General features: G+C 28.6%; 2 protein-coding genes across 2 annotated transcripts; both read right to left on the bottom strand.

The window, feature by feature from the left end:
• Window positions 1-39898: 39898 nt before the first annotated feature.
• LOC129975530 (fatty acyl-CoA reductase 1-like) lies at window positions 39899-58372 on the bottom strand. The gene is made up of 7 exons (XM_056088591.1): window positions 58274-58372; window positions 54130-54246; window positions 53086-53261; window positions 52238-52310; window positions 48158-48267; window positions 46265-46442; window positions 39899-40021 (listed from the first exon to the last, which is right to left on the bottom strand). Exons 1-7 carry the CDS (start codon window positions 58370-58372, stop codon window positions 39899-39901), a joined length of 876 nt encoding a protein of 291 aa, XP_055944566.1.
• A 12194-nt stretch (window positions 58373-70566) lies between these two features.
• On the bottom strand, window positions 70567-108431 carry LOC129975942 (acyl-CoA Delta12-desaturase-like). Its single transcript, XM_056089241.1, has 6 exons — window positions 108351-108431; window positions 106531-106578; window positions 78193-78374; window positions 74320-74450; window positions 74030-74235; window positions 70567-71137 (listed from the first exon to the last, which is right to left on the bottom strand). Exons 2-6 carry the CDS (start codon window positions 106548-106550, stop codon window positions 70696-70698), a joined length of 981 nt encoding a protein of 326 aa, XP_055945216.1. The 5' UTR covers window positions 106551-106578; window positions 108351-108431; the 3' UTR covers window positions 70567-70695.
• Between the last annotated feature and the right edge of the window lie 35748 nt (window positions 108432-144179).

Here is a 144179-nt window from a genome sequence, read left to right as displayed (position 1 = left end):
GCCTCATAGCTATTGTAATCGAGAAAGGGAAAAATTTGAAACTGGCGTTTTTGTGTCGATTATCATCAATTAAATAAATGACAAAGAAGGATGTCTATGTACTTCTCAGAATTTGCGACATATTGGTCTGTTGAAAAGGTGTCTTTTCATCCAGTAAAATTTTTTCTGGCTTTTGCAAGTAAAAACGATGAGGCTGAAAGAGCAATAATAGCATTTAGTATCCCCAGATGGCTTATGCGAGTTTAAAGTCATTATCTTTGGACTTTTTAATGACCCTACAATATTCGAGAGAATGATAGCAGTATACTTCGCCAATTAAATTTGTTTGTGTTGTGTTTGTGTGTGATATATAATCGTATTTTCTGTTGTGATTGATGAGCATTTGCTTCGCCTAAGGTCTGTCCTAGAAAGTGACCCTATAGCAGGAATGCAGTTAAATGCAAAAAATGGCAATATGAAGAATGGCGAAACATGGCCAGAAGGATACAATAGATACAATATCAGTCATTCACAACTTTAAAAATCGTTTTATGAAATTAACCTTTTTCTCTTTGATAAAAAGAAAGGACTTTTTATCAAAGAGACAGCTTGTAAATTCCAGTAGTTACATGATGGAGAGTGGTGGTGCAAATTCAAAACAACATGGAAATAGCCTATGCGCCTAGGGTGTTCAACAAAGCGAACAAGATTCATTCAGCTACAGTGCTTGAATGTCGCACTGTGATTTTGTTGATCAATAAATTTCACTTTTACGTCCCGTTTACACATGTTACCGCCTTATGTTCAGTGTACCTACTGTTTTTTTTAAGAACGGGAAGTTTCATCAGGAAAGCCAGTTCCTTGAGTGATGAGACTACAGGAGCATGATATCAGCATAGCATATAAATGCGGATGCAAGCACAAAGATTCCGACTGTTAATAAGGACATTCATTGCCATCTACAATTGACGACAAAATAAAAAAAAGTGTATTTCAATCCCAACAATTATACATAAAATAATGATAAGTTTTCTGAAATAATACAAATAAAAATGAGCCTCCCTTGATTATAGCGAACTAGATGGTATTATTGGCAAATTTACCTTAAGAAAGTCTCCGACATTTCCATGGTGTTTGTCTTGCGGATTATTTATGTTTTCTTAAGACAGAATAAGTCAATAATTTTATTGGACTCGCATGGATAGAATTATTAGATGATATGTTTAGTCGTAGTAAAAAAAAATGTTGCGGCTAATTTGCATAAGGCGAAAGATTTAGTTCATGTGGAAAGAATGCAGCCATACGAGCCTCTGAGCCAGCAATCATTCAGAAGAAAAGAATTTCGGATACAAGGACATCATATGATCTCAAGTTGAAAATTTATCAATATATTTCTAAACATGCCTGCATATATAGGGAGCGAATAATGTTGCATTAAAAGAAATAATAACATTTCCAAGCTTTCTACAAGATGTTGAGAGTTATTTATTGCACGAGAACCCAATCTACGAGCTTGAAGAAAAACTGAAAAATAAATAATAGAAAAGGAAAAGCAATTATTAAGAACAATTATGCAGAAATCATCTTCTACAAATTCCAGAAGCTGCAACTACTTAAGCTCTTTTTTGTATTATTTTTTTATTCTGATATCTGAAGCGAGATTGTGAGGATTTCTTTTTGCTTTTTCTTTATTTTATCTTCAAAAATAATTTTACTTTCCGAAATGTATTTTCTTCCTAGTAATATTTATAAATATTCATTTTTTTCATTTAGAAATTATTCTCCTTTTAGTTTGACACTCTTTTACCAAAGCCATCTTAAAATGTTGCACATAATAATGCTTGTGCTAATATCAAAGTATATACTAAGTATATAAAGAAGTTATGGGTAGCCACGGTTAGTCATTTTTATCTATAACCATAATATTCAGAGTAGAAATAAGTATTTTTCAAATTTTCATTAAATGAAGTTCTAGGAATTATGCATTTTAAGTGAAACTAAATAATGTTGACCTGACTGGCTATGAGCGTGGTAAAGACGTTTGTAATCAAGGTCCGTTTTTGCATTCGTTTTTTTAATAATGCAATGGTAAATAAATGAAAGTTTTGGAAGAAGAAAAAATCTTCCTGTTGATAGATTTAATCTAAATTTTTAAAGCCTTATTGTAATTCTATCCATTCAGTCCATGTTAGCAAAAATAGGATGCTTGTTTCATATTGGGTTTTTCTTTCCATCCGAATGCGTGTACACAAACTGTTGATGATTCGAACCCCGTTCGCAACGATTTATCACATGAAGTGAAATGATGCTTTAAATTATTTATGCAAGAGGTTATTTGACGGTTTTATGCAAATGTTTTTTTCACTCTATATAAGAGCGGAAGCACTCGTGCGCGCTTTCTTAGACGTATATTCAGATTCTTTCCCCCCCCCCTTGTGTTCGTAGTCTGTGTCGGTGTAATATGTGATATTTTTATAATGTATTAAATGTTTGTTTGTCGCAAGAAATAAAAGTCTGTGTTTTTAAGAAATCTTCTCGACCTGCAACATTTTACAAGCACCAGTCACATGCATTTTTCACTGCTAATATTTGAACATTTTACTCTGCGGGCCTTACAGACGATTGATCTTGACAATTACAGGGTTTTAACCCAAATATCGTCTGACAGTCCATTTAGTTCTTGATTTGCCGTCTCCTCATACATATGGGAAAATTAATGCATTTCTAGGTTTTATATTTTTCGCATAAAGCATGGTGTGAGATTTCTCATGATTGCCAGGTTAAATATGGGGAAGAAAATATTTATGAATCGGTAATTTTGTTAAATTTGATTTCGCCATTTGGTTAAATAAATATTTGATTTAAATCGAACTGTACAATGAAAATGTTAAATAAATTTAGTAGAATGCTAACTTTTACTTTTGTTGTGAGAAGAAATTCAAATCAACTTTAATAAATGTGATTTTTATTCATTCACTTAAATTTTTGTGCGAGTTTATTTCGAAATATTTAAATGCATTGACGAAAAATATTATTTAAAAAATATAATCTATATGAATTTCGTTTAAAACGTGAAAAAAATGAAGAGAAAAGAAGCGTGGGATGCCATTAAAAATATCATCTCTATGAACATTTTGATCAGAAATATTTCAAAGTGAAAGATTTTTAAAGGATGAAATCATTTTGGATATTATTGTTGATTAATAAGTGTTTTTCTAAATTATTCATTACTATATGGGTATTTTTAAGTTTGACATTCATATGCGATACGCGAGGCATAACACAAACTTCAAAGTTCAAATAAAGTTTTCTATACATGAAAGATACAAGAAAAATTGGAAAATACGAAGATGGACTTTACCTTGCAAGTCGTTTGAAATAGAAAAAACCCCAGGAGATGTTTCCATTGCGCTTACTATATTTGTGAAAAAAAAGATACCCATTCAGGAATCCATTAAAATTTGAGATAGAAAATAATAAGTTATTAAAATATCATTATTTTCAGAATTTTTAATTTATCCAGATGTTAAACTGAAGATTAGGAGTGAAACATAAATATTTTCTAATAGGTATGCTATCTTAGAAGCTGTATACCCTGTATGGCAAATTTTGGAAGAACGGGCTCTGTCATTAATTACAATGGTGCTTTCAATGTAATCGCGCATGCATGGTAAATTTCATTTCGATGGTATGCTTAAAAAATATTCTTTTTATTTTTTAAAAATTAATTGAAAATTTACAGTTGTTTATTGGAATACTAAATTCTTTCAAGCTGTAATATTAGGATAGAACAATGTAAATTAATTGAATTCAAAAGAAATTTTATAAAAGTGATTTGAAAATGTACCAATGCATGAATAAATCCTTGTAAGTTTAATTTAATTAATGAAATGCTAGGAATAAATTTTTTGTAACAGATGAATTCAATTCAAGTACGATAAGCACATCTCCAAATTGTATAAAATACCTGAGATTACAGCAGAAATATTCGATCCCATCATAAAATTCACCATTATCATCACTTATAATGGTGAAAAAAATCTTTAAACACCAATGTGAGATATTTAAGGTCCAGACAAACAAAATGTTTGCGTTAATTTTGCTCCACATAATTTAAACCAATAAATCATCACAAAATGCACATTGCTTTCAGACAAGCTGCTGGAAATGTATCTGTCTTCAAATCAATGTTACATGTGATAAACCGAAAAGATAAGAGTCTGAAATAGAATAAAGGTAAAAATTACACTAGAAACTAAAAAACGAAAACAAAAGACTTAAAATTTTTAAAAAAACCCATTTTTTAATGATAAGAGCATTACAGAATTTGTTAAAAATGGACAAATAATCACTAATGATCATTTATATATAAAACGCTATGATGTTTGGTAGCAAAACTGTATGGAAGTTTTTTTTTTGCTTATTTGCCATTGAGTTTGTTATCTCAAGCTAAGCATATCTTTAAATACTTCGCATCTCTTTACTCTTTATGTAGAAAGGGACTTTCTAATATAAAATATTTTTCACAAAAAAATATATAAACTTATTGCATAAAGTTAATAATATTGCCTACAATAAGTGTAGAAGAAAAGAGCGTATGATTGAAATTATGGATGCAATGATTGAAAAGAAATGAATTAAAAATGAAGCATGGAGGACTAGGCGAGTTAGAGAATGCTATGATGAAAGTCAAATTAAGCTTTGCACAGCTAAAGACAGATCATGCTGATTCAGAAATTTAATATGAAAGAGCATAGATGAAGCAGCATGACTAAGGGGGTGAAAATTTTGTCACGTAGTTTATCGGAAAAAAAGGAAACAATCTTGTGCAGAAAATATGCAAAATTCTATTACAGTGTAAAGTTTTGTCCTTCAAATTTCATAGAACATGATATATATATATATATATATATATATATATATATATATATATATATATATATATATATATATATATATATATATATATATATATATATATATATATATATATATATATATATATATATATATATATATATATATATATATATAAACGGGGATCAAGCTATTTCCTTGATTGAAATTCTATATATCTATGTAGATTCTGAATTGTTCACTCAGTTTTCAAACTAGTTCTTACTTGGTATCCGATTTCAATCTGAAGTTTGAAAAAATTATTCAAAATGCATCGTGTGCATATCATTTACACATGCGCATGCATTGTTAGCTATCTGCAAACTTTTATAGAGCATTAGTAAATTTTGTTAGCTGATTCGGTGGAAAAATAATCCGAATGAATAGAATTTTCCTTCATTCCTTAATTATCTGTCTTCTTGAGATGTTCACATTTATAGTTTTAAGTTGTCTAAAGAAATAGAGACGCTATTTTGAATTTTAAAAAATGTAAGCACTCATGATTTTGAGAAAGAATTTGTAAGAATTTGTTGTAGTTTTAAGTTGTCTAAAGAAATAGAGACGCTATTTTGAATTTTAAAAAATGTAAGCACTCATGATTTTGAGAAAGAATTTGTTGTAGTTTTAAGTTGTCTAAACAAATAGAGACGCTATTTTGAATTTTAAAAAATGTAAGCACTCATGATTTTGAGAAAGAATTTGTAAGTTAACTTTTGCAAGTTGAATAGTGTCAAAGTTGGAAAACAATAGAATTGCCCTAATTTTCCTTTGTCGAAAATCCGAGATGCAATTCAACAAATTTGCAGCGATACAGATTTTAAAATAGTGGTCGTCCACCAGCTCCAAGGACTAACCAGTCTTATAATCATAAAAGATTTGTCAGTCGGAATTAAAGATTATGAATTACATTGCATGATGGAAACTGTAATAGAATCGTGAATGCTTTAGTTTTATAATAACTGAAGTTTCAAAAGATCATTTTGAAAAGATCTTTTAGAAGAATTTTTAAACGATTTAACACCTACTGGAATGCTGCCTAAGTTAACATTAGGAGTATTCATTACATTATTTATTAATTTAGTAGCTTCTTAAAATGTGTGTAAATGGTACAAGTCTTATAAATAGTTGTTTAAAGAAAATTACTACTGAACCGAAAAAAACATTATTCTAGAATTGATTAATTTTCCTTATGCCTTGACATTTTTCGAAATCAATCATCTCATATGGCTTATATATGCATTTTAAATAAAAGCAAGAACAATTCCTAATTGAATTAGCTTTTTCAATGTCTGCAATTAAAATCCAGACTGAGATTGTTTGATTCTCTAGCTATTCCAACTCCAACCTCTGAGATAAAACAGTTATGTATATTGGAAGATTTCAGATTAATTTCTGTTTTTAATCAATTATATGTATTTCTACATATTTTTTTTCCAATTTCTAACGGTGCATTTTGAGAAATTGCAGAAATTTTAAATATCCATGGTAAAATATTTATTTCTGTTTATATGATTATAAAAACTGTGTATTTTCATAAAATATATATAATTTTCAATTTAGATGAATAGTTATTATTTTGATGTTGTTCCATGTGGAATCAATTAGTTATTTAGATAACCTGAAAATTTTTCAAGAATTTGATCAATATTTCAGAATATATTTTGTAATTTTTACGTCTTTCATAACCAACAAACCAGTTTATCCTGAACAAGCAGTTACAATAACTTAAAAGAAATTGGGTTCATTCAATTGAGTTTAGATGCAATTACACATATCGGTCACTTTATGGATTTTGGGTTCATTATCAGGAACATTACATATATTTGTGTAGTCTGATATACAGAATTAGACTAAAACACAGAAATTGCATGAAATCTTGCTGCGATACAATTGACATAAAAACTTGTGTTAGTCTTCCTCAATAAAATTTAACAAAGAAAACTCAATTGTGTGTTGGATAGTACCATGTAAGTATTTTGTTAATTCATCATCGCAGCAATGCATCATCCATAAATGGTCTTGTGGAAGTAATAAGAATTTCTAAACAATTCTGATTTCACGAATTTCATACATCTTGTATTTATTGTACGCAAAATTCATGATTTTCTTATAAAATAATAAAAGTTTCATATTGAAGAAAAAATATGTTAAAAATTTACCTGATTACGAAAAATATATCAACAGAAAAAATTCCACCCAGCATTAATTGTGACACTCTCAGTTCAAAAAGCTGCTTCACTTCATTCATATCCTCTAAAAATAAATTTTAAATTATGTTAAGTTCTTAAAAAAGTGGGAATTTGTAAGAAAATATAATTGAGGTTTTATTTTTTTCTTTTATGTTTATGCCAGAAGTATGTATGTATTTTTGTAAGAAAAATTTGGTTAATTTTATGCTGTATGAAAAAGCAATATTTTTGGAACTTCTTTATCTAGTACTTTTATTGAATATCCGAAAGTTTCTTAGCACTGAAATATTAGCTAGAAATTTTTTTCATTAATTTGTATCAATGAACAATCATTCGAATATTTATATCGGTTTTATTTATTATATATGGAACTGAAATTATAAGAAAAACTTATTGGTAAATCAGTGCACTCAGTAAATTGTGCTTAATTTTTTCGAATCTTTATTTTTGAAATTAATGTGTGAGTGTGTTTGTTTTGTCTTTATTTTACAGTTTAAAATAAACTAAATTATTTTCTAAAAAGCCCTTTTTCTTCAAGACAATCATAATCATTCACTAATCATGAGACCTCCTTAAGGATTAAATCAAGACACTTGATATTCGAAAAGTGTTTCCTTCTTGAGTAAGAGTTCCTTCCTTAAATATGATTAAACATTTTGGAAAGATAATTATTTATTTGCCGTCTAAACAAAATGCTTATCAAGAGATTGATTTTTATTGCCATGTTTTCAATTAAGTATACGGATGTCTGTTATCTCACTAAAGTGAAAAATCAGTTGTTATTCACATTTTGAGTTATACTTTGTAATATTTATTACATATTTGATGCTTTCTATATAATCCTTTATACTCTGTGAAATAAAAAAAAGTTTTTCTTATTTAAATGTTTCTTTTTTTTAATGAACCTCTTCGATCCAAAGAATATTTTAATATTTCAATATTTTAATTTCATGAATGTGACGCAACTTAACCGAAGATGGCTTTTGTGCCATAAAAAACAAAGAAACTCAAACTCGATCCGGAGCCTTTGCTTCTATCGGTTCCCTAGTCTGACGTCCACCCCTTCATTAAGCGTATAATACGTTAAAAGCGACAACATTTACACATTTAATGTATTTATATTAAATGTGTATATGTGATGTGTATATATGATGTATTCGTTCTTATTCAAGCTAATAGTTACTAATGAAATATTTAAAAGTGTTACACACAATAATAATTAAGAAAAGCAGGTAATATTTTCTTTCCTAACAAAAAAAATCAAGCGACAAATTCATAATTTTTATAGAGCATTTTTATACTCTGCATTTAATTATCAGATAATTACAAGCGATTACATTATTGAATAATTACAAACGATGCATTTTATAATTATTTGGTATTTATGTGTTGTGAAATTGCGGTTATTACATCTCTGTCACATGTTATTATTGCGTTTAATTTGAAGTATGTCTTAGATATTATGATTAAAGGACCCCGATTCCCGTTTTAAGCCTTCACCATGAATAATATCAGCCAAATATTCTCCAAATCAATTATCTTTACTGAACATCTTTCATGATCGTGTACCATAAATGCTGATGATTCTAAACATATCAATAATCCAGCGGTTTTTACTGGCAATAAATAGCCACTTGCATTTATTGCTACGCTTAAGAGTTCAATTCCATTGCGGACCCATTGTGAATTTACTTGGATATACAGTTCATCTATCAGGTTAATGTGTCTCTTACAGAGATATGGAATTTTGGAATTGTAATTTAAGCTTTTGGTGTTTTCTTTAATGCAATGAATCAAAATATCGAGTGTCCTCCATTTATTCCAAAAATGATTATCCTATATCTTCAAAATGGAAAATAAACCTAATTAAATTAAACTTCCTTTCAACCAAATCAAATTTAAGGCACATGAAACCTGAATCAGGTTTTCAATATAATCACAACTAGATTTTATTCAGCAGATTGTTAATAACCTAATATTTTAACGATTCTTACAATTATTTTATGCATGATAACTAAATTCCTTAACATACTTAAGGTTAATAACGTAGTAAATATTTCTACAAACTAAAATACCTACTTATGGTGCTGATGTAAGCCATAGAAGTATGTAAAAGAATGAGCCAGGCATTAGCGATAAATCTCAGACCATGTATACAACCAATCTGGTTTTCTGAGGAAGTAGTCCTTAGAATTTTACTTCCATTCTTTACTATGCAAAATATCTTCAGGAAATATGTGCAGTCTTCTAACCAATCTATAAATTGAGAATAAATGAAGCGTATAAATAATTTTAAGATGGATGATGAACTTTTTGAATTACTTCAAATGAGAGACTCAGAGACTTACAAATTATTGTCAAATTGCAGACGAATAAAGCTAAAATTTTGTACTAATGCTGCTTTAAAATATGAATTTAATACATTTTAAAGCTTTCTTTTGGATTCTAGTACAACGCAGAAATTGATGTTTCCTTACATTCAGAAACGATTTAAAGATAATGAAAAACAGGTAGTTTTAAAGCGTAGAGTGGTTCGCATTACACATCATTTATTAACTCATATCTGAAATCACTTAAAACAAAGAATATCAAAATACTTTAACTACATGATTTTTACGTCAGTTCTGCGATTTTGAAATCTAATGATTATATCAAGAGTGTATATCATCTAATAATCAATTTTCAATCACCAACTTCTTTTGAACTATGCTATGAAGTTTCCTAATCGTACTGCGATCGCATTTGGCGTTTGAATTTTCTTACGCCAATTTCACAGAAGGAATAGCCTTCCTTCTTAGAAATAATTAGTATTGAATTGAGCTAAGGGCTAAGTTTTTTTTTATATTTTATTTTCTTTAACCGAATTCTTTAGAGCAACATTTTCTAAAATGAAGAACAGAGAAAATGATCATTCAGGGTAGCATGGGTAGTCAGTGCTCAAAAATGAAAAATTTCTTCCATACACCATGTTTTTGTAATTTTAGCTGAGGATAATATTATTACCATTTCATCAAAAACATCAACTGCCCTTTGAACATATGTATAAGGTCATTATTTCAGGATTTCTAAAGTCTAATTGTATCTTCTGCAATATTGTTATCTTTTTAAAAAGGAAGTGGCAAAAATCTTTGGCTTTCTTTAGTAAACAGAAGATGATTGTATTCTGATTATTTACTATATCATTTGGCTTATTTTTCTTTATGAAATATTTTTTTCTTTAGTTTTAATAAATGTAAAAGAAAATTCATTCTTATTTTTTTGGAATAATTCCTACAATAATAAACTTTTTACTTTAATGGTTTTTGTGAGGGTTCATAAGATGCAATCCAACTGACCGCATACATTATGTTTCGAATATTTTATGCTCGATAATGTACATTATATAATCTTACTTTGAAACTTGCATAAATCTAATTTTTTTATAGTATCGAATATTCCTTAATCCGCTTTTTGTTTCACAAAAACTTAAATAGCGAGGCCTTATTATCTCCTGCTACTATGTAAGTGTTTCTTAGTATCCTTATATTGAACTAAAATAAAAGATAAAGGAACATTCTTTCAAATAGGTTCAATCTATTGAATGTGGCAATAAGATTGAAGTGGCTTGGATTTGACTTATTTCAATTTAAGGGTAGTCAGTAGCTTTTGCATTTTCAGAGGTTTAGAGTGTAAATTACTTTCTTGAAGTTTCTTTCACAGATTAGATAGGTGCAACTTATGAGCATCGGTTGACTCCAAAAGTAGACTAAGCTTCCTAATTACATAAAAATTTGTTTTTAGCCATATTGTTAAAGTTACTGATTGATGAAGAAATCTTTTTAAATGTTTACGGAATTATTTATACCTTAATGATTAATTCAGCAATTATCGAACATAATGAGTTTAGTGTAAAAAGCAATGCTAAGTCATGGGAAATTAAAATTTAATTTAAAAAAGGAATAGTAGTTAAAATTCTGGGAAAGGACTTTATTTGAACCAGGTAATCATCCAAAATCCCAACAATTTGGAAACAAAGGTGGCTGCGAGACCTAATGGTCAGCAACCATATTTTCTGGTGATCTGAAGAGTTTTGTAATTATTTAAATTAAAATTGTAATTTTTAAAGTTTTTATTCCAATTATTCAAATTAACTTAATTTTAATTTCAAATTCATAATTATTTTCATAACGATTCATTTTTTAAACATTTAAAAACAACTTTATATAATGTCATTATTTCAATAGTAATTGAAAAAATTCAACGATGAAATTCTTGGAACTGAGGAACATTTTGAATAACAATTTCACAAACTCTTAGGATGTTGAGTTTCTTTATATATTATCAAATTAAAATTAACTTTTAATTGATATGAAAGGAAAAATGGTATATTATTTTCTTTCTCAATATAAAAACCTTGCATTTTCAAAAATAATTGTACATGTGAAAATATTATGCATTTAATTCTTCTCTATAAATCATTGCTGTTTTTACAGATGATTTACCAATTTTAATTAGTGTTATTAAAAGCTTTTCTTTAGCCAAATTACCAATTATAATATTTAATAAATTATCCTATGGATGAATCATAAAAAGAATTTGTAATAGTTTTTATGAGTAATATTTTATTTGACAAATATCTAATCGTATTCTAAATTCATACCAGGCTATTTGGCATGATGGATTCCTTTGCTCTCGTTTCTTTTCAATTATTGAGTGTCATTTCTAGTAATTTCATGTCATATAAGGGAAATCATATCCTTAGATAATATTTTTTAGTTAAAGTTATGAAAAATGATGTTAGTAACACATAAGATGTCTTCTATATGAAGGTACCACTTATGAAGTGCTTCAAGTAATATATATAGTGTAGACATCTTCATTTTTTTTCGTTGCAGCTATCCCTAAAGTTTGTTAAACGTAATATTTTAAATTGGAGTTGAAATGAAAATGAAAATTTCTGTTTTTATAAAATATATAAGAAATGTTCTACTATTTTACTTCTAAGCACTATTTCAGAAATTAAAAAAAGATATTACCATTGCGTTTGATGTATTTATTTGCATTCCCGTTTTTCTTTACTTCTTTTATGTTCTTATCGCCATCTTCATATCTTCGAGATATTGACATTTTTTTATTGCTTTTGCAAAAAAACTCATAAACAGTGATTGAACTTCTGAAGACAGCAAGCAGTACGAAGAAAATTATTACGCAACTAAAACAGAAAAGAAAATATTCCTCTTTAAAATCAAAGCACATCAATTTTTCTTCAAACCAAAACTAAAATTACAAAAAATTATATAATTTTAATTTAAAAAATTGGTATTATTTTCTTTCTTTCTCAGCTGAATGCAATTATTCCTTCTAAAAACAAAGGATTATTTGCAAAATGATAAAGTAATAGAAATTATAAACAGCATTAGAAGGTTACATAAATTATTTTTGATAATTAATTAAAGAATTTTATAGTTTTCATATTCTTAAAATTGTTTTCAAAAAGAATGTGGCGTTAAAAATAACTTTTAAAAATGCCGGATTATATTTTTTTTCATTACCTCTAAATATGTAATTTTTTAAATTGATTTTAGTCATTATAATGCATGCAGATGATATTTATAAGACAGAAGAAAGTGTGATATTTATAATTCTTTAAAATGTATATGATCACATTAATAAAATTTTTCTTTTATTCTAAACATTCTAGATGCTCAGCATTATTCGAATCACATATTTTAGGGGTTTAGTATGAAGGTATTTCATGTTCTTATGCATTCTCGTGTTCGTTTAGAACGTAAGGAACTTCAAGGAAGCCATAAAAACATTCTTTTGAAGAATTAACACTGAACGCTGAATCATTTATGCAAAAGGTGGTAAATTAGTAAAATAGAAAGAACAAAGAAATGCTATTCTTTTGTCCCTTCTAATTCATATATCTCAATTGATTTACTCCTCTCAAACATCTCGATATGCATGTGAAAATTATTGTTGGAAATGTAAAATATTTCACAACACATTTTCAAATGTTTCAATATTTATTAGCGAAATCTGATATAAAGTCATAACCACAGTTCATTTACCTTCCATATTTATTTATAAGAATCGCTAGTGAACAGATTATACACAGGTTAAGTTTTAAATAGCACATAACTTAGAGTTGAAATAAATTCTGAATCGTTGCAGTTAATACTACAATTTTATCTTTTTTTAATAATTTTTGAACAAAAGTAAAAATTTAGCATTTTTTATTGAAGAAAATGCATGGAAAAAGAATTTAATATATAATACTTTCAAAGTGAATTCCTCGAACACAATAATTTAATCAAATTATTGTGTTGACTCCGAATTGCAATTTAATCAAAAAGTTATTAGATAAAAGTACAAATATCTCCCTTTATTTATAGTCCGTTTGAAAATGGGAGACTTATGGAGGAGTTTTAAGGTTAATAAGGTCATTTGATTTTTTTTCCTGGTTAATCAAATATTTCCTGTGATACAAATATCAAAATGTCAAAAGGATAAATATCTGGCCAATAATGTAATAAACTCAATGAATCAGAATAACAAAGGATTGATAGGTCATAACTCATGTTCCGGCTTTACTATGGCAGCTTGAAATGCAAATTTGGAAAGTACAATGAAAAAAGATATACATTGTTAACAATATTTTTTTTGCTTCCTCTCTCGTTGTGCGCATTCCTAGCGCTGTATAATGAGGTTGTTTGTAGTTATTTCTGTTCAAGGGTATAAGCAAATTCAAATGCAGTGTTTGCATTTACAGCAGGCTATAAACAAATCCAATCTTACTATTTAAGTTTATAGTAAACGAGGTTGCTATATTTAAGAACCACAATATTATAGTACAGCCCATAACGACAATGTCATGTAAATACTTTTATATAAAATAATAAAAGGGACGGAACTTCACATTGTTAGACCAATGAAAATTAGCATATGATGTGAAATTCTTTTTAGTTGGATTTCTTTATAATTAACATCAATTATTTCCTCCCTTTCTATAGTCTAATTACTCCGAGGTTGCAAAGGTTTTCGGAACACAAGGGTGTCTTACATATTTTCCCAGTTAAAATCGAATCTACGTTGGTAAACGTACAAAAATTTTGCTTTAATGGAAAGAAAGCTGATTAATGGAAATTAAGTTTGTTTTATGTATGCGTTCAGAACTATATTGTCCATCAACAGATGTATATTAATTGAAAAAGAAAGTAATAAAATAAAAACATAAAAAGGAATAAATGTAAAAAACTAAGCAAAATATTAAAAAATAATTACATCATGCAAGCAGCCTCTTTTGTTAATTCCTTTGGTGATCGCTGATAATTGATTACAGGTGATTGAATAGCAGCAAGTAGCTCATCTATATATAATAAAAAATATTACACATGTTGTAGGAAAATGAAAGTAAAGCGTTGAAAATAAGCATGTAATGTTTAAATATTAGTTGCATTTTATTTCAATTTACTAAAACACGTTTTTGTTTACAGATATTGATCTTTTGTTCTTTTTGATAAAAAAAAAGTTTGTTATATTTGAATGTAGTATTGTTTTCTTTTCATACGCCTTTATTTAACTTGTTACATTTTTGTAAAGATTAACTTTTGTAATCGATTTTACCTTCTATTTCTCATGTTTTAGACCTTAAAATTAGTGATCAACATCAATTTCTGAAGTATGTCTGCGGATCCGGATTCTTATACTTGGTTTCGGAAGAACAATCGTCTCCATGGAATGATTATGAATCCATACATTCCTCGGATACAAAGTGTGGACATCACTTCTTATACGTTTGTTATTAAAAATGGTGTAACTTTAGCGGAATGATATCTATCTCACAGAAATACTTAATAACTATAATAAATGAAAATGTTATTTTAATAATGATAAAAGAAATTTTTATTAGTGCAAGAGAAAAATCTTTAAAATAACATATTTTTTAAAAGAATATTTTATAATTGTAAATAATATACACAATCAAATATTTGTATATTGTATAGTTATATGCATCATATTTTAATATTTTTCCAACATTTCATTCCAATTAAAAGTTAGTTAAAAAAATCTGTAACGTCTTCATTCTGCGAATAAAAAAATAAGAATCTTAACTATCATGAAATCTATCACTTTTGTATATTATTTTTTTAGTTCCTTATCAGACTTAAAATTTTTTACAATTTTAATTTATTTATTCTATCTTTTTCACTCTCTTACTATTGCACAAATTTATTAGTAAGATCATATTAATTTGTGAACAAATACTTTAGAATTTTTAATTCAATTTAGCGACTGTCCTCTTCCATTAATTAAAAATCGTCTTTAAATTTGCTTCTTAACAATTTCCTCCTGCAAATCTTTGATGTTTAAGAACATTTTCAAAACTATCTCAAAATTTCCCAATTATGTTTATATTGATTATTTTTTATTAACATCTTAATCATTCCAAAAAAAAAAATCAAAAAATTATTAAAATCACCGTAATTTTGAGAATATTGGAATTGGGAGAAACTGGAATGATGAAAAATAATTTGAGGTTATGAGCATTATTTTAATCGATACCAATCTGGTTGCATCATGAAAAGTTAAAAAGATTTACTTTTAATTTTCAATACCATTAAGTCCAATTCGAAATTATGAAAGTTTTCCAATCATTCTTTTGTTCCATTATTAGCTGCTGGGTACTGTTAGTTTTGCAGTGCAAGATTTTATAGAAAAGTGAAAAGTGTATGAAACAATCAGTGCAAATCAAGCGCAAGAAATAGCCTTTACAAGTTACACCCCCCCCTCATCAAAATAAAGTTTATTCATAGATTTGTTGCACTATTACTAGTGAATAAAATTTCATATTGAAATAGTTTCATTTATTTTTATCAAGCTTTTTAGGAAATTTGCTATTGGAAATTATGCGTCGATTTTGATTGAAAGAAGAATTTATAACGTTTATGTAATTGAATACTTCACAAAAAATTAAATGATAAAAATAAAACGATTAATTTAAAAATCAAAGGAAAGCCCTTTTTTTACTGTTATAGTGAATGCTGTCTTGAAAAATAACAATTGATTTTATTACTTTTTTCTTCTCTTTATTTCTAAGCGTTTCACATTTTTTTCATCACATAGTGACATGAAAAATAATTTTGCTTATTTTCTATCTCCTCTAATATACAAATCCTTCTAGAAGCACAATCGAGATTATTGTCAATTGTCAAGTTTAATTTGGTATGTGGTATCCATAGTTTCTAACATTCTATTCATTAAAACATATTTAAAAATTGTGTTTTAGTTATCAAAAAGGAATCTACATATTTACAATTACTGTACCTAATGGAAAAAATGCATAATGCCATTTTTTACCTCCTGTAAACAAACATAAAATTCACATTTTGTTTTGAAATTCTTTACCTTTAATATTCAGCATTATTCCAGGAGCAGTTGCTTGCCATGGAATTGCATCGTGGATAACATCCAAAGAAGGTTCCATTTTGGAAGTAAGATCTACGAAGAATAGGGTATAATTTATCAGTGTTATCTTCCAGCGATGATAAATGTGAATAAAGTGCATCAGTGTAATATATCTGAAGAATATAATCTTGCAAAATATATTATTTTATACATACAATTAAGTAGTTGAAGTTGAGGAGTTTATTCTGAGAAATGGGCTTTCTTTTCTGGCATTTTATCTGAAATTTTCTTGCTTCATTGTTGAGCTGTTGGATTTTGCTCTTCAATTAAAGATATTAGTTCTAATTGATTAGCTTTCTTGTTCCATTACTCTTTCATTACTTAATGTTTCATTTCTTCGACAATTACATTAGATACAATTGTCTTTGGTTGTATTAATTATATTCATATCATGACAATGTTTTGACCACTCAAAAAACGTTACAATTAACAATTACCCCTAACTTATTTCCTGGTTTTATAATATTTAAATTCTGCAAATAAAAGGCCCCTTCTAGATCAGCTTCTCTTATATTCTACGGTCACTTGCTTAAGAAAAAACAAAATAGATTTTACATTTTTTTTCTCCAAGATAACAGAGAAGCTGGATGGCTCATATTTATGTATAATTTTTTTCTACCTCATAAAGTAAATATTTCGCTATTTTTTTTTAAAAAAAGTGTACTGTAATATAAATAATAAATAAAAGAACTGTTATTAACCTAAAGAATGTGGTTAAATGATTATGCTATGGTTTGAAAAGTAAAGTTTTCATAGAGTTTCCGGAAACCTCACATAATTTTTTTTATTTTCTTGAACTTGAAAATTCATAATGTATCATTCCATTATATTATGTAATCTTTTTAATCCAAGTAATCTATGTATTATAAATTTTTTTTACATTTAAATTTTATTTAGATTTTAGGGAACATCTTTGGGCCATTTCATGATATTGTAGCAATCGTAAATATTCGATTTTAGTGATTTATGATTTCTATAATTAGATTTTCTCGTTTTATAAGCACAGTGCAAATATTTTAGAATTTTGACACTTTTATAGGCTGCTGTGTGCCTGAACAACTACCAAAATATTTGGATAATTATGGCCAAACATGGGCCCTACTCAAATAAACTGATATTCCTTATTTTATCCATAGTCCAAAAGCAAAACTAAAAAATAGTAATGAAATAATTCTTAATTTTAAATTGTCCAAGGGAATAATTCGATGATCCCAAGGGAATAATTTTTAATTGTAATTCTCTTGATTCATTCAATTGATATTCGATGTATTAAATAAAAAAAGCAACTAGATTTTATCACATTTACAAAACGTTAAGCAAACTTGATGCGCCCTATAATGCATATTTTTAAGTTATTTAATTTATTGTTTTCAAAGTTCTGAATACTGTTTTTTATTTACCTTAGAAATATTAGGTAGAAATTTGAAGCTTAATATAATATGTGGCGTCATATAGTGTCCCCATAATCTCAACTTGTTTACCATAACAAATAAAAGCCAAATTATAGTTTTAAAAATATTTTAATGATACGTATAAGACCTGCAACCTTGAAAATAATATAAAATGCAATATATTTGTAAAAACCGTTTCACAGCTAAAATGATAAATAATTCACCTTGGGATTAAGAATTCGAATACAAATTATTAAACTGAACTTAAGTAATCATTTTGTTTATTACATTCATGACATGATGTTGTTGCTACGATATTGAAATGCAAACAAATCCATTGCCCATTTCTTGATAGACACGCTATCACGTTCTAAGACACGCAAAACATTGAATTCGTTTGGCGAAAATCTCATGTTTCTACTTTGCTTTCTGTTTTCTACTTTATTCATCAAGTTATTGTACATTGTCTTCTGAATTTTCCCAAAACAATGATTTGCTATTTGTGGTATCATTTGATAGTCGACTAGTTTGTAGGATAGCTGTGAGTGGTTTTACTAAGGTCATTTCTAAATTCTGAAGAAATATTCTTCTAGAAAGGTTTCAATTTTCTCTTAATTTTCAAATAATCCTACAAACACAATAATTATGTCTATTAATACTATATATACTATTTAAAAATAAAACTAGCTGACATCGTTTGGTACAAGCGAACACGGACATTTAGCCATCATTTGGTCCCAACGGGACGCATTCCTTTTAAAATAATTATAGACAAATATCAGTTATTCGATTTTTTGAATTTAATAATATCAAGTCAAAGTGCTTTATTTAAGACTGCTGCTCTGTTACACTTAGGTACATATAAAATACATCATAGGTTCTTTAGAAAATGTTAGTTTTCTAAAAAGGCTATGCTAGTTAGAAAATCTTAGCTTAGACTATACAATATCTGTTTAGATGAAGTTCTACAGGAGCCTCTTTTCGGTTGAAGTGCCAGTGATTGTTTCTGGCGTATGTAGTAATTCTGTTGATCTTCTATGAGTATAATTGGTAATTTTTTAAGCTTTTCTGAAAATAAATTGCTCCATTGAAATATTGTGGTTTAAGAATGTTTTCAACTCAGTTTTATAACATTAATGCCTAGATGTAGTTATTTAGTGGAACCCAGATCAAAATGTAATTTTTTATGTAATTATTTTTCTTTATAGGGGGAGGTATAAATTTCCGAATTAGTAATAAAATAGAGTGAAACAGTTTTAAAAATACTGGAGGGACTACAATTTTTTTAAAAATTAATTATCCAGCAGAAATTGGCATTGAATTCATTTTATGACCCCACTTGATTATCTGAAAATTAATTTTTTTTATTTATTAAGATAAAAATAAATCTGTTTTTGTCATTTTTAATATAAAAAATGTTGTTTTCTCTCTCTGAGCTCATTTCTATCTTTATTCTATTTCTGTCCTCGAATTTTTCAGCTACATTAAATTTTTCTTCTTATGAATTTCGAATTTCAAAAAGTTAAAGACAATATTTTCAAATTAATTTTATTAAAATAAGGATTAGATGATGATAAGTGCATTAAGTATGTGCATGAAATCGATAGTGCCTTAATTCTTTAATGAAGTAAAGATTTAATGGCATATGGAATTCTGTCTTTATTGCCAATCAGCCTCCTCCAGAGACCTATCGGCATGTAGTTTATAAAATATATGTCAATGTCGTATTATTAATGCCTCATATTTTTCAATATTCATCTCTAGAATCGTTAGTTTTATATTTCACAGTTCCTCTTTTTCTAACGTGAGATTTTTCTTGATTATAATAGTTTAGAATAAAATGCTAAAATATATAATCTTACCAGTCACTTTTTACGAAAAATAAGATGGAAAAAATGATGTACTTACATTTTTTCAGACAGCGAAACGTTTTGATAAGTATTGCATAAGTAAAAGTATTTATGCATTAATAAAATAAACAAAACTAATTGTATTTGCAACGCAGCTCAATATAAATGAAAAGGTTACTCAACAGTCTAAAGCACCTACAATGCTCAATCACATACTGATAGAGAACTGAAATTTTGTTGATCATGTCTCAATAAAAAACACGCATCCTGCTAAAATTATATTGGTTTTTATTTATGTATTTATGTGCGCAACAGAAAATCCAATTATTTTAAAGCATACCTCAGAAAAAAAAATAAGGACGAAAAATAAAGCTGTCTAATCGTAAAATAGGCACAAAAATTGTTTGCGTATCATATAACGTTTGCACCATCAAAAAAAACCCCAGATCACATAAAGATATTATGAGTTTAAAAGTAGAAAATCGTTAATCATAAAAGAGGTACAAAAATATTTGCGCATCATAGTGTCATACAATACGGGGTATTGCTGAATTCGACCGACAAATTCAGTGGGATGATAGTAGGCATCAAGAGGATAAAGAATCACCATACAACATAGGGTCCCAAACGTAGTTCAGTAGGTGAAAATCGCAAAAATATAGGGAGTCCGAGAACTGTTGCAAAATGTAAAAATTTAATAAAAAATTAAAAAATGATGTTTCAACTATGAATTTTTTAAAAATAAAAGCACATTCTTAAAAGTTTATTTTCATGTAGGTAACATACGGATTTGATCTAGGGTGTCTTTAATTACTGAAAACGAAAAAGTAGTTTAGAACCCATATCTACAAAAATATTAAAACTTGAAGAAAAATAAAAGCTTGAAAATGTAAGGAATTTTATATTCTATAGTTTGATATAAGCGTGTAGTGCGAAAATTGTGGAGTTTCAAAGATATTCAAGAAAAATTAAAATGGAAATCAGAAAATATCGTTGCAACATAAGTATCGATATTTGCAGAGAACGTTAAAAAAATCGAAATATAAGTTCAGAGAAAGGATAATAGGCATTAAGTAGATGAAAAATTACCAGAAAACACAGATATCGAAAAGACTATGAGCTTGGAGAAGAGAATATAGGAACAATGTAATCGAGAAGAAAACTTCTCGTATGTAAATTTTTCATGTGTTCGAGGAAAATAAAAGCAGCAAGCAAGTACTCATTAATGAGCATTGCAGAATCGATGGTCGTTAAACTTCATTCGCAAACAACATGCCAGATTTTTCGAATGCAACTAAAATGTGCAGGTGCACCATCAAGCATTAAACAAATGTTTTGGCTTATAGTTGTCGGTATTACCTGGAGTAAATCTGGAAGGATATGCTGCAAGAGAATAAGGTAATTTGTGCAACTGAGGTGTTCGGGCAGAAGATACGGTCTCAATAGATATTCTTGCCCAGATGTTAACATTAAACTTGTATTGCATCTTCGATGAGATAGTGATGAGAGAATTTTTGAATGACCAACTATGTGCATTGCGCGTGTTGAAAACACCTTTTCACGTAAAGCAGGCTTCTTCTGAGATTAAAACTCTAGCAAAAAAATGTGCATCTTCCTGGTTGGTATCAAGCTTCCACCATGCGAACTCCAACCAATTTGCGATTTTCACTGAAAAACGTTGATTGCGACCCATTGTTTTCTGGTAATTAAATCTGTAATCTACTAAATATCTCTTATCCTTGCTCTGAATTTATCTTTCGAATTTGTTAACGTTCTCTGCGAACATCGGTACTTAGGTTGCAGAGATATTTTCTGATTTCCATTTTAGTTTTTCTTGGAATATCTTTAAAACTCCACAATTTTCGCACTACACGCTTATATCAAACTATAGAATATAAATTTCCTTACATTTTTAAGCTTTTATTTTTCTTCAAGTTTTAATATTTTTGCAAATATGGGTTCTAAACTACATTTTCGTTTTCAGTAATTTACAACCCCCTATATCATCAAATCCGCATGTTACCTACATGAAAATAAACTTTTGAAAATGTGCTTTCACTTAAAAATATCCATAGTTGAAACATCATTTTTTATTTTTTTGTTAAATTTTTACATTTTGCAACAGTTCTCCGACTTCGTACATTTTTGCGATTTTCACCTACTAAATGTCATTTGGGACAGTATTTTTTATGGTGATTCTTTATCCCTTGGCGCCTACTATCATTCCTTTGAATTTGTCGGTCGTCGAATTCGTCAAAACCCTGTATAATTATCAAATGACAGATATCACATTAAGGCTGTATTAGTTTAAAAGTAATTGACATTTAACCTTAAGAACGTTGAAAGACAAGTATTTAAAAAATAATCTCTAGAATGTTTATCAAAAATACCATAAAATTTACATAAGAAATAATAATTATTATAAAATACGTTTAAAACATTCAGAAATAACTTTCTGTCTCTGAAGGTTTTAGTTCCTTAAAGTAAACTCACTATATTAATGTTTTGAAGCCGCTGCTATGTGCTTTAGTTTCCAAGTGAATGAGTGTTTCTTTTGTGAGATTAAAACCTACATATTTTAATTTTCAAATACATGAGAAGGAAGAAATATAACCGCTAAAAATTCTACTGTTAGCTTTTGATAAATTTACTGGTTCTGACCACTTGAACCAATATTTAAATTACATGATAGCAATTTCAGAAAGAAATTCGTTATTTTAGTGTCAGTTTGGGATCGAATATCAGAATGATCAGTTGGCGATCCATGGCCAGATAGTAAATCTGACACCTCACTTTGTATGATATATTATAAAAATTACCTGTTCAAATTTCCACGTCACACTACCAGCTGGACTTTTATTTTAAGGCGAACGATTTAACAAATGCACCAGAATCAATCAAACAATGGATCTTTGCTGAAATTCAGTTCTGAAATTATGATCCTCCTATCTTGAAGCCGTGACCTTACCATCAAGCCACCATGACACCATTTGTCTATGCGATTTTTGATGATATACTGATTTACTTAACTTTATACATAAGGAAAAAAATTTCTATTAAAAAAAGAGGATATCTATAATTTTTTTATTCCGGAATCTTGATGATAGCTGTTGGAGTAAAATATCAATAGAAGTATTAACGCATAAAGTCATTTTGCATTTCGATTTAACGAAATGCAAAGCTAAATTTTGCAAGTAATAGACTTATAAAGGCTAGATAGTGAGTCATATTATACATCATTAAATACAGGAGATCTTGAATGCAGACGGTGCCTATTTCTTCTTGCAGCTTGTGTTACCTGTTAAGAGAAAAATGCTACATTGCACATTAAGGTAAACTCAGTTTAGTAATATTAAATCTAATTTGGGGATACATGGCAGCAATTTTAGACAAAAAATTCGCCATTTTCATACTACGTCTTGGTCTGATGACTGACAATCCATGGTAAGATAATACTGTATTAACTTCCTCTCGAAAATTCAGCGCCATACTCCTGGAGGGCAATTATTTTGCGACAAACAATTAAAGTACACCAGGCCCTCATGAACAAAAAATCTTTGCTGAAATTCAGTTCTAAAATTATAAACCTCCAATCTTAATGCCCAGATCTCATTTTGAAATCACCTAGACATCATTAATATCTGACAGGAGTTTCCTGACGGCAAACGTTTAGTTTAATTATATAAACATTCTGTTTCGAAACAAACACGATAGTTGTTTTGAACAAATCTACTTACTACTAGTGTCAAACTACTTACTACTAATGATTTACTAGTGTCAAACTATGAATGCAGTAATTAAACAAGCATACCATTTCCTTCGCCATTCCGACAGAAGGACGTTTGATTATTGGCATTACATTGAACATGTGTAAGGTCCACACATGCGGGTGAGTTACAGAGTAAAATATCGAGGCTTTACAACAAGACAAATATCATTGTTTTTGTTTCTAATGGGGTTTTAGATAAAAGAATGATTATCATGACATTTATGAACTTCATTCATGATATTTTGATTCAACTCCTAAAGAAGTGGTCTTGAAAGCAGACAAAAAAAAGTAGGTGACAACAGTTTTGAGAGTTATTTAAAAATTGCACAAATTATTCTAATTGCACTGTTACTGCGAAATTTTTCATTTCTGGTAGTTCTCCAATTCCAATGAATTAAGAAAGACTTTATCTAACGTCATTAAATGATCATGAGGATTCAATCCTTTCAGCAAACTTTAAAGAGTCTGATATACAAATGGTCTGCAAATGAAGACAGTAGAATAAATAAGACAAATCTGCCAACATGCCGCTCGAGATTCTCTAGTATTTCAGAGAAACTTCATCTCAATTGATTTAAGCTGTATTTTATTCTTCATAACCATCGTCTATTCATAGCATTGATCCTCAAATATATAAGGGAAGCGAGGAATTTTTAAACATGAAAGCAAACTGTGCATAATGCTAGTGACAAAAATAAAGGGCTATAAACATGTCAAAAAGTATACATGTTGCCAATGATGTCATTATGTAACTGTTACTATTAATTTTTCAACCCAAAACAATTTTCAACGGTTATATTCTGTCGAGAATAAAAAACACATTTTCAGAACAAGGTGCTTTTGTCAGCAAGAATGAAAAGTAATACATATAGAATGTTTTAATATATCTTGAAGCCTTGCATACTCAATATTAATGCAACTTTCAATGAAACTTTGTTTGATTTAAAAGCTTAAATTCAATGGTTGCATTAAGTGGATAGCATTGCAGAAACTCGCAGAAATTACTTTTTAAATTTAAATTTTGCTTTTTATTCAAATGTAATTATTTTTCACTTTGAGAATTGCGTTTTGCTTGAGAGTTCAATGTTCTAAAAAAATGACCAAAACAGAAATGAAATTTTAAAAAAAAAATTAGAGAAATAATGAAAAAATAAATAATGAAAATATGGGAAATGAAAGTGGAGCCGCCGTTAATAATCTAAAGAATGTCCACTGCATATACAATTGATTGATTTATATAAAGACAAAAAGTAACATCTCCTTATTTTGAACAAAAGATATTCCAAGTAATTTCATATTGCTATAAAGAGTATTTGTTAAAGAATCAGTAACATTTTTTATGATTAATAAATCAAACAACCTTATGTTACTTATCCAATTACAATTATTTTCCTATCATTGCGCATTCAAAATGTTTAAATTTCTGATACGAGATATCTTTTCCCAATTATATTTTCTTAGTTTATTTAAATGTCAATGATAAAATTTTATTCGACAATGTTTTTTTGAGAAGCTTTCTGTTTTACTCAGATCTTTGATCAAAAGAATTCTTTGAGACATTATTCAGAAGAAAAATTATTTTTGTGGCACATTGGTGAGCAGTTTTATTGAGGATACATTAATATGTTTACATAAAATTTCATCACATTTCAAAAAATCATGTATTAAAAAAAAAGAATTTGTAAATTCACATTAAAATCAATATTTTGAAATTATCTCTTTTAAAAGTGTAGAAAGTAGCAAACATTTTGCATTTTTAATTATTACTAGGCTATTTTGATGCTTCTATTTATAATTACTATTATTCATTATTTCAAAACTGCAAAAAAATGAGAGAAATTTTTTACACTATACTGTGAACTTAACATTGGAACATTAAACAAAGAGAAGAGAGAAAAATTACAGGATATTTGTAACTTTGCTTACATCCTTTTTATGCTGTTTATTTATTTTAGAAAATTGTTGTATACTAATCTAGAATTTGTGTTAAGGTTATTGTAGGAAATCGATCTTCAAATTTCTGTATATAAGCAGCCTAAAGAAACTGCCCTTCAATTTAAAAATGAGAATGACCAAGTTTCAGTTCAAACGGCAGATTTTAAGACCTGCCTTATCAACAACCTTAAATCATTCAAGAACTAAAAGAAATCACACTTTGCCTCTATAATACTAAAACCTAAATGATTTCATTTTAGTTTTGTACAGAATATTGATGAATCCCTTTTTATTTCCATAACTGTTTTTAGAAAAGCAGTCAGGATCAATGTAACAGATATTGAAATTTTACTTTTTAAAAAAAGGACAAATATTTATATTTTTTAAAATTTTCAGCAATTTAGTATCAGGTAACTCAAGTAATATGCTTTTCATTCAATAGATTTTTCATAAGATAGTTAAGTGAAACGAAGGATTGCATAGATGGGGGGGGAGAAAATAATGACATATGAATTAATTATTCACTATAATAAACTGTAAAGAATATATATCTTGGAAATAATTTTTACAAAAATAAATTTATGAAATAGAAATAATTCACCTCAGTGCAAAATCATATATCGAAATTTGAACAATATTGAAATAGATATCTAAGTATCATAAACTAAGTGTCCGAAATTAGGAAAGTGGTAGACAATTTAAAAAGTTCGACTTCATAGGTTAGACTTTGCGATTAAACTGCTCTATAATAAACAATTCAGCAATTGTTTGCAAAATATATTGTTACGGATTTTTCTCTGACCATCGGGTTTTTTTGATAGTGGGTGTGAAAACACAATCAGCAGGCGACAGTGGAAAACGCGAAGACGCGAGTACACAAAGACGACGAATATTTACAGCCGAGAAGAACACAGGAAAGCACACAGCAGCACATTACAGCATACAGTAACCCATATGTAGTAATCGGCCACAGCACACGAAGCGGCCAGACAGAATCCAGCAGGAGAGGGGATCCTCGGAGCTTCGCTCTACGGTCTCTCCAACAGTAGGCTTCTTACTGTCTCTTCTTGCTTTAGCTGTCGACTCACTACTTCTCACAACTGACTACTACACAAGGGATACTACGCTGCCTCTACAGTAGACAATAGGATTTGGTACACAGCGGTTCAGCACTCGCTGCACATAACGCTGGCACTCCCCTGTTGCTTCACTATTCTCTCGAAGATAAGTTACTTATCGGCAACTCCGACAACAATTTCCGACGACGGCCCAATTCAACAACACCGCCATAGCTTGAGAGTGCCAGCCTTTAATAGTTCCCGAGAGGCGGGCTTTGAATCTTCTATACCAATCGGGCGTATCTCGGTTCCTAATGGACGGATCGACAAAATTCTCGAAGTTTCGAAACATTTTATCGCCAAAGTCGCCAAATTTGCGCCAAACTCTGGGATCACTAGATCGGCATCCGGCAACATCCAATACGGATGACTCTAAATCAATCTTTCTTCGGGACACTTTTCGAACTGGGAAGCAAAATTATACATTTGTAACAATATTGTTTCTGTTTTCCATCTCTCACAGTGGTTATGTTGCAATATTATTCAAAATGACGTATGATTTTCTTAGCTCTTTTTAGTATATGTTATTGTTGTATTGTGACTTATGGCACTTTATAAGCCCGCTGACAGTTATTTGTCAGCGATTTAAACCAAGTGAGAGTATCTTTTTTTTTTTTTTTCAGTAGAGCCAACTAGGGCCAAGTTTACGACTTGGCTACTTCATGCGTTGCATTCGCTTACACAACCCCTTTTTACAGTGGGAGACGTTCCCATACCACACAGATAGAACACAGAAGAACATGCCCGAACCCGGGACGCCCAGATCTTTTAGTATATATATTTTATTTGTAACTAAACTTGTAATTAATTAACCTCACCTTCAAAGAAGCCAAATGTTTTTACGTCATCTGAATCGTAATGGAAGAAATGCATTAAAGTGCTGAAACTATTGGAGAAGTTTGAATGTTAGTGATATAATAATAGTAAACTTCTTTCTCCAAAAGATAATGATCTTCCTTCAGATTTGTTTGAATATAGCAATTCATTAGTCTTGCATGCTTCTTTTATCTTCAATTAGAACGCTTACTACACCACCATTATTAACATTGCATCATTGGATTTTTTAAAACTTAATTATTTTGATTTGTTTGTATTTAGCTCAATAAAAAAGGTTTTGAATTCAAAAGAACTGTCAATTTAAGTGCTGGGCCATATGAAAAGTTCCATCAATTTTTTCCTAATTAATAAAATTTCAGACATTTGTGAATCCTGATTGATACATAACGTGGTTTCAAAAAAAACAGAATCAAACTTTAACATATTTTTTTAATATAAATAAGTAACTAATTTTGATGACATTTATTTTAAAGTTTCTAAAGAAAAATTTCTACTCTAAATTTCTACTCTTTCTTTCTAATATCTCAAATTTGAACTTAAAAAATCACAAACACAGCAATAAAAATTCTTTATAACTCTTTCTGGATTGATTAACTGTATGATTTTAAACTCTGTGAATTAAAACTAGTTGCCTGTCCTGGACCAATTACATTCATTCTTCACTTTTACATTTTCATTTATATTTTTCTGCAATTTTAGTCTCAACACGGTCTGCCTTTTTTCGTTTTTTCGTTATTTTGTACAAAACATTGTGAAATTTTTTTTAAAAAAAATATGCTTCTCTTCTATCTTCAAAGTAACATGTGGGAAGGTGTCATTCCGCTAAGAAAAGTAAAACTCCTCCGTTATGAGCCTTGTATTGTTATCTATTTTCTAACTTAACTTTAATATAAAAGAAATTGCATGAAACGTAGATATTGATTGGTATTTGGTAATCTTTAATTGGATAAAGGGCATGAATAAGGGTATAAAAGTATTCGGATAGATTTGGATCTGAACATTTTTTTCTATATTTCTTCAAAAAGAAATAATAAATCATGATGGCGAAGAGTTAATTCGGATTTAATTGGAAGAGTTAATGGACTAGTTAATTTGATATTTATTTATGGAATAATGAATTCTGTTCTTTATTTAAATAATTTAAAATTATCAGCTCAAATTTCGGGTTTGGAAGCAAATTTATTTTTTATAAGGGTATTTTTATTTATTTTTATTGTCTTTGGATGCTATTTCTAAAAGCCGAATTTTTTCTTTTTACTTTTTTTCTTTTGACATAATAAAATGTTTATATTAGGAATTTTTCAATAAACTGTCTGAAAAAAAATAGTTTTATACAGAAATTAAAGATTGATGCCATTGAACTAAAGGAAGAAAAAAAAATCAAGCTTGAAATATTACTATGCTATAATTTTTCGGTTAGAAAGTTCAATATTATTTTTTTACTTAAATATTTTGAAAAAAACAACTATACTTCCAAATGATTTGTTTCTTTATGATAAAATTAAGTTCTATTATTACTTGTCCCGTTATTTTCAAATTTTGTAATGCTTGAATCATATCAGCTCTATTATATTTAAATCAGTGAAAAAAAAGTACAAATCCTAATTATGTTATTTTTTTGTGTGAATCTGTCCGATAAATATAGATCTAAGTATTGAGCACACTATGCAAGCCCCCTGGCTCAAGGCAGATTTATAATGTTAAGGAATTTAAAAAATTAGATTATTGTCGTAACATAAAACTTAACCATCTTGAAGTGAGATATTAAGGCACTTATTGTTCTTTTTTCTGATTAATTCAGTTACATATGTGTTAAAAAAATTGAAACTAGATAAATCAAAAATAGAAAATGCAAGGTATCAAAAGTTTTTATTGTATGATGTAAATTATAATAAGAATTTTTTTTACTTTTCATTTGCAAACGACTTTTAAGAAATTGTTATACTTTAAAAATTATAATACTTTCTATTAAAACATCAGTTTTCAAGTTGCTACATAATTCTTATTTTTGGATCAAATTAAATTAGATGAAATTGTCGAAACACGACAGTTGTCAGCCAGTAAATCAAGCAACCAGAAATTATAAGAACAATGTACCGAATGATTGAAATCAGCCAGTTGTACCTGCGAAAAGGAAAAGGACTTTATTATGAGATGTATTGTACATTTTGTAAAACAAAACTATTTTACAAACTAAACCAACCAAACTAAAAAATAAAATACTTTCACGTCACAATACATTTTTCTTATGATTGATTATGGATTCTTGGATAATATTTATGAGAAGCTGAATTAAGGAATGATTTATCAAGTGACAAATGAAAAAAAATCATGATTAGAAATACATTTTTAGATATCATTTGTTAATGAATATCTATCAAATTAATTCGAATTAATAAACTAAAAATTGCATTCAAATAAAAATTGATTCTTGAATTACTATAAACTAGAATACTACCTAGCTACATGTGTTTGAGGAGAATTGTTTTAATTTTTTAATTCTAATCAAATGATTAGATTTACATTTCCAAATTTCAACAACATATCAAACATGCGGGGAAATTTTAGGGTTCGAAAGATTTATTGCGTATGATACTTGTATGCATATATAAATGCTTAAAGGCATTATTAGAACTTTGATGGTAAAAAGCAATAATTTTTTGATCTATTCCACTATCTACGATATCGTGGAGTATATATTTTTCTTTGAACTGAGAATCTTTTTGGTGGAATCACTGCAGCACCTGTTGCCATTTTCGCTCCCGAAAGTGAGGCTGAACCACCATGGTGAACCTTTTAAAACCCTGGAGAAAAGAAATCTTTGTTTGTAAACAAAGAATTATAGTACAACAGCCTCTATTTTCTGCACGTATTTTTAAATGTTATAAATACAGCCGACCCATTATCAAATGCTTATAAACTGTAATGCCTGCAATAAAACATAACAGAGAAAATCGGATCTCACTTTTATATAACAATGCACACTCTCAATGGAATGAAAAAAAAGGGCAAAGTGAATTTTTTTAATTTAAGAAATAGTGATTGTGATTTAAAAGTTTTTCTAAAGCGCATTATATGAGCATCCCAAAATAAATTTTTGTATACACATTTATGATAGATTGCTAAATTTCAAGGCCTTTTATTAAAAAAAATATATATAATGTTTTTACTCAATATTCTTATTTTCTGAACTGTTTTCTACAAAACCGTTTGAATTTTATTTTTTATTTCATTCTTTAGAAAGCTACATTAATTTTAAATATGCATAAAACACGTCTTAATATTATTTTGTATCCTTTAATGCTATTTTCTCAAATTCTAGATTCTTGTACAATTTTCTTGCTAAAAACACCGTAATTAAAATGTGATGCATATTTTCTATTTGAATATGATACAGTAATTCTGAAAATTTTTCTATAGTTCTGAACTAGAAACTAACCAAATTGTTCATTTAGAAATAGTCTATAGTTGTTTTAATACTTTAAAAACCCGTGAATGCTATATTAATTATTAGTTATATCGCAATATTAAAGGCTAATTACAAATATAGCCAATTTTTTAGTTCCCGAACTAAGTAATAGGTTTCTTACGCTATCTGCAAGTTTTTAAACAAATCAGTTGATAAACCTCTAAATTGGAAAGTGTTTGCTTTATGTTTCTTTTTAGCCAAATCTCTCTCTCATTACTAATTCCCCCCATTTTTTAAAGATATCTTCTGACATTGAATTAATATATTTTTTTATAAATATATGCCAGCCTATTGCATGCAAAAAATTAAAAAAATATAATTATTTTTTATCCTTTTTCTTAAAAAAAGCATTCCAAAATTACCACGCATTTAAAAAAGAATATATAGTAAGAAAGTTAATTAAATTATTCCTTTGATAAAACTTGATGTAGTATTAATTTAATTTCTCCTAATATAGAAAAATGGATGGAAGGGATTGATAAACAACAAAGGGTAAACTATATCTGTTTCTTACACAAGGCACTATAGCGTTCTAATGTAAATGGTATCAAATAATCGCATAACAAGCCTCTTATAATCTACACTTATTTAATTTCGGAATGCATTGCGCATTTTGAGTATATATACGTTTTATTGTAAGGAACTTGAATATTTATGTTCGTCATGTGATGTTAATTGACTTCATTATAATAATATTTCTGAATTCCAAAGACAGAATGTAAAATGAAAGTGAAAAAAGAATATTCATTTTTTTTATGTTCAGCTTATGCTATTAATTATTTTTTGGTTGCCGATTTCTCCATATATAATCAATTAGTTTCACTTCATATTTAATAAACCAATGCTAATAAAAACTAATAAAGATATCATGTAAAAACTTATTAAATACTACAGGGAAATATAAAATTTTTAAACATTTCTTTCATTCTTTAATATTAAGAAATTTAGACTTCCAAAGAAATGGGAAAAAAAGCCGCAATTACTGTATTATGATTTCGTGTTGCCTTTTCCAACTGGGAGATGGAAGTTCTTGCACAGTAGGCTCCATATATTCATCTAATTTTATTGATTGGATACCATTATCTAAAATCTGTAGCAAGAAGAGAAAATCTGTGAAATTACTTAATAAAATATTCGAATGTATTTGAAATAAACTAAAAAAATAGTCCTACCTTATTTAAAATTAGGTTGATAAATTGTGGACTTATATTATAAGCAATATTCAGAAAATATAATTTTTCATTTCGAAAAATATAATCACAAAACAATTTTAAAAGTTTTTAAAGCAATTTAATAAAAATAGTTTTTGTAAATACACTTTTATTATTGCATTTATAGGCATTTTTTAAAATTTATATCCTGATCCTGTAATCTCACATTTACAATTTCCTAATATATATAATAAGTAAATTTGAAATCAGTTACTAGGTGATGATATATCTGTTGAATTAAATATAGTTAAATTTATAATTTAATGATAATTAGCATCTGAAAATACTAAAATAATGTATTATAATCGAAAACACATAAGTATGCATAGTTTCAAAACTCATTGCAGCGAATAAAAAATTCCGTATTTATTAAAAAAAAAAGCAAAAATAGCGATAAAATTGGTGTTTTTCTAATTTCAAGATTTCTCTACTAGAGTTATGCTTCGTAATTGCAGTTATTTTAATTCATTTAGCATATGGCTAACATGATGTATAAAAATATGAAAATAGGAAGTCAATGTGCATTATATCTTATTTCATGAAAATTTCCATTTTTACAGACTGTGAAAATGTATTTTATATAGCACAATTTGCAGCCCTAATTTTCAGACTTTTAATTACATTATGTACTTTTATTTAGGTACCATTCTACGTATGATCATGTACCGGTACTTCATTTGCGTTCATTTTCTCGATGCAAGATTTAGTTCCACATCGCTGCATTCGTAAACTGCTACACATACCCCCATATATTCCATATATTCGGAAATTTATATAATGACATCTACTAGCGGACTTTTAAATACCTCCAACACCATTTAGCTTTAACTTCATCTAGTTGGCTTTAAACTTCATTTTTTTCTGACAGGATTTTTTTTTCTCTTTTAAAACTTTCTGTTCCTATCTCGCTTAAAGTTCTGTGAACTAATATAAACTGTAAAGTTTTGTGTTTCTGAGTTATTGTATTTATAAGCATCTGAAACTAGAAACCGAAAGACGTGTAACCCATTGGCAGATTTAGTTCAAATTTTTATAAAAATTTGCATTGTTCGTATTAATTTTGTGTGCCAAATTTTACCTATATATCTCTTTACGTTCTGAAGTTATCGAATTCATTTGTAATAGAATTGCCATAGGGATATGTGTTCTCTAAATGGATTTCATTCAAAATTTAACAGAAATGTGCTAATTTGGATTTTAAATTCATATACTAAAACTGTTCTTATCAGTTTAAAGAATTTTATAAAAATCATATTCTCAGACAGACATAATACAACAATGAGTGTTTTCGAAATTATGGATCTGAAACTTCGAAATACGCCAATATTTCAAATAAAATTTAGCTAAATTTGCCTTTAACCTTGAATTTGCGCGTTTTTTTTTCAGAACCACTATATTTATTTTTTTCACTCGTTTCTGGATTACTCCCACATTCCGATCCATATCAATTGATCGGAATGCAGGAAGATTCAAGTTTTGATCATTACCTTTATTCTCTGAAGGAGAGTAGGTATTCATAAAAAGTAATATTTCATACCTTCCTTTCATTATCGTGGAGCAAATCATTCAAGAAATCCATGTTAATTGTCTCACATTGGGGCGTCATCATCTGCGCATTTCCAATAGCGAACAAAAATTTATGAATAGCGTAATATGTAGCAAATACACTGAAAAGAAAGAGAAAATAATCCAAGAATTGAAAACATGAAGTATTTTAATAAAAAGTAATTTTTTATATAAACGTACTATCCAACAAACAGGAGGCATCCAAGTAAATGTTTAAAACAATAAAATGAACAATTTTTACATTAGGATAAATGGTGTGATACCATACAAAAAGGTACAAGAAAAGCGAATAATGGTAAGCCGAAAAAACCCAAGTGAAAAAAACTTGTAGATTATAAAATCAATGAGAAAAAGTACAACAATACTTTAAAGAAGCATTCAAAAACACACGCAGTACATAGATGAGGTTGATCAGTGAGAGCAGTTCCGTACAGAATACTGACATACCGTACAGAAATTACTGTGAATAAAAGCGAAAGAAAAACTTTTTTTGCTATTGAGTAGTTGTGATTAACATGCAGGTTTTAGCGGTTTTTTTCTACAGAGATAGATAAATAATTATATCTCAAGAGCTAGATAAATTAATTATATCTCAAGAATTATTGCTAATTTAGGAACGAAATCGCATATATACATTTTTACATAAGTAGAAAAATAAACATATATAAAATGTATAAATATGACGTATATTCTAGGGAACACATTAAAAAAAGTCACGCTTGATCGAGTTATTAAAAATCTCGAATACCTTAATGGAAAAACTTTCGTCTTTATAAATAGGATTGTTGAAATAAACATATCACCTCGAGTTATTTCCATCATAAGTTTAAATACCTTTGATTGTTTTGCTTAATTAATGAGATAAATGGATCTTTTAAAGAAAGAAAATTACATTGATGCAATATGAAATTGTCCAATGTTATCCAATAGGTTCTCCAATGCTTACTCATTGTTTGGCAGAGTTAATTCTGTTTGAGAAGATGTTAACTAGAAGAAAAAAGATTATATTGATTATCCATGAAAATCTCCCCCAAGAATAAAAAATGAAAATAAAGTATTTCATAGTAGAAAGGGATTCATTGGATGATATATTTCTAATGTGAAATCTTTTGCGCTTTTTTCCATCACTTACTAGGAAGGTCGAAAAATTATTTCCAGAACTTTTCGAAACTGTGTTTATATAAATAATTCATAGGAAGTCAATTCAAGTTCTAGTAATGAATTTGATTGAGATAAAGCGTTACAAAATTTGAAAGAAGACTTTCTGACTATCGTTTTGATAACATGGCAAGTTGTTTGTAATTGTTTTTCATTTTACGTAATTCCTTATTTATGTATCATTTTATCAATTGATTTTTTTTTGTTCTGAACATTACTGATGATATTTCTAAAAACAAATTATGCTAAACGCGAAACAAAGAAAAATGTCTAATGATATCTTCTGTTAAAGTTTTATTTTGTGCATGATTATTTTAAATCTACCCAGAATAAGAACTGTTTAATGTATATGAAGTAAATAAAAGTCTATTTAAAAGGACAAGATTCGAGTAGAGTGAACAGGTAACACCAAAGAATCTCCTTTGAAATATTCTGATTTCTTTTCTTTTGATGAATCTGAACCCGAATTCAGATTGTATTCATTTCGATTTTCTGAACATCTCATAGAGAGATCTGGACAAGGTGCATAAAATGTCTTTAGTAATTCCACAATCGATATAGTGAAAATTATAGATTGAAAATTATTGTGTGGTTTTGTATTTGAACAAAAATTTTTTATTCAGTATCTTTATTTCCTCAGTTGTACTATACATATAAGGAAAACGATTATTTCTTTATTTGTATTTAAAAAAAATTACTAACTTTTCTTTTAGATTCTTTTTTTTATAGCTTTAATTATCCCAAATCGTAGTTTTAGTTTCAGTAAATCATCCAAAATCAATAAATTCCAGACACATCCAATACTTCTTCAAAGTTTTATCAAGTTCAAAATTTCTCGCTTAAATAATTTTTTAAATGTGTTTCCTTCACAACTTTAATGCACAATACAATATATAGAATATCCTGTATGGACATTGTAGGAGTATTTAGTATTTGATGGGGGTTTTTTTTCTGTAACAGCTGATTTCAAAACTTTTATATGATAATTTTTTTAATATATTTGTTAAAAAAATTACAAATTCTTTCTGATGTTGGTTGATAATGACAAAATGTTAGCTCATTTATTCATCAAATATTACATCCCAACTTTTTAAAATATATCCGATATTAGGAATGATTACCTTATATTGACTTATTGATCAAACCAGCCAAGTTTATTGGCCTGTTTGGAATGATCTTAATTTTAAAAGACTTAATAAAAATATTATGATGTCGGTCTTCAAAAAAGACCATAATAAATGGTGACCATTAATTAGTTATTAACAGTTTCGTTACTTGCTGGGATGACTTTATAAATAGGAAATAGAATATCCTTCTAAGAACATTATAGAAATCCTCTTAAAATTCATGTTCCATGCTAACAGCACCTTTGTCAAGCAGCGTTCACATGATGCCAACAATTGCGTGCAATGGAAGGCCATGCCTACTGCAGAAACATTGCGGCACCCCAATGGGACAATAGCAAATATTTCACTCATCGGGACAACTACTTCTCATTGTCTCATTCCTGTCATCTGACCTTCCTGAAGTAGGCGTGTCCTTCTATTGCACGCAATAGTTGGCCTTGTATAAACCCTGCTTCACGCTATGTACTGAGTCGGATTGTTCCATCTAAATGAAGGTTTTTAGAAATCAAAGGTTAGTAAAATATCTTATTTTTCATTCACAAGAAATTAATTAGTGTTTAGGAAATGACAATGCATTCAGAAAGATGAGTAGATATTATAATAAGCATCTGGAAATGCTTGAAATAGTTTTAATTTTGCTTGCAAAATAACATGTACCCAGCATAAGAACAAGTTCTTAAATCTTAAAAAAAAAATGTGTTTTAAACGTTACAAAAATCCACAATTCACAATTAAGTTTCCGATTTCAAAATTCGCTTAAATCATTAAAAAATCGATTTAAAATATTTAACAATTTTTGATTCATTTTTCCAAAATATTTGCAAGGAAATTATTTTTTCTTATTTGATATAACATGCTTCTTAAACATTACCAATTTAAACAAATCTATATACAGAATATGAACATAATCAATGAAAGAAAAGGACAAAAAATTGTTCGAGTTTTAATGCAGTCTCTTTCATATGAAAGAAAGAAATTGCATTGAAACCTTTCAAAAACGCTTACCTGGGTTCCTCGCCTTTAATTTTTAAAATAATATCTGCAATAATTCCTGGAAGTAAGTGTTCGTTGATAATGGCAGTCCAATACAAAAATTTATTTTTCACGAATGTAAAATTTTCATATTTTTTAAAGCTTTTTGTAGGATGGAAATTCTGACAACTTTTATTGAATTCGTTCCATTTATTGTTTAGGGAACCTGTAGAGGAGCAATTGACAACTAATGGAGATGATACTCTGAAAGCAAAAGAAAAAAAACTTATTTGGTCATGCATTGAATTACGTAATAGAAAATAGTCATAGAATGTATAATTTGAAATATTTTCATACATCGTCATCTTAAATTTTCTCCAAGCGGGATTCCCTTTCCATCGCAAAGATGTTCGTTAATACCATCAGTCAATCAAAGAAAATTTCGCAACACAGCATTCTGCATTCATGCAAAAGCAAAATGAATCAATGATGGTATTTCCCTGAGGATTTCCTTCGTTACAGGGTATGCCATAAATTCATGCAAAATTCAAAAATTAATAATAAAAAATGTGATTCTCGGGAAAAAATTCGTTTCGTGCGAATATAATTAGAGAGACGTTAGATTTTTTTTTTAATTCAAAAAAATATATATATTCCAAACGTAACTGAAAAGGAGCAAGCATACGTCATACTACATTCATTTTATGTAAATCAAAATAGCGTTGAAACAACTGAGTAGAAAGGAATTCTTCATTCGATCCCTAGAGCAAGCTGTATTTACCAGATCGAGCCTTGATGGTTAAATTATTCTATCAGAATAGGAAATCGACAATTCTTGCACTGCGATAGTGTAGCTTAGAAAAAGTTACGACCCAAAAATGTCATATTTCATGGAAACTGTATTTAATTCGAAGACTTCAAGAAACGGTGAGTTGAGAGATTCGTAAATAAAGTGACATATCATCCTTGAGTAGGGTGAGACTTCACGCTGTAAAAATTGCCATTAAAGAATTGGCAACCAAGACATCAAAGAATCATCCGTGTTTCACAAGACCAGTGCTAGTGAAACACAGATAATAAAGGGGATTCCGGAATAGTTCAACACATTTTATGCAGAAACTTGAATGCGTATTCTTATGAGATATAGGCACTTCAACTATTACCAGCAGACGCAAGTGAAAGAAAAAAATTTGATGAACAATCACTGGCTCAAACGTAACGTGACCCAAACGGTTGCTGAATGTCTGTAAATAATCCACCTTTTTGATAATGAGGACTACATGGAAAATAATTGTATATTGGCGATGTTAATCCCTCACATATATCTGCATCAGCATTCTCCTCGTGCGATTGTTTGGTATCGTTTTTCATTTTGGATTCTTTCTGTTTTGAAAAGAGAATCTAAATTTAAAGATGATCCTTGTATCTGGCTTGAAAACTTGTACTTATTTTGGAATAATATATTACGCTTTTGCGTGACCACTTTGTGCCTGCATTCCAGAAAAGACATGCGATACCTTTCGCAACTTTCACACTGGATAGCAATCTGTTTTAGTCTGAACATGAAGTCAAGGCGTTTCTGTTGGAGAATTTTATTGAAGGTAGATGTTATAAATTTAAGTGATTTTCTCGAACGTCAGACTTGACTTCGGCTGATTTTTGGTTAACGGAATATTTAAAATCTCGTATGCACCGAAGCTTCCCAGCCTATTTGAAAAAACTTAAAGTTTCCATGCGACGAACTTACGATTGCTTCGATCCACTATGCTACACTCAGATGTAATAGATATAAATAGGGGAACATATTAATACTAATACTAATGCCTAATACACTGTGATAGTGTAACATCCTTTTCTTTAAAGTAAATATACAGTGCTATGCTATTGCTTACTTCAGTGTTTGTTTATGCTTACTGATTGTCTTCACTTTTACCACTATATGACAAATAACCGTCCTCTCGATTACTTTTGGAAATATTTTTATATATGGTAAAAAATTCAACTCTTTTCTGATAATATTCTTACAAATAGAAATTATTTCCGAGTATTGCTTCGCCTATCAGGTTTTTCTTTTTGGAAATATGCAATAATGTACGATATATATGTTACGGTGAAACACTGAAATCTGGATACACAATATATAACATTTTGAGCGAGATAGAATAGAGTAAGCACTTTGGCCTTAATTCAAATTGAATATAAAATTTATTAATAATTTATAATTTTCTTTAAAGACCAAATACTAGATCTCGTCTAGTCAACAAGTTACATTTTTGAATTCTACGGAAAATATCGGCAGATAAACAAAATGTGGGCTGGCAGATATCATGTCGAAACATTTCTTTCAAAATTATATCTAAAAAAATCTGATTTATTAGAGTAAAAGCAATTTACTCGATTTCATTTGGAATTTTTTTATAATTTCACACAGAAATACAAAGATAAATTGTCTTTTTCAAACTTAAGGATGCATTAAAATATATAAATTTCTCAAAATGTCGAGGTCGAATATTTTTTATAACTTCATACACGTGAAGACAATTCCTTTTATTCTTAAGTACTATTCTCTTATTCCTTAATGAGGTTTTAAGGCTAATTTTTAACCTTAGTATTTATTACCAATTATTTTGGTATTGCATTCACCAATGCTTTTTACAGCATTTAGCACATTATCAGTAGACTAAATGAAATTTTTTTTTTGAAATTTTTATTTCTAACTATTTTGAAATTTATTTTTCGATTTTTGTTCTCTAATAATTTCTGTATATATGAATATTTACTCATGAATTATAATTCCTTATTTTTGACAAATTTTTACCTTATTGTGTTGTCTGAGTTTTATATTCTCAGTCGATATAAATAAATTTTAAAGGCGATAAAAAGTTTTTCTAAAAATTCGCATCTTTTTTAACATTTTCACAAATTAAAATACAATGTTTCATTTTTGACAAAATATATTTTTAAAAGAAAGGAGGATTGTCTCACTTTTTGGTACCAATGCTCCATGCAGCTATAAGGTGCATATTCGCCACAACGTCGGCGGGTATAACATTTATTATCCTATTTTCATCGCCAATCAAAAATTTGATTAAACCTTCACCCGTCTAAAAAAAAAATACGATTAAGATCTTCATCTACTAATTTAAATTGTATTTCCTAAATATAAGAGGGTGTAATGGGAGTTAAAAAGTTCAAAAAGAAAGAAGAATGATGTTCTGGACATACAATTTCAAGATTCAGTTGATTAAGCGCCATTTCAATTAATCATTATATAAATTAATCAATAGTTTTAATAATTAAACCATAAAAAATTATGTAAATTATCGAATGATTATGTAATATCTTGAAAGAATTGGCCATACAACAAATACTGTTCATATTAATTAGGTCAAAGTTCCTTTTTCTTAAAATTTGTCATTTTCTGCATGAAAACAGTTTTAGACGCCTTTTGTTACATTGGGGATGCTCTGCAGATATTTAAACTAGTTTGATGATGTAGACATCAGATGTCAAGCAGTTTTATAACCAATCCGTATCAAGTTCTGTTCGAAGTGACCGATTTTGTGAGGTTTTTGATTATCTAGTGTATGAAAAAAATGAAAGAGTTTGGAATTGTAAACCTAAGTCAGAATACGTTTATGACTATGAAAAACGTTGCTGCAGCAGTTGAAGAAGTGACGTTGCTGCAGCAATCCTGAAAATCCATTTTCCAGGATTGTTAATCAGCAAAATGAGTTCGGGACATTTTCCCCAAAACGATAAAGTAAGTGTGAACGCAACTTACCATTTTGGACGGATACGTATTTCATGCTAAATAATAAAATACAATTTTGCAAAACAAGTAGAGAGTTCAAGAAGAAGAGAGTACAAGTTTATGAGAGAAAATTATCAGTTACTGCTGTAGGCAGCATTCCATCGCTAATATGACAAAGGTAATTTTTTTTACAGCAGGATCATCAATCAGAAAACAGTTATTGGCACCAGTAATAAAGAAGAAAATTTATGTATTGAGTAAGGAAATATCAATCCCAGAATGCACATTGTTTATAAGAAGGTTGCATTCATGGGCGGAACGCAATATTGTGCGAGGATCTCTACCGGTATTTTTCAGACAAAACGCTGCAGAGTAAATCAGGGAAGAACAATTTGATCAAATAATTAAGCACCCTCAAAAGCAGATATTTGGCGTTATTTTAGATTTCGAAGACATGGTAGCTTAGTATTAGTTGAGGGAATTATGAATTCTAAATAATACATTTCATTACTGGAAGACAAAATCGGGCCTTTCATGCAAATGTTCTCTGTTGGTGTCGATATGTTTTTACATAAATCTATACCCGCATTCTATCATTGGAATCTATACCATAATTCTTAGCTTATAAAAATCAACAAGAATAAAAACCAAAACTTTTGGATTGGCTTGATGTTGATCCTTACGAAAATGTTCGAAGTGTGGGAATCTACGGATTCGAACTTCATCAGTGAAGTCTCGGATTCGAATCTCAGTGGCCAGCATTCCAACTAACTTTTCTATATGTAAATACCCATATATTAACTGTAATCGCGAATTTGTGTCGGTGCCTATATTAGAGCCAATATTTATAACAATCCGCACAATATCAATTACTCCTACAATTGTTTAAAGAGAATCTGATCTGAGTCTTTAGATGTGATATGAAAACTAAACCACATAGCAAGATAGACATTTTTCTAGCATTGGCAATTCACTGACTTGGTGACTAGGGATTGCAATACCGGACCAAAATTTCAATACCGGTATTCGGTATTTTTTAAATCTTAATACCGGTATTAGAAATTTTGAAAAAAGAAAGAAAGCGCAGGTGTTTCTTTTTTTTATTTGCCAGTTTTGTTAGAGAGGGTAAATATCACAAAAAATAATTTGTAACTTATAAATTATAACAGTATATTATCACAAAAAAGTAAAGGAACATCTTATTTATTTAAATCACAAAAAAGTGTAAATATCACTATTCAGTCTGTGGTACTATTACAAATTTTTGAAATGTGATCTGAAAAAACGTAATGCATCAATTGTACTGTCATTAAGCCTGAAAAGTAATTTTGTGTAAAAATGACCAGCTGTTGAAAACGCTCTTTCGGCATCTACGCTAGTTGGTGGTACTGTTAGCGATGTGCGATATGCTTTTTCCGAGTATTTACCTCTAAATCCCTCATCTTCAAATAAATCGATTTCTCGTCGGAGGGTTTTGGATATAGCTGATTTCTGTACTGTATTTTGGTTCGTTGAAATTTTTTTATTCATTGCTAATTCTAATTTTTGTTCAAGAGACAATTCCTTTTCACTATCGACATTATTGACATCATAATCTTCGATAATTGAACCGAATTCGGAATGTGGATAGGTTTGTGGGAACAAATTTTTTAGAAACTTTACTCTAACGTAATCAGATTTGAAATGGTTATTTTCTTTTCTTTTCTTTTCATTTTCATTTTTAAAATCATTAGAATTATGTAAATACCATAAGACATTTTCTATTTCGGTATGCCTTTCTTCTGTGCGATTTTTCAATGTAATATAGTTGGAATCCGAATTTTCTATATCCGCAGTATTTGGATTCTTCTGTTCTTTATATTTTTGGTATAATACATCTGTTACTCCTAATTGAATTCCATGTGCATAGGACAACTGCTGATTTGCACCAATCAACTTTCCAACTTTTTTCATAATTGTTGCTCCATCAGTCGTTATGGATACAATATTTTCTTTAAGGGATAATCCATGTTTCGCTCATTTAGATTTAAGCAGTTAATTAAGCCATTATTAAGCTAATTAATTTCGCACGTTAGGGAGACATAAAATCAAAAACGTATACTATATTGCTATGTTCGCGATACCTGAACATATAGTGGAGACAATTTAAAAAATTTCTAGTAAATACCGAAAAACCGGTATTTAAACTTGTGAATACCGGTATTACAAAATTGTACAAATGGCTCAAAATACCGGTATTCGGTATCCCGGTATACCGGTATTGCAATCCCTATTGGTGACCTTGGCGACCAAATTGAAATTACTGGAAAAATTTAATTAATTAATATTTGAAGAAAAACTGTATTATCATCAAGTGTCATCCACTACAAGTTTAAAAAAATTAATTTTATCTTGAGTAGAGGAATAAAAATTATTTTATTAACGATTGAAAATTGGAACAAGATATATATAGAGAAAGGGTGAACTAATAATAGGAATTAAAAAAAAAACTGAAATTTCGACGTTTCTGGCATTTCAGAATATTTACTCATAACTGTGAGAACCTAAAAGATTGAAGCTTCGATAGGTTGGGAGAAAATCCTTTTATAATGAGTAATTTCCGATCAAAGTAAAGAAATGTTGCAGATTTTATTGTTTGCAAAGCATCCCTACTGATTTATTCGATAAATTTTCAATAATAAACAGTGTTTATTATTATTATTTTTTCTAATTTCATATTTTAAGATTAAACAAATCCCCTCTTATTCAATCTTCTGAGATGGTGTGATATTTCAAACATTGAAATAAAACTATCTACTGGGTGATCGCAGTACTTAAAGTTAAGTTCATCTTGACCGATTAATAGACATTTCCCAATAGTTTCGGTCTTATATAATCATATTTTCGCAAATATTCAGGAGATATAAATAGTGAAGAACATAATGTATTCAGATAGAAATTTCAGGAATAACATTTTAAAAATTTGAAAAATAAAATAATAAATAAAATTTAAAAGAGAATAAAACGCTAATGTTTAAGAACTTACCAATATATTTGTTATTGCAAACATGGAATTTTCATCCAAATATCCCTAAGAAAAATATAAATAATTTTAAAAAATATATTTTTTACACAAATTTTAGGATAAAATCATAAAAACTATGTTAGGTATCAATGCTTATATTCTCCTTTTCAGCCACTCTCATTCATCCTAAAGTACAATCCACAGTTATGTAAGCTGCCAAAACTTGCGCATGCAGCAACTACTAATCATTTAAGTCACGTATATTCTATATGATTGTGCATCCTTCCGATGTTGTTCTTAATTTTCCTTCATGTTCTTAGTTATTCATTTACTGTAATGACTTCGTGTGTGTCTGTTCCTGCATAAATAAATACTTTTGACTTTTTATAATATTCGCTGTGTAAATCTCCAACAACGTTTTGGGTCCAAGAGTAACCGAAATTGCAAAACGATAGCAGCGATCGTAACACAGTACACATAGTAAAAACGAAATTGCGAAAGATACACTTTCGATTTCTGAACTGTCAGTAGCAATAAAATATCTAAACTAACTGATATCCAAGAATAGACTAAGGACAATTTCGATACTTGGAAGATTCAAATTAAAGGATTTCCAATTAAGAACGACTATTGAGATTACGTCATCGGAAAACAAGTTAAGTCTGATGAAGCGGCGACGGCTGAGGCCAAAGCAGTATTAGAAAATTGGATTTTTAACTGATTGAAGAGCTCTCGCGGACATTATGCTGTCTATCAGCACAAGTGAAATATGTCATGTCAATTACTGTACCACGTCAAATAATATCTAGAACAAACTCGAAGCTGTTTTCGAATCTAAAGTTTCTGCTAAAATGGTTTCTCTCTTTAAGCAATTATTGTTACGAAAAATGACCGACTTGGAAACAATGTCAAATCACTTAAAATGTCTTTTTGAAACTGTCGATAACCAGAAAGAAATGCAACTCGAAATCGCCAATAATCTTCTAACCATTCTACTCCTGCATTCGGATTTTTTTCGAAGACTTCAGATGTGCTATCAAATCCAAAGATGTACTGCCTACTCTTGAAGCTCTGAAATAAAATTACTGGAATAATTCATAGCTATTACCGGAATAATTTCTTTGGAATAATCATACTGGAATAACCCTTTGCGTCTATCAATCTAGTTAAATTGTGTGTGTTTCATTTCTGATAACGTCGACGAAGTATTCAGCTGCCAATCTTTCCTGTGCATTGTAAATAAACTTCGTTTAGTTCAGGCTCCTTAGTTGCTACACATTATTTTCTAATATTTGAAAACAATCGTCTAGTTTCTGTCATCTTATTTTCGACTCAATTCGATAAATATAGGTATGGTGACTCTTTGTGAATCTAGTCTCTAGAGCGTTCTCGGTATTTGGTATTTCTAAAAATTTATTATTTAATATTGCTTGTAAAACATTCGCCGCTTATCCTCGGAAAGACACTCAGCTTTCTGAAAATCCGCCTATCGGTTTGTAGCACTCTTAACGTCCAGTTAAATCTTTAAAACAGTTAATAATAGTATTTGCTGTTCGAATATCAAAATTTGGAATATAAGAAATTATTTGATTTTACTTCATAATCACTAATTCCGATACTTTGAATTTCGCCATTTATTTCTTCAGTTTCACTTTTTACACCTTGAACGTTTTCTATTTTGTATCAAACGAGTGCCATAATTCCATCGATTTAGTGCCTTCTTTTCAAACTCAGGATAATTTATTAATTTTTCTTGCTCTTATTAGATACTATTCTCCGTGTCGTTCTTTTCTTTTTTTGAAAAATCTTGAACAAGAATTCTCTTTTTCAACATTTTTCATTTCTTCCTAACCAGGACGTATTTTTTTGCACTCTCTCTTGTCAAGATTTCACCTCTTGTATTTTCTCTTGTCTAGCATCCATGACAACAAAAAAATAAAATCGACCTTTTAAGTAATATTCATCTTACTGTTGAGATCTGTGTCATCAATATTACCGAAACCGAATGATGATCATAAGATGAAATGAGTCCAAGCCGGTGTACAAAAGAAAATAGCGCATTATTCCACAAAAAAGCCCGAAGCACATGTAACAAAGCACTTAAAGTGTATAAAAAACAATTTTTTTTTAGAAATTAATATTGAATGAGAAAATAATAAATAGCTCATTAAATAACGACATTGCCAGCTCGCAATTAAGCTAAAATTTGAAAGAGAAAATTAATTATCATTAGAAGTACTCCGGCTGTTTTATTTCTCAGTAATATTCGGAGTTGCTTAGACTTATCTAAAAGAATTTTATATATCAGTTTTAATCGACATGGAACTATAACTTTTACATTTCTCAGAACCTATATTATTGTAACCGATATCGGTAATCATTGACCTGAAATCTAATCAGCATTTGTTAATAATCCATATAAATCTCTTTTCAACCATGATATTAACGTGGAAGGGGAACTGTATTACAGTTTCGAAAAAAAATTTATCGATATCGACACAAATGTTTTATATTTTAAAGTTAGAGAAATTGAATCAGACTACGTTAAAAATTAATTTCAATTTTGAGGATTTCTAAAAACATAGTTACTGGTATCGGGTTTTTCCATGTACTTCCAATAATAGACGGACGAATGATGGCGACTGACAGATCTGCCGCCATATATTGAAGGATATTTTCGGATATACATTTGCTTAAACAATACCAATCGGGCCAATCAGATTTATATTGTGAAACCAATTCCAGAAGTTTATTGTCGTCTTGCTCCCTGAAAAAATAAAAGAATTATAAAATTTGCTAATTTGTATATTAAACTCAAAAGTCCCGGATGCACGGAAAACTTTAACAAAAGTTGAAAATAAAATTTAAGTTAAGAGAAAAACAACTATTTACATATGTAAAAATCTGAAATAATATTTATTAACTGCTACGAGTAACATTTGATTTCCAGAAAAAAAGAAAGTCATTAATATTTGCAATTTAGTTATTTTAACTAATTGCTAAACTTTTATTTTCTATAGATGAGATTATTCTTGTGGGAATAAAGATCATTTGAAAAAAAAAAAAGCTAAAAAAAAATGTAGAGCAAAATTTGACAGATTATTTTACTTTGATTTCCGATTCATTTTTACAATAATATTTTATAAAGATATTTTTTATTTTTTATAACATGTGAATTGTATTTCATTGCATTTATGTTAACAAAATGTAATGTCAAGTGGGATGAGTTAAATTTGGAACTCAATATACATTTTCAATCGTATACATTTTGTTATTTTCTAATATTTATACTATTGCCTATTAAGGAAATCGTACTGTGAAACTGTGGTGTTACATTTTTGATGTAAATGTGTAATTTCCACCCTTATTAAACAAACAAAAATTACAAATTTTTGACGAACAATAAATTTTCTTCAAGTTAATTCATGAAGAATTTATGTTATATATGATCACAGATCAGAACTACTCTTTAAGAGTTACATCGTAAATTATATGTTACTTAAATTTTTATGTATTTTCATATATGTAATGATTTCTTACTGCTCTATGTTCTAAAAATAATTTTTAATTACTCTAATACCGAGTTTATTGCAACTTCTGAGTTACTAGGGCCATTATCTCTATCTTGAAATCAAAACGCTGAGTCGAAAAAATTATTTCCTAATACTATATAAGTTCAGATACTTTTTCAAGACATCTCTTTCCTTCTCTTTGCCTTCCTATTCGATATTCTGCCCTTTACTCCCCAAGGTTTGGATCTTACTCACCATATATACAATATGCTTATCCTTATAAAAAAAACTGATGTTTTCACAGTTATTTTTAAGTAAAATACTTTTGATCACCCCTAAGATGATGAAAACCTAACTTATTTGGTAATGCTTCAACTAATTGTGTCATTAAATGCATTGTTTAGTAAATGATTTCATTGATAGCTCCATCTTCAATTGTAAGATAGCCAAGAGCAAGAAATATCACCACTTTTAAAGCAAAACAGCATATCATAATTTTCTAAATTTTACAAAAAGAATATAAAAACCAGATAAATATGCAAAGTTTCATTTTTAAGAAGCATTGACCCATCTGATTTTTTTCACATTCGATGTACCCATGACATTGAATGTTCATACTAGATGTGCACTAATGATAACATTATTAGAATTGTACTTTATTACTCAAAAAATTCAAATTTCTTCCTCTTGTAAAATTTGGGAATTTGTGAGAGATGTCATTATTTGTTGTAGAAGAATGCGCTTAAATCATTGATTTTTTTGTTCCAATCATGTTTTAAATTTCTATTCATGATAACCTGCTAAAAAATTAGTATTGTAACTTGGATTAAAATTTATAGCTGCATTGAGAAAATTATCATTGAGTACGCATAGTACGGATTAGAGAGGAACAAAATTTAGAGTAACTTTATTTTGCAAAGAAAAAAATGTTGAGTAGGTATCTGAAATAATAAAATAATAATTTTCTTACTTTAAGGCACTGAGGAATGTCTGTACAGGAAAAGGAAGCCTATAAATCTCTTCTTTTATTGGTAAATCAACGTGGCTGTTAGAGTAAGATGATGATGTATACACTAGAACCTAAAACATAATTCAAAGTCCCTTAGCATTTTAATTTCTGTTGTAAAATACAATATTCAAGACCAAATATACAGTAATAAATGCTGTTAATCTGGATCTGGATCTGCTTCACTTCATGAACATGCTGTCTGCAACGGGCATATCCAGTAAAGAAAAAGAAATAATTAAAGTTTATGCAATTAATATTAATTTAGTGAATTCGAATAACATTAATTCAACATTTTGGAGTTTTATGATATCAGTATTCTAACTGTTATCATCCTGAATCGTTACGAGATATCGAGAATGACGTCTCATCCGACGTGATATACTAAAACTCTGATATCTCGACTCGCAAAATGTTTGAATATACAAGTCAAAAGTGGATTTGGCAACTTGAAGCATGGTTTGCTAATAGTTTTATCAGTCAAAATGCAGCAAATTATGATAATATCTTTGCTGCTTTAGATGAAAATGTAATGTTTTAGATTTTATTCTCGATTTATTATCCTTATATATACTATAGTCCTTATCAAGATGATAAATATGCTACTTCAAAGAACTAATTTTTAGTCTTTTCTAATGATGTACTTAGATGTTTTTCAACTTGAAATCCTGACATTGCCACATTAGTCATAGACCACGGGGAGCAGTGTGCAATCTCTTATGACACACAACCTTCATACGCTTGTTGCTCTTTATTTTTAACAATATTTTATAAAAATTATTCAAACCCCCACAGTTTATCACTGCTTCTGACGTTTTTATAAGCTTCTAGAAGGTTTTAAAATAAAGAGATCAGAATTGAAATGTGTCGGATGTTTCTTGGCAAAAAGCTAGACATGTTTTCCATTTTACTGTATATAAAATCTCTATTACGGATTTTCATAATACACAAGAAAAAGTATAGGTTCACTATCTATCATAGCGGGCAGAAATTTCCAAATATTTTTGCAATGGATTGAGAATTTTTCCTCCCCAAAAGAAGGCTCATCTTAGTTTCCCTTGTTTGTGAAGAATCAGATATTACTTGTCTAGGCAACCGTTTCGAGTATCTGAGAACTGACCTCCATTTAGAATGAGAATAAATCAGCGAATCAAATTCGATTTTTAAAAATTTCAATACACGACTTGATTGACAGTTTTTTTTTGGTGAATTTGATAAGTTTTGAAAATAGTTTTTCTTTTTCGGTAGCAGCCTATCCAGGAAAACTACAGTGAAATCAGACTGGCCAACTATTCTTCATTCCTTCCTTCACGGATTGTAGCCTCCTGATGTTATTTCTACATCGATGTGTGTTAATTCTGATAAACATTCCGAAAACATTCCATATGCCGAAAAATTTTCTTTTTCTATTTCTTCGATTAGGTTGAGGTATCTGAAAATTTATCAATTCGATTTATCGGAGGAACTTCCTCTAGTGCAATTCAGTTTATTATATATATATATATATATATATATATATATATATATATATATATATATATATATATATATATATATATATATATATATTAAACTCTTAATTTAGCCATAGTAAAATTTTCTCTTATTTCCTGATATCATTCCACGTATGAAGCTGTGTGAAAATTACTGCGCAATCAATCTACGTATCAAATAAAAATGATCCCTTCGGTGCCCTTGCCAAGGTGCCATATGTCAAAACGTGTATTGAATTATCGCGTGGCCGGAAATCCAAATGTTATATAAGACTAGTGATCATTTGTTTCGTTCCTTCTTTGCTTCTGCTTTTGTGGCGCACTGCGTCTTCTTGTAAATAAATAATGCCTGCCATCCGGAAGATAATAAAACGAAATAAAAAAATACAAAGTATCTTCACTTTTTGTTCAACCTGAATTCATTAAGAAATTTTGAATTTATCTTCAACTCTACGCTTAATTTTGTGTAATATTTTTTTATCCTTGAACTTAATGATTAATTTACTGTAAAAGTTCTAACATACTTTGTGAAGACTTCTTGCTATCCTCCTAGAATTGTGCTCTGCGTTGTAATTTCTCTTCAGCCTTTCTTGTATACTTTTGACTGTAGCCGGAAAGTTCAATTAGTCCAGTTTTAAACTCTGAAAATTAAAACTTTTACGATGCATATCTATCTCTGCTTTGCGAAAAAGATATATGTATTGGTTACGTATGTGATTTGTTGTATTACAACATTCAAACATTTTCCTATGTTCATTTGTGAGGGCCATTTCAACTCCTCTCCTCTTAAGATTGAGATATTTCTTAACACTTTGAGAGTGAATGATATTTTTTCGAGTATGCCTGCAGCAATTTTCTCTCGTATACATGCAATGTTCTGGTTTCAAGCATTAATAATCAGTAGGCGATAATACAATTGACTAGACTTCATTCAGAATTTTTGCTATCTTTTTTTTTCAGGGATACACGGTACAAATTTAGGAGATATTTGTTTTGAATGGCAGCTTTTTTGGAGGCATGGTATGCCCATGCTTGGCGAATCGTTTTACTTCCTGTCGATTTTACTAATATTCTCGCGAAGACTTGAGGAATTAGCAATAAAGCATTTAGTAATAAAATATAACAAAGAATTTGTCAACAACTTGTGAATTTTAGCATTTATGCAACTAAAGAATATTCTAGAATAATTATCCGAATTAAAAAAAATACCAAGTATTTTCTAGAATAAAACTAAACGACCAAAAATAATTCTTATTGATGACCAAAATTAATAATTCTTATTGATAATTGAAATTAATAATTCTTATGGATAATTGAAATTAATAATTCTTATTGATAATTGAAATTCATAGTTCTTCTATTAATTTACTGTTATCGGTATTCGAACCACAAGCAAGCAGTTTGACGATTAGCAATTATTACCTTAGGCTTAATTGATTCTTTCCTCATGCTGCAATATAGTATAATAATAAACTGGTACTAAAAATACAAAACGGAATTGTCATATTTGTACACTTGCATAATATTTTAGTCACAAGAAAGTAAGCGTTTAAACGATATAATTGCAATTCAAGAATTCATATATCATGGAAAATGCAAAATTTGGGCAAAGTATTTTTATTTAATTATCATCAATTAAATATTCACAATAAACGAATAGCAGAAAACTTACAATAAGTATCAAAATATGCATGCTTGGCTATTATTTTCCATTATAATTTTATTGAAGAATTTATGACAAGGTAAAATGAGTTTGTCGTTGTTGATCTAACGTTTTTCAGACAAGACACAGACAGATGCCTGAGGTAAGTTGGTCAGAACAAAAGTGTTATTATGTTTCTCTGGCCATCAAGATAATAAAATTCTTGGTTTCTTAATTGCTATTTTGGAGGAATGTCCTAGACAGCAATTATAAAAACAGTACTCCTCGCAAATTATAAGAGAAAAAAGTAAGGCGAAAAATCAAAATAAAGTGAAATTTAAGGCACAGAACAAAAACTATATGGTTTTGTATCATATGAGAAAACGCAGAAGAAAGTAACTATACAGTGCAAAATTGGCATTTTTAGCCTCATACGTCGTTAGCTGATATGAAGTTTAGTCTAATCATAATTTAATCTAATTGTGCTTACAGAAATGTGTGATGAAATTGTAGAATTTAGTTCATCTAATTGGACTAATTACATAACTCTAATAATTTTTTTAACTTTAAATTATATTTTATAAAGATAAGTAAATTACAAGACATCTTTTGCTTTTCATATTAAAACTATTTCTGGATATTATTTTCATTAATGATGTTAAAATACGTCTACTTACTCTATAAAATACTTTGTTTGAACACAATAGTAATTTTGGTATTAAAATTAGTAAAATTACTATTGATTTCATACAAAGCAATTATTCTATATTACTTGGAAACTTATTAAATTTAGTTAAAACTTAGTAGTAAATAACATTAAAGATTCGCTTTAAAAAATATTTAGATTTCTGACAGAAATGAATTGTTCAAATATTATTCAGAATGAAATGACCAAATTTTTTTACTTACACAAAATCTCTTCATCTTTCGACACAGATCGATTATGGTTTCGGTACTACTAACATTTTGCTGCATTGTGTACCTATCAATCAAATAACGCTATAAGTTAATGATTCTGATTAAATCTTTTATTAAAATTAAAATTACAACACACATTAAATCTTTTAAAATCTAGAAGAAATGTGCTTCATAAGAGACATATTGTATTTATAAACATCCATGGTAAACGATTTTTTTTAAACTTATTTTATAATTCCTACCAGTTATGATATCAAATCGCAATAATATTAATAAAAAAAATGGGAAAGTGATATCAGTATATTTGGACATCATTTTAAAAGTTTCATAGTTTTGATTTATTTTGAAAACTTTTTTATATTATCAACATAAAATTTACATATATGGCACATTAAATAAAATCACAAATTAAATAAAATCGTAAATTTCATTTTAGATTCATTCCAACAATTGAGGCTTAAGAGGAGAAATGGAACAATAATCAGAAATAAATTTATCAAATTACGATTTTCTTTTTCTTTCAAGAAAAAACATTTTTAGCATTAAGATGAACACTCAATTGGAAAATGGCTGTTAGGAAGTCTCCACAAGATTAAAACTTTCGCATTATTGCTCAATATCTTTCTAGGTTTTTGTTTGAAAAGTTTGAAAAATGAATTTGTTTATCACTGTCTGGAAAACAAATGATTCATTCATTACTTGATTCTTGAAACGCACAGGACGGGATTACGGTAAAGAGAAGTGACAGTATTGCAACAAAAATTATAAAATAAGTACATTTGTTGTACTTTGTCGTGCAATTTCTTTTTAATTTTCTTGATGGATTATAAAAACATCACCTTAATGGCTTCGCTAAATTTATGCTCGCTGCACAATGATAAACAACGGAGACTTGTTCTGTAATATACTGCAAGTCTTCATCACTCAATCCCAGTTCAGGCTTTGACATATCTCCAGATACAACCTGAACTTTATCGAATATTTCAGGACTTCTTTTTTTCAAAACGGCAAAAACCTTGTAAAAGATGTGAAATTTATGGTTGTAGATTAATAAAATACTAAGAATTGCAATAAAATTTTAAACACACACACACACACTTATGTTACATCCAAAGTGTGAATTAAATTTAAAGGCTGAACATGGGAACTTCCAAAATACATTCAAAATGCAAATATAAATCTGTCATTTGGCAATCACTTTAGGTTTAAAAATAAAATTCAATAAGTTTATATATTATTAATTTATATATTTTAATATATTAATAATATATTAAAATATTATTATCATATATTTTATATTTATAAATAAAAAATATATTAGGAATTAATATATTTTTCTATATATTAACGAAAAAATTAATGTTTCATCAAATACCTTCAAAGAATGATGCCTTTTATTTCAAACCACAATACGATCATAATATCTGATCATACGATTACTACAATAATTTCTTATATAATTTATATCGTCGATGGTATCTTGTTACATCGATATGACCATTGTTACGTGATTTTAAATTTATATATTATAATTTGTTACATTGTTAAACTTTCTTTTCTGATTTCATTTCATATTGAAATCTTATTTAATTTCTAAAGAGGACTATAAAATTTTAAATAGTGTTGAATACATTATTTTTATTGAGCACAACATTATTATGGAGAAACATAAATTGTTTTAGGTAAGAATTATATTTAAAATGCATTTTTTATTATTTTTTATTTTGTCAGAATTTTTTTCTATTTTTAATAACAGAGGGCAAATAATAGAGACCTGCACCACCCAAACATGTTATGCAAAATATTAATCAAAAACAAAAAATATGTCTTTAAAAATGTAATGAATTTTTTGGCAGTAAAGTTAGTAGTCCGTGCTTTCTTACTTTTTTCTCAAAAATCATTTCCTTTCTTTGCGCTGGCATCAGACCTCGTTTGGATCGTAGAAGAATGTAAACTGATGCAATTCCTGGACAGCATCTAAGAAGCGTTTCCAGTATAACCTAAGATAAGGAAAAATAGAAAAGAAAACATTACTTCGTACTCTATTAAATTCCAAAAACATACAGATTGCTGAAAAAAATACAAAAAATTTTAATCCAGGAAGAAGTTTAAAAGTTCCGGCATGTTAACTTCTGACCTATTAAAGATTCGAGATTTCTGATAGTTTAGTGTTTTTTAAAGATAATGCACAAATTAGTTCTCAATAGAATTATTATTTTTTCTATATGTAAGCGGAAGTAAGTTTCTATGACCATTAGCAAATTCAAGCTTTTCCATTGTGGGGTATTAAATTACAGAGACACATTTTATAACAGATTATTTTTATAGACGTAATTATATCCATTTAATTAATTCTTAATAATTTAATAAATTAAAAAAATCATTATAAATTTTATTTTAAGTAGTTTATTTTCAAGAAGAAGATTAAACAGCTTAATTATTCTTTGATTTTATTATCCTAGTTAAATTCTTCTTCTTTTTAAAAAATAGTCTGTTCTTCTTTTATTTCGAAGTGAAATTCAATGAAATGAAATTGTTATGTAATTTTCGTGATCTCATTTTGAACGCTAGATCTTACGAAAATGCAAACGAACGGAGAAGCAAATATTCTTTTTGATTGATTTTGTCAAAAATTTTATAAATACTATTTTTGTCTTGAAACTTCATATCAAATTTCATATCAGTATTTTGTTTGTTTTTAAATTATCATGCTCTTTTACACATGGACACACATAATTTCATAATTTTTGAGGGGAAAAAAGAGATACTTTTTGAGCTTTAAATCTCGGAAAGTCATTTCGAATTCATGAAATAGAGAAAACAATGAACTTATTTTTATACTTAACTACATGTGTGCCTTTTCGCTTTTCAGTTTAAATACATCTATTGAAACTCCTTTAGAAATTATATTTATTAATTATTTGTATTTATTCAAATATCCTGTATATTAGTAAGAGATTTATCACAACATATGGCATGGGATCCGACCTATTTCATATTCTATGAGAATATGAGTTCTTTGAAGCTACCGGTATTTTAGAGTAATTTTTGCATGACAGGAATTTTCTATAGATCTTATAATAAAAAGGTTTTTAAAAATAATATTAGATTTTCAACCATATTGAAACCATTTCTTTTGAGAGTTTTTTCATTTGTAAACAAAAATAATATGTAAGTGGAAAAAAATAAAAATTAAATTAATGGAATTTTGAAATTAAAAAAATAATTATGAAAAATTCAATAAAAATGTTAAATATTCTTTTTTTCGTATGTAATTAATACATTTATGTATTTTCATTCATTATTTATATTAATATTTGTTTATTTCTAAAATTCTTTCCCCACAATATTTCCCCGTTTTAATAAATTGTCTCAAATACCGTTTAGTATTATTAGTATTTTCATTCGCAACAACTCTTTTCGATGTTGAAATCTCAACTGGAAATAAATAGCTCTTTTCAGATGTAAAGAACCACCATTTCCGAATTTGCACAAAAGAACATTTAGCTAAATAGAAATACAGCAAAATGAAACACTTCGAATATGGAGAATTTCAGAATAATCAATTTCTATCTGCTTTTCGCCAGACCATTTAAAAAGGAAAAGTGCTAAATTGTGTATGGATTTTGATATTTTGTGTAAAATCAAATGCATGAATTGTAGCATCTGTACACTGAAAAAAAATTGTTGATCTGCAGTTTTGCATTCCCGAAACGCGAGCTACTATTGCATAAGATTAAGGCATTTAAATTTCACTCGGTTTAAGCAGTTAATAAAAGAGATCTTACACTTTTTCCTAAGAGTAGTACACATACACACACAGAGAAATGCTGCACATACACATTTTTTCTTCTATATGGTGCTTATATTGCATACTTCATTGATCCTGTCTTTGGAACTTAATGTCTTTTTCTTACTAATCTGGTAAATATTTTTTTTGCCTATTTTATTTATTTATGTGTGTGTAATATATAAATTCATAGCTGATAAAAAATTAAATATAGAACATTAATTTGATTTTAAAGGGAGGTTTAGCACTTCCATTTCCTCAAGCTTATCATCAGATATTTTTTTCCTTCAATAAGGTCATCATTTGAGTGATAATTTGATTTGATTTTTAATGAAGAAAGTATCAAATTATTGTCAATCTAGTGGCATAATAAGACAATTTAGTGCCTCTACAAAGGTTTAAAGATATATCCTTTTTCTTTCTGTTGAAAAGGAACAAATGAAGGGATTTGTTTTCAAATTAATTTCATAGTGACTAATAATGTTATGGAAAAAATAGAAAAAAACCGCATAGATAAAACAGATAAATATTAGTTTTCAAATACATAAAAAATTCCTTTTATCTGATACGAATTTTAATGGTTATTGTAACACCGATACCGTATTGCAGGTTCGGAGGTAAACACCAAAATTGCAAAATTACTTAACAGCAACAATGCATTTGCATAAAAAAAAAATCGTGAATGAGATCTGAGTACTTATACATGTCTCTAACCATGACAACCCAATTTCTTTTAAGAAATTATATCTGAAATTAGAGGGGGAGGGCATTGTGGGTATCACTGTATCATTACCAACTTTGCAATCAGGCCAGCAAGAACTTAATATTTCTTTCTCAACTCGAGAGAGAGCTACTTCAACTTCTTGTGTTAATCTTTTTATTTTTTGTTCTTGTTGTATAAAAAAAATATACTCTTGTTCCGGTTAAAAATGTCGGAGCGTCGTTTCTTGAAGCTCTAAACATTTTAAGTGGAGGAAACATCCCATACCCCCACAGCATTAAATATTTTTTGTTTCTTAATTTTTTTTATAAGGAATATATTATTTTATCATTTCATATGTTTAGCAGAATATCGCTGAGTTAAAATTTCTTTACGATTAGTCATTTTTAAAAAACCCAGCAAAGTCAACCTTCCTTTGTTCTCGCTCTCTCACAAAGAGATTTAATCTCTTACTGAGATGATATATTTGCTGATTAAATATTCAGTATAGAGCTCACACAAGATAGTAAAGACAGTTTAACGAAGATAATTAATTTAAAATATCGATTTGTATGCAATATTTTTGAATAGTTATTTATTTACGGACACAAATAAAAAAAATATTAGATTTAGTAATTCATGAAAAGATTGTATATAGTTATTAATGAGAAACTGCAGCATTTGGCAAAGCAAAATTTATCTTTTCGAAACTTTTGTCCCAGCTATTTATCTATCGAACTATGAAACTAAAATTTAAATGAAAATTCATCTTCCTTTAAAAACTGCTATTAGGTAGCTTGATATGACATAGAGGAAGCCGAAGAAGTGGTGTTACTTTATGGCAGGGCAAAAGTTTCCCACTAATGGATTATTCCATCAGTGACAATGCATTTTTATGTGCTCGTCGACCATTTATCTCACTTTGATTAAGTCGTCTCTGTAAATTTCTGATCAAAATGACGATAGTTTTTTTCTTTTCAATTAATTTGTTTGATAACAAGTTTGAGGGACTAAGAATTCTAGAAAATACAATTGTTAGCCAGGCAATCCCTTTATTATGAATAATAGGGAGGCGAAACATATTGAATTTTGCGAACTCCTAATATAATATTTTGCATACACATTCGTTGATTTTTGGGCTATCTTATTCACTCAAGAATAATATGGCTGTATTTATAAAGTTGTTAACAGTGTGGTAAAATTCAATTTCAAAAATGGAATTTATTTAATTTTTTTGAAATTTAACTGTTTAAATTAAATTTTAAATAATACGATATAACGTACATTCAGCACATTATAACAGAAGTTAATAAGAATTCATATCTAATGATACCATATTCATCTCATTGCCACATTGTATTAATAGAGAAAAAAAATGATATTGCCAGGGAAACGTCATATTGAAATTCAAGATAAATATTAATTGACAACCTTTAAAATGACTTACAATCACATTGTATTCTGTTATGCGGCATTCAGCAAAAATGTTTTATACAAGAAATTAAGATTCAAATAAGGGTAAGAATGTTGGTCTTACCGTTCCCAGAAAACCTGATGCCCCTGTCAGAAAGACAGATCTACCTTCGAAGAAATCGGACACTGACTGGATGTCTCTTTTCTCATTTGTTTGATCCATATCTGCTCAAAAAATGCATTTTATTTTATTAATTTATTTTAATACTTCAGAAGAAAATAATTAAAGTAAGGTTACTCAAACTTATATAAAGACCCTGATAATTGGTTGTTTTGGTGAAATCTGTTATAAACATTATTTGGACAATACGGAAGTAACACTGCAACGGAAATTAATAGTTTAAATTTCGAAATCACAGGTGACACTTTAAGAACAAAAAAAAATTTAATGCACAAAACTGTATTTAATAATATTGTTTGCTCAATGTGCATTCTATTTGCGTTACTTATTATAATGTGTTCACCAGCAATACGAAATGTTTTTCTAAGGAATTTTAGCAACATGGTGTGTTATTCTGTTTCCAACCCAAGCTTTTGTAATAGACATGACCTTCCATCAATTCTCCAAAAAAAAATCTTTGGGATTCATGTGTGCAGAACTAGAAGGATAGACAGTCAGATGTATCGACATTTTCCGATTGTTTCCAACTGACCACCTCCAATCGTTCTAGAAATATGAAGTGCTGTGCTATCTTGCAGTAAAGAAGACAGTAAAGAAAAAAACACGTTCTCATTATTCAGATATGATTTGTTGCCGTAAAAGCTCACAGTAATGGGCAACTTTTGGACCTGTAATGAGTGTTCTCCCCAAACTAATTGGAGCGAAGAATGGAATCCGCAGTAAACTTCATCACACAGTAATATAATCAGAATGTAGAGATTGTTCAGACCCAACGTTAAGACATGCATAAATAAGTATAATTTTGAGTATTTACTACTTCATCTGGAACAGAAAAGCAATAGAGACATTTTTATTTCTTCTATACTTTCATTTCAAATGTTTCCCTCCTCTTCCTGGCAATATACCAGACATCCATCTTCAAATTTGGTAATTATTATCTCCAATTCATTCTTAGATATAGGCAATAGTTTCTTAAGTCTTTCAAGCTTCGATATTTTTGCAGTATAATTACACTATTATTGCAATTGTCATGAAACAACTCGATCTATGAAACTCAGTTTTTCTTCTCTTAATGTATGGTGAATAATTGTTGACACTGACAATTGGCATTTTAAGCTTTCCTAATTTGTATAAAGAATTTTCTAAGTTAGAAAGAAAGCCCCATCTGGTGGTCAATATTAAAACAGCAGCAGTAGCTTAGCTACACTGCGTGAATATTGCCATTTAAAAAAACTGCTGAAAGGGCCCATGTCGAAGAATAGTTTAAAGAAGATGATTATGAAATTCGAAGATATTGAGACTTGGGTGTGCTGCCAGGAAGAGGGCGGAAATCGGTTGCGAATGAAACTATTGAAGAAGTCGCAACTGCTATGGTTGAAAGAGCCTGAAGTTTCATCTATTCTTCAACAAGTGTTCGATCGGTGTCACGAGAGTTGGTGATTCCATGGTCGTTAATACGACAAATTCTTTTATCCATCTTGAAATGGTATCCCTATAAGATCCTCGTGTTGCAAAAGTTGGAACTCAAGACCTTTAAATACGCTATGAATTTGCTTGCCGATTTTTGGCTTGAATGGAAGTTGATGACGCTCGGCCTTGGAAAATTCTATGGTCAGATGAGGCACACTTTTCTTTAGATGGAGCTGTGAATAATCAAAATTGTCGCAAATGGGGTACTTCACATCCTAATGTCCTGCACCAATAAACACTACATTCTGATTATGGAATGCTTGGTTTAGATTTATGCTCGGACAGTTTTGCTTTGAAACTCACACTCCTCAAGGTCTTAAGACGTGATCTGTCATGAATGAACTGTACAACGAACTTCTTCAATAGCAGAGCATTCCTGCTTTACAGGAATGGAAATGTTTGCAGATAACTGTATTCATGCAAGATGGAGCAACACCTCCTATTGGATGCAAAGTGAAAGAACTGCTTCGTGATAATTTTGGCAAGAATCGTGTAACTAGAGCTTTTTCGGATACTTGGCCTCCTGGTTCACTCGACTTAAATTCCTATGATTTCTGGTTATGGGGATTCATAAAAGACCTGTTTACAGAGGAGGAATTATTACTTTACCGGAGTTGAAAACCAGCATTACATGTCATGCTGCTGAAATCCGTCGAGAATTTCTTCGCTTTACCATTGAACACAGTATGATGCTCTTTCAACACATGATTGTTGTCAGTGGGGCACACGTTCAGCACATTTGTAACTGAATAAATTTTAATGATTCTGACAGATATTTTGTCTTTCTTTCGGCGTCACAATTTCCCCTGGTGGCCACCAATTGAATTATTTTTATTGCATATATCTTTTTCCCGAGGTCCATACAACCTATATACCACATTTCATTAAAGTCCGAACGGTGAAAGGGACAACGGACACTATAGGACTCTTCTCAATAGGGTCACTTTAATTGTGCCCCACTGACTATGGTTGAAAGAGCCATAGTCAGTGGGGCACATCTGTATAATGGTAAAATTTTAAATTATAATGGTATTGCATGGAATGCTGTTATAACTATAAATAGCCATGGGAAAAAATGAGTGGGGAAAAATTAGAATTTTGAACTACTTCCTTGAAACTTTTATTTCTATTTTAATGTAAATGCAATGTATAATTTTCAGCCTCTTTGCAAGATGAAAACTCAAGAAGAAGCGTAAACAACTTAACTAATCAAACTGTATGGAATAACTGAGAAAATGTTTAAAAATAATTAATTTAAATAAAAAAGAAACCAATTTTTACCATTTTGTCACAGTTTTATTACGTCAATCTTTGACTATAAGAAAATTATTAATGAAGAATTTGCTTTAAATGAAAAAAATATTCTAGACATAAAATATATGGCTGAAAATACAAAGTGCTGAATGCAAATTAAAACAGAAAGTATGCTTTCCTTTTTTATTCAATTTCAATATAAACTATCGTATTTTGCAAGACTGATAGCACTGAATTGCTAAAATTTTCTCAAACATTATAAAATAAATTTAATATGCAAATTTGATAAACAGTTAGATTTTTTAATCTATTATTTGCAAATTCGTTTTCTATAGTAAATGACATTCAAGCGACTAAAGTGTCAGTAAAGAAAATAAATTCTTTTGTTAGATAGTAATCTAAAATGTAAATACAATTTGTGTTCTCTTTTATCATTAAGTACAATTAGTTTCCTCTAATTTTATACAATTTTTACAAAACGTAAAAGAATTTTCTTGCAAAAATCTATCATTTATTAAAATAATTTATAGTTAAATGAAGTTCAATAAAATTTAAAAGTATCTTTACAACTAATTTTGCAATATTTTAATATAAAATTATAAATTATAGTGAATTCAAATTTTTAGCTGTCATTGAGTCATTTCACTAACATTTGACGATAGACAAATCGATTCGGAATCCATTTCGAAAACAGGCAATGCTATAGAGTGGCCATCTTATTATGACTTTTTTATGTGGAGGTCTGAAAGACATACTCTTTCTTACACAGCTCTTAACATTGGACGACTTGAGAGCAGCAATTGAAACCAAGGAAATTGGAACAGATATTGTGTAGAAAAAATTGCAAACTTTGATTCCAGACTTCGCCATGTCATTTGTTCGAACGGCCGACTTTTCAAAAATCTTTGTATTCAGAGTTCTCATTGATTTTTTTTTCTCATTTCTTGAAATTTTCATAACACAATCTGCACACTTTAATTAGACTATGACGCTATATTCGGGGATCCTACACGATGTACATCAAAATATTCGTCTTGATGAGTTTTATCCCAATCTGTAAATATTAGATTCTGCACACCTTATCTCACAGCGTGAAATTTGGGGGAGGGAAAATATGTAACTGACATTTATAAGCAGTTTTTTCCTCCTTAAACAGATTTTTTCTTGCTTTTAAGAAAAAGAAAAAAGTTCACTATTTTTGAGGTTTGACCCTAGAATTATGTTAAGATTAATGTTAAGTTACATTTTAAGGACATTTTTATTTTTACATTTAAGAAAAAGAGTTAAATCAAAAGTTTAAAAATTCACATATAATTACACGCTAAACATGGTTTTTTCCTAATTGTTGCATTATCTGATTTTGTTTCATATTTTAATACTTTAAAAAATTTTAATGCTTCTAGATTGCTTATAATTTGTCTTATTTTCACTGTTATTTTGTCTTGAATTCACTGAATCCGACTTTATTTTATTTACTAAATTTGTCAATTCTTATTGAATTATTATGTATCAAAAGACGGAATTAAAATTGTCATATATTTTATACTTTTAGAGTGTATTATTATTAAAGCCAAATATCTTAAAAACTTTTAACGGATTGAATATAAAATTAGAAAATATTCTTTTAGGAGAACCGGAATAAGCTTAAGTAGAGGAGCAGGTACTGCGGCTAATTTTATATGTATAAAATCGCATATCCATTTGCTCTTTTGTTTGAACCTTACACAATTTCATTTTTCTTAACGGAATCAATTTGGCTCTTACATTCCTTATTCCTTCAGAGGATTACTGGCTCTAATAAAAAAATTTATTTAGTTTATTTGAAAAGGAAGGAGAGGGGTGTTTCAAATGCCATTACTTCAAAACATATCATCCCATATAAATTATTTATAAACTATCTTAAAATTAAAAATAAATAGCATTTCAGTAAAATCAATTTAAATCATATAAAATAATTCTTTGATTTTTAATCAATTGTTTAATGATAATTTGAGCATAAAATTTATCAAATGCTTTTTTGGCGAAATTTTTATTTAACTCTTTAATTAATTCATCTGTTTTATCAATGTTAAAATTAATTTGTGTATCCATATATTATCATTTTAGCAATTATTGTCCAGAATAAAAGCTAACATTTTAATATTCATGTACAGTAATTTACATTAAAAAACCTCTTAGAATTGTTGCATTTCTTTAGAGCTACTTGAACCAATTTCAGTTCAAATTTCAGCACGTTTAAAATTTTAACATATCAAATTCAGTCATTGTATATCTATTCTTTGCTATTTTTTTCTGCTTTGGTTTTTCATTGATCGAAATTTTACTTTACTTGATAAGGTTAACAATATTTTATACTTTATTGGAATTGGCTTCAAATTTTTGAACTAAAAACTTTTGATATTTCTTCTTTCTAAAAATCTTTGATATATCAAAATATTCGAGATTCAGAGATTACAAATACTTGTATAAATAAGATAATTTATAAGTACATCTAAAATTCTTTTCTAAATTAAATGGCATACATAAATATAACAAAAGCAATCGAGAGCCCATCTTATTTCATAGTTATTCATTTTCTCAAAATTAATTTTTATAACATTTGTACAAAATCATCAAATAGAAATACCTTTTTCAATAGAAAAGTGTACTGTTTAATTTATGTTAAGGAATGTATCATTATTTGAAAAATCTGTGATAACTTACTTAATTTCCAAAGGAGCAGCTCTGTGTCCTGTATTTGCTATAAGTTATGAAGCAATTGTTTTTTTATCGTAGAAGTGAAAATAAATTCCTTTATAGTTATGACTTTAATTTTGAGCCAGACAACTGTTTAAATATATAACCGCAATTCAAGAAAAATCTGATAGCTTTATCATTAGAGTTTGCAATATCTATATTAAATGTGGCTAAAGTTTTCATGTAACATAATAAAATCTCAATCTTTACTAAAAATAAAAAAACATAAACTATGGAAAATAACAGCTGTTTCAATGGCTTATGGATGTTTTTTCTTTGGAAAATCTCTTAAACATGTTGCAATTTTTATTTTTCAATTGGTTATATAGGTACATTAAGTAATCACTTAAAGAAAATTGCATTTTCCTTGTTTTAAGAGTAGAAACAGCTGATAGCTTTATCATTAGAGTTTGCAATATCTATATTAAATGTGGCTAAAGTTTTCATGTAACATAATAAAATCTCAATCTTTACTAAAAATAAAAAAACATAAACTATGGAAAATAACAGCTGTTTCAATGGCTTATGGATGTTTTTTCTTTGGAAAATCTCTTAAACATGTTGCAATTTTTATTTTTCAATTGGTTATACAGGTGTATTAAATAATCACTTAAAGAAAATGGCATTTTCCTTGTTTTAAGAGTAGAAACATCAGCATCCATTCTTTTCCAGATCATTGTTCATCTACTAACAGCAGAAAAATGAATATATTTTCAATCAACATGTTGCTTTAATAATTGTAAAATTGTTCTTATGTTTCCCTACATGACATTCATGATGCTTCAGCTCTTTTGCCTTTGTTTGCTACTTTGAGAATATGAAAATTTACTATCTAGAAATATATTTAACACGAAGCGCATTTTGAATATGGGGGACGGAAGAGTTACTATGAATTTTTTATATTTTACTGTAGAGTTCCAAATTTTCGGATTTTTCTTCTCGATTATTTCTTGAATTGTCAAGGAGAACATTCTTAACATTCAACATTCACCACTCATTTTGCATCTTATTTCTCATGAACAGCTACCCCCCCCCCCCTGCATTTACCGTGGGACCGTGCGTGGTGACCAATTAAATGAACAGAGCACTCTATCAATTCTGTTAGTATCTAGCTATCTAAATGGCCTGTCTGCTAGAGATCAGTTGAAAGGTGTTAATTCTTCTATTTGGCGTTAGGTTTGGTAATTGTCCCTGGGAATGACTTCGAGCGTATAGGTTCAGGGTACCACTAAAATAAGTACCGAGACATGTAGTGCGCACAGCTTGTGGTTACCTTTTCTTGTTTGTCTCCTGACTGCGGGACTGCAGGACATGAATCTTGGACAATGTCTTAAGGGGCAGAAAAAAGTCTAGCTCCCTTCTGTAGGCATTTCACATATCCAACATCAACTGAAAAGTCGTTTGGTGCTTTTTACAGTAAAGAGTATTTCAAATATTCAAGAACTGTTTCATTCCCTTTCATCTTTTAAGGCAGAGAAATTGTATCTGTTCATATATTTCTATGAGATGACTTATTCACTGAAATGTTATCTCGGCAACATTCTCAAAAAATCTTAAAGGTAAAATTTTTGAACAATGCTTGTTTATATTGCTTCTCATGGTTCAATGAATTCCACAAAGAATGTCATTATCCGCGGGAAGTTGTTTAATGTTCGTTTGAAGGAAATTACTGAGAAGTAGAATGGTTAGGGAGTGACTATATTCGCCGTACTACTAGTAGGCGAAATAGGTAGCACTTTAACACAAAGGATATAATTTTAATATTTCCCAAAACTGCCGAAATGTATAAAGACCAGTTACATTAAATTATTCCAAGACCTTACAGTCCAAATCTTTTAAGAGTTTTGAAGTATCAGCATTTTGGCCACTCAAAGGCTTTTTGCAGCGAGACTCGTTGTATAGTACTATACAACTAGTCTATAGAACTGAATGTACATACATCTAAGGAATAATAGGTCAATTATAAAAGAGAACATATTCCTCTCTCTCACACGCGTCCTGCTTGAAAAATTCCAAAAGACAGTTTTGTTGTAAGAATTAAAGAAAAGTGACATTTCCCGAAGTTTGACAAATTATCAGAACTTCTATACTTGCATCTGGGACATCCACACTTTTGACGTATAGTATTTAATTTCACTTAATTTCATCAAAGTATTTTGTCAGAATTAAATGGAAAATGGATGCTTCATTTAGGCAAAAATTAGACAAAAATCCTTTTCATTTAGAGTTATCAATTCAAATTAGTTCATCTAAACGACAACTAATTATCCCCTTTCGTCTCATAATTTTTGACATCATGTCAAAGATTTTGCACTAAAGTTGCCTGATATAATTATTTAATTATAATTATATTTTATAGTTCATTTTATTCTACTAAATAGGTCAGGCAACATAAATTTGAAATTTTCTTTTTTATTTAAAAAGTTAAATTTTTCACGCAAATACTATTTTAAAAACTGGATTAAATGTAAATGGGTGATTTTATGGGTTTCCTAAGTAACTATAGAAATTAGGAAGAATCACTACATTTTACAAATTGCATTATCAACAATCTAATAACGATTAGAAAAAATAACAATCATTTCGCTTCGGTTCCTTTTTTATTATAAAAGAATTCAAACTTGCAAATTAAAGTCATATACATAAAAAAGAATATTATGAATCTATACTTATATAAAGCTCAATGTGTGTGTGTGTGTGTGTGTGTTGAAGCTTTACAGAAAAGACCATTTGATCTACAGCTACCAAATTTGGTACGTTTATACCTTGAAGGTCGAGAATGTGCACCCAGAGTCCCTTTTTTGAAATTTTAATTAGAATTTTAATTATTAATTAAAAACTAACTTTCCCGCCAAAAAAATCTTCATTTCCCCACCGTCAAATGATTAAGGCTTCAGTTATTTTTTCCCAACAGTAATGAGGCTAGGGTTACCATTTTTCGGCCGTTTATTTCAAACGATTCTGTTTAGTTTTTTAATGTTTTATGCATTTAAAATTAAACATTGTTAATGAATCGATCTTTCAGATTTATTCTGAAGTACTTTTGAATTAAAATAAAACAGAACAAAGGAAAAAAAAATTTCTAATCTGCATAGCGTTACTCTAACTGGCGTAGAAAAATTCACGCATTTGCGTTACCATAGCTGGCGTTGAAAATCCAAGCATGCACATTGTGTTCTGATTGTTTACATCTATTTTCAATGGAAGCGGACTTGATTTAAATTATTTTTAGGTTAGTTGTATGGTTTTGTAATTTAATTCTATTTATGTTAGTTTTAAGTTCATCGATTTTAAGTAATTTTTGTTACCTGTTTTCGACCAATGATTTTAAACGATTCTGTTTATTTTCTTAGTTTTTGATGCATTTAAAATTACACATTGTTAATTAATCGATCTGTTCATAATGAATCTGAGAAAATTTTGTTGATAAATTCTTGACATTTTACATAAATTAAGAAAGATATTCTTTAGTGCCCATAAGGCTTAAATACTCAGTGACTCTAGATTTCTGTAATCATATTACAAAAAAATGCTTTGTTTCAGTAAAAAATATTATTATATTAATTGCAGATTAATTATTTCCACTTTAAAGCATAAATTCTACGGGAGCTAACAGAAAATTAGAGAGATACAGATTACGTTATGACTGAAGCCCTTTATAATATTATTATGAGTGAATTGAAATTTGAAGTTTCAAAATATTTTAATGAAGAAGCTATTAAAGTAGGAATTACATAAAATATTTAATTATTTAAATTTTAACGAGCATTAAGATTAGCGAACCGGCTGGTCTTCAAAGACGGCTAGTAATGAATAATATAAAAGAATATTAAAATGAATTTTGAAGATGCACAGGGAATTAATATTAATTACATGTGCATGCGACTCGCATTCCTTAATATTCTAGTTGTAATATGATGATACTTCGATCTTAGGATAAAATTCTATCAATGTTTTGTCATAAAAGTATAAAGCAAAATTTTGGCCTTTTGTCATTTGGTTTAGTTTTCGCAAATTGATATCCCGTTTCCAGCAATATTAGAATTATTTTAGAACACGCATCGTAATTATGAGCTGTGATGAAAGGAGAAGAACGACACTTGAACTGACACCTCTTTTCCAAATTTTTGTAACAAATTAGCGTGAGGACATTCGGCCCTGTTGGATTTAAAGCCCACTATACATTCTTGTACGGCAATGTTTCGGTGGATTCAGGGTTTCAAACCTGGAATTCACTGGCCGCGAAACCCAGATCTTTCCACCAGTTCGTTGCAATTCCTGAAATTGTTCAAGATATCCAAGCAGTCAAAAGAAATGAAGAAATGTTATACTTCCAGTATTTTTAAACCTTTTCGAAATTAAATTAAAAACAATAATTTTTAATGCTAAACCAATTATCAGTTAGATCAATAGATGCAATAATTGAATTTTAATTAATTCTTTGTCACGCAAAGCTTTAAAACACTGACGAGTTTAAAACTAAAAGTTTTGACACGGAAAAACTGTAAAATTAGAATTAACCCTTTTAACAGCTGGATCTCTTTTATCCTTTTTCTTGTTTAACTTAAAAGCAGATATATGCACACTTATATTAATTATATTTAATTTATGTAGAATAAAATATTTTAAAGATTTCAGTAATTTAATTAAGGATAGAAAAATCATGTTTATCCGATTTCAATTTTTTTTTTTTTTTTTTTTTTTTTGACATGTGAAAAGATTTCTCGCAATCTAAATTTTTTTTAAAAATTCATATTCAATGATTAATAAGGAATTAATAATTAGAAATACAAATTTAAGATGTGTATTTTTCATAATATTGAAAACTGGATGATGTAAAAGATTTCCAAAAATTAATAATAGGGAAAGATGTGTAGACAATCTTAAAAGAAATGCGATTCTATTGTCCTCGTAGTCACAAAATGTATGACTTCCAGAGAAGCACTTAATGTTAAATATTTAACATAAACATCTTAAAAACATTCTAAATTCTTGTGTATATGATATATTAAGTAAAAGAATGTTAATTAAGAAAATATTATAATTTTTTAGTCTTGTTTTCGTTAGTATTTTTATATTTTCATTTACACAAAGGAAATATATTTAAATTGTTAGAAAACTTTATCTAAAGGAATAAAACTTCATTTAAATCTTTACATTCCAGACTTCTCATAATTGAAATAACGCAAGGATAACGAATTTTTCATTCTTAATTTCGCAATAATCGTTCTCAAAATCTTCCAAAAAATTACAATTTTTTAAATTCGATAGTTTAAATCGTATGTACTTTTTTTCTATGCCTATAGTCTTTTTCAATAACGCACACATTCGAAAATTTTTCTAATTTTTATTACATTTTTTTTTTCTTTCTATGATTGGCTAAACCTAACAACCTTTAATGTTTTATCATTAATCGATTAAAAAAATTAATTTTATCGCTTTTTAATAAGTCTATCTTTTTATGCATTTCTCCACTATATAGGCAGTTCCATAATTCCTAGATTCAAAGGTTGATAAAAGGCACCATGTCTTCTTAGAAATACTATAGTACCTTGGTCTTCTATAGAAAAGGGCGACACTTTCTAGATTTATTAAAAAATGCAACCAATTCCTCAATAGAAAGCAGATCTGCATCTTGCAAGTAATTATATATATATGATAGTGGTAAAAAGAACGTATCTAAGGTACCGAGGAACAAGTGTGGCCGAAACCACGAATTTAGTTAATCTGAGCAGGTATCTATTTGGAAAAAGATGATTTACACTTGTAAAAGGTTGCTATACAGTAGATTCGGTTTTTATAATCGATGTTTGCTAATTTTAATACATATTTACTCCAATTATGAGAAAATCGGGGGTTCATCATTTCTGATTTCAATCTCCTGGTTTGTTTAGATACCCAGAATTTCTGAAGTTCATTTACTTTCAAATAACTTGTTACATGATAACAAAAAACATTTTAATGAAAATTTTGGCATACACATATGTTTAACTTCTTCTAAATAGGACTCTAACTGAATATATATCTCAACATTTTTCTAAAAAACATCACCGAACATTGAAAGCACAAAAATAACAATTTGAAATGGAATTTCATGCTAAATTTAAGTTTAAGTAAAGAAAAAACTATTTCGGAAAAGAGTGCAACTTTGAATCGTAATCAGGCTGCAGCTAAAAATTACATGGAGGTCTGACTGCTTCAAATTTTAATCCCACAAAAGTTGCATTAAATATCAATCTAAATATTTGGATGTAACAAATGCTTGAAAGCATCTGGGTGATGTAAAAAAATATTGCAATCATAGTATTGGAAACCATACATTTAAAATTGATGTCTTCTTGATGTACCAATTGCGATTACTTCAGATACCAAACTCTAACTTGGAAATAAATTACTCACCAATGTGGCCAATTATAAAGCAGACTACACACGAGGCAAACTATTGTGCGCAGTAGAAGGTCACGGCTACTTCAGGAATATCACGTGACCCGAACTGGACAATGGTAAATAATTGTTCCGATGATTCAACTATTTGCCAATGCCCCTTTCGGGTCTCGTGGTGTTCCTGAAGTAGCCTTGGCCTTCTATTGCGTGCAATAAATGGATTCATGTGAAACGGTTCTTAAGAACAAACTTGCAGAAAAGAAGGATTGACATTTTTTTTAAAAATTTTATTGAAAGTACAGAAAATGCATCTTCAACCAAAATTCAAAATTTCTGAGAAGATTTTACATTTTATAATTTGGATAAAAAAGCCAATTAAGTTTACCAACACGTTTTAATAACAGCATAATGATTTGGAGTTAAGAAGGTACAGTCGGAGTTAGTACTCTATGAGTAAGTTTTGGAGCGAAAATAAAAAAAGAATTTCTTCTGCGCTATCAAGTGCAGATGAATTACTTTTCTCACTCGTCTCCTTTTTCCATTCTTGTGCCATCTCCAGTCTTCAATTTTCTATTCTTGATCATCTGAGGATGAGCAGATCTCAGATCATAAGCTTGCCCAATCCATGCCATGAAATCTATGAATGCTTTTGTAAAGTTTAATTTATAGCCCCATTCGCTTGTAGAATAGTCCCATGGGAAGACATGGTGGTAGTTGTGCCAGCCTTCTCCCAAACCCATGAAAGCAATAAGAATATTTTCTCTGGCTTCAATGTACTTATCATAAGATTGATCACCATATGTGTGGGCAACGCTATTCACTAGAAAAATCCCATTCTGAAGGTAGCAGTGTTTCGCCACAAAAGCGATAAAGAATGAATTCCGCATAGATTCATTCCAACACCACATAGGTATTATAGTTGGCAAGATGGTAGCAAAAAAGAGAGCCATAAGTAAATAAAACCTGCAAAATAAGATTATGTTTAAACTAATAGCTGAAAAGTGGCATTTAAAAATGTTACATAACCTTACTTGCTTTAAACAATTTATGAATGAGTCATGAATCTCTCAACAATATTATGAAAATCAAGTCATCTTATCTATACTTATAATAAAGCTCAATGTGTGTGTGTGTGTGTGTGTGTTGGCGCTCTACAGGCCAGGTCATTTGACATACAGCTACCAAATTTGGTTCATGTATACCTTAGAGGTCGGGAATGTGCACCTGGGGTCCCTTTTTTTGAAATTTTAATTAGAATTTTAATTATTAATTAAAAACTAACTTTCCCGCCAAAAAAATCTTCCATTTTCCCCACCGCCAACTTTTCCGCCAAAATAATCTTCCATTTTCCCCAACGCCAAATGATTTAGGCTTTAGTTCTTTTTTTCTCCCAACAGTAATGAGGCTAGGGTTAAGATTTTTCGGCGGATTATTTCAAACGATTCTGTTTATTTTCTTAATGTTTTATGCATTTAAAATTAAACATTGTTAATTAATCCATGTTTCAGATTCATTCTGAAGTACTTTTGAATTAAAATAACACAGAACAAAGGAAATTAAAAATGTATAATCTGCATAGCATTACCCCAACTGGCGTAGAAAAATTCACGCATTTGCGTTACCGTAAAAGGCGAAGAAAATTCACGCATGCGCACTGTGTTCTGATTGTTGGCATGGCAACCATTAACAACGGACGATTTAAATTACTTTTAGGTTAGTTGTATGCTTTTGTAAGTAAATTGTATTTATGTTAGTTATATATTTTTTTGTATATGCTTATAGTTTTAAGTACATCGTTTTTTAAGTAGTTTTTTTTAACCTGTTTTCAATGATTTAAATTATTTTTAGGCTAATTGCATGCTTTTGTAATTAAATTGTATTTATGTTAGTTATATATTTTTTGATATATGCTTATAGTTTTAAGTACATCGTTTTTTAAGTAGTTTTTTTAAACCTGTTTTCGACCGATTATTTTAAACGATTCATTTTATTTTCTTAGTGTTTGATGCATTTAAAATGAAACATTGTTAATGAATCGATCCGTTCATGATGAATCTGAGAAAATTTTGTTGACAAATTCTTGAGATATTATATAAATTAAGAAAGATATTCTTTAGTGCCCATAAAGTTTAAACGCTCAGTGATTCTATTATCAGTAATCATATTATTAAAAAAAATGCTTTGTTTCAGTAAAAAAATATTATTATGTTAATTGCAGATTAATCCTTTACACTTTAATTTAAAGCATAAATTCTACGAGGGGTAACAGAAAATTAGAGAGATACATATCACGTTATGACTGAAGGCCTTTATAATATTATGAGTGAATTATATGACTATCAAAATTTGAAGTTTTAAAATATTTTGCTGAAGAATCTATTAAAGTTGGAATTGCATAAAATATTTAATTATTAAAATTTTAACGAACATTAAGATTGGCGAACCGGCTGGTCGCCAAAGGCGGCTAGTTATGAATAAAGTAAATTTTGTGGTATTTATTTTAAACAAGCGGCGAAGAGACTTTGTATTAATGTTTCGATGATTTTATTAAACTAGCTTCTTGTACTTTGAAGAATTAGATGCATCATTAACAAAATAGGTTTCTTTTTATTGATTCGAGAAAAAATATATGGCTGAATAAGTTAACGCTTTTAGAAATACTAATCTGCATTTCCTTGCAAACTGAGTGAATATTTTATTAACTGTCAGAAAATCTAGAAACTTTGATAAAAGTTTTTTTTATATATATAAAGTTTTGAACAATGCCTGAGAATAGATATTGAAGTAAAAGGACTAATCACTTAAATGTAAACTTTTCGCCGAAATAATTATCGAAATTTCGATTTAAATAGGAGAAAAATGTCGATGAAATTTGCAATAGATTTCTTGTAACACGAAACTAATCACAACTTTTGAAAAAAAAATATGATAGGCTGTAGGAAATATTTTAGATCTCAAGATGTGTTGAGGAAGTAATTTTTTTAAATAATTGTATATATAAGTTCTAAAATAAATAAAGGTACATAATTTTTTATGACAATAATTTTTCCTGATAATTAATTTCAATCGTGATGAATAATAATAATAGATTTTTTCGATTTGTGGAGTGGTTCCATCCTGATGAAATTGAGACTTCGTGCTATAATTTATATATTCTATTTAATTTTGCTGTATAAAAGACCTGAATGTGAAATTATATTATATTATATTTCTTGAATATTTCTGTGAGTTTAGTGTATATTTATCTATTACTGCATTTCATTTGTCTACACGCCCATAAACCAGTAAAATCTGAGAAAGTCTACTTCGAGGGATATGAAGTTTCTCCTCTCACTGTTTTTATTTAGCGAATTTTTAATTTTTCTAAATATCTGTGGAGCGGCGTATTTCTATTTGTGACTAGAAAAATTTTTATCGTGCACCATAATTTGATTGCAATTTGATATTATGATACTGTGTGTCTAACAGCAGCATTTTAGCTAATAATTTGGAATTTGAAGATTGGATGCTATCTTTTCTTAATTCATATTTAGTATCCAATTTATAAAATTAGAAAGAGAGCCACCTTAAGAGACTTTATTTTTAATTATCGTTAACTTATAAAAATATCTTGACATGAATACTGCTAATTTTAAAAAATTTAGTCTTTAATTTTTAAATATTTTTAGTAATTCTGAACTAAAAATCCCTGCTCTGATGTTCACAAGTTGTTAGATCGCCAAATCAATGCTCACTGAATTCTTCTCTGGAGTACAACAAAAATCATTCTAAGTTGCTGTCAAATATGTAGTGTAGTTTTTTTAATATACCAACAGAAAGCTTTATGCCAAGGATAGAAATAAAAAAAAATCTTACCTTCTGTGAAATCTCACAACTGGATCAGCCACTAAATCATGAAGGTAAATAGTTTTTCCTTTCTCTACTACATCCGGATGCTTTTTACACATCAACCATCCTATGTGAGCAAAGAAGAAACCACGCTTGATATTATGTGGATCTGCATTGGTCTCAGTGAAATTGTGATGAACCCGATGATCTCTACACCATTTGTAGATATCTTGCTACGAGATAATTGGTTTTATAATAAGTATTATGCTAATATATCAGAAACTCATTTAAAATGGTTATAAGTTACAAAAACTTACTTGGGCCGCAATACTAAGAAAACAGCAGAGTAGAATTCTTAGTGGCAACTTTGCTTTATATGATCTATGAGACCAAAGCCTGTGTGTTCCTGCTGTAACACCCAATCGACCAAGATGTGCATAAATGAAAGCTGCAACAGATATAAAACTAGTGAAAAAGGAAACGAATTCATGTACGCTCATTTCAGCAGAAAAGATGTCTTAAAATTTTAAGGCTTCTATTCTTAGTAAATCTTGGTATTTAGGCTTAAACCAAAATATGAATCTGCTAAGAGTTTGTATCGTTACAGGATCTTTGACACTTAACACTTTTCAAAGTGTTCTTGATATTCTATCGAGAGCCATTTTGAAGTTCGGTTCGATCGAGTTAGATTAGAAAATAATGAAAGTGTGCGAGAAATTTCTTGGAAAGGAATTCGTTCTTTTGATCTAATTTAAAATAAGGAAAATATCCGAGATTGCTCCTCTCATCTATTTCCTATTTTATATCAATTAACCTACAGGGAACCATATATTGTTCCCACATCTCAGCATCACTCTAGAGCATATTTAGAGTTTCCATTCTAGAACACACATCATGAAATGAATAGAGTTTCTATATCTGCCATGAGAAAATAGCAGAAGTGATGCGTTCAATTTTAAGAGGTTTGTCATTGTTATGAATCGTGCCTGCGAAAGCAAAAAGAAGAGAAAACTGACAACATCGAGAATCTAGCAGTTAATTATTTAAAATAAGAGAATTGTAGGAAATGCAAGATATTTTTTTTACTATTGCCTGCAAGGGTGGTTATTTGAATCACGTTGGACGTAGGGTTTTCAGATAAATAATTTCTAAAATACCTTACAAGATATTTCGTCTTAATTCTTTCAAAGGGGATATTGACACACAAAAGTCATATAGAATCAAAATTAAATTTGATGATATGACAATAACAGTTACCAAGTAAATAATATGTGATTTATAGATTGGTAAAAAGAATTACAGTCAGATAATTTTTATCTAAAACGAGTCTTGCATTGACAGATTTTAAATGGGCATCTTCAAAGCCGACATGATTAAATATATAATAGTGGCATGTAAGTGATAAACATGTAAAGAAAATTCTTACTCAAGGAATTTTGTTGCTACCTTAGCTCATTTTTTTAAGGGGCAGCAAAAATTGTTTGATATTGTAAAAAAATTAAGCATACATTTTAATTTTCTTAGTTTTATATGAGATTTAATACATTTTAAAATTTTGAATGAAGACAAAAATGAAATAGTAACCATATAATTTTTTACAAACATGTTACCAAAAAAATTATTCACATGAATAACAGAATTAATAAAACTTTAAATGGCTTTGATTATAATTAACAACAAACAAATTACAATCTAGAATTAAAATTACCTCTACAAATTAAAGATAAAAAGATAGCCTTTTAAAACACGCGATTAGACAATTGAGCGTTTTATAAATATGAAAGTGATAAAACATAAACACAATTAGGTAAATATTTAAAGAAATTATAACAATTTTATAAGCCGATTTTTAATTGTAAACAAATGTGTAATTAAAGTTCCCTTTTTCTGCGTAAGAAAAGCAAAATTTAAAATGTCCAACCAGCAATAAATTATATAAAAAAATAAAGGTAGATGTATGAAAAAATTGAATTTTCATCTTAATTTAGATACATTTTGAGTGATAATATGTTATAAAATTATGTTGAATGAACATTAAACCGTTTTGCCGCAATTTCACTACTTTACGGAAGCTCAGAAAATTTAAATGTCCAACTATCTATGTGCAATTAAATATATATGCCAGATTTTGTCTGAGTTCTTTAAACTACGAGGAAATTATATAAAGGGATGATGTGCAAAGGGTCTCGTTTATATTTCCCGACTTGCTTAAATGCATAAATTTTGCAATTGTACATGCAAAAACAGAAGGAAAATCATTCTCAATTATGATAATATTTCCGATCATGGGAAGACATCTAAATTTTTAGATGAAATATAGGAATTCTCTTTTTCTTAGATTCTGTCTTCATAGTTTCTTCATTTTTAATTTTAATCTCATATTTTTTTTAATTTATAGTATAAAACTGTTGCAACAGGTGTTGATAATAAGGAAAAGCATTACTTTTATATTTAAAAACATTCTCCAATCGAGTCTATTTTAAAAAGTATTTTCAAAATAAATAAAAAGCAATTAATAAAATAAGCAATATTTTAAGAATTTTCATAAATTTAAAAATATAGTTGTAACAAGTTTTAAGAATCCACAATGATCACAGGCATAATAAAGAAATTTTAAACTTCATTGTGAAAGAAATAACTTCGATACTTCAAGAAAGCATTTGGACCAGAGAAGAAGTGGCCCCCCAAGAACAGTTTGAATGAAATTTGGGCAGAATCTTAGAGATCTAAGATCTAAGTAACTTATCATTTGCTATCTATGTATGTATTAATCACAAGTTTTTCACTCAATGACAACATGAAAATACACATTTGATTTTTCTCGCATCCCTGTGTTGTATAAGGTTCCATAACAAACAACTATTGATTTTTATAGATATAGAATTTTATAAGAACATCGGAAATGTACTCCTATTGAATTGGGAGTGTACACAATGGAGAATAAGCTGGAAAAATTGAATAATTTATTTTAACTAAAATATTATTAAATACGATACTAAGTCATTATATTTTCTGGTTTCATTGTACTTTTTCATTATTTCAGATCAAATATGAGGAAAAATTAATTCAAATTTATTGTTAGAATCGTAGAAAACGTGACCTATTCTTATATTGCAAAGTTTCAAATTCCTGCATGCAAATATATATTTTGATATTTATAATTAATTATCTGTTTGAAAGGTTAGAAAAATTTAAGGGACAAAAAACATTTGGACATACACAAATATATCTGATATCCTTAACGTTGTTTTATAATTTGAAAAAATAAAAATTTAGATAAAAAAGATTTTGTTTGATTGAAATGTATTGGCACAAATTCATTTGGATATTATTTCAAATCTCAATTATCAGGTATAAATTATTTTTTAAAGTTTAATGCAAATAATAAATTAAATGTCATTAAAATTTTAATTTCTTTGAGTAAAATCCAATGCATTTGAAAAATTACAAATCTAAACCTTCTGTGAAGCATCAATCATGCTGAGCAATTAGATACCCGAAATTTATTCAATACAAACGCTTAGTTTTAGTATAAAGATTTATCTAAATTTCTTATCAAATGATGGTCTTTAAGTCATTGAAGTGAGACTACAGTTTGCATGCACAATACATCATACTTACCATCATTTTCATTCGAAATGAAAGCATGTTTTCCTTTAGCCATTTTGAAATTCACTGTGCATTAAATGAATTAATAGAAGAAAGTAGCAGGATCACGTTTAAAAGGTGTTAAATATTTGTCAATAGTCGAAAAGTGCAACTTACTTATGATTCGGAATAGAAACTATTTCTGATAAGTAGAATATTTAAATGAAATTTATCGAAACGATGTAAAAAGAAAAAATATGTTGCCAACACTAAGTAATAAATTTCTGAATTATCTATATTTTAATAAAGCTATTTTAATGTCTTTTACTATTATTCCGACGTCTTAAAACAATCTGACAGCAAACCCGATTAATGCTACCATCAACAATACCTATATTAAGAAAGTTGGAACTAGTTCTCAATGAGCTGAAATTGGAATTTTGTTTCAAAGTTTTTAATTTTGGGAATTTTACATACCAAGTCAAAAGAGGTGAATTAAAAATCATGGGATTAATGTGCAAACCAAGCAATGTGTACAGATAAACTGATAATTTGATGATTGAATTTATGCTAAGCGCATTATATCACTATCAAATACTTACCGAACAGAGAAGTTTTCCAACAGGCTGACGTGAAACTCAAGTAAAGCGCATAAAGGAAGCCTGTATGAAGTAAAATGAAAAATATTACATTGAACCAGATTATCTTGACTTTGTATTCTGGTGTTTCGGATTTTTGCTGTAAAACTACTTCTTTCACGATAGTCGAACTCTGGGCAGCCATTCTGGAAGAAAAACATTTCACCTTAAAAGGAATGATTTTATAATATGCATACGTTTGATTTTGCCATAATATTTATCAAGTAAAAGCAGATAGAGGAATATAAAAAAAAAATTAAACTTGGAAGATTCCAAAATTAAATTCCAGGTAGATTTCTAATCATTTCATGCATATTTGTAGTGAGTTTTGTAATAGGTAAGTTCCCAAAAGAATTTAGTTACTATTTCAAAAGCAACCAAGTTCATTATAACAGAAAAATTAATTTTCGCGGTGATTCTCGTGGTACAACTTCAAGGAAACTTCAGAAATTTAAACGATCATGATTCCTAAAAGGTTAAAACACCTGACGAAAATTATTTGACCTTGTTATGTTTCAAAGAAAGCTAATAATGACTTAAAACTTCTATTAATGGCTTTGTTTCGGATGTTAAATTTTCACATGTGCTTTTATTGATGTAGCATGAATATTAAGAGCAATAGAATTTTAAAAAAAAATCCCAATATTTTTGTAAGCATCTTTTATAGGAATTACAGAATTTTTAGCGAAAATATACGAAACTTACAATATACGTGATAGTATGAGACCGCAATGTTATGTTAAAATTTGCAACAAAAATTTTGAATATTTGAGAAAATATGAGCCATTGAAATTAGCGATATGTAATAGTACATGCACGAAACATAGCATGTTTTTCCATAATTTCGAAGAAATATATGAAATATAAAAACTCCAAATGAATATTCAGAGAAATGTCGGAATTCCAGCATATTGAATTTCAGTTGCCTTCTAAGAGAAATTAAATAAATAAAGATATCGCTCCAATTAATATTTATTAAATTTTATTTATATTGTATTTTTTCTGAAAAAGTCTTTTAATTATCAAATCTTTTCTTATATGCAATAAATTTACGATATAAAAATATATACTAACATTCCGAAAGTTCAGATTCGGAATACCTTCCTCCTCTCCAATATGAAGTTTTTCATCGAATGAAAATTATTTAAAACTTAGTGGGGATTTCAAAGACAAAGCATTAAAAATCTTTTTAATTAAGATATGATAATTTCCAAGATTTAATAACAATTTATATAAAAAAGCTATGAAGCTAATAAGGAATGAGATGTGATTCGGTAATAAGGTGGTAAGGTCGGTAATAACTAGAATAAGGTAGTTTTTAAATAATTAAATGGTTAACAATCATATAAGATTTTAACATAGGTTTTATCAGTTCAAAAACCTCTGTTAAACAGATTATTAATTTGAGAAAAATCATAATTTTAGTCAATATTTTTTAGATTATTAAACATCAGGTGTCTTTTTATCAAATGAATGCAATGTGGAAATTCGAGTTTTGTTTGAAACCCATAATGAACTTTGGAGAAACCTTATGCAAAAATAAAATTGTATATTACTCAATATTTTCATAAATTTATAACGTGAAAGTAACCGCTTTTCTGAGTCCGAAGTGTCTGCACTTAGTTTCATTACATAGTTTAATGAAATTTCTTTAATGTTTCCATCATAATTATATAAACAAACAAAACTTGATTTAAATATTAGATCATATTTTTTAATTCTATTGTCATAAAAACAATCGTTAAATTCTCAATATGCCAACAACAAATGAATAATGATCAACCGAATGATGTTATTGTAAATATGGTTCAGTGATGCTAAAATTCCAGACTGAATTTTCAACTAATTATTACAACTAAAATATAATTATATAAAATTAGATACATTATTTACAGTAATAAAATTATAGTGAGTTCAAATTATCAAGCTATCCCAATGTATTACATTCACTCGTTTCTGTAATCTATTACACAAATAACACCAAGTTTACATTCCTTCAAAAAGACCCTCAATATTACCATCCGGATGCTCAGAAATATGGAAGAAACACACACTAAATTTCTTATCTGTCATCAAAATTATAAAATTAACATTTCCATCCTATTTTGCATGATTTTATAAAAAAAAATTAATATTACTTGGCTAATTCGTAACAAGCTACTACTCTTTAAGAAAATAATTTTGTCTAATTTAAAATGAACTGTTGATATATTTCTTTTTCTGAGACTTAGAAATCAAGAGGACATTTTAAATAAATAATTTAATAAATTAGAAATCCAGAGGACAAAAACATTTTTAAATAAAATATTATATATAAAGGGGGTTTTTTTTCTAAATAAATAAAATTTTTACTTTTAGATTTTTTTAAATTTTAAACTTCCATAAAAAATGAGCAGATGATTGAAACAAACTCATTCAATTACATTTTATCTCCAATTTTTTTTTATACTCTAAAATTTACTCTAGCTCCATAGTTAGATCTTTTAAAATGTGAAGCAATTTTTTTTTTTTAATTTTATATGAGATGCCTCAGTGTGAAAGTTTTTGAAACAGTTTCTTTTTATAATGTGATGTAGAGACATTAAACTATTTCTAAAAAAGAAATTAACAGTAAAATTTTTAAAATTTATTATACTTATTAATTATTCAAATAATATTGGAATTATCTCTTATTTATTCATCAGAATTTGGTGATCTTTACTATAGCATTGCAAATTTAGATTTATAGATCAAGCTGCAAATTTAGATCCGTAGATCAAGCTGTTTTAAAGTATTTAAATCTTCAGATCAGTGCTTCATGCATCCAGAGATTGCAATCTTCACTTTGCTGATTCCATAATTCTGAGTACTGAAGTCGTAATAAATAAAAAAATTACCTGCGATTTAAAATACCCTTATTCCACGATTATTTTGAAACTTAAACGTGATATTATTTTCAGGAAAGTGGTTTAGTTTAGAGAGTTGTCTGTCTTAAAAAGTTTGACGCTGAAGATACTTTTCAATATTTTCTTGATGACTTAGATTTATTAAGTTTTACAAGCACTGTTTGCACAGAAAAACAATCTTTCATAATTAAATTATTAAATCGCTAAAAGTTTTCGGAACCACAATTTTAAGACAATCAGCTGTAAGGTAGAATGAAACAACAACTGTTGTCATGTTTTCGTGACTCTGAGATATGGTCCAATTTCGAAAATTTACTGAGGATCAGTTGCAGAAAACGTCAAGGATAAGTTTGCATACTGTGTGTAGAAACATTTTTTTCATGACTCTTCGCTATATATTTTAAATATTTCAATTTAAAAAAATTGCCGGTTTTTATAATAAAGACAGATATTTATTATTAATTCATACTAAGCGCGTATCAATAAAGAAGATATAAAGCATAGAGAAGAAATCATGCTAATTTATTTTTAACTTTAGCTTCCGTGCGGAATCGTTTTAACCCTAATGCGCATGTTTATACATAACAGCATAACTTAAATACTAAATTTGGACAACATTAAACATTTTAAATACTAAAACTATTTAAATAGATAATAATATTTTTATAAAAACTATCGAATTCGGAGATTATGAGTATTTATTTTATAAATAGGAAGCTATTTTAATGATATTGGCATCGAGTATACCAAACGGTTTCTCCTATATCAAAAATTTTACCCTAAAAGCTAAATAATTTATTCATTTATGAAATGAACAGTATATCCATCATTTCCAAAATTTAGTTAAATAATTTTTCTTCTTATTCGGAAATAATATTAGTAATCTGGCAATGATTCATTTCCACAATTGTTATGAAGACAATTATCAGCAATTCGTTTTAGATATAACTTATTTCCAAACAAAATGTCCGTGCTATTTAAAATCAATTCACCGAATGAAATCATCTTTCATAATCACAATCGCTGAATCCTCTTTTTAGTTGCTTTTAGCTAAGCAATCATAAAGTTTCCTATCGCAGCAAAAATCGTTGCATGCTCACAGCTTTCAAAGCCATTTGCACGATCAGCTTAAAAAAAGCTGACCAAAATTTTCTAATCAGAAATGGGGCGAAATCTTGTTTGTCGATTTAGCAAGATTGAAATTCGATAGAATTGATTGCACTTATTTCCACAATTTCCATTTTGAATACAAATTTATCAAGATTTTAAGAACGAAATTCATTATAATTTTTTTATAAATAACAACATATTTAAAGCAAAATTACAAATCTTCTCGTTTATGCAATATTTAAAATGTCATATTATTTTCTTTACTATACGAGAAATCCTTCAGAATATTCACAACAAGACACTAAAAAAAAAATACTTGCTTCTTTTTCACAACAAGACAATAAAAAAATGGCTCGCGTCTTTTTTATTTTCTTGCATACGAAGTTTACAAAGAGAGTATAATGCAATCATAAAAAAAAGAAGAAAAAAATCGACTCGAGAGTTTGACAAATCTTCGCGTTTCAAACCTCACCGAGTCCAAAAAAATCATATTTTTGGAATGTTATTTGTATTTTTGTGAATACAATGACTCAAAAACGCTTTGAATTAAACGGATGAAATATGTTATGTGGTCTGTGCATTTAGTTCGCAGATTTATATAAAATTTCGAACGAAATAAATTCAGAAAAAGTTTGTCTGACTACAAATGAACACTATAATCACAAAACGTAAAGAACTGGGTTAAAAAAATTTGGTGCATAGGTTTAGCATGTAAAATGCAGATTCTTATCAAATTTTAAATCAAATCTATTACCTTCAATTGGTTTGTATTTTCGCACACATATAAACGCAATAGCAACAAACGCATATAAACACATTAAACATTGTAATGATTTAAATAAATGAAATTTGATAAACTGTGACTATCGTTGAAGATATGTACGAAATTTTAGTTTTCATTAGGTTAGAAAAAATGCAAGTAGAATATATTTTCGATATTCTGACGCTTGTGTATTAACCACACAACAGCGATTAACCTCCAAAAAATCACTAAAGGTCGCGTATTAATTCATTCTTACTCATTTTTCTTTGAGAATGGCATACGGCTAATAATTTTTAATTCTTTTAACTCTAATAATAATGGCTAATAGTTTATTAAAGAGTGTACTAGAAAGTTTCGGGGAGACCAATGTCGCTCATTTACCTTCAAATTCAAGTATCTTCAAACTGCAAGATTAAGCCTCAGCTCTTCGGCTATAAATTTTAATATAAATGGGGTCTCTACATACCATTATTAGTTAAAAGGTTTAAAATATTTAAGAACTCGTTTAAAAATATTTTCGGACTGAGATGGAATGCCTATAATTCTTCAAATGTAATTCTTTACCTTTTTAAAAATAATGGATTTAATTAATTTATTCAAACTTTTACCATACACATATTTATTCGACATATATTTTGGCAGAGTCGTATTCTTAGTACTTTTTCCAATAAACTTTCTTTCTATTACATCTATGCGTGTCTTCTATTCCGATGAGTCGGAGAATGTTTATATTGGGTGTACAGCTACCGAAGAATGGATGCTGGATTACAATTTTTATACAATATCTCCTTTCCATTTAGTTTTATATGTTTTACTGGAGAAATAATTTCCTAAATAAAATGGGTTTATTATAATTAACAATGAAATTGGTTAAATTTCAGTTTGAAAGTTTAGAATAATTACCTTTTATTTGGAGAATCAGGTATACGTCAAACAAAACTTTGCAATTACAAAATTCAAAGTTTAAAGGTTCAAGCATATATTAGTACCATTATATCAATAAAAGTACAAATTAAAAGAATATTGTAATGTTTTTGAAGTTCTGTGCATAAATTCCAAAATCCTTTGAATTACTCTATTACGTGAAAATATATTAATATCTGCTCACTTTTGACCGCCTCCTGCCTTCAATGTGAAGCCTAAATTTATAGTTAAGATTTGTTTTGAAATTTAATGTCTCTGGAAAATTGAAACCGAGAGCATCTTCATCAGGAAAAAATTTAAATTCACTCATTGATTAATTTCGTCGATGGATTAAAAGTGTTTAGATATTTTCAATTTATTTTTATATCTGTCCTGAAATAGATTAAAAAGCATAGTTTTCAACAATCGAGATGATTGTATTTTAGTTATCTGATTGTAAATAGAATCAAATTTTACTAGATTTGATGACGACGATATTAACTCATTAACTTATCTAGAATCTTTTACAAAATTCAATCTGTATTAACTTGTGCATAAAACTTTCACTGAAATTTTAGCACCTAATTTTTTTATATTTTAAATAGTATTTTATTTCTTCTTCACAACATTTTTCAATAATGATGGCACACACAGGTTTGCCAATTCGGCAGTTGGGAATCATTTGCTGTACAATATATTATTTGCTGATTTATTTCCGCTTAGAGACCCTTGCATCATTTAGAAAGTTGTGTCAGTTCACATCCCTGTTCCTAGAATATATATCGTTTCTGAGTAATTTAAGAATGAGAGTCAAAAGAAGATCTGAAGCGATTATTATTGCTATTATAATTACACATTATGAGCAGAAAATGAGAGAATGTTTAAAATTATATGAAATAAAATTTAAAAGATTATAATTACTTTTGAAGCATACGAATTTTGAAAATTTTAAAAGCAACATTGCTGTTAACCTGTAACTGGAAAGATGAATTTCCTCACACACCCAGAGACATGGAGTCAAAATGACTCCAAAGTTATTTTACTTTTTTTTTTTTTTTTGTCTTTTGTAAACAGCATTGGAATTTATTCCGGAAATCATGTAGTTATCAAAAATATTTAAAATGTTAGATGTTATAAGAAAAAACTAAACAATCTTTAATGAATACTAACTTTATTTAGATATTTCGAAATTACACTGATGTTAATAACTGATAGAATTTAACAAACAAGAAGAACATAATATTTTAAAATATTATTTCAAGAATATTTCTTTTTTCTTTTTGCATTATTCAAATTAAAAGCAGTTTCAGAGACATAGATTCAATGACACCATAAATAAAAACAAAAACTTTGAAAAAGAATTATTCGGTTATACGCACGTTTCATACTTAGACTTTTTCCAGCATATTACATAAAGAGCAACTTGAAGGCACTGAGGAGATGATTACATTCAAGAACAAAATACCATGTGATAATCAGAGCTAAAATGAACAACGCGGAACCATTTTGACTCTCATCTATAGTTACGGAGTGCTAATATTCAACAACTAGTATTTAATATCATCAGATATATCTCAATTATAGAAAAATAATCAATACATGGCGATTTCAGTAACAGTATTTTAATTTTGAGTTAAACAAACCACGAGAACCTGAGATTAAGAATTGTTTCCTTTAATATTAATAAACTCAGTTTTGACAAGCTTTTATTTCTTCATTAGAAAGAAAGTTATCACAATCTCCAATTTATTGTTAAAAATTACACTTGGAACCAAATAGAGTGATCACTTCGAAATTTTTTTCATACTTTCTACAATAGATGTTACTCCGGCTTTCTGCAAGAAAAAGTACTGTAATCGCAAATATTGGGTGTGGCTGTGAATATAAAATAATGTTTATTCGCAATACTGATAAAAAATATTTCTTTTGAACGAATACATTTACTAATCAGAATATTTTTAAGGTTTATTTATAAACAATCATAAGAGAGTTAGAAAAAGTATAGGTTAACACACATGTATGTTCTGAATAAAGAAATTTCTCATAAAATATTTCCATTCACATTCTAGTGCAAATGTCCCAAGAGGGGTTGATAATAAAGAAGAAAAAATGATGTCCTTCATCCTGAAACTTTGGAGACAGGAAGTGATAAATAACGGGCGTAAGAAACGTGACATATTTCTAACTTTACCGTGTCTAATTTCAAATATTTTATTAAATTTAAGATCTTGATTTGCTTACATATCTCTTATATATTTTTATCTTCCCAAAGAGATTAAAAGTTTAAATTTAGCAGTCGGAAATCAGCCGGCTTTGTACAGAACTGGCAGAAATAACACACAAGGAGAGCAAAAATTAATAATTTTCGGAAGTAACCAACTCGCAATATATCGCGATAATTTAGATTAGAAGAAAGTAAAGGTTAAGGTTTTGAAAAGACACTGATATTCGTTTAGAATTAACTTCTGTTTTGGACGATAAATTATTTAATTCGTCATTTACATATAAATTACAACAAAGGTATAACAAAAGCAGTGTGGCAATTAAGGAGCTTTTTATCATTTTTTTTCTGCAATAAAAAGGCATGTATTCAAATTTCATATTTTAATACACTGCTAGATATTCTATACACAGATTTAACTTTAAAAAAAATACTTTAAACAATTTAAAAATTACCACACCAGAAAAGTATTTTTATTGATGTAATTCAAAACGGAACCCTTCATTATATATAAGAAATAATATCTTTACTTGTTATAGTAATAGATACCTTCACTATAAAATCTATTGTATCATATTAAATTATTATTATTCTGAAAAGGGAAATTCAACAGACTGTAATTTTTGAATATTTATTAGAATAAATATTTTCGAGAAAAAAAAAGTCTTTCAAATAATTAAAAATTATTGAAAATTATCTTTAAACGTCAATTTATAGGAAGAAAACTTACTTTTCAATAATCTTTATCTTTACTTTTCAATTTTTGCCAAAGAAATAAGTTGTGTTTTATTCAGATAAAATTCAAAACGGAGCACTTGATTAAATGTAAGAAATAATGTCTTAACGTGTTACATAGCGTAGCAGTAGCAGGTATTTATCAACAGCAACCAATAAGAGAATTCAACAGATTAAAAAATATCTACACGCCAAAAAAGAAAGCTTTTCTTTTTAACAGGTCAGGAAGTATTCCACACTTTTATAGTGTTATTTATTTTCCTCAACCTGACTCATTGGTGGAAACGAACAACGTTTAATAGATAAAAAACATCCATTTATAGTTTTATTTTAGTTTTATGAAGCAGTGTGATTATGGGAAATACTTATTTTAATCTTTTTCTGTTTCGAAATGGAAGTTTTTACACGGCGTAAACAAATCCAGATTTCGAAATTTAAACAATTCTTCAAGGTGTATTAAATTCATGCATTATTTGGAAAAGTTTGTATATTCTTAAAGTTTTTTTTTGTAATTATTAAAAAATTATTGCATTTTATGAAGTTATTAGAAATTATATTCTCTGAAGAATGTCTCTGCTTTATAAAAATGAAAAAATAAATAAAGAGCCTGTAAGCCAGGGACTGGTGAATAAACATTTACATGAATTGGAAAATGTTTATGGCTATAGTTTTATTGGGATAATCATTTGAATTAGAACTCACTCATATGATTATCCTAAGTTATCCTCTCTTATGAGAGGAACTATGGCTTCAATGTGAGAAAAAGGAAATGCCTTTTTTGTTTTTCTTAGATTTTTCTAAAATGACACTTTCAAATCTTAAAATGTTAAGACAAATTTTATAGAACATAAAATTACGTGTAAAATAGATGTCGCGATTGATTAATTTGATAGCTTTAAAACGAACGTTTCTAACTCAATGATTGATTGATTATGTATATATATATATATATATATAATATGGGTTCTACTAATCCAAAATGCTAAGTCACATGACCAAAAGTTTGAGTAAAAAGCGAAATGTTGGCATTCGCTCGAGTGAAGAAAAGAGAGAGTGTTCTTCGTGTCCGATATCAATGTGTGGTTAATAATTTTGCACTACGGCGGCACATAGTTTTGCTATGGGCATACATCGTATTAGGCGTCGCTCTTGTTGCCATCTAAATATTTTACTTCTAACTTTAATGTAAATAATCTTTCCCAGTCCTAATTGTTAATGTCCTTTTAATTTTGTTTATTGTAAATAAATTATTTGTTTTTCTTTAAAAGTTTATTAATCAGTACCATAGGCACTGATCCAAATGGGAGTGAATGGGCATTTTATCCCACCCAGTCCTACAAACTTGGGGGCACGGCCCCGGGATTTTGAAATCATCGCTAAAGAAAACTCCATCATTCAGTCTCCTCTTCAAATAAGAATGCAACGGAAGGGTTCACACCTGTGCAACGGAAGAATGTGTGTTCCTGTATCTCAAAAGCATCATCAGTGAAAGAAAACGTATCTCGAAAGCATCATCAGCAAAAAAAATTATCGAAACATCGAAAATAAGTTGCAACGCCGAGTAAAATTTAAAATGTGCCGTCGCATACAGCTACTGAACAAGATTCGCGTAAGTACTTCTGAAATATTTTGTCTACGTTCCAGAATTGAATTGCCTGTCCTGAAAGTAATCTATAGACGCTATCCAGTTCTTTTTATTTAAATATATGTAACAATCCATTGATCCATTTATTTAAATCCATTGATAACTGTTTATAAAAATTTCAGCTTCATGATTGTGTTTAATATATAGTAACATATTTCTGTTTTGTTTTTGAAGAGTCTATTCTATAATAAACGTAGGGAAATTAATTTTAAGTAAATTATTGATAATTGAAAGTTATTATTTTTATTTTATTGAAAAAAAATATTATTTCTGAATTCTGCATTTAACTTGTTTCTTGAAAATTTATGTGCACTATTCCGTTTTTTCTATTGAGGCATGTATATTAAAAAGAAAAAGGAATCGCTGAGACAATGAGCTTGAGTGGTGCGCCGGAGGATTCCAGAGTTCAAATCAACAGTTTCCACTAGTATTAAGTCTTTTTCTTATTATTTGTGTATATTATCCTATGCTATATTTTTTGCACGAGTATTTATTCATTCCGGTATCATTAGAAACGAAACGAAAGTATATATATGTATCGTGTTGAAAGAAACTTAACTGATATTCAAACAATTTTTCCTAGCTGCATAAATAAATATTAACAAAAAAAATTTTTTTTTTTATTTTGCTTGTGATCTCAAATGAAATATCCGATATTCCTACTATTTGAAATTTATTGCTGAAAGTTACTCATGGTTTTCTAATAAAGCATTTTATCTTCTATTCATTCCAATAGCATTTTGAATTAAAGAAACCAGTTGAATTGTTGATAAAAATATTTGTTTTATATATCAATGTAGATAATTTATTTACTTTCAGTTTAAATTCGAACAATATTTTTGATTTAATTTTCAATTTTGCTTATATTTTGATTTAATTTTAAATCTTACTTATATTTTAATTTAATTTTGAATTTTACTAATATTTTGATGTAATTTGGGGCTTTCCTATTTTAGAATTGTTTTATTATCACTAGTATTATTTTGAAAGTTATTATCAGTGTCATTTTTTCAATCTTTAATTTCAGAGTGGAACCGTATTTAAAAATAATTTGTGCATTTTAAGATATAACTTTAAGGAATTACCCAAACATTAATTTTTAATTTCAAGTTTGAAGCGAAACTAATCTAATTTGGCTTTTAATTAAACAAGCTAAAATATAGAGAATTTTGGATAAATTTCAAAATTAATACAGTTCTTTGATTCAGCACCAAGTCCTTTTTTCTCTCAAAATGGCTTTCTTACTAAAAGACAAGAAAGAGGATTTAATTGCTCTCGCGAAACAATTCGGCGTAACCATTGAAACCGACTTGACGAAACCCAAAATTAAAAATCTGATTTTAAAAAGCGGAGATTATGATGAGGAAGATGCCAAAGTGATGTTAGATAGCATCATCGAGGACAGACTTCTAGCAGAAGTAGAAAAACAAAACGAAAGAGAAGAGCGATTGCAGAAGGAGGAACGTGAGAAGTTGAAAATCCAAGCTCAAAGAAATGTTGGTCATGAAAACTCGGCAGATATTTCAGTAACAAATAAAGCTTCGAAAGAGATGTTCTACCGATTCAACATGAAAGATGACATAAGTTTAAATTTAACAATATTTGAGCACCATGCGAATTTAACGTGATTGCCAAAAGCGCAATGGGTCCAGAAGCTACTAGGATTAATTCCTCTGGAGGTTGATCACTTAATTGCTCGACAACCTGAGGAAAAATCGAACAATTACGACCATGTGAAGAATCTGTTGTTACAGATATTCAAGTTGACAATTGTTTGTTTCATATCAAATAGCTCCTGAGAAAACATAGCAAGATTTCTATCATGAATTACAGACTTACTTTGATGGATTGGTAACAGGGCTGAAAATAGACACCTACGAAAAATTACCTGAACTTGTCATTGCGGACCAAATGAAACGGAAAGCACCACCAGAGTTTCAGAATCACTTTCTTGATGAGTGGTAATCCATAAATTCACCTGCTAATTTGGCGGGAAAATTCGAACTGTATGACGATGTCAGGAGGATTTTGAAACCAAAAGCATCAGATCCATTTTTCAGAAGGAAAGATGAAGTTCAAGGAGCAAATACATTTCAGTATTACCCATGAAGACCAGCGAATTTCCGGGATGGAAATAACAAGTTCGAGAAGAGACCTTTGCAGCTAAATAGAAACTCATACGTTGAGAAGAATAAACCATGGGGACCGGTGAATTGTTGTTACTGCCAGACACTAGGACATTTTGGCATAGATTGTCCACGACGATCCAAAACTACGAAAAATAATAAGACTGTGGCGCCTATTGTACAAGTTTGCTCTGAACTTTCACGTGAGAAAATGAGAACAAGAAAAGTAGCTTTAAGAAGCAAAACTTTCGATGCATTAATCAACACTGGTAGTTCAGTCACGCTCCCCCGAGAAGATATTAGCAAACAAATCATCAAACCTTCAGAACTCTCAAGAGAAACGATTATATTATCTGGTTTAGGAAAATCACAAGTCAAAACAAAAGGGTCATTTCGACAAGATATCGAATTAGATGGACAAAAATATTCTCTGACATTGCATGTGGTGCCTACGTCATATTTAGATTTTCAAGCAATTTTTGGGTCAGACATTTTAGAACAAGCCACATTTGACTTCTCCAAAGAAGGTGTTAAATTTCGAAGAAGAGAAGACGTAAAAATATTTTCCATGCATGCGCAACTATATGAGGCAAGACCACAAGATGAAATCGAAATAGAGCACATTTCTAGTCCAGAAGTAAGAAAAGAATTATCGGAGCTAATTTCCAGTTACAAGCCAGAAAAAATTGAAACTACTGATGTATACATGAGAATTATTTTAAAGGACGACATTTCAGTATACCAACCTGCAAGAAGACTCTCATTTCCAGAGAATCAAGCAGTGAATAAACAAATCGACGAATGGTTAGAACAAGGGATAATCAGAACCAGCTCATCAGAGTACGCGAGTTCAATCGTATAAGTAAAGAAGAAAGATGGTACTACTAAGTTATGCATCGATCATAGAAAATTAAACAAAAAACTAGTCAAAGACTGTTTCCCATTGCCGTTAATATAAGAAATTTTGAATAAACTCCAAGAATCTAAAGTATACACTACCCTTGATTTAAGAAACGGATTTTTTCATGTCGACGTAAACGAAAACCGAAAACACTTCAAATATTTTGTAGTTCCTGATGGGCAATTTGAATTCAACAAGGTACCTTTCGGTCTGAGTATCAGTCCTAGAGTGTTCCAGAGGTATGTGCACAGTATTTTCCGAGAACTTATGCGTAAAGGCAGTGTGATAATCTACATGTACGACTTAATAATTCCAGCTAAAGAAGAAACTGAAGGGCCCGAAAAGTTAAAGAAAGTATTTGAAGTAGCTTCCAAATATGGCTTAGAAATAAAATTTCCAAAATGTCAATTTCTGCAGAAGAAAGTAGAGTTTTTAGGCCACATCGTTGAAAACGGGACAATTTGTCCATAAACAGCAAAAACGTTAGCTGTAAAAAAATTTCCAGTACCGGCAACGCTCAAACAAGTTCAAAGTTTCCTAGGCCTAACCGGCTATTTTCGCAAGTTCCTTCCCCAGTATTCAAAGATAGCAAAACCACTGAGTGACCTGACTAGAAAAGATACTCCATTTGTGTTTAACCAGCCGCAGTTTGAAGCATTCGAAAAACTCAAGAAAATATTAACAGAAGGTCCAGTGTTAAATATATTTCGACAAGGAAGAAAAACAGAAATATATACGGACGCAAGTCAACATGGGTATGGAGCCATTTTACTGCAAGAAGGCGAAGATAGAAAACTGCATCCGGTCCAATACATGTCTCATAAAACCTCTCCAGTGGAAGAAAAGTATAGTAGCTACGAATTAGAAGTCCTCGCCATTGTCACAGCACTTAAGAAATTTCGCATCTACCTTTTAGGTAATCACTTCAAGATTGTGACAGACTGTTTCGCTTTCCAAAAGACTATGGATAAAAAAGACTTAGTCACTCGAATAGCCAGATGGGCACTTCTTTTAGAAGAATTTGACTATGAAATTATTCATCGACCAGGCAAAAGAATGCAACATGTAGATGCTCTAAGCAGAAATCCGGTACAGGTAATATCAAACGAAACTATTACAGCAAGATTGAAAAGAGCCCAGTAAGAGGATGAAAATGTCCAAAATTTCAGATCGGCCATCAGAGCAGTGTTGATCAAGAATTTTTCGAAAGAAACGAAATATTATATAAATATGAAAATGTTCGTGAATTAATAGTTGTTCCAAGAGACTTGCAAACCGAATTAATCAAATTATCTCATGAAAAAGGACACTTTTCAACAACCAAGACCGAAGAAATCATCAAGCAAGAATTCTTCATTCCATACCTGACCAAACAAGTACAAAATGTAATCTTGAACTGTGTATCATGTATAAGAAAAATGGGAAGAAAGAAGGATTTTTAAACCCTATTCCTAAAGAATATATACCACTAAGTACCTATCATGTCGATTTTTTAGGTCTTATGCCATCCACGAACAAGACGTATAAACATATCCTAACAGTTGTTGATGCATTTGCTGAATTTACTTGGCTATAACCTGTCAAATCTACTTCTACTGAGGACGCACTTGACAAATTAAGACTACAACAGAAAGCGTTTGGCAATCCAAAGGGAATAATCACTGATAGAGGATCAGCATTTACCTCTACAGCCTTTAGTGACTATTGTATCGACGAGAACATCCAACATCTATTAATAGCAACCGGAGTACCTCGAGGAAACGGCCAAGTAGAAAGAGTACATTTCACACTCATACCTGTCTTGACCAAATTGTCAATTGATGGCCCTACAAAATGGTACAAGCATGTAGACAGACTACAGAGAATCCTTAACAGTACCTCAAACCGCAGTACCAAGTGGACACTTTTTGAACTGTTAATTGGAACCACTATGCGGAATAAAGAAGATCTCCGAATACGAGACTCACTGTTGGAAGAATTAATAGAAGAATTACAAGAACAGAGAGATCTACTTCGGCAAGACGCAAAAGCAAACATTCAGAATATACAGGCCCATAATAAGAAGAACTATGATAGAAAGCGCAAGAAAGCTTCAGTATATCAGAAAGGGGATTTGGTAGCCCTTCAACGAACTTAATTCGGGACTGGACAAAAGCTAAGACCTAGATTTTTGGGACTATACAAAATTATAAAAGTAAAGCCAAGAGATTGGTACGACGTTAAGAAAATAGGCAACCATGAAGGTCCTAATCTGACCACGTCGTCAGCTGATTTGATGAAATTTTATTCATCAGGTTGAATAAAATGAAATCAGGGTGATTGTTAATAACTGTATTTTATTCTGTAATATATTCCATTTTTATCTATATTTTTATATTCTTCTAACATAATTTTGCATCAATGAATATAAACATATGTTTTATCCCATGTTCCGTTCATTATATTTTCCTTTTGTATTAAACTACTGTCTTGAGTTATCAACAATTATGTAAATTGTGTTTTCCTTTAAATTCTGCATTTATATTTTAGACATTTTTTTCCAGTGATGTGTCCAGCAAATTATTACTACTAGCATAACTTACCTCTCTATTAAGAAACAATGTATTTAAAGTGAATTTCTGAATTTGTTCTTTTTTTAATAACAGTTTGGCCGAGTGGAATTTAATGTCAATCTTGAATGCCAGTATGTAAACAACGATGAGGTCATCGTTCTATCAGGATTGGCTAAGTTGTAGAGATTTAATTAGTAGCCAGTACCATTCCACTGAACGCACCCAATTCAATTTAGTTTTATTGTATTGTAATAGATGGCACCATGGGTTCTACTAATCCAAAGTGCCAAGTCACATGACCATAAGTTTGAGTAAAAAGCGAACTGTTGGCATTCGCTCGAGAGAAGGAAAGAGAGAGGGTTCTTCGTGTCCGATATCGATATGTGGTTAATAATTTTGTGCTACGGCGGCACATAGTTTTGCTATGGGAAGACATCGTATTAGGCTTCGCGCTTGGTGCCATCTAAATATTTTATTTCTAACTTTAATGTTAATAATCTTTCCCGTCCTAATTTTAATGTCCTTTTAATTTTGTTTATTGTAATAAATTATTTGTTTTTCTTTAAAAGTTTCTTAATCAGTACCCTAGACACTGATCCAAATGGGAGTGGACGGGCATTTTGTCCCACCCAGTCCTACATATATATATATATATATATATATATATATATATATATATATATATATATATATATATATATATATATATATATATATATATATATATATATATATATATATATATAAAAGTTATGCACAATATAATAATAGGTAATGCAAGAAAGTTGAAGATTCTAGGTCATTCCTGAGACTTTAGAAGATTACCTTGAAGCTTTATTAACTGTTATTCTGAAAGAAGGGACAACTGTAAATTGAAACAACTGCAAAATCTAACCACGTATCTTTTAGGATAAGAAGAATGGGAAGAATTAAAGCTCTTTGTATTTGACTCTTATATGCAAATAACCTGGAACTTGTTTGAATTTCTTGGAGATGCGTTGGCTGGCACCAAATATTATCTTTTCGATATAACTTTGGTTGTTTCAAATTCCAGAGGAATATAATAAATGGGCCAATTATTATATTCCATGAGTATGGATTTATTTCTATTAAAAAATTCTACAAGATAGAAAATAAGACTGAAATTATGAAAAATTTCAAAAATTCTAAACGATTAAATTCTGGAAAATAATACTGGAATACAAAATTCAGATGCAAAAAAAAACTAAACTTCATGCTACTGTCAATTTAGTATGCTCTTCTATCACCCGTATTACACAGTCATTTTGCGAAACTTTTACATATATTTTCATCGAATGCATGGATTTGCTTGTTAGCAATTAATGCTTTTCTCTGGGGACATTGAAGAAATTCTGATTCTTTAATGCGTGCATTTTATCGTCTGCATTTTTTAACGGAAGCCAAATTTCTGCCTTACTTATGTTTCTAATTTGGACATCACGCATAGCTTGATCAAGAGCTAAGAAAGCCCTTTTGCTTGACATCGAACATTCATTCCAAATGATAAATTTGTAGGATATTCATTGTTTATATTACATTCTCTATTTCAACTAAATTCGGAAGTCATTATAAGGTCGTATGCGTTATATGACAGCCTTCCAAAAGTGTGGAAGCAACTTATGATGAAGCTACTAAAATAAAGACTTATATAATATTTTAATTGGATTTCAGCAAGTATCAATTTCATTAAAAATATTTGGAAATTCCATCAAAGAAACATCCATACTTATTAGCAATCAAATTCATCAAATTCATGTTGCATAAGTTATTAATTTTTTTAATCCGTTGTTGATAGTAGAGATTTATCTGTTGCCACCATGTTCATATCTTTCTGTCAAATAACAAATCTCTATCATGTGATTGGTATAACCAGATTGGGCTTCTGCATGATATGAAACAGCAGATGGAGATCACTGTTTTGAACATTGCCAATAATGAAATAAATTTTCTGACCGTTTTTGAGACATACATTATGATGAACAGTACGTTTTGAATAAGAAACACCCCATTTTAATTAAGAAATCGTAAATCGCTTCTACCTCCTTTATCCTTCCTCCTCCTGCATCAGTTCTTCCTTAACCCTTTAAAGGGCCATTTTTTTTCTTGTCATATTAAAATATTTTTGGGCTTGAAATTAGAATAAGAAAAGGGATCCATTTAGCTTATTAGATAAATTTAATTTGATTAATTAATTAATTTGGTTAATTAATAATTAAGTAACAAATCAAGATACATCATTTTGTCTGAGATAAAGACTGAAGCACCTAAGTTTCTGACTTACTAAAAAAATTTGTCAAAACTTATGCCAACCTACATAATTTCATACAAAGATTGATAAATTTGGTGGCAAGCATACTTCCCAAGGTCCTAGAAAGGGTTAATTAATCATTGAATTTTTATTGATAATACATAAAGTTTGGTAAGCTCTCACATTAGATTTATATCACCTTGTAATTATTTCTGTGACAAGGCTCTTTCTTACATTGAAATAAAACGCCTTTGTTATTGCTAGTATCAGTTCTTCATTTGATTTCGCTCCATTTTTTTTTTCTTAACAGTCCATTCTAAATGAATCTATTAATTACATTATTTATTTAGTGGCACATCAACTTTATTTTCTCGATATTATTAATAACATTCGGTAGACCTCAACAAGTTAAAATATTAGTATCGAAATGAGGCCACTCATTTCGATACTTATGCCAATACTTTGAGAAGCGTTATGATAAAATATAAGGTGTAAAACACTTTATTTATACTTGGCACTTGATAGCACTCGGTTTTTTTAAAACAGTTGATTGTCTGATTGAATTTTCTTGCTTTTATTATTTTCTCACGATGATAGGTCGACGCATGCACCCCTCCCCCCATCACTTTAGGGACTTCAATATTTCCTAAGACTGTTCCGTGAGTAGTTTAGTAGTTTACAATGAAGACATAAATTTGGATAGAGCATTATCTTGGTATTACAGAAATATGTATATCCATGATCGTATTATAAAGATTATCTCCTAGACAAGCAATCAAGCACATTCTGACACATCCTTCTAGAGAAATTATATAGATCTCATCTTCTCTGAAAGCTTCGAATTAAAGCTTGCCTGTCATTTCATGCAGGCAGAAACTCTTACGCACTTCGGGATTTTTAGAAGTTAGGAGCTAAGAATTTGTTTTCACTAGTTGTGTTTCTAATTGTTCAAACACAACTTTCTGATCAAGAATCTAAACATAAAAACCTATAATTGAACACTAAGTTAAGAGAAAAAATTCGTTGACTGCTTACAGTTTCTAAATTATCCCGAAAAGAAACACTATGATAATATCCTTTGAACATATTCAATAACTCAAGTATACTATAAACGATAGAATATACCTTAGGAAATACAGATAATATCTCTAAAGTAAAAAGAACAATAAACAAGAGATGACACACGGATTTTTTTGGAAGTCGTTGTATTTTTAGTTTAAATTATAGAAACTTGGAAATAGTATCTTGGTTTTACATACGCTGTAAAGCTGTAAAAATCCCAAGGAAAAAAATCTATTTATTTTACGAAAAATTGATTTTTTTAACTATCATTTTTTTCGATAATAAAATAGAAACCCTGGAAATGAATATGGTACATAGTTATTATATTTTTTTTAACTTTTTATATCCACAAATTTTTAAAATATGCAATTTTTTTTTCTAGTACCGCAAAACACATTACACAAATTTGAGTATGGCTATCTTTCTATTCTTGGTAGGGCTGTGCATATAAACTACAGGGCACCATGTAGATATTCTTTTAATTTTATGTTCGTAATTATAATTGAATTTTATATAACTTAACAATTTATAATTATCATGCCAAAAAATGTTTATTTACTTTAGAATATATCTTTTTTTTTTTTTTTTACTTTAAAAAAAATTCAAGTTTTTTTAATTATGCAAATGTTTCACAATTTATTTTCTGGTGCCTCATAACAAAATTCACAAAACTGGGAATGCCTTTTTTTTTCTGCTGCTGATATTAATTTTCCTTAATGTTAGACTCACACAAAAATTTTTCCATGTATTATTTCTTCATTTATTATTTTAAAATTGATATATATCATACAGCCAATTTAAAACACAGTCATACAAAACATATATTTAAAATAATCATAGGGAATCCCTGCACCTGCTTCAATTTTTATGAATGCCTTAGTATTTCAAAGAATAGTATGTAAACAAAAATGCAATAGGCAAGAATATAAATTTGAAGTTTCCGTTATTTCCCCCAGTTGATTTATATTAAATTCATACAGTCTGCTATTTTAACGAAATCTTAATAAACTTGTTTTAAACTGCTTAATATAAAAAAAACTTCTACAATTGGGGTGGGGGTTAAATTAGAATAGTGGATGCACTAAAGGGAAACAAAGAAAAGGCCCCGTTTCCTTAATCTTAATGATTTTAAAATTGATTAAAATATATCACAGAGTTCCTTTTACGCAGAGCTCTTCTTCAAACATAAATTCGCAACATGCACAAAAATATTTATACAATTATTTTCATTATTTTAAAAGTCATTCATGGAGTATAACTTAAAATCGAATAAAAACCTAATTTTAAATTTCATTCTTGTAAAAAAAAAAAAATGTCGAAACAGAAAATTTTCTTCCGTAAATTTATTTAAACAATTACCTTAAAGGATTTCATCAACAATTCTATCTTGAAAATCAATACTTATAAAGATCAGTTCTAACAGACGTCCTGAAAAGCGAATACACTGTTTTCACCCTTATCGTGTATCAAAACATTTAAATGATTTAATAAAAAACAAGGTTACAGCTTCATAATTTTGAAAGTTTTCTTAAAATGACCCAATTTATAATATGGACTAGCAAAACATATTGATATTTTGTGAAAACGTTATGGTACTATGTTGCTTTGAATCACTACACAGTATAGACATAAGTGCTTTAGACTCTATTATTGAAAATTAAGGACAATAACTATTAAAAAAATATACATGTAATAATTTCGATAAAGATGTCTAATAAGACCCATACATAAAATGTTTTACAGGACCATCAATAAGTAATTTGAAACATCATGGAGGAAGCTGAGTCAATCTTTACAAAAAAATAAATTTCTTTGAACGAAAAACATCAAAACTTTAATAATAAGAAAAGAAGAACGCATGTAGCTTTAACTATGTTTAACATCACAACTTATGGCTTTTAAAAAAAGAGTTTTACTACAATGCAAACATATTTTATATTGCATATAACATTATTTCTGATAGTAAATAGAGATCTTCTGGAATGAGTATATATTAAAAATAATAAAAACATATATGAATGTCTGTTCCAATATTATTATCGCTTAAGTTTTTTCCTCTAATTTTTCTAAATATATTTTATTGATATAGCAATTTCATCTTAAACATTATTAGAATTATAATAATAATTAATCAAAAAATACATACAGTTACATAAAAATTATAAGAATAAGTGTAAACTAAACAATAAAAGACAAAAAAAATACAAATACAAAATAATCCAATGCAACCAAAGCATAGGTTAAAAAGGAATAGTGTGACAACAAATTACAAGCAAGAATATATATATATATATGCTATAAAATATAGAACTTAAAATAAGCGATAATAATGTAAAATTGCATATTAAGTAACAAAATTGTGCATTAATAGCCTCCACAGTCGACCAGTTGGTCGTGGTAAATATTACTTATATTTGAAGAGCTGATCCGGCGAACTTCGTACCGCCTAACAATCAATGAACAGTTTAGTTATACCATTTATAACTCCAGAACGGCTGTTCCGATTTTATTTTAATCATTTTTGACTTGTTATAATAATATAAGGGAAAAAATCAATAAAACTACAAAAATAAGTATTACAATGGCTTATCAGAAAGATATTTTCTTTATTCAATCCCGAATGTATATATTTACATTCGGGTTTATTCTCTTGAGTCAAGTACTTTCTGAAATACAACATTTTTGGTTTTGTTATCAGGCGCAAGAACAAATAAAGCGGATGGTTTATCAACAAGTGAAATTGCCACATATGAGCCATTTATTTTTAAAGTGGGGCAAGTCCATTTTTTTTAAAAAAATGGAGATAATGGTAGTTATAGATAAAAATTATTATGATCTTTTTATGAGTAAACAATTTAATGTAAAAAAAATTCAGATTCTAGTATTTTGGAGATGGAAGTTTTAGCTCTTAACAGGATTGAAAATCTGTTTATTTGAAAGTGGTGCACATCCATCTTAGATTGAAAGTAATTTTTGATCGAATATATTAAGGCAAAATTTAGCTCCGGTTGTTATATGATGAAGCAAATGTGGCAGTTTGACATCATAGTCTGAAATCTAGGGTATTTCTATCTATCTATCTTTGATAAAGAAAATCGGTGGTTGTACAGTATTTCATAAGTATTAAAATCTTTTTTACACTTTTACATAAGTATAAATCATTTTTACACTTTTACATAAGTATAAATCATTTTTACACTTTTACATAAGTATAAATCATTTTTACACTTTTACATAAGTATAAATCATTTTTACACTTTTACATAAATATAAATCCTTTTTATATAAGTATAAATCATTTTACATAAGTATAAATCATTTTTACACTTTTCAAAATGAAAATAAATGTATTTTCAGTGACAGAAATTTCATTTCTAAAGAGCTTTCTCTAATTTAGTCAGTGTTTATAAAGAAATTAAAACACACTTTATTAAAATATTATAATATTCCGGTGAAATTTCAAGCCTGTTTTACTACTTAATTATAAATATAATTGGTGCATATTGCATTTGTTTCCTGTAGAGATTTTTATTTAATAATGCAGCATTTTTAGATGAGTTTGAGTTGAATTTGTTATGTAATACCTTTTTATACTGGTTTTAAAAGCCCTTATTTCAAAATTATTGCAATTCTTTAACTGTTTGGCCTAATTATTTCCCTTTTTTTAATAATATTAAGACTCTAATGCCTTCAATTAGCATACCATAAGTCTTTATTCATTGAATTTCCGTTTCAGTTTATTGAACAGAATATTTATAAAAATAAATGAACACAATTAAAATAGTTCGATTTTTTTTTATTTATATGTGTATTTGTCTATCCCAGGCTTAAACTTCATCTCCTTCCTTGAAAATTATTTACTTTTAGTTTACCCGAATTTTTAATGGATGTAATTATGCTTTAGTAGCAGTTCAACTTAAAATATATATTTATTACAATTAAACATTTTCTTGTTACAATCCTTGTCTTATGAAATTCACCAATTAATTTCATCTTTACAGCGGAGTATTTAGTCATTTATTAAGCCACCATTGATTGACTTCTCAGTTCCAGAAAATAATTTACTGTTGCTGACAAGTAGCTATTGTGCCTTTCAAGTCGTAAAAAATCTTTCCTTCAAATCACCAAGAATTAGTCATGGAATAGATAAAAATTATCTTAATTTGAACAAAACTGAATCAAAATATTATATTTATTTGAACTCCCCGACATTTAACATTTCTTGCAAAGAAATGACGAATTTATTCACAAAACGGCATAGATTTTAATCCGTATTTTGAGACCTGCAGTTTAAATTATTATCATATATTACTTTCTTCAAACCATAAATTGGACTCACTTACTAATAAGTAGTGTATTGGCAGGGCTTTCGTTTGTATTCAAGTGATTCGCGTTAGAAGATTTCTGAAGTGATTATAACCGCTGAACGGAATTAACAGACTTCGAAAGTGGAATGGTAATTAGAGCTACATGCAAGGGGCATTCCATTTCGGAAATCGTTAAGGAATTCAACATTCCTAGATCCATAATCTCAAGAGTGTGCCGAGAATATCTAATTTCAAGCATAACTTCCCACAGTAACGCAGTAGCTGACCGCTTCAACTTAATGAATGAGACCAGCGAAGTGTGCCTTGAATTGCCAGTGTAAACAGACAAACCAATCTGAGTGAAATATCCGTAGGAATCCATGTGAGACACACGGTGGACGTGTCATTGAATATTGAGGCAAAATTTGGTTTTAATGGGCTTTGGCAGCAGAAGATTGATCCGAATGTCTTTACTAACATCACAACATCGCTTGCAGCACCTCTCTTGGGCTCGTAACCATATCGGTAGGACCCTAGATGACTGAGAAACCGTGGTTTCATCAGATGAATCAGCTGGTAAGAGCTGATGGTAGGGTTCGAGGTGGCGCAGAACACAAAACGCCATGAACCCAAGTTGTCAACAATGCACTATGTAAACAGATAGTGACTCCATAATGATGTTGGCTGTTTTTACATGGAATGGACTGGGCCCTTCGGTACAACTAAACAGATTATCGATTGGAAATGGTTATCTTCAGCAACTTTCCGACCACTTGGAGTCATTCTTGGAATACCCAAACAACTGTGGATTTTTTTATTGATGACAATACGCCATATCACCGGGTCACAGCTCTTCTCAATTGGTTTGAAAAATATTCTGGACAATTCCATCGAATGGACAATTCATCGACCTATATCACCCGACATAAATCTCATCGAACATTTAAGGGATATAATCGAGAGGTCAGTTCATGTACAATGTCCTGCACCAGCAACACTTTCACAATTATACATCCATAGAGTCTACAGAGGTTTATAGAAGTAGGATAACTCAATAGTTCTGCACGGAAATTTCAACGATTTGTTGAGTTCATGCCACGTCGAGTGGATTTCGCTGGAAAAGGAGGTCCGACAAGTTATTAGGAAGTATTCTGTGACTTTGTCACCTCATTGTATTACAATTTTAAGTTTAATATATTGGTTTTAAAATTTTAATTTACATATTTATAATTTGAATTTAATGAACAAAAGCAATACAGAATGAATATCTATTTATTTATTTAATTATTTATGTTTCGACATACGTAAGCGGCAGATATTATTGGATATTAAGATTCACTATAAAACAAAAAAATGAACATAGAACTAGACGAAAGAGAATTCTAGTGTTATTATGAATAATTCAATTAAAGCAAGCTAATAAAAAAAATCATAATTCTGCAACAATAATGTTAGCAAACTAATGTACAGAATAATTAATTTAGAGCTTAAAGAGTGCACGTCAACGTAAAGGTGATCAAAAATTGTTTAAAGAAGTGTAACTGTTTAAATTATATTACTTGTTAGTTGGTAAAATTCTTAAAAAGAAAAATATTCTTCTAATAGTATACGTATTCAATAAGAAAATCAATGAATTTTCAAATGTTTGAGCTGTTCTTATAGATAATTTAGAACCAGATTTTCTTAATAGATTCACTGTGCATTTTAGTCGATAATTTAAAGTATATATTAAATCAGAACACATGCCATACAAATTATATATGAAAAAAAATCAATTTTTAATATGTATTTATGCGATACATATGAATAATTCAGAATTGACGCCTTTTTGTACTAATTGAAATTTATTTCTAATGCAGAAAAAGTTACTAGCGATTTCTTCCTTTATTCTTTGATTTGTTTTATTTAAACTTGATAGATATTTTTGGATTTGATGAAATCTCATTACTGCTTTACGATTAAAAGTATAGATTTAACGCATTAAACAAGCTGCCAGACCTGATGGAAATTGCATTATTAAAGAATACATTAATTTGAAAAAATTTTAACAGTTGTTGTATATCTATTGGTTTTAATCCTAATGTAACTTTCACTTATTAAAAGATAAAATATTTGGATATTAAAATATTTGCAACCATTTTTAGAATTACATTTTGTTCACTTAGTGATTCTAATTTGCTTCAAGGGCTGAAATTTTCCGCCAGATTTAGAAACAGCAATTATTAATAAAGTATTATGGCAATGCAAAACATTATTATATTTTAATATTATTGTCCTGCCAGATTAAATTTTATTTGAAAAATGCATCATCACATGTATTTGAATGTCAAATACAACACTTTCGACATTTACAATTATGTGTCTATTAAAAATATTGCCTCCAAAAGTCACAGCATAAAATAGGACTGATGGGAAAGGATTTTTTCGAGACTAAAGAGAATGAGTGATTTTTTGAGACATTTTAAGATAACTTTGTAAACAAATTCTTCTATTAAAAATGAATACTAAATACAATTATTATTGATAAATTATTATTGATAAAATATTATTGATATTTAGTGATAAAAAAATACAATTTGGTGTTATTGCTATTTGGGTTACAAAATGCAAGTTCAGCAGTAGATTACTGGCAGTAATGCCACCTAAGTTCTCTGATGATTGTATTTGAAATCCCTATTTGATTCAGATGTAATCAGTGATTATTCATCATGCTTTCTGAACCGTTACAGGAAGGAAAATTATAAGAGGCCTGGAAAATGTAGATTATTCCAGTGAAGTGAAGAAATTCAGACTTACTTACACTTAAACCTACTTACAAAAAAATTCTCCTAGAAATACCAGAAAAAATATTTAAAAAAATTTGAAAAAAATTGGAATCTGCTAGCACAAATTTCAAATTATCATGTGAGAACATTATTTTTTTTAGGTCACGTGGTATCAATGCGACCGAAAAACATCATGTCCTTACATGTCCTTAAGAAAAGCGATGGCTTTTGAACCATCTCAAAATCAATCAAATTCTGACATTTTTTTTTTGAAAAACCTGTTTAAACGGGTTTAAAACAATTAGGTGATTATCAAATTGCGCATACGTCAATATTTAAAAAAAAAAACGTTTATTTATTTTTTTTTAAATCGTTTAGATTCCAAAACTTTACCTAGAGACCAACATTTTTTTTCCAAAAAAATCCGGTTTAAACTGGTTTGGAATGAACACGTATTGTATTGCTCAATCGTCAACTTATGAAAAAGCGATGGGTTTTTTTATCATCTCAAAATCGCTGAAGCTCCAAAACTTTTTTGCCAGCTAGAAAAATTAAAAATTTCAATATATATATATTGAAATTTTTAAGGTCACGTGGTATCAATGCGACTGAAAAACATCATGTCCTCACATATCATTTAGAAAAGCAAATGCCTGGCTAATATGCTTATATTAGCCAGACAGGAGAATCGGGTACATGGCGGACATTCGCACCAAGTGGTAACATTTTGTTGGCGATATGTTGCCAAATGGGACAACCTTCTTTAACTTTTTCTAACAACTCTAAAAGCTAAAAATTCATGCCTCAAAAGCAATAAATCTCCAATTTTCTGCCCGTGCATTTTGAAGCTCCAAAAATCTCAAACCAAAACAATATCACGTTCTCACATGATAAAAAAAATTATTTGTAGCCCGGTTTGTTGATCGATATAAAAATATTCACAAACACATGGCAAGAATTGATTTGCCGAGAGAATATTTTCAAAGTAATTATACTATCCTATAAATTCTCTCCTCTTTGGCTTTATAACTATACATACTAATTCATTCCTCTATGCCTAATAGTATGCTGATCTTGTTAGAAAAGATTGATTCAATTCTCCTACCTATCTCAAATGTTCTCTTCTTTCTACAATACATAATCAAGGGATTCATATAAGGCATTAGAATTAATTGTAAAAGAAATTTACCAAATATTTTCAGCAGTTTCTGAGCTTTATTTTAATATTGTTATAATTTTTTTTTTACTGCAAACTTTATCTTATTATTTTTTTTTTGCTATAATATTATGCATTTTTAATTTTAAAAGGAAAATTTCAAAAAAAGAGAAGTTCATTGATTAACCAATCGGTATTGATACCCACATTGAATGAAGCAACCAGATTAAATGTTTAAGAAACAAACGAATAATTGCAGCTTCAATGACATTGCTTTATAATTTTAGTCACAGTTTCATTGTGCCATTTTTTTTTACTTCAAAATGAAAATTAATCAAATACATTGATAAATTTCAAGAAGAAAGCAAAAAGTAATATTCTTTAAAACTATAATTTAACGTAAAAAAGTATGAAACGAATAGCACATCAAAATAAATAGTTGGGATTTTTAATCTCAGTTTGGATATAGATTTTCTGTTCTCTGTTTTATATGCCTAATAATATCAAAGTCACAGTTTTTCTTTCTTAAACACTGAAATTCACCTAAAAGTACAAAATATCAACTTATACAAACGAAGAGCATTTTATATGAGTATAAAAAAGTACCAGATGAATAGTAAAACAAAATAAATAGCAGGAATTTTTCTCCTCAATTTAAATAAAGAGTTTCGTTCTGTTCCATGTTTTTTATGGCTAATTATATCATAATTTTATGCCTAATTATATATGTTTTCTTAAACACTAAAATTCACCTAAATGACAAAATATCAGCATATAAGTTAGGTAAACCGTTCACTTTGTGTAACGGGTGCATGTAAATGAATTAGTAACAAAATGTAATCAAAACTTTCGAATAATTAATATAAATTTTTAACACAAAAAAGACAATCAAATTTACTTACGTTTTTGTACTGGAAAGCATTTTTGTAATATGGTTTATAAGCCCTTATCTTGAGAGCCAAGAAAAATAATGGGATTAATAATAATTCTTCTATCTCTTTTACAAATCGAAATAACATAGACTGAGAAATCAAATAAATGCATTCATGTGTTTAATTATTCATGCTTGAAATTTTGAGCAACAGAAGTTAGAGCAATAGTCCTTCAACCTTCATAGACTATATATCATTTTGACTGACAGTCTTATTATATCCTCATATTAAAGGCTTTTCTATATTCATCTATCTCTGTACAATCACAAAACACTTGAATATCAATAAAATAATAATAATAAAGTAAGTTGTCGTCTAATTGAATGAAAATGCTAAATGTACAAGAAAATTTCCAGATTTATGCTTGTGAAAAAATTTCAAACCTTTTTTTAATTCTCAAATTCGGTACAGCAATTTTTATTTACTTTATTTATTTTTGTTCATTTTTAATTATTCATTAAAGGAAACTGAAAAGTCTCCTAAGTAGAATTATACATAATAATTTTTTCAAAGATAAAGTACATTACGGATACTGAAGTGATTATATCGTGTATTTTACATCTTTTTGAAGCATCTTTGCACTTTTCCATTATAAGTACAGAATAATTCCGAAATTTATAAACTAATATTGTATAGTATATCTTACATTTATATCTTGTATGCCTGTAATATTTATTAAGATATTATAAATATACATTAAATGTGTGCCAGTTTTGAAGTAACTGCAAATAAATCTTTACCTTTAGAAAAAAAGTTCCATAGTTATTCCATTTTAATGATATCATATGCTTGGGTTTCTGATTAAAAAAAATAAATCCAGATGAAATTCCGAGGTTGTTGTTTTTTAAATGCATAGAAATAATTTTTTAATTTTTAAAAACTAACAGTACATAATGTATTTCTCTTTCAAACTTATGTATTTGATTTTTTATCAAATATGATATACTCATATATGGAGGAAATCCAATCAATATTTGAAGTAATTGCATATAAATTTTACTTAATATCCTTTGTTTTAAGATGTTATATACATGACTTCTTAATTAAGATATGTAGTAAATTTAGATGAAATCCATGCTCCTTTTCAAATTTAGATCCTAAAAATTTAGTATTGATCTCTTTAGACATTGGCGACATCACATTCAGATCTGAATTACTCGAAATTTATCAAAATATAGTATATCGAGATGAAAGTCACTAAAATGTGCACAACAGCCTTTCAACGGTATTTAAGATTAAAATTAAACAAAGAAAATGTATTTATTCATAATCAGCAGCTCAAAATGAACTGTCTGTCAGTCTGTAATCATTGTAACGATATTTTGTTCGATTTGGATTTGTTAAATTCCCCACAAATAATATATTAAAAAGAGAAAATATAATTTTCGGAAGGAATTAGTTGAAATAATTGGAATTAATTATAAATTATACGAAATTTTAACAGTTTTCAGCAAATAATTTCGGAAATATGACATAAAAAGTGCTTTTACACTGTCCTAAAATTAAAAAAAAAATGTAATAGCTGTGGTAATTTTTTTGAAAAAAGTAATTTAATAGTCACATTTATATTATTTTTCTATATAAAATAATAAGATGGTTTTAAATTATGTAAGTTAAATTCTATTTTACTTCATGATTGCTCGTATTCTTTCGCTTCAATAATTTTACTTTAATTTTAATTCTCGTGTTCTGTTGCTCGTTTGCTTTTTACTTTAATTTTAATTTGTAGAATACTTTTATACAAAAAGATTTTAAAGTAAACATTTCATATTTAAAAAGACATTACTTACTCTTTATTAGTAAGGAAATTCAATGTTTTTTTGAATAAATTGTGAAATAACATACTCTTATTTTCGGTATCCTTGTATCATCCGAGCTCGCTGTATGTTTCGAAGTATTCTCTTTAGCTACTTCAAGTGAAAACAAAGATCGTTTGCAACATTTTTCACTCACTAACGTCACTACTTTTGGGCCAATGAAATGTTTCCAAAAATACGTATGATGACTTCTCACAATAAGGAAGTAATAAGATTTTTCCAATAAGGAGGTGGTAATACTTTTCTTTATGGCTTTCGTAGGAATTTCAATCTCTATTAATAACATAGCCTTACACATATTTTGGTGCCAATGATTTTTTTTCTATATATTTCATGCGCTTGAAAAAAACGAGGCATTAGTTTTTGAACATAATTTTTTTTTGTAAGGTATGACAGTAGCATCATTTGCGTTTACACATAAAGGTAAGCCGATGGTAACACATTCAAATAGGGCCTTTATAAAGCGAATTTTATAAGCCTTTTAATTAATTATAACAAAAACATTACACAATATTTCGGTAAATATTCAATTGCTTAAAATTAGGAATTTCGAAATTCAAGTAAATACTCATTGTTTATTGTTAACTCTCAGTTATTTTGTGTTTCTTCGAGAGATTATTTTGTTTCTCTTTCTTGAGTTTTCTTAGCTACAAATTGTTTGCAGATTCGTAACATTACATGATATGTCCAGGAATTCATCTCCCATGGATTTTGCATTCTTATGAAATCTTTCAACTTATTTTCCACCTAGAGTTGCGAAATTTTTAAAGAAAACTATATTTCCACACTATATTTTATTTGTCCTATTCATTATCATTTAAGAAAATTTATAAAACACGAAGAAAATAATTCACATAGCTATTAAATAAAAATTGACTATAGAAGATAAAATAATCTTGTATTCTTTTTATCCCTACGAAAGCAAGATTTCTCAAATAGAGTAATAATGTATTCTTATTTTTTTCTAATTATCTCTATTTTGGATTCTAACTTCATTGGAGTTATAAGGGTTTTTTTTTTTTACTACAAAAAGACATTTTGTTGATTATCGTTAATACTGCAGCATTTTTGCATTTCTCTTAGTGATTACAAGAGTTAAAGATTTTTTAACAATAGCCAATATTTAATTAGACTCTATAATTGCCTGAACTTTAGAAAGTCTGCATGGAGAACGTCAAGTAAACGTAACAGTTTTCTGTGAGCAAGGTCAACTTTTTTGCTAGTCTTTTATTCCTAAGGACAAACTCTACTTAAGATTGAAACAGTGTACAGATTTAATTTTTAATCCTGCCTTTCTTTGTTTCATGTATTTATTTTTTTATATATGTTCAGTTTTCTTTAAAATTATTTTATTTTATTTTTATTATTTTTCTGCTTTCTAAATTTAAATTGTCTATCTTTAATAAATGTTATGCTTAATTAATTATGTTTGAATGATGTAACTGTGTAATATTTTGTAGGTCATATTGTTTGAGTCAATCAGACCTTCCAAGTTTTCTTTCTAAGTTTTTTTTTTCCTTTTCCTAGTTTGGGTTTTTTTTTATTTTCTTTGGTTGAATTAGTTTCCTTTGTGCCCAGAAAATATGTGTATATATTTTTTCAATGATTAGTTCATTAACTGCATTCAATTATGAGCTTCTTATCTCTGTAACTCCATTGTTAGCACAACTCACCATTATCAGACTTACACCTGGTAAAAGAACCGAAGAGGTAATAAGTTAATAAATGCATTTGGCTGCCTATTTTTTTCTTGGCTAAATTATCATCATTTTTAAATAAAAAATTGAGTTTTAATTTTCAGTCCCTATTTTCGATTTCCTGTCAGTAGAATTATTAAGAAAACTGTGTCATCTGTATTACTCATGAATAAGGTGAGAAAGTTGTTTTCCCTAATTTATATTTTATGTAAATTTCAGAAAATGAACGACATTTTATTTATCCTCGGCAATGAATTTGAAGCTTTTACTAATATATAATGATTTACATCATTTTGATAATTCTCCTGCGAAAATCTTTTTAAAGGTTAAAGAAAGTTTAAATAATTGATGTAGACTTTTTTTAACATTTTGATTGATAAAAAAATACTTTCCTGTGGCTGTAAATCAATGCAGTAAGTAAATAACTATTTAATTTTTAAAAATCCAAACTACAAGTTCTATAAACTTTATTTAATTTTAAAATATTTGTACAATTATTACTAATAAGCTACAATTATTTCAGGTAAGAAATACTACCGTCTGCAATTTGAAAACAAAAATAAATATATGTGATATGAAAACCTTTTAACGACATTAAATTTTCATATTCGGTATGAACTAACCTTGTTAAATACATTTATATCTAAATTTTTCATTGGTATTATAATATTTCATTATTTTTTTTCCTTCTGCACATTATGTTTTTAGGTAAAAACTATAAAATTCCAAATGCTTATAAATTTCTCATGAATTTTCGATAAAGGTTTTTAACAAAATAATGACTAAATTTTCAATCAGCTATAACTTAAAGGTCGTTCTAATTAGTCTCAATAATAATAACTAGGGCGTAGAACCGGGGCTTCCGAGAACGAAGCGCTCTTGTGAGATTGTTGAACATTGCTTTCCGAAAACTGATCTAAGACTAGCTAAGTTCTGAAGTTCCCTCAAAACTTGATTTGAACTCCGAACGCGATGCTTACCTTTGGTAGCGTGGTGACTCCATGACCCTTCGTATAGTTAAATATGCATCATTTTACAGAAGCATCGTTTCATCATTTCAGTTTCACCGGAATTCCTTAGTTTATTTTCATTAGTTACACCGCAATTATTAGTTCATTTCTCATTAGCATTTTTAGAGTCATCAACGGCCTCTACAGCCCATAAAATACTAGAATTTTTAGCAATTCTTGGAAACAGTCCATTGGTTACATTTAGGGATTGCAATACCGGACCAAAATTTCAATACCGGTATTCGGTAATTTTTAAATCTTAATACCGGGATACCGGTTTTAATACCGGTATTAGAAATTTTAGAAAAAGAAAGAAAACACAAGTGTTTCTTTGTTTTTTTGCCAGTTTTGTTAAAGAGTGTAAATATCACAAAAAATAATTTGTAACTTATAAATTATAACAGTACATAATCGCAAAAAAGTAAAGAAACATCTTATTTATTTAAATCACAAAAAAAGTGTAAATATCACTATTCAATCTATGGTACTATTACAAATTTTTGAAAATTGATTTTAAAAAACATAATGCATCAATTGTACTGTCATTAATCCTGGAACGCAATTTTTTTCAAAAATGACCATCTGTCGAAAACGCTCTTTCGGCATCTACACCAGTTGGTGGTACTGTTAGCAATGCGCGATATACTTTTTCCAAGTATTTACCTCTAAATCCCTCATCTTCAAATAAATCGATTTCACGTCGGATGGTTTTGGATATAGCTGATTTCTGAATTGTATTTTGGTTCGTTGAATTTTTTTTATTTATCGCTAATTTTAATTTTTTTTCAAGAGACAATTCCTTTTCACTATCGACAGTAATGACACAATAATCTTCGATAATTGAACCGAATTCTTCTGAATGTGGATAGGTTTGTGGGTAAAAAATTTTAAGAAAATTTACTCTAAACTTTATCAAAATTGAACTGGTTATTTTCATTTCTTCTTTCTCATTTTCACTTTTAAAATCATTATAATTATTAAATACCATAAGACATTTTCTATTTCGGTATGCCTTTCTTCTGTGCGATTTTTCAATGTAATATATAATTCTTCAGATAGTGATGTGTGCTGTTTTTTCAGTGACTGGAACATGAAATTTATTGTTGCATTAGCTGTTAATAAATTAGAATCTCTCCGACATAATGCGTCAATAGTCAGTTTTATTGGAAGTAAAGCTGATATAGTTCTGGATATTAAGTCGAATTTACTATCTGAAAAATTAATTTACAGGTTTAAGTCGATTATTGCTTTATGGATTGGATTTCTCAGTTCAAAAATCGTTCCATCATTAGGAGTAAACTGTTCCAACGTGTTTTAGAATCTAATATTAACATATATTCTGCTTTATGTTCAGTTAGTATATATTTTAGTAATATATCCTTTTTTATAGGGGAACGATGAAATATCTTAACAATTTTTCGAACTTTATAAATTATAGGAAGCAGTTCTTGATGGGTTAATATTTCACCCTCATTAGCAATATCTTCTTCAACAATTACATTGTCATTATCTTCATTTTCAATATCACTCTCACTCTTACTCTTTTCAAAGTTGGAATCCGAAGTTTCTATATCCACAGTATTTGGATTCTTCTGTTCTTTATTTTTTTGGTATTATACATCTATTACTCCTAATTGAATTCCATGTGCATAGCACAACTGCTGATTTGCACCAATCCACTTTCCAACTTTTTCCATAATTTTTGCTCCATCAGTCATTATGGAAATATTTTCTTTCAGGGATAATAAATGTTTCGCGAATTTAGATTTAAGCAATTAATTAAGCCATTAATTAGCTAATTAATTTCGCCCGTTAGGGAGACATAAAAACAAAAACGTATACTATTTTGCTATGTTCGCGATCCCTGAACATATAGGGGAGACAATTTTAAAAATTTCTAGTAAATACCGAAAAACCGGTATTTAAACTTGTGAATACCGGTATTACAAAATTGTACAAATGGCTCAAAATACCGGTATTCGGTATCCCGGTATACCGGTACTGCAATCCCTAGTTACATTCCACACTTCCCATGAGTTTCTTCTATGTAGTTGAAGAAAAAATTACTATTCCAAACAATGAAAAGTATAACAAAATAGAATAATGCTACTATTCAAACTGTATAAAAGTTATCCTATCGATTCTTGACTCACTATGCATTTCCAAACTGTTAAAAAGACATATGGAGCCCGAAACGGAAAAATGATTCAAATGCAATAAAGAATTAGATTTTACGCTATATCCTGCCTATGAATGTAATAACTACAGATTGTAAATTGTGGTATTGTCCTGTGATGTTAATAATCATATTCAGTTAATCGTTCATTACATACTATGTTTTTAAACTAAAATAAGTTTATTTCTTCTATGATTTACTGATTTATGAAGACAGGATTTTTTTTTCTTTAGAGCAATACATGGGTGCCTTTAGGAATTAGAGTTCGTAGATTATATATTCTATTTAGTGCACATGTTGAAATAGTCTAAGCATATCTAATAAACTGAGGAAATAAAACGAAATTGAAAATGTAAATATTCAAACCAGATTTAAATAACATGAAATTTAAAGAAGAAATATAAATGCTCAATAAATATAAATCATTGTCTCCATCAAGAATGGAGCCTACTTAATAAAGTTACAAATTAATAAAAATTCTATAAATCTTTTTTCTTGTTGTACTTCATTTAATTGCATGAGTTAATGTTCTATATTACTGAATATGATTTTCTTTTCAATTTAAGAATATTTATTTTAAAATAGGCCATCTTAAAAATTAGTTTAAACTATGAAAATTCTTCAATGCATGGTTACTAGCATCGGACTTTTCCATGTACTACCAAATACAGACGGACGAATGGTGGCAACCGCAAGATCAGACATCATATCTTGAAGGATATTTTCTGAAATGCGTTTGCAGAAAAGATACCAAGAAAGCCTGTCAGGTTTACATAGTGAAACCAGTTCTAGAAGATCATCGTCATTGTTCTTCCTGGAAAAGCGATAGAATCGTAGAATTTATAATTTGTCTATTAAATTTTACAGTTTCTATTTTTGTAAATCTAAAACACTAGAAATTCAAATATGAACACTTTAAGAAAAACATTAGGTATTTATACCATATTTTCTACTAATATCAGCACTTAGTTTCTGAGAAAATAATATCAAATATTTTCTTCTTTTATCTAATGTCTAAGGGAAAATAATTCAACAGAAACCGAAATAATTTTTTTAATCTATGAAAATGCTATTCCGAAATAATTTTTAATTTATCATTTAACCCTTAACTGAGGACATGCGGTCTTTGAGACCGCTAACGATTGATTTTCGGTCACCCCTATCCTATTTTTAGCTCAGTTGAATGGATTGACCCTGTAGCTTCCTGTTTTGTGACCTTCAATACACGTGCACTTTTTCAACCGATTTCCACGGATGCTTTTTAAAATAATTCAGTTATTTCTTTCAGTGCGGTCTCTAAGACCGCATCTCCCTGTTAGTGTCTCAGTGATAAACAAGGCTTAGCAGCTGGCGCTAAAACTTTTGCCCCGAAATACCATCCAATTTACTAATCCTATTATGAAGCATTGCTCCAAACACTTTTAAATGAAGCAGAAAGTAATTTTAGTGATAAGGATAATTGTACAGAAGAGTTTTTCGATGAAAGTTCGTATTCAACTGATTTTGATATGCATGTTTAAGCATAATTAATTTTTCTAGTGATAATGTATTTTGAAAAATTTATAAAATATATTAATATACCAAGAGATATATATACAGAATTTATAGGTTGATTTTTATACTAGTTCTTAATCTGTATGTTTAAAATGCTCTAGAAAACCGTGCTGTGAAAGTCACAGAAGCCGATAAAAAAAGGGCCAATTTTATCCATTGTCACTTTTTCATTTTTCATATAATTGTTCAATTTTTCATTATATTGTCTTCTATATACCTTCATATACTGTAAAAATAAATGATTTAAAAAGTAAAATTTGATTTTTTTTCAAGGATATTATTTATTGTAACATGTAATTTGAGAAGAAAATGTATGTTCCAACGCATTTACTTTTTTCAATGATAATATATTTTGAAAAATTTCTAAAACATATCTATATATCAAGAAAAATATCTGCAAAATATATAGGCAGTTTTTCATACTAATACATTCATTAGAAAATTTAATTTGAATGTAAATTAAGTGCGGTCTCCTAGACAGCACCTACCCAGTAAAGTCTAAAAATTTCACCTCCCCAGTTAAGGGTTAAGCTAAGTTACAATCAAGACATAAAGATACAGTAATAGGTGCACTGAAACCTTTGTGTATTTTGAAAAAATAAGCAAGCATTACATTCTAGCATTTTGTTATTCGTTAGTATTTGTTGATGAATTTGTATTTAGTATTTTTTCTTAGATTTCTATTTTAAGTCGCCAATATTTCTTTTTTTCCCTCCTTAATGCATTTTAAAATAAAGACGAATAGAAACTCTCTGTACGACAATAAATTATAATTTGTAAACTAATTGAAGGGAAATATAATCATAGGTTGAGATTTTCATATAAGAGTTTGACTAGCGAATTTTATAATTCTTAAATCATTAAAAAATACAATAAAATAACTAATTTTATTTAAAATGTAAATATCTGCAGTAGTTTAATCTTGGCAATTTCCCTTATTGCCTTCTATTGTTTAATAATTTTTATCTTAATTCAAAGTTAAAAGTATTGCATTTATATAAAATTAAATGCTACTATTAACGTAACTATTTTTATTCAATGTTTAAGTAAAGGAGGCGTAATCAATTTTTGCAAAAATTATAAATTTTTGATTAGTGAATGCATTTACATCAGTTTCTGAAAGAAAAATATAAGAGAGTGTCAAAAACGTTAATTTCAGTCAGATTTTCATTCTGAAATTAGTTTCTCAGGAAGTTTAAAAACAAATAAAAATGGAATTATATGTAATTCAATTAACTTTACAAACTTTACAAAAATTCTAATTACTATATGAGGCAAGAATAATAATTATTCTTAATTTAGGGCATCGAGAAATTTACGAGCATAGAAAAGAAGTTTGTAAACCTTTTTTTTTTATTGGTAAACCAATATGGTTCTAGTTACAGTAAGATGTTGATGTATAACATCAGCACCTAAAACATAACACAAAAGTTTTTTCTTGCAAAGTATAGATCATGGAACAGCAAGCATTATTTTCATGTCTAGTAAATCTTTCAGTTTATTTCAATTGAATCAAAAAAAAAAAAAGATTCCACTTTAAACTCGTTTCTCTTGACGATTCTATTAATTATTTTAAAAAAATCTGATGATCCCTCCAATCTTTTTTACACAGCAGAAAAAATTTACAGAGAAGACATAATTGATGAACGATTAAAAGAACGTTTGCATCGTGAAACCTCAAAGCTTATGCCGCATAATTATCAACGAAAAGAACTTCGATAATGCCACGTTAAACTTTCAATAATTAAAAGTTTTCATTTTTTCCAGATTTAAATATTTGTAGTATTATATTCATCGAAAGCAGTTTTTTAAATGTTAACCACGAGTTTCTTGATTTTAAATTATTTTAAATCACACCTCATTGCGCTTGTTTTTGAATAATTTTATATTTAGTTAAAGATTGGGTTATTGAAAATAATCTAAATTTAATCAACAAAAAATATTAATCCCATTCTGAACTAAATTTAACAATCTTTTAAATCAATATATATACCATCAAATATTTCTCCTTTATTGATTTCTTCACTTATTCTACTTTATATTATGTTTTAGGTAGTAACACAATCCTCATTCCATTCAAATGCATTTGAATCATACTAAAACAAACTTCCGCTAATTTTTTTCTGCGAAACATTCAACAATTTATCAAAACGAGTTGTTCTTTGAAGAATATTTTTTTAAAAAATTTATGAACATTCCTTTTTTTATTTATGGTTGGGTGTCGCCATTTATAGAACAAAATTATAAATTTAAACAGATTAATTAATTTCAGTTCTCTAAATGGCGCTTTTCCCTAGCCGTTTTTAAGTTGAAATCATTAATGGTTTGGGGTCGCCATCTACAGATCAAAATTATAAATTTAAAACTAATTATTTCATTTCATTTCAATAGAGGTCATTTTTCGCAGGCTGTCATTAAACAAATATACGAAATAACATAAAAAATGAAATTAGAAACGTCTTTCCGGTTAGGTGTTGCCATCTCCTGAATAAAATTTTCAAAGAAATTATTTCATTTCATTTTAGTAGAAGGCGCTTTTCGCAAGGAGTTTTTAAACCAATATACGAAATAAGAAAGAATGAAATCAATAACGCATTTCATATTAGGTTCGCCATCTACAGTTCTAAATTATACATTTAAAACTAACTATAATGTTTCATTTCAGTTTAGGGCGCATTTCACAAGCGGTTTTAAAACTAATAAACGAAATAACATTAGGAGTGGAATATATAACACATTTAATGTTAGGTGTCACCATCTACACATCTAAATTATATATTAAACCCTCCGAGCGGCAAATTATTCTGAGTATGTCTTCTCAAAAATTTATCTCTATTCATCAAAATATTTCTTCAAAAATTAGCAACTTCACAGGGGAGAGCGTTCGAAAAACAAAGGAGTATTTTTCTCTCCCCTTCTTTCCCAGCCGCGGGGGTACAATTACCCCACTGGGGAGACTGAATTGTATGGGAATCTTATCTTATCATTCTGACTGACCACTCCCCTCCCGCTCGTCACTGCTTTTTTTTTTTTTTTTTTTTTCGTTTTAACAATATGTAGTTCCAAATTGAACTGTGATCCGAATTGGATTTTCGAAAAATTACCACATCTTGGTAAGGGAAAAAATATTTTTCCATTAGTGGTCTTAAATTTTGAAACTACAAGTTTTTGTAATTAAATTGACTATTACATATATTTCTTTATTCCGACATTTTTACAAAAGACAATGCAACAAGTTGTCTTTTCATTAAAAATATTATATAAAAACGAAGAAAAGCATTTAGAAATATAAACTCGTTAAAATCATGCTACGCATTTACTCTTTTTCTGCAAATAATATAAGTAATATTTAATGCAAATTGAATATTTTTTTTCGAACGTATATTAGTTTTCAAAATCGGTATCTCCTACACTTTATTTTTTTCTCGATACTTAATTTAAGATATCTTTTACACTGAATGATGAAAATTTTACATCGGAATTATGAAGCCTCACCATTTTATGTTCTCATTTTATAGAGGAATATATAACTCGATCATTCTTGGACAAACTTTTTAAACCAGTATTTCCCAGCTTTTGTAATAAAAACATCTACATAAAAGTTTGAAAATATGATTTTAAGGGCGTCCCTACATTTAATAACAGTAGGATCTTTTAATTTTGAGTTCAAAATTGAAAGGATTTTTTCAAAGATAATTGAAAGGAAGGGAAAGAAAAAGGAATAAAAAAAAGAAATTTTTCACAATTGTTTTTTTAATTTCAAATTGTTAGAACTAATTTTTAATGAGATATGAAGCGATATTAAGCAATTTTAGTTATTTATTTATATTTAAAGGACCAAGTTATCTAAATATTGTCATGAAATAAAGCAAAACGCTTTTGCAAAAATAATGAAATGTCCGCTTTTTTTTTTTTTTTTTTTTTTAAATACAGTTTTGTTTTTTCTGAAAAGATTTTGTCTTGATATCTTTATGTCAGTTTTGAATCAAAAGTGATTTGTCACTTTTAATATAGTTTTGTTTTAGAATCAAAAATCACTCTTGGCAAGAAAACAATTTTCAGTGATTCAACACAATCTATCTTAGAATCGATCTTTTGAAAATATTAGTGAACAGATAGTGGTATTTTTTTTTAAAAAAATTATGAATGCCAGAAAATGTAAGTGTAAGAATCGAATGTTCCAAATAAAATGGTTACATATTTGCCGTATTTCTCAATGAAACCAAGGCGAAATAGAATATAAACCGAAGTTAATGCTATAGTAAATGATAACAATCATATGTTTGTATCAATTTATCGACCTTCAAATTTGGTTTTATTAATTTACATTTAAAATTTTTGCGCTGATTCGTTAATACAATTTTTTAATCGTTTCCTAATTCAAAGAATCCTGAGTAGAAAAAATTAAAATACCTATATTAGAATAATTTCCTTATATTTAGATAAGTATTGTTTGATTTAAATTTAGTGCAAAATTCTGCAGTTAATTTGTGTGCGTCATCAATCATTTACTGAATACAATCCAGTATAAATTCGAATTTAAAAAAAGTCGTGAAAATTTAATTTACATTTAGCATTTTGTTTCATTTATCAAGCCAGTATTCATTTTACTACTATCATTACTCTCACGATCCCTAATTTTTAAGTCTATCACTAAAATATAAGACTTTCTTTTTCAAATTTCATTTTCAGAAATTTTTGAAACTATGATACTACTTGAAATTGTAGAAAATTTTTTAGGGTCATAGGGTTTTTTTTTTTTTCCTTTTCTCGGATTTCTAAAAAAAAACATTTATAGCCATTTTTCGAAAAACTTGGTTTTTATTCACTATATAGTCGAATTTTCAAAAAATAATGCAAATATTTTACCAGTTACTTCCTTCTATATAACATGCTCTTAAATGGAATGTCAAAAATTTAGCTCATATGAAAAAAATGCTTTTTCCAAATTCTTATTTATTTCAAATTTGTTCTTGTTCCCGTTAATTTATAGTTACATTTTATAGATCAGTTTATGGGACTTTATATTATAGATTCATTTTAAAGGATTGTTATATACTTTTCCTCTAAATTTAATAGAGTTTCATTTAAACTCGGAAATTTAATATAATCTTTATCTCGTAACACTGAGGGTAAAGCTCAGAGGCCAGTTCTGTACAAATTGGTCAACAGCTTAAAACAGCGTTTCTCAAATTTCAATATTCGCGACCCAGTTTTCAATCATAATTTTCATCTCGCCCCCCCCCCCGCTTACAATAAAATGTATACAACAATAATGTATATTTTGTATTCTGTTTTTAAATTATTTTTAACTAACTGCCAAAAAAAGAGTAAAAGCGAGCCAACATAGGCGAGAAATCACATCTGGCATTTTGCCAAGCGAGTAGTGAACAGATGAAGCGAATCAAAGCGGGGAAAATTTAAATATTATATTTGAAATGAAAGCCAAACAGGGAAATAATGTTAAAAGAATGTGAAATTAGAAAAATTCGTTAATAAAAGTTGACCTAGATGTGATGAGCTAAATTTAGGAACTGGGAATACATTCTTTCGAATAATAAAAGAAATAAAACAGAAATATGACTAAACAAAAGAGAAAATAATACGTAATGTTTGTGGAAGAGAATCCACAAGACCAATGCTGTCTTGAGCATGCGCAGATGTTTTCTCATAGGAAAAAGGAAAATGTTCGATAACGCAAGTTTCTATTCCAACCAGTCTCATTCGAGTCGATCCTTCTATCGCTATCGAATATATCGCGAATGTGTATGTTATATATGTTTCGTGTTAATTGCAATTCCCCATATTAAATATTTACGGCAGCAGATTCTTGCAGATTCATGAATAAATTTTTAAGCGGAAGTAAGCGAGCATTAGACGACAGTCAAGCATCAACAAGCACACAGACGAGAGTGATTCCGAAATTAAATCAAGAAAATATTCTCAAGAATACTTAAATTTTAGGTTTACCAGTATTGAAGTAAATGTAAAAGAAAGGTCCCTGTGTATCATTTGCTCAAAAATGTTTGCCGCAGGCAGCATGAAACCTAATAAACTTAAATGACATTTGGAAACGCTTCATAGTGAGTGCGTCAACAAACCCAGAGAATTATTCGAATTAAAATCATATAAAAAGCAAAAATCATTTTTAAAAAAAATTTTGTGAATTAAAAAGCTTTAATTGCATCTTACAAAGTTTCATATAAAATAGCCAGATGTAAAAAACCTCGCACACACACCATTGGTGAAGATCTTATTTTACCTGCAGCTATTGATAGTGTAGAAACTATGTTTGGCGATAATTTTTCAAAACAACTGCAGTCCGTACCTGTTTCAAATGATGCTGTTGCTCGTCGAATTGGTGATATAGCTGAAGATGTAGAGTGTTAGCTTTTCTCGAAGTTGCATGACAAATTGTTTTCAATGATGAAGCAACAGATAGTAATAAAGATGCTCATTTAATTGCCTATGTTCGATTTTGTGATAATATGCGAGTTGTAGAAGAACTACTTTTCTGCAAATTAATAGAAAAAACAACGGCCCTCACATTATTTGTTATTTCAAATGATTTTATGAACGAGACAAACATAGAATGGAAAAATTGCGTCAGAATATGCACCGATGGTGCTCGTTCAATGTCCAGAAGATTCCAAGGTATACAAGCACTTGTAAAACAAAAATCACCTCAGTGAGTCTGGACACATTGCATGATCCACAGAGAAGCTTTGACTTCGAAAGAAATGAGTCCTGGTCTGAATATTGTGTTAACTACGGTTGTAACCGTAGTAAATTATATAAAAATTAGATCCCTGAAATCGAGAATCTTTTCTGCACATTGTAAAGACTTGGGTTCAGTACATTCAGCGTTACTATTTTATTGCGAGGCAAGATGGTTATCACGTGAGAAATTTTCAAAGTGTTTATGAATTAAGAAAAGAAATCGCCATTTTCCTAGAGGAAGTAAACAGACCGGAATCCCAGAATTTTCACGATGGCTTATTTGTGATGAAATTGAGCTATTTGGTCGACATATTCGAGAAATTAAATAATTTGAATTTTCCACTCCAAGAAGCAAATACGCATATGTTGTATACGATTGATGAAGTTAATACATTTTGTAAAAAAAATGGAATTGTGGAGCAGAAATTTAAAGCAAAGAAATCCAACAATGTTTGCAAATGTGGATGATTGTACTAAAACTTACAAGGTTGAAGAAAAACATGTAAAAGTAGTTTTTGTAACCACTAAAAATCGTTTAACCATGCTGGCAAAGAATTTTAAAAAGTATTTTCTTTCTGACAACAAACTGATAGCGCGTTACGAATGAGTGAGGGATCCATTTCATAAGACTCCCGAAGGACTCTCAATTGATGAGGAAGAAAACTTCATGACAAGCGGCGAAATTAAAAGATAATTTAGTAATAAATCAATATTTGAATTTTGGGCAGGAATAGAGGATGATTTTTCTGCACTAAAAACAAGGGCATTTCGCATTCTATTACCATTTTCAACATCCTACCTTTGTGAAACTGGATTTTCTGCTGTGGCTTCTTTGAAGACAAAATATAGATCTCGGCAGAACTGAGAGTGGCTATTTCTAATATTAAGCCTTCCTTCGAAAAACTTTCATGTTCTACTTTCGAATATTCATAAGCTTTTCCAACCTTCCTCATTGGAATGACAATTTAATTTTAGTAAATTTCATATTTAATTATGTCATCTATCACATTTTTCAAATAACATTGAAAACTATTTTCCAGATGTAATGGATTTAATATTTTCTATTAAAACATTTATATCTTTCTTGGTTCGGTTTATATTATTATGAGGAAAAAATAAAAAGAAAGAAAATTGGAAATTTTCGATGGATAAAAAATTTAATAAGTTCTATTTCAATTTTCTATTCAGTATTTCAGTTTTGATTTTTTTTTTTTTTGAACATTTACTGTGTAAATAGCAAGTACAAATCAAATTTTTCTGCATTAGGTTCAATTGTTTATTTATTTCGATATTTCAGTCTTTTCACGGAAAATATGTCAATTTGAATTCATTGATTCACAGAAAATAAGTCAACTTAAAGCATTAAAATATTTACATCAAGTATTCTAAAAAACTTTTCTTGAGCTAACTGTGCTAATTTTTTGTAATAAGTGAAAAAACTGCCAGATGATTGCGAAAATTAATTTAGCGATGTTTGTAAGCAATACAAATATATTATGCAAGTCCACTTATTATTTTACATGCTTTATTTCATTCAAAAGCACATAAATAGTTATTTTTTCAATTGGAATTACAAATAATCTGTCAGCGATAATATAAATCTAGTCGTGGTTCCTCATTTCCTTAAAATCAGATTCATTTAAATTATTTTAATTTTTTTCTCCTGAGAATTTCAGTGTGAAGTACTGTGCCATAAGTATTATTAAAAAAAAAACATTGAACATTTATTTTTTGTTCTTCATAAAATATTATAGCATTCCAGAGAAAAAAATAATGATATTTTTAAAATTTTATTGGAAATAAATTTATTTGCAAATTCAATTTTGAAACGCATTGATATTTTAATAAATTCTAAATATAAAATAGAAACTTATTTCTTAATTAATGAATGAGGAAATTTCTTTCAATATTTTATCCAATATTTTAAAAGGAAAAAAAAATGATTTGAGAAATTCTTGCAACTTTTTTGACAAAATAAAAATATGGCAAAATCTACTTGAAATATTAACAGATGCAAATTTCTATTTTGAGCAATGAGATTTTTTTAAAAGCATTTATGCCATGGTTAAACTTTAATGGAAAGTAAAATTTTGGAAGTCTAAAGAAGAAGAAAAAAAATAAAAGCGAATATGTTGTTTTTAATACCTTGATGCCAATTGACATTTTTTTAAGTATGTTTTACTCAATTTTTATAATAAGAAATTCAAAAAATTTTGTTTTACTTTTGAAATTAAGTGCATCCATAATAATCGTAAATGCGTTTCTAATTTCATTCTTTATGTTTTTTCGTTTATTAGTTTAACAACAGTTTGTGAAAAGTGAACTTCAGTGAAATGAAAGGAAATAATTAGTTTTGAATTTGTAATTTTGTCCTGTAGATAGCGACAAAAAATCATTGTATTCATTTCATTCTTTATGTTATTTTGTTTATTAATTTATTTAGTTCAGGGATTAATATATTTTAGTTCAGGGAAAAGAACCATGAACTAAAATGAAACAATATAATTAATTTTAAATATATAATTTAGACCTGTAGATGGCGACAACTAAGATTAAATGTGACATATTTCTTTCCCTACGTTATTTCGTTTATTAGTTTTAAACTGATTGTGAAAAGCGCCCTCTACTGAAAAGAAACGATATAATTAGTTTTAAATTTATAACACGCTATATGTCTAAATTATATATTTAAACCTTATTATATCATTTCATTTCAGTAGAGGACTCTGTTCAAAATATGTTTTTAAACTAATAAAAGAAAAACATAAAGAATGAAATCAGCTGCGCATTTTTGATCCGGTGCTACCATCTGCAGAACAAAATAATAAATTCCAAACTAATTATTTCATTTCAATTCAGATGAGGACGCTCTTCACCGCTGTTTTTACAAAAATAAGCAAAATAAAATAAATAATGAAATCAATAACGCATTTCATAAACAGTTTTTAACTAATAAACGAAATACCAAAAAGAATGAAACCAATAACACATTTATGATGAGATGTTGCCATCAACCAAACAAAATTATAAAATCAAAACTAATTATTTCATTTTACTTCAGTAGAGTTCGCAGTTCGTAATGTTTTTAAACTAATAATCAAAATAAAACAAAAAATGAAATCAATAACTCATTTATAATTAGGTGTCGACATCTACAGGACAAAATTATAAGTTTAAAACCAATTTTTTTTTTCATTTTATTTCAGAAGAGGGCGCTTTTCGCAAACAGGTTTTTAACTAATAAACGAAATTCCCAAAGAATGAAACCCATAATGAATAAATGATTGGGTGTCGCTATCTAGAGAAAAAATTATAAATATAAAACAAATTAATACATATCATTTCAGAAGATGGCGCTTTTAAGCAGCCGTTTTTAAACTAATAAAAGAAGTTTGGTTTAGTTATATTAACGTCCCGTTTGAAGCAACTCTAGGGCTTTTTTGGGACAGACCTCGTAATTTTGAACCCTGGTCAGATGACGAGGACGACACCTGAGCTGGCACCCCCCTCTCCACACCACACTAATAAAAAATAGCATTAAGAATGAAATCAATAATCCATTCATGGTTAGGTGTGAGCATGTACAAAAAAAAATTATAAATTTAAAATTAATTATTTCATTTCATTTCAGTACAGGGCCCTTTTCATAAGCTGTAATTAAAATAATAAACGAAATACCAATACGAATGAAATCAATATCGATTTTATGGTTAGCTGTCGGTATCTACAGTAGTAAATCAGAAATTTAAAACTAAATATATCCTTTCATTTCAGTAGAGAGTGCTTTACACAAGCCGTTTATAAACTAATAAACGAAATAACATAAAGAATGAAATCAATAACGCATTTATTGTTAGGTGTCACCATCTAAATGAAAAAATTATAAATTCAGAACTAATTATTTCATTTCATTTCAGTAGAGGGCGCTTTTCACAAGCTGTTTTTAAACTAACGAATTCATATTAAACGAATTCATATAAACAATTAAATCAGCATCGGCAACGCATTTATGGTTAAGCTTCGTCATCTACGGGACAAAATTATAAATTTAAAACAAATGAATTCATTTCATTTCATTAGATGTCGCTTTTTGCAAGATCTTTTTAAACTAATAAATGAAATAACATAAAGATTGAAATCAAAAACGCATTTACGGTTTGGTGCCGCCATGAACAGGACAAAATTATAAATTTAAATCAAAGTGATTCATTTCATTTCAGTACAGGACGATCTTCGCAAGATGATTTTAAGCTAATAAACGAAAAAATATACAGAATGAAATCAGACATGTGCCTCCGCATAATAAATTTAACGTTAACTGTTTCAATTCATTTCAGTAGAGGAATCTTTTTGCGAACAGTTTTTATTCTAATAAACGAAAAAACATAAATAATCGACAAGTCAAAAGAATAAAATCAAGTATTTATAGTTAGGTCTTGATATTTTCAGGACAAAATTATAAATTTAAAACAAATTAATTCATTTCATTTCAGTAGATGTCGCTTTTCGAAAACTGTTTTAAAGAAATTAACGAAATAAAATAAAGAATGAAATCAATAACTCATTTACTTTTAGGTGTCGCCATCTACCGGACAAAATTATAAACTTAAAGCAAAAGATATCATTTCATTTCAGTAGAGGATGCTTTTCTCAAACTTTTTAAAACTGATAAGCGAAATATCATAAAGTATGAAATAAATAACACATTAATAGTTTCTTTTCTCTATCTACAGGATAAAATTATAAACTCAAATCTAATTATTTCATTTCATTTCAGTAGAGGTCGCATTTATCAAGCTCTTTTTAAACTGATAAATGAAATAATATAAAAATTAAAATCAAAAACGCATCTACGTTTAGGTGTCGCCATCTACAGGACAAAATTATAAATTTAAAACAAATTAAATCATTTCATTTCAGTAGAGTGCGCTTTTCACAAGCTGATTTTAAACTAATAAATAAAAAAATATAAAGAATGAAATCAGAAACTCTCCTCCGCATTATAAATTTATAACTTATTATTTCATTTCATTTCAGTATTCTAATGCATTTTGATGAGATTAGGTGTGTGACAAAAGTGGCGTTACGCCAGTAAAAACTAATAAATAATTTTTTAAAAAATAGAATTTAAATAGCTATCAAAGAACTAGCTATTCAAACTTTTTTCTTCATAATCTTGTGCACTGGAAGCTAAAAAACAGCAAAAAAAGGGGGGGGGAGGACCGGCATAAAAAGAAAAAGTGGAGAGGTCGAAATAGCCTAAGAAGAAGAGTCTATATAATATTCCAACAGCATCATTGAAACATAATTTGTAAATAATAAAATTTACCGAATATAGGCAATTTAAATTTGGCAAACAGAAAAAAATGAAAAATAAAAAAGCAAAGAAAATATATAAATAAACAAAAAATGCGAAGTGAAAAATAGAAATAAACAAATGAAAAAATAAACAAACAGAATAATAAGAAGAAGAACCTTTAATGCACTAAGGCTCTCCTTGAATAGATGATAATGCAAATGCGGTTTATTATGGGTTTTTTTTCCTATTTAAAGCTTGCCATATAGTAAAAAGTTCTGCTTGAAAAACTGAACAGTGATTCTCAAGCTTATACTGAAACTCTTGGATTTTATCTTCACCCTCAAAAACACACAAAGCCGCACTAACTTGTTCATTCATTTTCGAACCATCTCTATCGATTGAATGCGGAGCTGTCACTGCAGAAACATACCACTATATCTCTTCAATCTTACTGGGGTGAACCCATCTATTTTCATAACTAATCCTTTTAGAGCTCTGAATTGTTTGGCCAAAAATATAAATGTCTTTATGGTGATTTTTTTATCCAATACCAAGCGGTATCAATATCACATATCAGATCTACTGGTTCAAGTCCACTAATTATTTGTAGAGCTGCTGTAGATGTTGAGCAAAAAGCCCCCATTATTGCTAACAGTGCTTTACGTATAGTATACAATATTGATCTTTTGCCTTTGTCTATTAGTGCCCTTCTAACAGGCTGCAACTGTATATACTAAAATTCTTTCAAGGGCTCTTTTGTATAAAATTTAGACAATTTTTCCTGATATTCATCTATTGTATTTGGCAAATGTATGTCTATTTAAAATTTTAGTCATCTTGCTTCCCACACGATTTATCAGGGCCATACCATTTAATCTGTCATCAACTATAATACCAAGAATCTTCATATTTCTTGCAAGATTGAAATGGTTTACCTGTATAAGAACAATACAGAGGGTGTTTATAAAGAACTTTTTTACCAAAACGAATCAGCTGCGTTTTTGCAAGCGCAAATGTAACCTTAGAGTCCTTACTCCAACAATCTAATTTTTCCAAAACCTTATTAACCAGATCTTGAATTTTATGCTTGCTAGTTGCTGCCACAAACACATAAGAATCATCAGTGTATGCAATTATTTTAGTATCTTCCCCAAAATTAATTTGCAGTTCTTCATTAGCTACTAGAAGCCAATATAGAGGTCCAGAATTAGAACCCTGAGGGCATCCAGTTGAATATTCTCTATTAAAAATTTGATCGCCGCAAATTAGAAAAACTTTTCTGCCGTTGAGGAAACTTGAAATCACATTTAAAAGGTTTTGGGGGAAATTCATATTTTTCAAATTGTGTAGCACTAATGGCCACCACACTCAACTAAAAGCACTTTTCACATCTAAAGAAATTATAACACTATATTTTGAGTTATTTTTTGCCTCCGCAATCCAATTTTTAATATGAATAATTTCTTCACATTAAAGGAATAAATTCATATTGATTTATCCACCCAGGAATAAATCCATATTAATTTTGATGAAGAAAATTATTTTTTTAATAAATTATAGAATATTCTCAGTCTAATCATTTTATCAAATATTTTTCCAATTAAATCAATGGCCGAAAAGCAGCTGGATCTCTATCATTTTTATTTGACTTGTTAAACAACACAACTTGTGCTACTTTCCATTTTGCAGGGAAATATCCATGGTGCATGCATCTATTATAAAGATCAACAAAAATTTTGATATTACACTTAAATGCTTCTTGAACAATTAATGTTGAAATACCATCCGGACATGAAGCTTGTTTGTTATTTAAACTGTTGATAGTATGTTCCACTTCGAAAATTGAAAATGAGGATAATTTAGAGAATTTGGAGGAATTCGACTATTTTTTCGAATATTTTCATGAAAAAGCTTAGTTTTACCATCATCCGAGGGAATATGAAATTCGAATAAAGCATATATCTCTTGCTTAGGAGATTCGGCTAAAGAACCGTCAGTTTTTTTAATTGCACTAAGTTGGAAGGATTTATTGTCTGGACTTTAGCCACATCAAAATGAATTCCAAATGGCTCGCTTGATGTCACATTTTCACATAAATTAGATCAATCATTTCTTTTTGCCCAATTTAAACTCATTTTATACTTTGCCTCTGCTTCTTTAATCAGCATTCGAAGATCTTTCTTGTCACTTATATATTTGGCCTGAAACAATTTTCTTTTTGCTCTTCTCACATGACTTCTTAGAACCTCTAGTTTTCTAGACCACCAATTATGTTTTTTCTTTAGGAGTTTGTTTAACTTATATAATTTACTGTTTTTATAGGCAGATACTATAGTTTTGTTATATTCTCAACGTAAAAATCCAGATTTTGTCTTACTATATTTTCCATATTTTGGAAATCTTTGGTAAGCAGAACTCTAAATTTTTGTAAATTTAAGTTTTCTATGTAAATTCTATCATTTTTTAACATTTTAGGTCGTTTAGTATAAAATGAAAAACTAATGCTACTATGGTCGCTGCAAATAGGTTCTAAATCAATTGTCCATCTAAAAATATTTTTTGATAATATAGGGTTACTAATGGTAATAGCTATCCATGATCTTCCTAACATACCATGAAATGTTAGAGGAGAATTTTCATCATTTAAAACAACAAATCCTTTTGAAAAGAGAAATTCAAGTAATATATGACTAGGGATTGCAATATCGGTATATCAGGATACCGAATACCGGTATTTTGAGCCATTTGTACAATTTTGTAATACCGGTATTCACAAGTTTAAATACCGGTTTTTCGGTATTTACTAGAAATTTTTAAAATTTTCTCCACTGTATGTTCAGGGATCGCCAACATAGCAAAATAGTATACGTTTTTGTTTTTATGTCTCCATAACGGGCGAAATTATTTAGCTAATTAATGGCTTAATTAATTGCTTAAATCTAAATTAGCGAAACATGGATTATTCCTGAAAGAAAATATTATATCCATAACGACTGATGGATTAACAATTATGAAAAACGTTTTAAAGTTGATTGGTGCAAATCAGCAGTTGTGCTATGCACATGGAATTCAATTAGGAGTAATATATGTATTATATCAAAAAAATAAAGAACAGAAGAATCCAAATACTGCCGATATAGAAACTTCGGATTCCAACTTTGAAAAGAGTAAGAGTGAGAGTGATATTGAAAATGAAGATATTGACAATGTAATTGTTGAAGAAGATATTGCTAATGAGGGTGAAATATTAACCCATCAAGAACTGCTTCCTATAATTTATAAAGTTCGAAAAACTGTTAAGATATTTAAACGTTCCCCTATAAAAAAGGATATATTACTAAAATATACGCTAACTGAAAATAAAACAGAATATATGTTAATATTAGATTCTAAAACACGTTGGAACAGTTTACTCCGAATGATGGAACGATTTTTGAAACTGAGAAATCCAATCCAAAAAGCAATAATCGACTTAAACCTGTAAATTATTTTTTCAGATAGTGAATTCGACTTAATATCCAGAACTATATCAGCTCTACTTCCAATAAAACTGAATATTGAGGCATTATGTCGGAGAGATTCTAATTTAATAATAGCTAATGCAACAATAAATTTCATGTTGCAGTCACTGAAAGAACAGCACACATCACTATCTAAAGAATTATATATTACATTGAAAAAGCGCACAGAAGAAAGGCATACCGAAATAGAAAATGTCTTATGGTATTTACATAATTCTAATGATTTTAAAAATGAAAATGAAAAGAAGAAAAGAAAATAACCATTTCAAATCTGATTAAGTTAGAGTAAAGTTTCTTAAAATTTTTTTCCCACAAACCTATTCACATTCAGAATTTGGTTCAATTATCGAAGATTATGGTGTCACTACTGTCGATAGTGAAAAGGAATCGTCTCTTGAACAAAAATTAGAATTAGCGACAAATAAAAAAATTTCAACGAATTAAAATACAATACAGAAATCAGCTATATCCAAAACCCTCCGAAGAGAAATCGATTCATTTGAAGATGAGGGAGGTAAATAATTGAAAAAAATATATCGCACATTGCTAACAGTACCGCCAGCTAGCGTAGATGCCGAAAGAGCTTTTTCGAAGCTTGTAATTTTTACACAAAATTACTTTTCAGGCTTAATGACATTACAATTGATTCATTATGTTTTTTTAACATCACATTTAAAAAATTTGTAATAGTACCACAGAATGAATAGTGATATTTACACTTTTTTTGTGATTTAAATAAATAAGATGTTCCTTTACTTTTTTGTGATTATACACTGTTATAATTTATAAGTTACAAATTATTTTTTGTGATATTTACACTCTCTAACAAAACTGGCAAATAAAACAAAGAAACACCTGTGTTTTCTTTCTTTTTCTAAAATTTCTAATACCGGTATTAAAACCGGTATCCCGGTATTAAGATCTAAAAAATACCGAATACCGGTATTGAAATTTTGATCCGGTATTGCAATCCCTATATATAACCCCTAAAATCTTCAAAATCACCGCCACATACTGTACTTTTTGCATTAAAATCTCTTGCAATTAATACTCTACCATGAGAGTGCTGTAAATTATTTTCCAATTCAATGAGGTCAATTGATGTGACGTAAAAGTCACATGTCATGGACTTCTCTGAATGGCACTTAAGTTTTCATCCGCAACGCTTCGTCGATGAGTCTGCCATTAACGTTCTCCGCCAAGTATGAATCGGATTTTTTGTTTACATTTGAGGTTATAATTTTTAGTCATTTTCTCTCTTCTTATTATATGTTAAAAGATGAAATACTGGTGGGCTGTTGGATGCACTAATGCGAAACACAAAAGTAATTGTCTTGAAAAAATGTTTTTTTTTCTTTCGACAATCTTAATTGGGTTATTAGCTTTGGATTAGAAGGTTTTACGCCTTCTTGAAAGTCGGTGATATGTTCCGATCATTTTAAAGAATTCATCCAGCGTTTGTCCATTTACTAAATATATAAAATTGAAACTCAAAGCTGTTCTAGTAATATTTTACAAAAACCATTCGAAGAAAAAGTCATCGGAAAGAGATTTGCCAACTAAAGCAAATGGGGACAATGAAACGAAACCGTGAGTGCATATCTAATTTACTTTATTGACATTTGATGAAATTTCTGATAATTTTGAATATGCTTCAAAGGTTTTTAAATGTTTACACGAATATTGTATTACATTTTACCTGCAAAATCTTATCTAAATTTAAATGATGTAAGTAAACAAACTCCTGTTGCAAAAAAAATATCACTCCTAACAACTGCTATAATACTGAACTTGGGTGGAAGTGAATAAATTTTTTAAACGTTTATTTAATAAGTGAGGTCTTTACTAACTACTGACAATTCAATTTTCTTATTGACTCTTATCAGCATTTATAATTGATGCATTTTATTAAAAGCGCTCTGAATTTGATACATTGAATACTACATATAAGAAATATATTTATCTATCTATCTCTATATATAAGTTTTGAAGATACATATCATTTAGTTAAGTATATAAATGCAATAGAATTGATTAATAAGCAAAATTATTTGAATTCTTATTTCAGCGGAATGTACTCTGCTTCTTCGAAGAATATTTCTTTTTCTGAAATAATCGACAGGATCAGCAATTTGTAAAATGAGCTACAAGATCTTCAGGATTCTGTGAGAATGAAAGAGATCCATTCCCGAGAATATTGTTGATGACATTAAAATGAGTGCATTGGCAGGTTTCACTAAAGAATGGTTTTTCTCTATATATGTTCTTTTCTGAATTTTGAAGCAGATCTTCAAAAGTTAAATTTGTTGAAGTATCCAATTGATTTATATGTCCTGTTCCTTGTTAAATTAATGACTGGAATTTCAAATGAATTTTTATCTATTTTGTTTGAAATTTCATATTCTGCTGTTTCAAGGAATTTGAATTTTGTAACAACCGTTTTTATGAAAAGTTGAAATTGTTACCTATATTTCCTCTAAAATCATTAGTTATTGAAACCATGATAAACATTTTGGTTCTGAAAATAAAGACACCAGAATCATTATTAACTGCACTGAATTTCCTATATAGAAACTTAAGCAATCGAGTTGAACAGCAAATAACTTTTAGTTTTTATAACAACACAAATATTTTAAAAGATATGATTGTCGTATAATTTAAAAGATATGATGCCTTCAGGAGTCATCAGCCATTATACTGTGGTAGTATATCTGACAAGGAACTTCTTATTAAAAGCCATCTGATGGATGTATAAGAACCGAATAATATTGTGATGACAAATAAAGGTTTCCAAATTGAACAAGAACTACAAATAATAGGATATAAATTGAAATATCCTAAATTTTTAAAGGACTATTCTGTTTAATATTACTGAAATAATTGATAATTCCAAGGTATCCAGTGTAAGAGTTACATTAGAAAGAGCAATACAAGAATTAAAATGTACAGATATTTTGCAGGGGCTCTCCCTTATAAACGTTTATATAATATCAATTCAGTATTTTTATTGCATGTTGTGTAACTTTCAAATACCAATAATTAACATCAAATAATTTTTGTATTTGATTTTTTTTGGTATTATAATAAAATGCATTATTAGGTTTTAATTTTTTATTATGAATCTTAAACTTTTCTTTATCTTTTAGTAATTCATATTATTTAGTTATTGCTAGGTAATCATGTCGAATAACAAAAGAGCAACATGGATTACTCCAGAAAACATTATTACTAGTTTTCAAAATATATTTGCTGATTTGCGATGCATTCAAGGTGAATTTATGTCAAGCAACTGTTTCTATTGTTAAAAAGGAAATATCATTAGTTTCTTGTATTTAAAATGAAATTAATTGTTATCAATAATATTATGCTATACCATTGTGCACTACAGTAATTTTTGTTTTATAAAATACAGGTCTTTTCATTGAAAATCTATTTCCATATCAGCATTTATTATATATTTTGTATTTTCAACTTCATTGCTATATGAATGTTTTACTCTTTTTTTTTTCTCTCCATTTCTTTAAAATATCGATTTTAAATCATAAAATTCTGTAAACGAATAAAAGTATTTTTTCCAACTCCTCTTTATATACTATTTAACTTGTATAACATGACCTAATTCTTGTTTATTATATTTACTCTATTGTATATTTTTGTTTTATTTTACGATATTCATTCAATGTAATTTTAATCAATGTAATTTTAGAATTTTAAAATACATTTCAGAAATGTTCTGCTTTAAAAGTACATTGCTCAACATTCAGTGTTTATTGGTGAATTAAAAAAAAAACTGTTTTTTAGTATCTAGGATGTTTCTGTTGAATAAAACTGATTTTATCATTTACTTTGACATTCTTGTCATGCTATGTTTATATTCATAGTGTCTAGAAGAACAAATGTTGATAAAAAGTTTTTTAGATTTTCTTAATAGGTGAATACATTGAAATATCCATTTTATCATATTTTTTCAAATAATTTTCATATGCATTTTTTCTATATTTTTTTGTAATGTGTAAATAAAAATTATGAAGGTGTCATTTTGTTTGTTTGTTCCTTAACGATTTCTACAAATTAAAATGAAATAACTGATTCACAAGTTGAATAGATTAAAAGATGGTATCTATACGTTTTATAATTCATAATTTGAAATTTTAGACATAATTTATTCAATATATACAAATTTGAGTTTCATGTTCTTTTCTCTGAGCAAACTAAGAACATCAAAATCTCAATTTTAATTAAAAACAATCATTGGATAAGAAAAAAAAAGGAATAATTTTATTAGTAAGCTTCAAAATCTTAACTTATCTAAGAGTAATAATTACTTTTAAAAATATATTCATAAAATTCAACATTAAATAACATAAAAATAATATGTAAAAATGTAATTTTTCAAAAACACTGCCATAGCCATTTGTCAAAATGTATCTTTTGGACAAAAAAAAAGGATTTGGTAAAGTAAAGAATAAAACAGCACCAAATAAATGAAAAAGCAATATGAATTAATTATACAAAAACAATAATTGCATTGAAAATAATAATTAAAATTTTAATATCAGAAGTAAAATTACATTATTACGAAAATTTGGAGAAAATAATTCAAAATATTAATTTTTTTTTAATAAAACGTTTTTAATAATTATACGGTTAGCGTAAAGTTCAACATCAATGCTTTCTTCAACGTTAGCGGAACACATCCCGACATGCGCAGACCAGTTGAAAATTGAACTGAAGCGGTTTGTTTGGTACCTATCACTTGATCATGAATTGACCCCATTAAAATAGTTTTAATATCTTCTGAAGGAGCGAAGTAAACTGAGTGTAATCATTAAGGTACATTTGCGAAAAGCAATGGTTATAGCAATGATATTATTGGAAGAGAAAATCTTTATTTCTTGAAGATATTTATTGCAGACTATGATACCTGATTTCAGATTGTCTCGGTCAGAGAAAAAGTTTTAACATTGGAGGGAAAACCAATCGGTCTATTATTCTTTTGATAAATATCTTGAATGCATGTAATACTAATTTTTAGATCTTCTGAACTTTTATTAAGGATTTCAGTGGCAGCGATTGCATGATGTAAGTTCAGTTGCACAATTTTAAGTTCAGAAAAAAAGTGAATTACACATAATGGATTAGTTTAACTAAGTACTCAATTTCTTTCACTGACGTTGGACATTTATTATCATTTGCATTATTTCTTACATCTCTATTAAAACCAAATTTACTATTTGCTACAACGCAATACTGGCGCTTTTAGCAAGCCGTCTTTAAACTAATAAACGAGTAACATAAAGAATGAAATCAATAACGCATTTAAGGTTAGGAGTCGCCATCTAAAGAACAAAATTATAAATTGAGAAAAAATTATTTCAATTGATTTCAGCAAATGGCGTTTTTCTCAAACTGTTTTTAAACTAATAAACGAAATATAATAAAGAATGAAATATATACGCATTTAATGATAGGTGTCGCCATCTACAGATCTAAATTAAATATTTAAAATTAATGATATTGTTTCATTTAAGTACAGGGCGCTTTTCTCCAATTTCTTTAAAGTAATAAACGAAATAACATAAAGAATGAAATCATTACACATTAATTATTTTTTGTGGTTATCTACAGGACAAAATTATAAATTCAAATTTTATTACTTCATTTCATTTCAGTAGAGGGCCCTTTTCGTAAGCAGTTTTAATAGTTATAAACGAAATTACATAAACAATAAAATAAATAACGTATTAATCGTCAGGTTTGGCCATTTACAGAGCAAAACTTTAAATTTAAAAAAAAAATAATTCATTTCATTTCATGAGAGGTCATTTTTCGAAAGTTGTATTAAAGTAATTAACTAAATAAAATAAGGAATGAAATCAATAGCGCATTTACTTTTATGTGTCGCTATCTACCTGACAAAATTATAAATTTAAAACAAAAGATTTCATTTCTTTTCCGTAGACCATTCCCTTCCACTTTTCTCCAACTTTTTAAAACTAATAAACGAAATAACATAAAGTATGAAATAAATAACACATTTATAGTCTCTTTTCGCCATCTACTGGAGAAAAGTATAAATTAAAATCTAATTATTTCATTTCATTTCAGTAGAGGGCGCTTTTCGCAAGCAGTTTTTAAATTAAGAAACGAAATAACATGAATAATTAAATCAATAACGAATTTAAAGTTAGTTGACGTCGGCTAGAGAACAAAATTATAAATTCAGAAAAAAAAATCATTTATTTTCAGTAAAAGGCACTTTTCACAAACGAAATAACATTAAGAAGGATATCAATAACGCATTTATGGTTCAGTATCGCCATATACAAATGTGTTATATAATTCCTTCCTTGTGTTATTTCATTTATTAGTTTCAAAATAGCTTGTAAACAGCGCACTCTACTGAAATGAAATAATTTCTTTGAATAATTTTGTCCTATAGATGGGAACACATAACTGGAAATGCCTTTTTGATATGATTCTTTGTGATATTTCGTTTATTACATTGAAAACAGCTTCCGTAAAGTGCCCTATAATGAAATGAAATGAAATAATTTGTTGCAATTTTTTATTTTGTACTGTAGATGCCAATACATAACCATAAATCCGGTATTGATTTCATTCTTTATATTATTTCGTTTAATAGTTTAAAAACAGCTTGTGGAAATCGACTTCTACGAAAATGAAATAAATTATTTTGTTTCAACCTTATCATTTTATCCTGTAGATGGCGACACGCAACCATAAATGTGATATTGGTTTCATTCTTCTTTGGTATTTCGATTTTTTGTTAAAAACATCGTGTGAAATGCGTTATTTTTTTTTTCATTCTTTTTTTCACTTATTTTTATAAAAACAGCTTGTGAAAAGCGGCCTCTACGGAGTTGAAATGAAATAAATTGCTTTGAATATATAATTTTTTTTAGCTGATAGCTGATAGGTAGGCTCCCAGCGCCATCTATTGAGTGATCCAATATGCAAGGAAAGTTCTATTTTTATTTAAGCCAAAGGATTAATTCCAAACCATACCTTGTTTAATTAAAAAATTGACATTACAGTAATTTCTAGGAAATTCATTTTTAATTAAATTTTTAAGGAGGATGTTTGATTCTTCAATACAAAAATTTTTATTATTGCAAACCCTTTTGATCCTGTTAACTTCTGAAAAAATTAGATTTTTGAAAATTTTAGAGTTTAGATTGGAATGGTAGTTACATAGTTTCGTTATTTTAAAGTTGAAATCATCCCTTTAATCGTATATACCAACTATTTTTTTATCATTAGCAATTTCGATTTTTAAATCCAGAAAGGTAGCCTCAAGTTCATTTTTATTTGTATCTTTTAGAATTAAATCTTTTGGATAGCAATTAGTAATAATATTAGTATTGTCGAAGTTAATCAAAAGTAGGTCATCAATATATCTCCACCCGTTTATTAAATTATATTTAATTATTTTTTTCTCATAGTAATGCAGGAAAATATTAGCTAAAGCACTTGAGAAAGCTGTTCTCATTGGAATGCCCTTGACTTGTTTATAAAAATTAATACCATTAAACACGTAATTATCAGTAATATTAAAATTACATAACTGAAGCCAGTTATTTTTAGGAATGATATTTTCATTTAAATATTCGTCATATATAAAAGTGCAGACCTTTATTAATTTTTCATGAGGTAGATTAGTGTATAAATTTTCGAAATCAAAAGTATTAAGTTTATTAATGTTGTTATCTTTAAGAAAATCCAATACTTCTTTGTTACTAGAAATAATAAAGTTGTCTTCATTTTTTATTTTGTCCAGGATAATTTTTAAGTATTTAAAGAAATGTTTACCCGTATAGTAATTATAACTGCCAGTGCTACAGGTTACGAATCTGAATTTTAATGGATTTTTATGAAATTTAACTGTTGGGAATAAATAAGGATAGTTAAGAGAGTAAGTCTTAGTTTTGGTTTTTTTTGCGAAAGCTAGCATTCTTTTATCTAATTCCTTTTTCCCGGTGTTCTTTAACATATAAGTTGCATTAGAGTTATATTCATTAATTAAAAGTTCTTTATAATAATATTTACAAATTAAACAGAAATTATTTGCTGATTTATCTATTACTGTAATAACAAATTTTTCTTTTAAATTTTTTATTTCGTTTTTTAATGTTTTACTAAAATAACTTTTCTTTCTTTAGATCTGTCAAAATCAGTATTTATTTTTATTTTAATTTCCTTTAAAATTCTCACTTTCCATTCCCCGAAACCTTCCGCAGGCCAATGGTATTTTCTAGATAATTTGGCAATAAAAACATCCAAATCATTACCAATAGAAATCAAAATTTTGTTATAGTTTATTTTTTCTCTTAATCTAAATTTTGTTCCTCTTCCCATCAAATCTCTTAAAGATTTGGATTCAATAATTTTTAAATTACCTGTAATAATATGACCTTTATCAATATCTATAAAATCTTTATATTTTTCTTTGTTACAGTAACAATCTGTTTTATTTATTTTATCTAAATTTTTGCTATAGTAATTATAATTACAAATTTTTTTCTTTAAAGTTGAAGTGTAACTAAACGCCATTGATACAGTAGTTTTATCTGCAAGAGGAAAAAATATATTATTTTTATGTATAATTTTGGGTAATTTTAGATATTCGAAGTAAATATCCAAGAATTTAATCACACAGTATTCTTTGTAAACATTACTTTTATTATTAAAAAGTAAATCGTTTTTTCAATGTTAAGTTTACATTTAATAAGATCTAGAATAATACAATGAAATGGTTTTTAAATAATAAATTCGGGGAATTAGAGTTTAAAAATTCGTACACTAAATGTATTATCCATTAAAATTCAGATTCGTAACCTGTAGCACTGGCAGTTATAATTACTATACGGGTAAACATTTCTTTAAATACTTAAAAATTATCCTGGACAAAATAAAAAATGAAGACAACTTTATTATTTCTAGTAACAAAGAAGTATTGGATTTTCTTAAAGATAACAACATTAATAAACTTAATACTTTTGATTTCGAAAATTTATACACTAATCTACCTCATGAAAAATTAATAAAGGTCTGCACTTTTATATATGACGAATATTTAAATGAAAATATCATTCCTAAAAATAACTGGCTTCAGTTATGTAATTTTAATATTACTGAAAATTACGTGTTTAATGGTATTAATTTTTATAAACAAGTCAAGGGCATTCCAATGGGGACAGCTTTCTCAAGTGCTTTAGCTAATATTTTCCTGCATTACTATGAGAAAAAATAATTAAATATAATTTAATAAACGGGTGGAGATATATTGATGACCTACTTTTGATTAACTTCGACAATACTAATATTATTACTAATTGCTATCCAAAAGATTTAATTCTAAAAGATACAAATAAAAATGAACTTGAGGCTACCTTTCTGGATTTTAAAATCGAAATTGCTAAGGATAAAACAATAGTTGGTATATACGATAAAAGGGATGATTTCAACTTAAAAATAACAAAACTATGTAACTACCATTCCAATCTAAACTCTAAAATTTTCAAAAATCTAATTTTCTCACAAGTTAACAGGATCAAAAGTGTTTGCAATCATAAAAATTCTTATATTGAAGTATCAAACAACCTCCTTAAAAATTTAATTAAAAATAAATTTCCTAGAAATTACTGTAATGTCAATTTTTTGATTAAACAAGGTATGGTTTGGGATTAATCCTTTGGCTTAAATAAAAATAGAACTTTCCTTGCATATTGGATCACTCAATAGATGGCGCTGGGAGCGTGCATCTGTTTACATAATTTACCGTTAGTTTTTTTAAAAACAGGGAATCATAATCGATAGTTTAAAGTTTCCTTGACTGTTGATGGTATATACTGGCCTTTTCGTTTTTAATTTTTAATTTTAGTGCTATTTTTGGTTTTTATTGTTATTTTTGTTATTGTATTTTTACTTTGTTGTGGTTAATTTCTTCTAATTTGTTGTTTTGTATTTCCTTTCTGTTAAAATGGTATATCTCTTGAGCATAATTTCATGGGATTTTCGAGTCATGAGGAATCATTATTAGACAATGTCTGTATATCCTCACAGAAAAAATCCCTTTCTTTGAATCCCTGCCTGAGGGTGACCCTTGAAAAAGTCTTCAGGCCTCATTCTTTTTTTATATTTTTTTAATAATTTTTTTGGTTTAATTTTTATTTGATTTTTGTTTTTCCTATTAACTTGATTCTAATACTTTTATATATATATATATATATATATATAACCAATCTAAAGTAAGAAAAAGTTTGAAAACGAAACTAAAATGAAAACGAAACAAAACAGTTTCGAAATCGCAACTAAAATTTATTACCTATTTAAACTAAAACCAAAAAGGAACTTCATAGTATTTAGAGAGCGCAATTGCAGCTACTTCTAAAACACAGATGAATTGTTACAAAAGTATTAGAATCAAGTTAATAGGAAAAACAAAAATCAAAGAAAAATGAAACCAAAAAAATTATTAAAAAATATTAAAAAAGAATCCGGCCTGATATATATATATATATATATATATATATATATATATATAATTTTTGAAGTTTTTCGTTTATTAGTTTAAAATAATTTTCCGAAAATCGCCCTCTAATGAAATGAATTCAAATAAATTTTTTGAATTTGTAATTTTGTCCTGTAGAGCCAACACGTAACAATAAAAGCGTTATTGATATTCTTCTTTATGTTATTTCGATAAAACTTTTATAAAGCTCTTGTGAAAAGAGCCCTCTATGAAATATTTTTTTTGGTTAATTTTGTTCTGTAGAAGGCCACTCCTAACCGTAAATGCGTATCTAATATCATTCTTTATGTTTTTTCGTTTATCTTTTTAAAAAGCAGCCTGCGAAAAGCACCCTTAACTGAAATTAAATGAAATATTTAGTTTTGAATTGATAATTTTGTCCTGAAGATAAGGCATACAATTAAATATGAGTTATTGATTTTAATCATTAAGTTATGTCCCATTTATTTCAAAAATAACTTGCGAAACGCGCCGTATACTTAAATGAAATAAAATGATTAGTTTTAAATTTATAATTTTGTACTGTATATGGCCACACCTAACCATATATGCGTTTTTCGTATCATTTGGTATGTTATATAATTTATTAGTTTAAAAACAGCTTGTGAAAAGAGCAACGATAGAAATTAAATTGAATATTTTTCTGTAGATGGCGAGACGTTACATTAAATGCGTTATATATATATATCATTCCTTATATTATTTCGTGTATTAGTTTAAAAATAGCTTGTGAAAAGCGCCCTCTTCTGAAAAGTAATGAATTTATTTGTTTGAAATTTATAATTTCTTCCTGTAGATGGCGCACCCAACAATAAATACTTTATTTGTTTCATTCTTTATTTTGTTTCGTTTATTAGTGTAAAAGCGCCCTCTCTGATATTGAATGAAATAATTAGTTTTGATGCTAAATTTTTGTTCTGCAGATGTCACCATCTATCCATAAATGCGCCATCGATTTCATTGTTTTTATTATTTCGTTTTTCAGTTAAAAACATTTTATGAAAAGCGCAGTGTATTGAAATGAAATGAATAAATTTGTTTTAAATTTATAATTGTGTCCTTTAGATAGCGACACCTTACTAATTTAAACTTAATATCAACAATTTAATTACAGTTGCAGAGTTTCATGAACATAAACCACATTGAAGTGTAGCCGAATCTCAAAATCCCAATGTTTGTAAACAGAAAAGTTACAACATTTATAGTTGCAGAAGTTTAATCCTGAAATTAAACAGAAAGTTACAAAATTTCTTGTGGCAACATCGGAACATCCATCATCTTGGAATGTTATAAACGAAAGCAATTGCATCGCATATGAAATACAATTTTTTTTTTTTTTTGGAAATACTTGCTTTATTCAAAATTAGTTTTTTTTTTCTTAAAATAACAATATATGAACTTACAATATGATCATAGCATAAATTCACAGTACTACTAATTTATTTCCTGTTAAGAGAACACATGAACATATCAATGTCAGAAACGAAAGTAATTGCATTGCATAGGAAGTACAAAATTTTAAAACACTTGATTCATTCAAAATTAGATTTTTCCTTAAAATAACAATTTACGAACTCATAAAATAATCAAAGCATAAATTCACAATTCTAGCAATTCATTTCCTATTAAGAGAATACACGATCATAGAAAAAACAAACTAATAAACTTATTGAAAATACTAATAAACTTATCTGAGAGATACGGAATGTATCTGGTATTGTACATTCCTTGCGAGGCAGTACATTTTCAAATTGATCAGATTGATCAAGATTTCAAGATTCAGGTTGAATCCTTTCCGTAAGGGTACAGAAGACCGTCATTTTACCTAAAACTAAGCTCAGAAATGCGTGTAATTCACAAGCTGCATAGTCCCGCGTACAGGACGCTAATTTATAGGTATTAGTCAAGTAATAAATTTTTAAAAAATTAATTTATTTATTCTATAAAAATTACATTCTTTAAGTAAACATGGGTTTGTCACATGCATCAAGAAAACCGCACACAGACTGACTCCGGAAATACTCTGTTTCCGGTGCCAGGGGTTGCCAGAATGTTCGCTTAAGGCAGAGATCTGTCACCCCTTCCGGCGAGGCATTACAGTTTTTGAGCTACAAATTGGAAAAAAGATAAATAAAATATCTTATTTATGGTGGGCTATCGTCATCTATAGGACTAAATTATAAATTTAAAACTAATTATTTCATATCTTTTCCTTAGAAGGCGCTTTTCGCAAGATGTTTTTAAACTAAAAAATGAAATATCACAGATATTTAAACAAATAACGCATTTATGGCTGGGTGCCACGTTCCGAAAAAAATGAATTCAAGAACACAATTATGGTTAGGTGTCGTCATTTACAGGAAACAATCATAAAAAAAAAAATTGTTTCATTTCATATCAATAAAGGATGCATTTCTCTAGCTGTTTTTAAACTATTAAACGAAATGACATTAAGCGTGAAACCAACGCATTTATGGATAAGAGTTGCCATCTATAGAACAAAATTTTAAATTAAAAACTATTTATTTCATTTCATTCCGGTAGAGGGTGCTTTCCACAAGCAATTTTTAACTAATAAACGAAATACCACTAAGAATGACACCAATAACGCATTTATGGTTCGGTGTGGCCATCTACCGGACAAAATTATAAATTTAAAACCATTAATTTCATTTCTCTGCACTGGAGGACACTTATCGCAAATTGTTTTTAAACACATGAACGAAATAACATAAAGAATGGAATCAATAACTCATTTATGGTTAGATGTTGCCATCTACAGGAGAAAATTATAAATTGAAAACTAATTATTTCATATCATTTCTGTAGAAAAAGCTTTAAGCAGGCTGTTTTTTAACTAATAAACAAATTAACATGAAGAAGTCGCACTTATGGTTAAGTGTCGACATCTACAGAACAAACTGAAAACTAATTATCACTTTTCATTTTAGTAGAGGGCGCTTTTCGCAAGTTTTTTTAAACTTATAAAAGAAAAAACATAAAGAATGAATCCAATAACCCATTCATGGTTGCGAGTCACCAATTACAAGAAAAAATAATGAATTTAAAACAAATTAATATATTTCATTTCAGTAGAGGTCGCTTTTCACAGGCTGTTTTTAAACTAATAAACAAAATAACACAAAGAATGAAATCAATAACCCATTTATGGTTAGTTGCCGCCGTCTGCATGTCTAAATTATAATTTGTAACTAATTATATCATTTAACCTCAGTAGACGGCGATTTTAAAAAGCTTTTTTTAAAGTAA

Source organism: Argiope bruennichi, chromosome 7 (assembly GCF_947563725.1).
Source record: "Argiope bruennichi chromosome 7, qqArgBrue1.1, whole genome shotgun sequence".
NCBI classification, from domain to species: Eukaryota; Metazoa; Arthropoda; class Arachnida; order Araneae; family Araneidae; genus Argiope; species Argiope bruennichi.
The sequence above is the reverse complement of the archived record's forward strand: the minus strand, read 5'-3'. Positions and strand labels throughout refer to the sequence as shown.

Coding starts and splice junctions, on each gene's coding strand:
- LOC129975530 (XM_056088591.1), bottom strand. CDS start 58,372: ATGGATCAAACAAATGAGAAAAGAGACATCCAGTCAGTGTCCGATTTC. Junction 54,247..58,273: donor CATCAGGTTTTCTGGGAACG/GTAAGACCAACA, acceptor TCCTTATCTTAG/GTTATACTGGAAACGCTTCT. Junction 52,311..53,085: donor AATTTAGCGAAGCCATTAAG/GTGATGTTTTTA, acceptor TTTGATTGATAG/GTACACAATGCAGCAAAATG.
- LOC129975942 (XM_056089241.1), bottom strand. CDS start 106,550: ATGCTTTCCAGTACAAAAAC. Junction 74,451..78,192: donor TTGGAAAACTTCTCTGTTCG/GTAAGTATTTGA, acceptor TATCTGTTGCAG/CTTTCATTTATGCACATCTT. Junction 71,138..74,029: donor GTTGTGAGATTTCACAGAAG/GTAAGATTTTTT, acceptor CTTATTTTGCAG/GTTTTATTTACTTATGGCTC.